The 144179-nt window shown below is 36.9% G+C and overlaps 2 protein-coding genes across 5 annotated transcripts; one reads left to right on the top strand and one right to left on the bottom strand.

The window, feature by feature from the left end:
• The first annotated feature begins 45200 nt into the window (after positions 1 to 45200).
• LOC121408353 (coiled-coil domain-containing protein 62-like) lies at positions 45201 to 90397 on the top strand. 4 transcript variants are annotated; one of them, XM_041599795.1, is made up of 13 exons: positions 45201 to 45292; positions 58456 to 58586; positions 59197 to 59453; positions 59954 to 60149; positions 61167 to 61333; positions 63409 to 63510; positions 64902 to 64979; positions 65502 to 65595; positions 65854 to 65955; positions 66959 to 67142; positions 67761 to 67944; positions 70181 to 70303; positions 90080 to 90397. In XM_041599795.1, the coding sequence occupies exons 2-13, from the start codon at positions 58469 to 58471 to the stop codon at positions 90125 to 90127; spliced, it is 1653 nt and encodes a 550-aa protein (XP_041455729.1). In that variant the 5' UTR covers positions 45201 to 45292; positions 58456 to 58468; the 3' UTR covers positions 90128 to 90397. The 4 variants fall into 4 exon arrangements, with proteins under 4 accessions (XP_041455729.1, XP_041455732.1, XP_041455730.1 ...); XM_041599796.1 differs by having other exon boundaries at positions 45268 to 45310; XM_041599797.1 differs by lacking the exon at positions 45201 to 45292 and adding an exon at positions 45468 to 45553.
• On the bottom strand, positions 78561 to 81420 carry LOC121408352 (piggyBac transposable element-derived protein 4-like). Its single transcript, XM_041599794.1, has one exon. It carries the CDS (start codon positions 80820 to 80822, stop codon positions 78909 to 78911), a length of 1914 nt encoding a protein of 637 aa, XP_041455728.1. The 5' UTR covers positions 80823 to 81420; the 3' UTR covers positions 78561 to 78908.
• Positions 90398 to 144179: the final 53782 nt, after the last annotated feature.

The following is a 144179-nucleotide window of genomic DNA, read 5'->3' as shown; positions in this document are numbered from 1 at the left end:
GGGCTGAAGCCCATCCAGCCGCCCCCCGTTTCCCCGGCCCCTGATTATCATTAATGCAAACATTGAAAAAAATGATTGTATACATACAAGGCGAATGAAAATCAAAGGTACATGGTGAGATGAATCAAAATAAATACTAGAGAGATATTGGATGCGACAATACATTGGAAGACAAATATGCCCAGCAACTATGGACCGAACCAGGAGCTGATTAAATATTACACGTGTATATAGGTTCGCTTTATCTTCATTTAAACAAAGTCCCAGATACATCAGACAGCTGAGAAAGTCATTGGTCAAATTCAATTTAACACAATGATGACTGAAATTTGTCAATTGGCAGTATAGCTATAGTCTAGAATTGTATCTGGCTGGTATCTTTCGTAGAAAGCAACCGGAAAAGAGACTATGACTAATCCATTCCTTTGTCATGACAAAAGAAAGTAGAGTTCGGTAGGCTATTTACAGTACGAGAAAGCTGTCACTTGGTGAGATGCCAACCACTTATCACTAAAAATAGACCACGAATGTTAGGAACGAGACAAGGGTATTATTATTATTATTCGTTTGTGAAAATAGTAGCAAGACAGGCAAAATGGGGCGTGGTTTTTCGTTTTCTCAATCGAGAAACACGGATAACCTTAAAGTTTACGACCCAGCCCCCCATCCTCCCTTCGATACTATATTCTTTCTATTCTCCTTTCTTCATTTTCCTCCCCACCCCCTTTATCCGCTTGAAAACTTATGAGGGGCGCTCGCCCCTCCCCTGAAGCGCCGCCCCTGTTTTTGATCATGAAAGGAGATGCAACCTTACGTCTTGGAGATGAATAATCCAACAAGATATTAAACGTCAGGTTTGTTTGTTTATTTGCTATTTTTTTTCATTTTCCTGTTTGAAAATTTTGAACGAGACACGTTTTCTTGTTGCAAGCAATGGAATTCTCATTTCTTTATTACAGGTGCGCTTGTAAGTTGAAGCTATGCACTAAACATTATTGGTTGTGTAAACGCATTTACAATGGCAGCATTTCCATATAAATAGCATGGATTTAAGGCAAATAAAGATAATAGGCTTGTTCATATGCATACCAAGACCACTTTTAAAGGAGTCACAAAAGAACCGCTACTAGTGGACAAATATAAACTTTCTGCGATCATGGCTCTGATTAATTTCAAGGAAATCGTTTATATTGCTCTTGTTTTAATAACCGACTGTGAATTTTAAGAGCTTGTTTATAGGATTACTTAATGTGGTAACTTATAATAAGAAAAAAAGAAAAAAAATGATGTCTCTTTGTCAAAATAAGGTTGAAGATGTCTTTATAGGATTAAATCAATATTTGGTTAAAAGAGAATATTCACGTTTAATCAAACAAAATAGGTAAATTCATGCTGCATGGCGATTTTTCTCACAACATTGCGTAAATGGACAAAACAAGCGTGTACCCTTTTAACTCATTACGATATTTCACGTAAAACTTATTGTGTAATTATGCTGCAATCATAATGATTAAAATCAACACTGACTACAATAATGAACAGTATTGTCACGAACATTCTTTTACATTATTTATTCTAAACATTGCAACAAGACTTGCAACGCATGTATGGCATTGTTACTCCAACAATATTTTATTCATTTCATGAGCATGTTGTTTATGTTTATAAAATCAAATAATTGGGGGCTTCCCCCATTGATTCATTGCTCGTTGCTTTCGATGACTCGCTGTAATACGAGGAAGTCGTATAAAGGAATGGGCGTTGGGCTATATCTGAATATGGAGAACATGCGCGGCGATTTCGTGAGTGCGAATGATAACCGTGATAAAAATGTCACAATGATCATCGCCAAAGCGGAAAAACAAACTTAATTACCTTGAGGAATGACAACAAATTTACAATTTGGAGGGAAATAATCGAAATATGATGATATTTCCATCCAATTTTGATGAAATTTATAGATTGATTTTACTTTTTGCATTGGACTCGTCCTTTTAGAATAAAATTGCTAATATCATATGCTCCAAGCGAAATCTGAAAGTTAATATAGGATCCATCCATAAGGCATTCTTTCAGATATTACATTAATTATCTGCAGAATGAACTGCACCATTTTTTGATAGCGGCGATCCTGTTGGGCCGGGGGCACCGTGTCCCTCCCCCACACTTTTTGAAGCCCTGAAAAGGTGCCCTTTTCACGCAAGAAAAATGCCCCCTCACGAACGTATAATGTCCCTTTCAGCTGAAAAGGACCACTTTAAAGCCCATTCACACCTGACCGAATGTAGGCGGACGAAGGGTGATGAATGAGAAAATGCACGAAATGCACGCGAATTCAACGAATTTAAATGAAATTTCCGTCAAATCATGCGATCAGTAACTATTGTCAAATTTTACTAACGAACGGTAAGCGAAGGATAAATATGACATGCGAAGGATATCGAGTTTTCGGTTCACCTCTTTGAGAAAATTGTGGCCGAAGACGATCGAAAGGTATAACCCAATGAGACGAACGAACAGTGAGCAATGGTTCGAAATGGGGTGCGATGAGAAACGAAGACGAGGGAATAGATCAGGCAATATTGATCGTTGTGTAATCGTGTTGCTCCGTTACGGGTTCTTTTGAGATCGGTCCACTTTGGCAAAAGTGCGAAGAGGGACTATGCGCGACAAAAACACACGAACGATAAACAAACGACTATCGCAGACTAAATAAGAGATGCGAATCAGTGGCGTACCTAGGATGTTTCACAGGGGGGGGGGGCAAATTCGTCCTCCCAAAAATTTGACAAGCCAAATTAAAAAAAAAAGGTCTTCAACAAGAAATATAAGATTTCGTACCAGGTGACAAACGATTTTTCAATTCGTCGGAAAATTTTAAACATGTTCAAAATTTCCGCGCGAATTCGAATAATCGCAGCTTAGCTGTTAGTTCAGAAGATGTACGAACCCAAACACGAAGGGTAAATATGATTTATTATCAGTTACCATTGAAAACGTTTTTTAAAAAATGCCTTTCGCCGGCCATCGTTAGGCATATTTCAGGCAATTCGGCTAGGTGTGAGGGGCCTTTAGGTGTTACAAAGTGTCCTTACTCGTATGAGGAGGACCCGCTGTAGGTGTTACCAAGTGCCCTTTCTCATAGTGCCTGCAAGTTCAATTTTTACCCAAAATGCACCCTCTCGAACGTGTTCAGTACCCTTTCACCTGAGGAGCAAATGGCCCTTTGCCTTCTAATAAGTGATTTTTCTCGAATTATCACAAAATTGGATTTTCATTATAAAATTGTCAAATTTTTGCTCGCTCGTATCGCTCGCAGCTTCTGTATAAATTTTTCGTGATGCGATATATCTTTATAGCCCCCTTGAAATGTGTGACCATTACGCCACTGTTAGATAAGTCTCTTTTTTTCTTTGTTTTAAGATAGTGCCCTTTACGAAAGAAAAGGTGCCCTTTTTCCTTGTGGCCCCCCACTTTCAACTTCGCTCCGCCGCCCCTTATTGTAATTGTCTTTGAGACGCGGAAAGATGCCGTGAGGGGGGGTTGTACCTCCCATATCAAATCCCATTTTCTAATTTAAACCCTGTACATCTTGAGCTACTTTTTAGATACAATAAATGATAATCTAACATGCATTTATAACTTATGAGTAGCTGAAACAAATATGTCGCAGATCTACAGCCGTCTAGACTCATAGTGAGGCTTTCCGGGAAATATTATCCTGATTATGGTGATTTGTCTCATTCAATCGTTACAATCCAATTGACAGAAAGCATAACATAAATTGATTATAGAGGGGGAGGGTGTCCAGATAGAAATAGAGGTAGTGAGGTGCGGAAATATTATATAAGAATATTTGTAAATAATAATTCAAAAATAAAGAAAATTTAGGATTCTAAATACTAGAGAGAAGAGAAGGGAAGGCGCGGGATTCGTATGTATGAGAAATTGTGTAAATAATTTTTTTTTAAATAATGCCATGGTCACATTTGTTCTACGGCGGCCGTACGGCGGCCGTACGGCGAGTCGAAAACAGCCGTTTTAACATTTTTCTGTCCAACTACATATAGGTGGTTTGAATCAAAATTGATAAAACGGCTGTTTTCGACTAGCCGTACGGCCGCCGTAGAACAAATGTGACCATGGTATAAGAAACCTTTTAATTGAATTTGAAAAATTATTTAGATTAAAATTGGGGGGGGGGCTGTCACGTTACCTCAATTGTTGTTCTTAAAAGAAAAGCAATGTCTGAAAGTTGAATTAATTATATAGCTAGAGGTCTGCAAGACAAAATCGGCCTACACCTATATACTATGACTGCCCAAAATATATTCAACTATATATAAATATCTTGTACTAGCTCATAATTGACAATGATTTCCTAAGGACTGATCCAGGAGACCGATGCGATGAAATAGCGAGTGGAATCGTGGCAATTGATCTAGTCGGTGAATGTGTGATTCTTGGTGTGCTTCCCGTGGAGTCTCGGCGAGTGGTCGCTACAGTAGCCGCCTTCTAGCCGCTTCTTCTCAGCGGGGAAATCTCCTATTGTAATTCTATCGTAGATTGAGGTAGAGACGGAGAGACTCTGACATTAATAGAGGATTGATGAGACAAAGTACAAAAAAAAACTATAAACAAAATGATATATGGAATTATGACCAAATCAAATAGTTCACGACATGATGAGGAGGGGGAAGGGAAATTTAGACAGGGGGTAGATAGGGGTCGCAGACCAGTTTTGAAAGTCTGGGGTGACCACTGATCTGTATACTGATCAGTGGGGTGACTATTTAAAAAGCCATTACCAGATGGCAATTTTTATGTTTTTGTACACCTTTATTGAGAAAATGGGGGGTGAAGCCCCCTCCCCCTGGGGCCCCTGGCCCAGCCTCCGCGGTTTGCCGGACCCTAAACGAATAAAAAGGAGAGAGGGTAAATGCGGGAGAGGGGGATATAACCAGTAGAGAGATATATAGAAGGAAATAGAAAAGTTCCATCAAAGAGACAGAAAGAAACAAAATTATCCACAAGAAAAACCCTAATACATATACCTATTTTATTTTATACAATCATGAAATAAATTGATCCAATACTGCGATATCATCAAAAGCATGTGAAAATATATGATTACACTGATTATCATATTATGTAAACAAATAAAGGATGAATTCTGATCGTTTATTAAATTAATATATCCTAGTAGGTCCATGATATATCGATCGTCCCATATTCTATTGTTCAGGAATATGAGAATGGCCACTAAAATTTACATGTTAGATATACATACTTATTACAGTAAACGCACAATTCTACATATAAGTCTACAAAGTATATAAAAAGGCAACAATCCAGAGGATTATTTACAAGCATAAAATCAGCAAACAAAATTTTAGAAATTATGTAAAACGTGATAAAAGCAGCGTATGGCTGCCAAGAATGTTGGCATATTGGTTAACCCAACATACCTTTATCACTACGGGGTTTATCCCCTGCGTTGTGTGTTTACTAGGCCAAGGAGGCATATGCCTACACTATGAAAAAGAACTACTAGTGGCTCCAAAAAAAAATCAATACTTTTTTTTATTAGAGTTCATTGCATTAAAAGAAAAAAATAAAATGCAATATCATACACCAGTAAAATTGGGTGTAACTGATATGACAATCTATGATAGTAACATTTCTGACAAAATATTCTAGTCAGAAATAACTCTGTTCTGGTAAAATATGACTAGAAAATAGTCAAATATGACTAGAATAACAATTGCACCCAGCTGACCATATGAACTAGTCACTTTTGACTGATTTTGTTTTAGATTGTAATGCATATAAGCGCATAGATGATACAAACATCTTAAACCAATTCAAATCATGTTTTAAATATTATAATCATGATAATGATGAGCTTTTATAAGCTTTCCTACTACATGTACATTATGAAGAACGAAAACGCATTACGTTTTGTTTACATTGAATATTCTTAGGCTTGTGACTAACATTATTCGTCCCCATTCCAACTTTAAAATTACCAGTCACCCTTCTTTAATGAACTTGCACTTTTTCACCCAACCAGCCAATCGGAAGTCGTAACTAACCCATCACCACAGCTCATTTTCCTAACTCGTTTATATTTACAGCCCAATCCCGCCGGGGAAATTCACCTCCCCAATAATCTAACTCTTCAAAATTTCCGTTCCATATTTTGTCAGAATGCATAACAGCCGAGCTACAGTTTGACAGCAGTTCTGTCCAGGGCAGGGGTACACTTCGCACGCAGTTGATCGAGCAGGCTTACATCTTCCTCAACATGCTCAAAGAGTAATTCCATATTATATACTTCAAAGATTTGAACAAATTAGTGACGTTTTCAACAATAAGATGTCCACAAGTGCTAACAGAAGGAGATCATAATAGAATGCTTATATAATGAAAGGAAAGAAAATAAAAAACCCTAAAATTTAACTTAATCCAAGTTAAATTTTATTTCGCAATGCCCCATTATAATCATATAACTCAGAAGCATTCTCAACGTTTCTTTTTTGGAGTCTAATATCTCGTCGGGATTTATAACTTTATGACTTTCTAGCTGCTAAAACCTTTTCACAAATCATTTTCATTTCTGTTATTGTGATTTTATATTTATAATTTCAAACTGATATCTAAATGTTTATGTATTTGACATAGTAATATTGATAAAAACTTGATACCTAAATTTAGGTTTATGTATTGTACACCGAAAATCTTTAAAAGCACTATACATTTTTGTTGGTTTATTAATATGGACGTGACATGCCCGCCTTTGCATTTTATTTCATTCCTTAAGAAAATTAATGCTTGCTTTTTATGAAAAAAATGATTCAATGATTTTTAATAACACCCCACTTCCCTGTACATTCGCGCGCACACAAAACTTTTCACGTTTTAAAAAGTCTCAATATTTCATATGATTTGTTTTAAGTCCATTTTACAAACTGTTCTGATATTTTTTTTAAATTGATTTTATGCACTTATAGAACAACTCCATATTAAAAACGGGAAAAGGAAAAAATATGTAAGAAGAAAGAGGGAAAGAGAGACTCAAAGGAAGAGCGAGAGAGACAAAAGTCAAGATGAAAAGACGGCTGAAATGGTAATGAATAAAATGTAGAGAAAAAGAAGGGTGATTCCATCACCAGTCTTTTGGCCTGTCTAACAATTTTGATGCGAAGAGTCATCCACTCGTTTTGTAAGACTACAGGGCGACGCAATGACATGGGTATCCCGTTGATTAGACAGACTTCTCACATCTCAAAGATATTCCTGTCGAGATTCATTGTGGGGAAGCATCCCTTCAAATTGTTACCATTTGCTCATATATTTTCAACTGTCTTCATCATGTTAAAAGCTGTGGGGTTGGTCATAGCTATAGCCCCATGCAGTCACAGATGGTTGTGCGCGCATTTCTTGTCACATGACAAGCAATGGTAAGCTTCAATCGCCATCGATCTCATGAGGTCGCAGAAAGGCAATCACAACTGCTGTGAAACAACAACCAAATGCATTTGGTTAGCGCGAATGTTGCACGCATACGAGTGACCGTGAGTGGTGGCACCATAGTCATGCGAGCGGCCCCCAGGCACTCATGCAAATGCTATAGCGATTGAATGAGGCTATGATACTCGCAAGTCACATTTGCCGGTCGGTAGCAGGACATCGTGGGTAATCTGGGGTAGCCGGAGGTATAACCGGTTAAAAAAAAATAATCAGTCCCCATCCGCCTAATAATCCTTAACACATCATTTTGGGCCGGGGAAGCAACGATTAACGGCCGGACATCGACGGAATATCTGATACTAGTCCTCGATTAACCCTACGGTGCTCGTGCGATAGATGGACGATGAACCGTTCATCGTATGATTGTCGGCCGGTTTCCCTTCGATCTTGGCATCTTCTTGAGTTGCGTTGTGCTGTGTAGTGTAAAGTAGTGTACAAAAGCGCTGAAAGTTGCACGTGCGAAATGTCGCGGTTTATAAAGGGCCCCATTTGTGATTACAAACCGACATCTGGCCGATGTCAATCATAACATCGATCAGACATCGATGCTTACCGATCGGAAATTGTTCGGTTAGTGATGTCCGGACAGACATCTGTCGATAATCGGCCGATGTCTTTCCCAAGTCTGCTCTCAAGAACTCGACCTCTGATGCTAGGGATTGACACCTGTAGATTCACGGCCGGACATCGGACGATACATTAACGATGTGTCACGGGTGGGTGGGCGATTAGAAAGATCGATGGAATTTGAACTCCCAGTTATGTTTTTTCCGATCACCCCTCCGATGCTACCTGGTGTCTGGCCGGCAATCAATCCAAACTGGCAAAAAACACATGAACCTAACCGGACTGGAATGTGACTGAGGTACAAACGTGGTCAAATTTCTTGCAAAGAGTATTACATCCCATCAATATTCGAATGGTGGTCACTTTTTACAAGACCTACTGGACTTGCTCAGAATTACAATAGTGTCAGATCAGTATAAAGTTGAGGTGTTCAACTACATTTGTGGCTGTTTTAAACATGTTGAGATAATATTGAAAATATTAAATTATTGAAAAAAATGAAAATATACTGAAATCCCTATTTTACCGCCTTACTGTCGTATCTATGATGTTTCCTATAGTGAAAACTAGAATGTAAAAAACATATGAAGCTTGAGTGGTTCATGTCATGACTGTTGATGTCATAATGACGTAAGTATCGGGTCCATTATAGGGAGAAAACTCATTTAAAAGTTGGGGAAGGGAGGGGAGGGGTACAGAAATTGAATGTTCCCTCAATTCCCGACTGACAATGTTAATTTGGCGAGTCATACATGCATCAGGATGTTTTATAATGAAAGGCATATGCTCTGTACATCAAACCTCCCTAACATGGCCCGGGGCTGGTACTGGCAGGGTCCCGGGAGCGCGCGTCCCGGGACGGGATAGATCGTGTTATCGTGTAGACCGATTATAATAAGAAGGATGGCGATTTTCGTGCTGGAAGCATCATTTTGGAATCCGCATGTATAAACGTTGTTCAGGTTCTTAGATATAAGCAATATATTTGTTGCACGAATCCGATATCATAAAACTATAATCTGTTCCCATTTAGTGCACCTCACCCCATGCTGTAAGATGGAAAATCCCATTGCCCAGTAGATAAGTTATAGTTGGCCATTCAAGATTTCTCCTTCAGTCTGTAAAGTTATAGAGATATGTCCACGACGTCGCCTTGACGTAGATCTTTGCAGTCTCGTGTGAGGCGCGAGAACATACTCTTAAAGGGATGGTCCGGGTTGAAAATAGTTATATCTAAATAAATAGGTAAAATTCACAGAACAAAATGCTGAAAATTTCATCAAAATCGGATAACAATTAACAAAGTTATTTAATTTTAAAGTTTGTCAATATTTTATGAAAAGTTATATGCACATCGTCATGAATATTCATTAGGCATGATAGGTGGGCTGATCATATCATATCCCCACTTTCATTTTTCTTGCATGAAATCATAGTTGTTTCATTTTTTCATACATGTGTAAATGATGTGTCTCCATTAAGTTAAAATTCAATTCAATTCTTTTATTCAATTTCCATTCAAAACATAATACAAAGTAATGTAAAGCAATGCAAATCAAGTACAATTTTATAGGGCATTCTTACTTCGTAAAATAAGTTGCGGCAATGAATAACTAATGCACTTAATCAGTTGTCAATCCAATTGTTTTAATTCTTGGTAGATAAATTTGAATAAACCAAATTTCATATAATAAAATACAAAAGAACAAGTGGGGATATGACATCATGAGCCCACCTAATGAATATTCACTAAGACATGCCTAAAACTGTTTCACCGGAATCAGTGGCGTAACGTGAGTCACGGCATGGGGGGGTGGGCACCAGCAAATGTATTAATCCCTTAGTGAGCGCGCGAAGCGCACCCAGTTGCCAGTTATACTGACCTAATAGAGACATTTTAAGGATAGTGTCATTAAACGGATCTCACTGATCAAATAATGCGAGCGCGAAGCGCAAGCTGAATTTTTTTTTCATGTTCACACCTAAAAAGGGACATTATAATCAAATTTGTGTAATCATGAAAGGTACCTGTCTCGCTAAACAATGCGAGCGCGAAGAGCGAGCTGAAATTTTTGTATATAGGCCTATTGACCCCTAACAGCGAGATTTTAAGGAATATATTTTTGGCATCCATTAAGAGTATGCATATCTCACCAAAGCCATCTAATGCGAGTGCCATGCGCTTGCTGATTTTATTAGAATTACTTCTGACCACATGAAACTTTTTTGTAGTCATTGCAATCATGATTATCATACGCATCTTACTAAACAAATATTGCGAGCGCGAAGCGCGAGCTGAAAATTTCGATAATTCAGTCAGACCCGAAGCGGGGCATTCTAAGGTTTCTTTGTAGGAATTAACTAGGACCATACGTATTTCATTAACCAAATGATGCGAGCGCGAAGAAGGGATCAGAAGAAGGGACATTTTAAGGACTGATTTTAGGAATTCATGAAGAGCAGACATATCTCACCAATTCACTAATGCGAACGTAATCACGGACAGGAATTGTTTCGTATATGAAGACCTTAACATGCGGCAATCACTTTTTGAGTCATGAAAAAGAAGCATATGTCACTACATAAAACAATTATAACTCAATTGCTAGGAAATATATTTGGTTTATGTTGACTTGAAAACGGGAGGTTTTAGTACAACAGGATTATATATTTCGTGAAACGGACAATGCGAGCACCAGGTACAATGAAGACGTAGGCCCTGAGCAAATTATGTTTCATAAACTTATGATAAAAATGTTTCTTATGTAATGTAACATAACATAATTTAATATAATAAACCATTATAATGAATAATATTTTCTTCTCTCCCATTACGTTTCTCTTCCTTTCTCCCTCTTTTCTCCTTTTCCCCGTTTTTTTTTGGGGGGGTCAGCCGATTGTGGGGGGACGTGCCCCCATTCCCCCGTAGTTACGCCACTGACCGGAATAATACAAATCTTTAAAATTCAATAACTTTGTTATTTGTTATCCGATTTTGATCACATTTTCAGCATTTTGCTCTTGTGAATTTTACTCTATTTATTGAGATATAATTATCTCCAGCCTGAACCATCCCTTTAAAACAAATCTCAGTCTCCACTAACCGAGCTAACAGGTTTTGTTTATGTTCATTTCCGTAGGAGCTCGGCAGCGCAGCTTTCTGTCGTATTAACTCCAAGCTGTTTTTACCAATTATAAATTACCCAGTGGTTAGATGACAAAAATTATTCACGGGCTTTTTAGTTGAAGTGGAGATAGAGGCAGAGTGGGGATTCGAACCCACAACTTCACAATCGAGTATCAGATCCTCTAACTATAGGCAACTCGATCCTAAAACCACTTTAGTCGTTTCTATAATAATAACAACGTTTAACTGCTGAAGATGTAACTTGGAGACATTATGACGTCGTAGCGGCGAACCCTGTACACATGCAGTAGCGTACCTCGGATTTTCCACACTGTGCCCCGGGGGAGGGGGCAAAATCCTCCGGAAAAAAAATGACCAAAAAAAGCTCTTCAACCACAAATAAAGGATTTCGTGCCAGAAAAAACATTGACAAGCAATAAAAAAGGTCCTCAACAGGATATAAAGGACATTTCACAGCAGAATAAAAAAATGACAAGCAAAAATAAAAGTCTTTAACTTCTCGTCAGGGGGGACAGTCTGCGCCCCCACTCCCCCCCCGTAGATATGCGAGTGCCTGTACAAGTTAAAGGACAAGTTCACCCCCAACAACAAGTTGAATAAAAAGAGAAAAATCCAACAAGCATAACACTGAAAATTTCAAAATCGATTGTAAAATAAGAAAGTTATGACATCTTAAATTTTCGCTTAATGAGGGAACCACTAGCGTACACGGGGGGCAGACTGCCCCCCCCCCATTACGCGTCACAACCCATGCAAGGGACGTATCCCTGCCCCCCCCCCCCCCGAGGAACCACAACTGATCCTTGGTCCGCTCCTTTCAACTTGAAGACCTTTTTTTTTTTTTTTGCTTGTCAAATTTTTTGGCGGACGAATTTGCCCCCCTGTGGAAAATCTCAGGTTCGCCACTGGAGGGAACTGATGACTTCATTTTCTCACTCAAAATTTCTTTTGTATTTTATTGTATGAAATATGAAATATTCTAATTTTCTCTCCATTGTCCTGTGAAACAAAATGTTTTATTGCTCCCTGAACATGTTGAATTACCATTATTTAACATTTTTTTGGTTCAGTCAAGTTGGTCCTTCTTGTCAAATCTGTAAATTAAAGTATTGTATAATTCAAACAATAAAAAAAAAAAACAATAAAAAAAAAAAGAAAAGGTGAGTGATGGACATCATCGGCTCTCTCATTTGCTTGCCACTGAGTTGTGCATATAACTGTTATGTAAAAAAAAATAAGCGAAAAATTAAAATGTCATAAATTTCTCATTTTACATCAGATATGGATAAAAGCTTCAGCTTACTTGATTTTTCTGTCTTGATTCAAATCAACATTTTTCTGAGATGGACTTGACCTTTAAGTGATCACAATCCTGTCTGAACATGAAAAGGCCCGTCAAAATTTTCTTCTAGGTAAGAGATCAATTAATTAACACGACTAACATTCTACCAATGGAGTCTTGCCCAGGGTTTCGGGGGGGGGGGGGGGTCCGTTCGGATGTCGAGGAAGCACTCGGTTGAGGGGGCAAAAGCCTTGGCCCCCTCACCCGACTGGGCAGGAAATGTATTCGGGTGACTTTAACAATTAACTAAAATCCCAATGGGCTTTTCTGGAAGACAATGTTACCCCAACCCTATCTGTAGGTAAATTACCAGTTCGTCTACTGCAAACTCGTCCACTCACCACATGTCTACTTTTATTAAGATTAAGTATAATCGGAATGCCATTCCGTTCATCAACATTTCGTCTAACAATAATTTGGTCCAATATTCACTTCGTCTAATCCCCATTTCGTCTATGACGATTTCTTCTCATAACCAGCTGGTCTAATATCCATTTCATTTTCAGTCATGTTGCACAATTAGCACTTAGTCCAATTAGATCAAATACCTGGACTAAATGGCTATTGGACCAATTGGCTATTAGACAAAACGGTGAGTGGACAAACTGGCAATTAGACCATGTGGATAGTGGACGAACTGATAGTAGACCAAATGATAGTAGACGAACGAATTAGACGAATTGGCATTATGCGAATTAGAAATACTATCTGCATACAGCCATGTATTATCATCCTCTTCTGAGAGAATCATCATTTTAAAATCAACTTGGAATCTCGGTGGACATCCCCTTTAATGAGTAAGGCAAGCAATGAAGCTATATCATGAAACAGTCAAAAAGAAAAATTCTGCATCCCCCCCTCCCCGAAAAAAAAACCCTGAAGGAATGGCAAGATTAGCATACACGCGATTAGTAGTTCTGGGTAAGCAAACGCGCATGATATGTATAATAATGACGTGAGATAAGTAGTTAATTTAACACAGGCCTAACGAATGGGGATCAAAATGTAATTAATCTACCAACAAGACATTAAAAAAAATTATATATTCACACAGATAGAAAGGGGATAGATGAGAGCGGAAGAGGAGAGGGAAGGAGAAGGAGAGAGAGGGGGAAAGAGATGGGATATGAAAGCATTCACAATAGCGTGGAAAGGCGCAGACTTCATGTGATTAGTCTTTCCAATACGTTAACGATGACAAATTACCAGATTTACATCTAAGGCTGTTTGGAATTGTTCAAGCAAAACTCAAACATTGCTGAAAACCGATCCTCGAGTTTCAATAAAACGCTACTTTTCAGTACAACACAGGGGCGACACTGTCTGAAATCTCTAAACGGTAACAATGGCTAAGATGAAAAGTATACCTTCAACAATTACCTTCTTTGTGTCTTTATTCCGATTGAAACCCTATAGAGAATAATCCTTCTGCTGCAGAAAAAAAAGTTTTAAAAAGTGAAACTACACTTAAATACTAGAGCTCGGGGAACAGACTCTCTATTCTATAACACAGGAAGGTTTCATGTTTTAGGGGATAGGTTTCAAGTTTTTTTGTTCTCCCTCTTTTGAAAACTAAATGGGTAACTTTGGAAGGATCCTTTTCTCTCAAGTGCAAGCTTCCGATTTGGGAATCATAACTCCAATTCATTCTTTAAAGACGAGGAAATTATAATTGTGGTTGTTCGTCCCAGGGGCTAAATGAATGAATTTCTTTGAGGCAAAAGACGAGGGGAGATCCTATTTATGAGAAATAAAAACATTTCGTACTCCCAATTCGTCAGGCAAAAGGAGTCCCCCGCGTGCAAAGTACTTTTTTTTCTTCAAACAATCTATTTTCTCTCCCAAACCCCTTGAGCACTAGGTAAAACACATGTGACTTTGAAAAGGGTACTCTTTTCATGCGGTAGCAGTTGCTAGCCGACATCTTTTATTATTGGGCTTTTAAGAAAAATGTCTGCCTTGTAATGAAAAGTATAACTCGACTGAAAAGTGCAAAAATATGGTACAAAGCAAGTTTTCCGTTTTGAAAGTCCTCGGGGGCAATGCTTGGAAATGGGAATAATGACGGTCTGAGGTTGAATACACTCTCTGTAAGATAAATAACACCCAGGAATATAGATGAATGAATGAGTGAATTCATAATTAAATGAATGAAGTTTTGTAAAAAGCTGGAAATTCTTTTTTGTGAGTAACTGGATACACGATGCATATTTTCTTTGGAGAGCATAAGAATCGCTGCGTCTTTCGATTTTGTTGTGAAGTATACTGTACTGTTCGTTTTGAGTGGTGGAAAATTGAGTTGTGCACTTAACACAAGTCAAGGACATTTTTCTTTCAAATGAATATAATGAAGGGTAAAATATTGCTCTAAGCGTTACTTAGTGATGTATATTCGAATTAACCTTTCACGTATTGAAAATACGACCAAATATGAGCATTGTTTATAATGACATATATGCCTACTAGACTTTGGTTGAAGCAGTGTCGAGCCATTTTGGGGGTCTACTTCCGTCTTGTACATTTTTCTTTTGCCTTACAGGTCGTCTATAATCACATGAACCGATTCGTCTTCTGATCATTTCATGTCATTGCTATTTCGGCCAATTCATGATTTTGTCATTTTTTTCTTCCATTTAGCATACCTCCCTATGAAGTGAGTAGACGAGGCGGGGTGAGACCATCTGGATCTGGGTATTAGACTAGCCGACAGTTAGCCAAAGAGATGATTGACCCAAGTGGCTAAGTCTCAGGACTTCTTAACCAAAATGCTGGAGTTCGAATCCCACATAGGAGCACTTGTGTCCCTGGCAAGGCGTCTACCTACTTTTGCCACTCGTCACCCAGGTGAAGGAAATAACTACCGGTATAAAGGAATTCCTTGGATACTGAGCATTAAAAAGGCAAGAAGTAGTGTGACATCATTTGCATATCACTGTCTTACGGCATAAAACCATTTTGTGAAAAATCGGCAAAAATTTAAAAGTATCAGAACTTTCTTATTTTACATGTTTAACATCCGATTTCGAAGAAATTTCAGTGTTACGCTTGCTTGACTTTTAATCCATGTCAATCCATATCAACTTTTTTTTGGGGCAGACTCAACCTTTAACGAGAAGAAATCCAAACGTACTTTTGTGAAATGTTTAAAATGTGTAATATATTTATTTAGTCCTGGTGTTTTACAATCAGTTCAAATGTTGTTTGAATTCAACATGTCAAATAACAAACTCGGCTGGAGCCGGCTTTCGAAATACAAAACCTGACGATATGTCTCCGTAGTTTGGTGTCTCCGAGATTATATTGGAGTAAAGTGAAGTGCATACACCAATGTAACAGGGCCAGTATAATTGTGGTTTGAGTGTTGAAAGATTACAATGTAATTCTTCAATAAAGAGGTGGGAACAATAAAATAGTGTTGACAGAATACATTTCAAAGTTGGCTCCATACTGCTGATGAGGATACCCGCTGTTTTGATTTGAGAGGAATGACGTGAGATTGGGACCCCGTCTTACAAAGAGTTACGATTGATGCGATCCAACACACAACTATGGAAAGCCAGCAACATCAACATCTAATAAGCATGTTTGTTCAAAATATATGCTATATATTCATGTTCAAATTTTCTTGCAAATTCAGTCTACTTCTGTTTGTTTACAAAATACTTCTGTTTGTTTACAAAAAAACATTGTGTAAATTTCCTGCAGAAAAGAAATTATGGTATAGTGGATTTCCAAACAGTTGAGGTTGATCGGATCAAACGTAACTCTTTGTAAGATCGTTTACTCCCTGGTCGAAATGGAAATAATGTTTTTTTATAGAACATTACGATCAGTAAGCGCCACTTTATAGTCCTACCCTGGAAGACCACAGCGTCATGTCGCAAAGCGTGCACTACGTACAGGGGCGGATCCAGGATTTTGAAATAGGGGGGGGCGCTAGCGGCGAGGGAGCGAAGCGACCGAGCGGGGGAGGGTGTGGGAGGGGGGATACCCCCCTCCCACGGCAAGGACTTTTTCAAAAAATCATGTCCAATAGTCGTATTTTGAGAGCACCTTTAGAAGAAAAATGCACACTTAAATCACTGTAACTTCATGAATAAAAGACACATACTGACTCATTTAGGAGCTGGTTTCCAGTCACCACCGTATAAGCGGTCATTCAAAACATACATTTGGCAAAGGCTCTTCACTTGCTTGCATCGTGTGATTGAAACGTCAAATTTAAATGATACGAAACTGAGACTTGTAATCGATAAGTTCCGAATAATCCATTCTGTTTATTGTCACTTGTGTATTTACATTGTGTGTTTCAAACGAGAATTGTTTAGTCGTATGGCAACATGCATAAAATTTGGTTCTTTTTTCCCAAAAATGCACAGTAAATTGTTACAAACTACAGAAAAAACGACATCATCTTCTGGTAATCAACCTTTTCCCAGGGGTCGTCCCCCCTAGATTTTTAAAACTATTTTTTTTTTCGATTTTGCTGGCAATTTTTTTTAAAAGATATATTGTAATCAGCAAACCTATAGATTATCAAACATTAAAAATGGGGTTAAGGGGGGGGGGTTAATGTCACAATTTCTACTTTTTAACAATACACAATGTGTCCTCGGGACGTTTTTCCACAGCACGAAAGTATTTTTTTTCCCCCCCCCGTCACATAAAATCTTCGCTCCTTACGCTGACATATAGCTGCCTATACACAGCAAACGCGGAGTGGGGTCGACTGGTGATTGAGAATATACAATTTTGCTCCTTGATAATTCGTTGGAATGATTGCTTCGGCGAAACTTAGTTGGGGCGCCCTGGATAATATGCCTCTGAATCTACCAGAAAGTGTAAAAGTTAGTTTACATTAAATACAAATATGTCTGACCTATACATTTCAGTGAAAACGTACATGACCAAGGCAGAATGATAATGCTGCGCACGTGGCGCCCGATATAGGGCTTCATCTTTGAGTGAAGAATAATCTCGGGATAGACATTATCATTCGCATCGTTGACACTTTCTCTCACGATCTGTTACTTACAATTTACATGTATTTGCCATAAAGACGGACAAACGCATGTTACAAAAAACACAAAATTTCGGGAAAAAATGATATCCAATCCAACATCTTCACACTGGTCACTGCACTGCATATCCCGATTACAAGTGGTGCAACTTTCCAACCAATCGACTTGCGCGCCCTGGAATTCCGGAATTTACATATTGCAATACAGTATGACAGAGGTGCATTTGTGCGAACACCGTTAAAGGCCATGAGCGTAAGTTAAAATATAGTTTTGACTAGATCTAGCCCTTGAAATTGACTACATTGTACCAATCCAGTAAATATAACCATCAAAAAAAAAAAAAAATCCGGCGAAAATAGGGGGGGGCGCGCGCCGGGGCGCCCCCTCTGGATCCGCCACTGACGTATGGAACGCTAATGTGACATGATCTTCGCATAGATTAAAAAAAATGCTCGAATTCAACATTGTGAGTCTCATGGTCCTTTGATCATGACGCTGTGAACACAACCAGTGACCTTGCGATCTTCCATAAGGGCTTATTCTTTATAGTATGTATATAACACCCGGGCACGACTGCCTTGGCTCAGTGGTAGAATAACCGCTTCATGGATGGAAGGTCGTGGGTTCGATCCCTGGCCGAGTCTTACCAAGACATAAAAATGGGATCTAGGCGCTGGACGTATGAGAATGGGGAAGGGTAATAAGTGATGCAGGACCAGTTTACAAAAATATCGGCTGAAGTGGCTACTTAGGATAGTAAAAGAAAAAAAAGTATCCATTATTCGACAAACGGTTTAGTTCCTCTCACTCTCAGTTGAATGAGTTGTTCTACATGTATATCTTGGTGTTTGTAGTTATTTCGTTAGACTAAACACGTGCTATAATCTGGTAAATAAAACAGGAGAAACTATTTGATATTTCAATATCACACTGTATTTAAATGCGTAATCACGGTAATAGAGAGACCACCAGGGGCCCGTTGCATAAAACTTTTTACCTGAGAAAACTCAGGTTGTTTTTACCAGAGTTTTTGCCCTGTGTTAAAGTCAATGGCAGAAATCAGGCTAACCTTAGTTATCAGTTTTCTCAGTTAAAAAGTTTTATGCAACAGGCCCTGGGAGTTCCATTTGTTCAAATTTGATTTCGATAAAATTTCATTCTAAAGGCCTATTTATTTTACTCCATTTCTTTATAGAAACTAGAAATCTAAGTGATTTTCGTTTAATATGAGATTGAAATCAGATAATAAAACTTGTCGAAAGTCTGATAGAACAATTAGTAACATTATACAACTTTAATGTTCGAAACGCAAGTTGGCAAATTGGAAACTCGGGGGGGGGGGCGTTCTTAAAACTTGTTTTAGTAACAAATTTGTAATAACTATTTTTTTTAAAACGGGCTCCAGACTGTTTTACCCTTGACATTAGTTCTTGTCTTTTTCCTGATAATCTCAATACGTTCTCCAGAATAGTTGCGATCGGGAGGAAATATGATTTTATTACCTTGTTTTCTTTTGTTTATGAGAAAACATACTGATTTATGATCTAAAATTGTCCATTTCATTGCTTTTAACGACAAGACTATAGAGCAAGGCCCAGCAGGATTGGCATGCAAGTATCGTGTGTTTACTATACGATATGAGACGGAAGGGTGCCCCCCCCCCCCCATTCAAGCAATTCCTGACCATGTCTTTATACGTGTTCTCTTATGTATTTCTTTTTTTTTCTTTGTTTTACTTGTGAAAATGGGCAAAGCGAAGTGTTTATTTCACTCCTGACAAAAATAGAAGTTATGGCAAAAAGCTCTTGAATGACTACAATAGTGACTTAATATGTCAATTTCATTGGATTTAATGTTTTACCTTATTTTCATCGCATATTATTTAAACACAAAAGGGATAGTGAGTGTGTGACATACGGGGTGTCGAAAAATATATAGAGTTGCGAATTATTGAACGCAAAACAACTGTTCGCCACACCCCTAAATCCAGCATTTACTTACGCTTGATTTGCATTCAATTTCAATACTTTTTTCTTTTTGTTCATTTCCTTGCTGACACCAGGATTGGGTTAATCTTCGTTCAACTGTAAAGAAGATTTTAATTGGAAGACTCACTGTTAATGTTTTGAGTTAAGGCCTGGTCACACCGCCCGGGCGTTGTTGGAGCGGTCGTGGAGCGGAGAGAAAAAAATCATCACCGCTCGCTACCGTTCACCACCGTTTAACTGTCTGTTTTCTTTTTAGTTTTTAGTATCGTCCTGTATCTCTGTCATCTTTTTATCATTTCTCGCTATCACTCACCATCTTGTTATTATTTCCAATATTCTATTTTAACTTATTGTATTTACTCCTGCGAATGAGTCCCATTTCTCAAATGTTTGATATACTTTCTTAGGGGATCCACGCTCTACAAGCAATGCTTTTTAGTGGATCCCCTCATTTCCATATCAGATTCTGTTAAAACTATTTTACAAATATTTTGTAACTTGTAATTGATTTGTAATCATTGTTATCACATTTCATTTGTTTTTGTCTATATTTATAATGTATGTTTGATTTGTATTTGCTTGTAATGTTGATAATGGAAATGGAAAATAAACTTGAACTTGAACCAAAGTTAGCCTAAGTTAAGGCAACGCCGAATACGCTCGGCCACCGCTGATGGTACACCCTAAAAAGGGATTGGTCGAAATGACCAATCTGTTGGTTAATATGTGTCCGACCGATACAATTGATCAAAAGCAATCAAATTATTGGTTCAAATCGACCAAAATTTTGGTTGATATTGACCAATTTTATCGGTCGGACACATATTAACCAACAGATTGGTCATTTTGACCAATCCTTTTTTTAGGGTGTACCTGCATAAATAGTACACTCTCTTTGTCATCATGATCATAGTGTTAAACCCTGTCGACAAATGGTCGAGCCGACGCCCGCATGCGCAGAACTCCGCTCTATCAACGCTCGAGTCACCGCTAAACCAACGCTCGCGGCCGCTCGCCACCGTTAAACCAACACTAAAGCCACGCTGGCTTCAGCGATGCACCGCTAAGGCAACGCCCATGTTTTCGATTTTTTCCCCAATTTTGTGAGCGGTGACGAGCGTTGTCGAAATTCGACCCTCTCTCCCTACCGCTCCACGACCGCTCCAACAACGCTCGTGCGGTGTGACCAGGCCTTTACACCTGATTTGCTATTGAACGTAATTTTCTTGCAACACTGTTTAAAAAAAATACTAGAAGATTTTAAACGAAAAAAATACAGAATCATGCTCCAAATTGTTATCTAACTGGAATTTTTCTGCAATCTATCTGAACAGTAAATGGGATAATTGATTACAGGAAATTTTTAAGGTTTTATATCGCATATACCAATTTTCTGTAATTTTACTCTATGTAAGATTACAGGTATTCTCGAGACTGCTGCGGGAAATTTTCTCTCTCGCTCTCTTTTTTTTTTACATAAACTAGTTTGATGATGGGGGGGGGGCTAGGCTTGTTTCGTGATGTCGGGATGAACTTCATCGGTATATAGTCGTATTTTCCAATATGACTAGGGTGTATCTGGCAGACGATCCCTTGACCTTGGAATCTGTTCATGAACTTGCCGCGTAAATCTTCGTTTGTTTTCATTCATTGGATGTCGGATATGATTCTGGTGCTAGTGTGTTTCATCCAATAACGACGAATTTGGCATTAGTCCTAACATTGTTTATGCTGTTGTTTTATTGGATATCTAACAATTAAAAAGCGTTAACACTGGAACATTAGAAATTTCTTTAAAATATAGAATCATGGCCATAATAAAAACACTCACAGCCACATATTTTTTTTGTACGAGAAATTGGCATGAAAGCAGGATTAATGGTCTACCGGAACATAAGGCCTACCGAAATATCAGGTAACTATTGAAATATTCAGTTCATGTCCATGATGTCCTTAAAGTTAAAGAAGTTTTCTTTTCTGAGTGGGCGAGTGATGATCTACAAGTTAATACCCGTCGTGCGTATTAAATTAGCCCCACACTCTGTGCATGTTTCTTGAACAACAAAATATACTTATACCTGTAATAAAAAAATGAAGGGGGCTATGAGAATGAAGATCTGACCAAGAAATCGCAAGAGATTCGCAAGTGTTTTCTGGCTTAGCAGGAAGCGAAACCATTCTCGTTATTATTTCTTTTCGTATATTTCTGAATGTTTTGTTTCCTAAATATGTTCTCGTAATGCCATTCTTTATTACTCCATCGGATTTCTTCTTTTCCCCTACACCAAATAAAGCCTCCACCCCTTCTGAATAGAAAATTGTGTTATAATAGGGACACTGCATTTTTACTTACTATTATAATCGCTTTGCTTATTTGTGTATATATTTGCTTGCCATATGATTTATTCTTTCGAGGCAAACTCTGTGTGCAGTGTGAATTTGTATATCTAGATTAGGGTCTCACTACACTTTAAAAACTGTGGTGTTAAAACTGTGGTGTTAAAACTTTGGTGTTAATAGAGGACCTATCCCTGAGGTGTTAAAAATACACCCTAAAGATTGAACATAACATCAAAGAGTGTAAATGTAACAACCAAAGGTGTTGTAATAACACCTATAGGTGTAAAACTAACACCACCAATTTAACACCAGTGTAAAATAACTGGTGTGGTCCTCTATGTACACCGGTTAACACCACAGTTTTTGCTGTGTAACCTCCTAGTATGATTTACCTTTTTATTTTGAGAAAACATAATTTTATGACGGCTTCGGTATAAATGGAACGTCGAAAATTTAGAGATTACCAACAGATTATAAAATTTGTCATGGTATTGTTTCTAGCCTATAATCTTGTTAGATTTACTTCGAAATTTTCATCAACTGATCAAGCTCGCCTTAAATTTTTTAGGCAATTAAAGTATTATGACAGACTGAAATAATTTGAATAAAACGTGACTTCCGGCAGATTATAGGCTTATAATAAGTTTACTAATCAGAAATAGAGATCGCTCTTTCGAAGTCAGGATGCCACGCCCACCGAGTCAAAATATTGATCATCTATTTATTTCTATTCGCCTCTAAATGAGGAACATTGTCGTTGTGTCGGTCGTTTTTATAAACCTCACTTCCAAAACCACCCCTTTTTTATTAATTTATAAGCGCGTGATTTTGTGATAAACACTGAGAGACATTTATTGGTCTTCTGCGGTTCTTTTTACCGAGTTCTCGTTCAAACCTCGTTACCTTCAATTCAGTATTTGTATTTCTTGTTTTGGTAAACGATATCTCGAATCGTTGATCTTCTCGGGAAAGGGAGGAAATAGTTACGGGAATATTATTAATGGAATATTGTTCCATTTCTTATTCACGGTCATGGGTAAGGAAATCGTCAAATCAATCATGATTTTCTTTGGACTTACTCATGAGGATTTGGTTACTTTTGCAGTGCTCATTATTTTATTGGTAAGAATTTTAAGACGAAAAGGGTTTTATGGTTTGGAAGGCGGTGGTGAACTATGTAAGGAATATCATAACTTTCCCCAAACTTTATTCTAAATTATTATCATTTTCCTGTTATTTTTTATATAAATGTTAGTTGATTTTTCAAAACTCCTCTTCATCATCGTGTCTTCATCACTTTCTTAGAATCAGTCAGATGTGTTTGACAGCCAAAATCAATCACATATAGCTGAATGCAATAATTGAGAAAGCCTCTAAAATCACGGGTAATCGTTGATATTATAATCAGAGATATTTAGAAGAGAACAGTTTGTTCCCTCATCTCATTCATTATGATGGGTTGGTTGGTTTTGGTTGGTTGGTTGTTGTTGTTGGTTGGTTGTTGTTGGTTGGTTGGTTGGTTGGTTGTTGTTGGTTGGTTGGTTGTTGGTTGCTTGGTTGGTTGTTGGTTAGTTGGTTGTTGTTGGTTGGTTGGTTGGTTGTTGGTTGGTTGGTTGTTGGTTGGTTGGTTGGTTGTTGGTTGGTTGGTTGGTTGTTGGTTGGTTGGTTGTTGGTTGGTTGGTTGTTGTTGGTTGGTTGTTGGTTGGTTGGTTGTTGGTTGTTGGTTGGTGGTGGGTGGGTGGGTGGGTGGTTGGTTGGTTGGTTGTTGGTTGGTTGGTTGTTGGTTGGTTGGTTGGTTGATCGGTTGGTTGGTTGGTTGGTTGATTGATTGATTGATTGATTGATTGATTGATTGATTGATTGATAACGAATTTATTTCATTTCAAAATTTCAACAAAGTTACTCTTTGTACAGATCTCCACGAATCTATATCGTAAAATGTAGAATTTTAGTAAAGATTATATACTGACATTTTTACTGTATAATTTTCAAAACAGAATAAAAACAATTCAATATTGGTGCTCAATATGATTAGGTCTTTACGATACATTGGAATGCCATTAATTGTCACGTTTGTGTCCGATTCGACTATAACATCTGTCAGATTAGACCAACGGCGTGCAGATGGAGGGGGGGGGGGCTTGTGGTCGCTTGCCCCCATCCCAGGTTTTCAAGACAAAGAAAACAAGTGAAAAAGGAAGAGAAGGAAAAAAAGATGGGTGAAATATGATTTCATTTTTGATGATTATGTCAAAATCTATCAAAAATTTTCATTTTTAAAATAAAAATTTCAAAATTTTTGCTCGCTCGCAAGTTTTTGTAAATCTGGCCTTCTCAAATTTGTTTGCTCGCTACGCAACTGGATTAGACCATGTACTTGTTAATTATATGATAAAAAGAATTTGCACAGTGGTAGTTTTACCCCTTGCACGAGGTGTTTATCGTACATACCAAATATTTTGAAGAGAAATTGTTGTATATTTTTTTATATTGATCTGAGTATTGCCGGGGAATAAATTGGATATCATGGTTCGTTATACAACTCTATTTTCACACTCTACAACTTCCTAAATTTATCCAAACGAACGATACACCGGAAAGTGAAAGCTAAACCCCTTGTGAAGGTCCATTTATACTGACCCCTCTCGGTGCACCGCCTTTGCCGGGTGACTGTCGGGCCAGGAGCCCTCAAGGCTATGGGTTCAAATATCGTCATTCCTCTCCCGAGCTGTTTTCTCTCCAAACGCGACGAAAAGTACGAGAGAGGGGCATTCGAAAAGTACCAATGACACTCATGTCTTTGGTTGGAACCAAAAGAAAACATGTAATACAACGAGCTTACAAGAAAAAGTATTCAACATGTTCAAGCGAGAGAATAAGGACTAAAAGGATAAAGCTGCAATTATAGAAATGCTATTTACCTCAACATGCTCAAAGTGGTAGCCGGAATGGTATCCATTTATTATTTATACTTCGTATACTATATGTCCTAAATCAAGAAATATTATCTTGTTATCACTTTAGAAGGTGATAATTATCTCAAATATTGATAATTCAAGCTGAAAGGCAAAGTGAAACAAAGGACCCTTTTTAATATTCTTCTGCAATAATAACGAAATACTCAATTAGCTACCCCCAAAATGTCTCAATGTCCCGACTTCATAACAATAAATTGTATTCGGTACTATATTTTGCTACCTTATACATGATGAAGTGAAGACTTGTGAAATTTAAGGGGTTGTCAAGCGGCTGGCGATTCAATTTGAAATTTCAATTTACTTCTATTTTAGACAGCTTATGAAAAAGAAAATATATGTCCAAGAATTCCAATGATACCTTAAAACAAAAAGCATAGATGCATTCACGCAGAAGGTTTGAATTTAATCTTTAATTCATTTCGTGCTTTTCGGTCGTTCGTCCAGCCGATTTGATATTATTGTCTGGTGTTAGTTTTCTCCTAGTATTTCACTGAGCTCTCAATTTTATTTTCAGACTTCTGTTCCCCCAAGGTTTGTTCTATTGCTAGATGTGTTAGTTTTCACAGAGAGACCATGGACAGGACGGACACGTTTGAATCTCAGAAAACGTGTCACTCGCTAATTTTGGGTTATTTTTCTTACGAATTCTATCTCTCCCTGTCCTGTGGCTATTTGTCACTGCATAACAACTATCAGGACTTTTGGCTTCACTCCATATTTTGAAGATAAAAAGGTTTCCCCAATCAGGGATGTTGACAGCTAAATTTACCCCACCCTCCCCATTAAAATATGTTAAAGACAATAATAGAATTCACCTTTAAGACTGTGCTTAATTTTGTTCAAAAAATAGATTTCATATAAACTAGTCATCAGTGAAATAAACAGCCAATGCTTATGGAAATGACATGAATGGGACAAGGTAAATTTTAAGAACGTGACATCAATACAATGCTGCATATTACCGAATTAAAGAGATAATAATTATAAATCGTACCATCCCTCGTAATGACATTACGATTTTCTCAACCCCCCCCCCCCCCAAAAAAAAAGGGGGAGAGAGAGAAATCGAATTCATACAAAGAGCTGCGTGTGTGCAACAGATGATTAAAAGTCACACTCGTATTCGCTTGGTTGTTTCGCTCTCTCGCTTGCATGATATTTACGTGTATTAAACATGTTTATGTCTTTGTTGCTTCTGTAATCCCTAGGTGTCACAGCAACTCAACAACATGGACAAAGACGATTTCCATGAAAACATCCGCATAAACCACATTTATGATTTCTCAGAATTACCATGTGCCACTTTGTGGAAGTGTTTTTGATCAAATTGGTCCCCCGATTTAACACTTACGATAATTGACTTATGGCCGTCGTTGACGTGTGTTTTCTTTGACAGAATAATATTGTCTATTTTTATGCCAAATCATCGCAGCATGAATTCCAAGTATTTGCACTTCTCCTCAAACCACACTAAACCAATGAAGCTAATCAGGTAATACCCTGCCTTCATCATCAATTGATATCGTAACTGCAGATATCTGAAGTGAGTCATTGAAGGGTTGGGTATCGGGAGAGCCCTAGCCTGGGAACAAACAGCCTCCATAATATCATCTTTACTTCATAATAATCTTAATTAGCTGAACGACTATTGGATTACCATAGTTTTCATCCTCTTTCCTCTCAATTATAATAATAATAATATAGGGTATTTATATTGCGCACATATCCACCTTGTTAGGTGCTCAAGGCGCTCCTATATTACCCGGCTAAGCTAGGCGTTCATAGCGCGCACAGCTTTTCAAGGAATTACTTCCTACCGGTACCCATTTACCTCACCTGGGTTGAGTGCAGCACATTGTGGATCAGTTTCTTGCTGAAGGAAATTACGCCATGGCTGGGATTCGAACCCACGACCCTCTGTTCAATTACACAATGTCACAAGTATATAAGAACACATAGATTCTACAGAATAGGGCGAAGGGTGACCCCCCCGCCCCCTTCTTGCGACTTTTGTTGTAAGTAGTGGAAAAAGAGGACAAAGGAAAAGAAAAAAGAGAGATCTAGATTCTATGTTACCCCTCTTATTCAATGGGTAAAAATGACGTTAACTTAAAGGGATGGTCCATGCTGGAGATATTTATACTCAATAAATAGAGTAAAATTCACCAAGCAAAATGTTGAAAATGTGATCAAAATCGGACAAACAAATAACAAAAATATTGAATTTTGATATTTGCATTATTCCGGTAAACAGTTCTAGGCATGTCTTCATGAAAATTCATTAGGTGCATGATGGCATATCCCCACGTGTTCTTTTGTATTTTATCATATTAAATTAGGTTTATACAATTAAATTGGATTGACAACTGACTAAGTGCATTAGTTATTTATTGCCGCAACTTGTTTCATCATAATGGAGACACATCGTTTACACATGTAAGAAAAAATGAAACAATTATGATTTCATATAATAACATAAAAAAAGAAAAGGATATGACATCATCAGCCCACCTAATGAATATTCATGAAATGTGCATATAACTGTTCTCACAAAATATTGATAAAATTAAAATTCATTAACTTCGTTATTTGTTATCCCATTTGATGAAATTTTCAGCATTTTGCTTTGTGAATTTTTGTTATTATGATACAAATATTTTTAGCCCGGACCATCCCTTTAAGATTCCCGTCAGAAAAAAAATAAATAACTGGCGCTGCCCCGCTGGATGCAAAAATATAAAGCCTCTAATTCTAAATTATATTGTGTTTGTTTTTTTATAATGCTTGTAATGATAACTTTATACGGGATTTTCTCTTCAAACAAAGCTATATTGATTATTTATCATTATAATAATTTGACCTTTTATCCATGTCTATGTTTCTATCTTTCTTTCTTTCTATCCATCCATATGTTTTCCTATTTATATACCCCATGCATCTAATCTAGCTATCTTTACTCTATCTACTGATTATGGTCTCATATTCTAATTACCTACCTTCTTCAGTCATCTTGCGAATTTGACGCCAACTTCAAAACCATTCCAGTATTTTTCAAATATCAAGTTAAACAGTGTTAAAGGGCACGAATGCCCTTATAAAGTAAAGTTGACCATGTTGGTCAGAATTTTGCTAACATGCACCCAAAATCCGACGAAAATAATCATGTGTCCGCTGTACACTATATGCCAAAACTATATAGGATAAACATCTTATTTTGATTTATTCAAAGGTGTCCATTGATGACAAAATAGTACTTTCAACTGAGTGAATTATTAGATCTTCCTCTCTCCCTCCATTTTAAGATGGAAAGGGTTGCAATGGCAAACGAGTCCCAAAGAACGGGAAACATGGGTATCAAGTGCAGGTGTACTTTCATTCCCGACCAGGATATAGCCCCCTTGAGTACGGGGCATCGCCGGCAGAGATGAACTTGACTTGTCGATGTCTCCACCCATACATCTGTCTGTCCCCACGTAGCCAGCTGGCAATCAAGCCATGGATTTCAAAACAAAACTGTCCATTGAGAAGAAGACAGAAACGTTTGAAATGAAATATTCACACTTGACCTCTCAAAAAAAGACTGAAGACAAGAAGGGTGGCAATTCTCATTGCGTTTCTTCACTTGTATTCTACTACAAGCAAGAGTTCATATTAAGCACCTTGTCTGGGCGATGATCGCATCGACTTACAATAATCGTGCGGTTCTTTTCATCCCGAGATCATTTTAAAATCATCTGAAATTGTGTTTTTATTCCCCAGTAAGCGGAATTATAAAGAATCAGGTTCTCGACATCTGTGTATCACATGGCTGCGAAATTTCTTCTCCTTTTAATAGAAATTATTGAAAATTGCCAATGTATTTTAAAGAAGAGAGGGCGAATCAAACCAATGTATATCTTGTTGCTTCATCAAGTGAATTCACAAAATAATCACTATGAAATGCACAGTATGTAGATATTGGGGCGTGGTCGCTCTCACTAAGGAGTACATGCAGGAGCGGTCCCCAAGTCCCCTAAAATGGCGCCGTGTTGATTTCAAATTTAGGCCATCTTCTCAAACTGTTGTAGCCTTGATTCGTTCGCTTTACTACTTCAATGTTGAATATCTTGTCTCCCAGGTCAGAAAAAAAGATAATCCTCGTACACTCTTTAAATGTTGGGCAACACACTGTCCACACAACAATTAGCAAAAAAAATATCCAACTCTGGGTAGTTTTCAACCAATACTGTGTAGTTTTCACCGAAAGCACGTCCTTATTGGTTTTAAACTACCAAGAATTGGATGAAATTTTAACCAATAATTGTTGTGTGGTATATTGCCAGATTTATTTATCTCATGCACCGTTCTTTCTCTTATATTACCATTTCAAATGTCTTTTTTTTTCTTTCCTAATTAGAAGGGAAAGATGATGCCTTTTTCTATATATAAAAAAAGTCCTATAATCGTCTTACAAATGCCCTTTCTTAGGAAAAGATGGTTAAATGTTGATTTGCGTTTCTTTGTTGAGAGCGCCAAGTCCCAAAAGCAGACATCCATCGAAACTTCTCAGAGCAAATAATAGGTGACGTCGCCTTCCAAATTGCTCTGATAAGAAAATGTTTCCTCAGCCCGCGGACTGAAATTATCTCAGCTTACTCGCTATATTACGCGGTTTAAGAGATGGTTAGGAGTTTGGAAGTGGGAGATTTTCAATGGGTTTATCGGCAAACAGGTGCAGAAGAGTGGGTAATTTGGAATGAATTTTGGAATTGCGCCGAGGTGTTATCGAATTCGTCTTGTGGTTTGTGGATATGCCAGTAACGGTTTTGTGAGGGAGGTCGCATAAAGAGATGACATCAACAGTTGGAAAGTCAAGATCATCCGAAAGGATACATCGGGATGACAAGGATGAGAGAGAGCTCTTGTGACGGCAGCGAATGGCTCCCAAAGCGATGTTCAATGTCTTGAAAATGTCTGATATAATGCGAAATTTCAGGCAATTATTCAAAATCAAAACATGTAGGATTTGTAGACAAAGCAGGACATGCAGCGTCTTGAAAATGAAAATATCTCATACGTGGAATTTACGGCAATATAATAAAACAATCAAAAGGAATTATTTTGGCATATATTTTATATATCTGAAAATGTACATATATGGCTTAATTTGATTTGATTTGATTTATTGTTTTCTTCTGCATCCATAACATTTGTATAATACATTTTCATAACATAATAAACATAACACAGGGCCGTCACCAGCTTTTTTCAAGGGGGGGGGGTGCTTTTTATGAAAAAAAAACACAACTTAACACCCCGGGGGGGGGGGGCCACTTACATTGACGAGTGGATACCATGCGCGACCAAAAAAACACGTAAAAAGGATGTCCTTTTCACGATAGGGCACGTTACGTACGTAACGTGATAAGGATGTCAAAAACACAAAAATAATGAAAAAAGGGTATCTATTTCGCTAGGAAAATTACGTGTTTAGGGTCGAATTTGCGGGGATGACAAAACAAAATTAAAATGTTTTATAAAGGATGTCCTTTTTGCTCCAACACTAACGTGTTTAGAGTCCTATTTGGGCGAGGTGTAGAAGATAGGGTTGAACCAAACTAAGGTAAAGCCGACGACCGAAGGACCCGTAACAATAAAACATTCCTGTACTTGTTTAGGGGTTCATTTCAAGAAATATTTGCCAAGAGTATCGTTTTGTTTCCAATACTTGTTAAGGGTAGGGTTTCACACGCCAATACTTGTTAAGGGGTGCATTTTCAGAATATGGAAATTACGTGTTTAGGGTGCTTTTCGAGACCCCATGGTCGCGCATGGTATCCAGTCGTGAATGGAAGTGCCCCCCCCCCCGGGCTTAACACAAAAAACAACGTATTAACTCAATTTCATGCAGTTATATAGCCCGCCGGCCAGAATGGATATAGAAAGTACATACTGGTCAACATGCCTATTGTTCCTCAATGCAGTTTCGGTGTCTGTGAAGGATACTGGCTTACCATTGCTAGATGGTCATACAAAAGAGCCCTCAAGTATCCCTACCCCCCCCCTTACCTGGCCCGTTTTTTTTTTATTTTTTTATTTTTTTATTTTTTTTTTTTTTTTTTGGTTCTGAAGGGGGGTGCGTTCGCACCCTCCGCACCCCCCCTGGCGACGGCCCTGTAATATGTTAGCATTTTTGGCATAAATTGTAAATAAAGATTACTAAAAAGATAATTCCAGACAAAAATGATTAACTATATGATGTTCACAATTTGCAGGAGAAGGATTGTCATCATAAGCAGATTGCTTGAAAAAAATGACAATCCCAAACTTATACTAATTGAATTAATACATTTATAACATTGATAAAGCAGAATGGGCATATTCTTTCAAATAGCTGAGGGTGATGATGATATGATGATGATGTTGATGATGATGATGATGATGATGATGATGAAGGCCATGGAGATGATGATGGTCAAGATGAAGATATTGGTAATGACTAAAACGAAGGAGGAATAAATTCACGATAAAAAGGATACGACACAGAAATTTTACTTCAAGTATTCTGATAATAACAGATTTAACGTTTGCCTTAAATGAGTGAAGAGACGAACATTGTTTAACAGGCTCTGGTAGAGAGTTCCACAAATCTGGACCATGGTCATGATGGTGTCTTATATTGATCTCTGCGCAATAAGTAATTTGGGGTTAATTAAATGGAAATTTGAAGAGTTACGGGTAGGGTATGAATGAATAGATGTATTCAGAGTATAAAAATTGTGGAATGAAGGTGGGAGCATGTTATTTACGTACTTAAACATAAGTATTAAGCTTTGAAGAGTATTTATGTCAAATACTGTTAGAGTCTTTAGTTTATGGAATAATGGATTTGTGTGTGATAAATATTGGGAATCAGTACAGATTCGAATTGCTTTTTTCTGTAATAAGTATATTGTATTAATTTTAGTTTTTGCACATGTTGCCCAAACTATGTTGCAATACGATATATAAGGCAATATTAATGAATTGTATAGTATGACAAGAGTTGTGTGTGGAATTATATTCTTCATTTTGTGAAGTATACCAACGTTTCTTGAAATACTAGTAGTTATACAACGTACATGTTCATTCCAATTTAAATTTTCATCTATTGTGACACCTAAAAACTTTGTTTCTCTTTTCCTTTTGAGAGGAATATTGTCTATGTTTATATTATAAGGAAATTCGTTACCATGTAAGTGTGTATGCTTGAAATATATAAAGTTTGTTTTGTCTATATTAAGTGAAAGCTTATTACACTTAAACCACAAAGATAGTTTTGGTAACTCACGGTTAATTATATCTACTAAAGTTTCTAAGCTATTATGTGAACAAAAAATGTTGGTGTCATCTGCAAATAATACATATGATAATAAAGGTGTTACAGAAGTCAAATCATTAATATATATTAAAAAGAGCAAGTGGCCTAGGATTGATCCTTGTGGAACTCCGCATTGTATTAACTGAAAATCAGAAGAAATATTATTGTGAATTACATATTGTTTTCTATTGGACAAGATAGTGTAATTCCGCGAATTCCATAATTTTCAAGTTTTTTAAGTAATATCTGGTGGTCAAGAGTGTCAAAGGCTTTGCTTAAGTCCATGAATACGCCTATTATATGTTCTTTATTTGCCATTGCATTTGTAATTTTATCATATATTTGAATTAACGCCTGATCAGTCGAATGTCCTTTCCTGAATCCATATTGGTTAGAATTTAGAAAATGAAAAGTATCTAGAAACTTATAAAGTCTATTGTAAATAATCTTCTCTAATATTTTGGAAATGCTGGGAAGAATAGAAATAGGCCTGTAATTTGTTATTTCATGCGGATTGTCTTTTTTAAAAACAGGATTTACCTTTGCAATTTTTAGGGAATCAGGACATATTCCAGTGCTAATTGAGAGATTGAAAATATGACACAAAGGAGAGGCATGTATGATCTGCTTAAGACATGTAAGAAGGGAAGTACTAATTCTATCAATTCCCTGTGATTTGCTTGATTTTAGATTTTTTGTTATTTCAATTAATTCCTGAACATTTGTTGGGTTAAAGAATAAAGAAGAGTTAATGGGTGTGGGAAGAAATTTTCCAAAATTTTCATCAGTTCTGTCAAGTTTGTTTGCCAAGGAGGGTCCTAAGTTAACAAAAAAAGAATTAAAGGTATCAGCTACATCTTCTGAATTTATTGCAAGATTATGAGCTGTGAAATTATCTTTGGGTAATGTTTTGGGTTTCTTGCCAATCAAATCATTTATAATCTCCCATGTTGCTTTCATGTTTGATTTGACTTTGTAAAGCTTCTCGGAATAATATAATTTGCGAGAAGCTCGAATTGTATTGGTTAGTCTATTTCTATAAGTTTTGTATTTATTTTTTTAATAGAAGGGTTCTTTAAAAATGCCTTGTAAAGTTTATTTCGGGTACGTATGGATCTTAAAATTGCTTTAGAAATCCATGGCATTTTTGCCTTCTTTCTTTTGACCTGTGATATCAGGGGAAAATTTTTCTCGTAAAATGTCTGCAATTTATTGTTAAAGTTTGTGTAAGCAATGTTTTGGATTAGACTCATGAAATACATCCAACCATTCTTCAATTGCAAGATCCCTTTTAAACGACTCAATGTTATTTTGAGATTCATTTCTATACATTGTCGATTTGAGTATATTTTCTTTTGGAATATCATTATCGCAAAATGAAAAAACCGGCAAATGATCCGATATATCAGATATTAACAATCCGCTGGTAATATCTCTGTTTAATATATTTGAAAAAAATGTTGTCGATAAGTGTTGATGAATGGTTATCAATTCTGGTCGGTTTATCTATATGGGGATAATAGCCAAATGAATGCATTGTGTGTAGGAATAAATCGTGTTCATTATTTTGGGATAACAGGTTGATGTTAAAATCTCCCATTAAATATATTTGTTTCTCTTCTTTTCTAATAGTATGAAGGCATGTTTCAAGGTCTTCACAAAATAAATTTACTTTATCATGAGGGGGTCTATAAATCAATCCAATAATTATGTTTTTGCTTTTTGGCTTCGTGATTTCTATGAATAAAGTTTCACTCTATATGGCTTATATTGACAAAAAAACATGTTCATTTAGACATGGGTACCACAATATAGCAAACCTACAGCATCTTGTGGAAATGTTGATGCGGCTGAAAGATGGAATTGCATAAGTGTGCATGAGGCAGGGTGACCAGACGTCCCGTATTTCCCGGGATTGTCCCGTATTTTGCTTCTTTGTCCCGGCGTCCCGACAAACCCTTCCCGGGACGCCTATTTGTCCCGTATTTCAGAATATTGAACAAAAATGTATTTAAAAGTGACGAATTTTCATCCAAATAACCAACATATGAAGAAGCAGAGACAACAATGAAATTGATGAATAAACTAATAGTTCTGCGGTGATTTTCTTGCTAACCCCAATACATCGCAAACGAACTGGCCTCCTGCCATTGTGTGGCAGGCTACTATAGCTAGGCATGTAGGATCGGAGCAGATTCTCTCCAAACATGCGAAAATAATCACAAAAAATGTACAAAATTTGTATAATGATATTTTGGGTTCTCAGATTACTGATTTGGAGATGTGATCGGAGGAACAAGTTCTTGAGTTTATAGATCTAGTTGTTTAAGCCTTCGTTTTGAGTCTTGTTGTGTATGATGCCGCGATGCTTCATCTAATTTTTAAATAAAAAGAAAATCACTTTGAAATTTTATTCATTTCTAAAACTTTTTTTTAGTTTTAAAAACATATTTGAAAAACAAAATATCATGAATTTTTGTTAGATGATTGGATTTTATTGTTTGCTTGAAGTCTGAACTTTTTTCCTCTTTCTTACTTTTCTATCCTTCTTTCTTCATCCATCTACCCTTCCTGCTTGCCCGTTTTTATTCCATCTATCTTTCTTTCCTGATCCTTTCTCTCTCTCTCTGTTCATTTTTCTTTCTTTTCTCCTTTTTCTTACCTGTCTTTATCAAATTTCCTTTTTTTTATTTCCTTCATTCTTTCTTTCTTTAAACTTTTTTCTCCCCCTCCCTTCCTCTCCTTTTTCTTTTAATTCTTTCTCTTCTTCCATTATGTTTTCGTTCCTCCTCACTTCATTCTTTCTCCCTCTCTTTCCTCCATTCATTCTTTATTTTATTTTCACTTCTAATTCTTTCCCTTATTCTTTCTCTTTCTCCCTCCCTTAATTCCTTCCCTCCTCACTTACTGTTTTCATTCTTTCTTAATTGTTCGTTTCTTTCTTTCAAAGAATGAAGGAAACATTTTTCTTTCCTTCATTTTTTCTTTCCTCCTCCTTTTTCTTACTTTCTTTTTTTCTCTCCTTTATTTTGTCTTTCACACATGTATTCTTCTTCCATTCCTTTCTTTTTCTTTCTTTCGGTATTCCATTCAAAGAATGACAGAAACTTTTTTCGCTTTTTATTCTTTCTTTCATCGTTTTATTCTTTCTTTTATTCTTTCCCCCCCTTCATTTTCCCTTCATTTTTTTCTCTTTCTTCTCAATTCATCTTTTTTCTTTCGTCTTTTCTTTCTCTCCTTCATTCTTTCGTTCACCCTCCTTTCCAATTCATAATAATTTTTCACAGGTGTAACACTGTGTAACCTTCTTTGTTGATCTTTTTTGTCGATTGTCCCGTATTTCATTTTGTGAAATCTGGTCACCCTGGCATGAGGGTGCCCTTTTATTCAAATAATCCATGTTGCCCTAATGCGCCATCAGTATAAAGGGGCACCGACAGCTGAAAATAATAGCATCTGAATGATAAGCAAGTAAATTAGCAAAACGATGACAATTTTCATCAAAATACGATTAAGATTTCAAAATACATGGTATATTACATCTGAAGGTTTAGCAATATTGCGTGAAAGTAGTAAAATGCATACTAGATACCGGATTGACTTTACTCATCTCATACGAACATTCTAATAAAGTAACGTGCATTTTTGCATGACGGTACTAACCAAATAAAATTCTGTTTATAGCATGCCAATTTTATTTCTTTTTCATTATCAAGTACATTGCAACGTTCTTTAGATAGGTCTTTATACTCCCCTTTCGTATTTCCTTTTCTTTTTCAAAGTTGGCACACCATCCGATCACTGTCCACAGTGGCGTAACTACGGGGGACATGGGGGCACGTCCCCCCCCCCCCCATCGGCTGGCAAAAAAAACGGGGGAAAGAGGAAAAAGAGGGAGAAAGTGAGAGAAACGTAGTGGGGAAAGAAGAAATTATTGCTAATTATTATGTTATATGATAATCATGTTACGTTGTATAATAAAAAAATCATAAATTTATTAAACATAATTTGCGCAAGGCCTAGGCTTTGTCTTCATTGTTCCTGGTGCTCGCATTGTCTGTTTACCAAGATTTATAATCCTGTTTTACTAAAACCTCCCGTTTTCAAGTCAATATACACAAAATATTTTCTCGCACTTCAAATTATTATTGTTTTATGTAGTGACGTATTATGCTTCTTTTTCATGACTACTTAAAGTGATAGCCCCATTTTAAGGTCTTAATATAAACCATTTCCTGTCCGTGCTAACGTTTGCATTCGTAGATCGGTGAGATATGTCTGTTCTTCATGAATTCCTAAAATCAGACCTTAAAAATTCCCTTTCTTTCTGATATGAATATAAAAAAAATTCAGCTTGCACTTCTCGCTCGCATGCATCATTTGGTTAGTGAAATACGCATGGTCTTCGTGAATCCCTACAAGCAGGCCTTGGGATGCCCCTCTTCATGTCTGAATTTCCTAAATTTTCAGCTCGCCCTTCGCGCTCGCAATATTTGACTAGTGAGATGCGTATGATAATCATGATTACAATGTCTACAAAAAGTGCTTAATTTTAATTGTAATTCTAATAAAATCAGCATGCGCTTGGCACTCGCATTAGATGACTATGGTGAGATATGTGTAGTCTTAATTAATTCCTTCAAAAAAATAGTCCTTATATCCTTCTTTGGTGTCAATGTATTCAAAAATTTCAGCTCGCGCTTCGCGGTCGCAATATTTGATGTCTGAGATGCGTATGTTAATCATGATTACAATGACTTTAAGTGCTCCATGTGTATAGATGTATATTATTTTAACAAAATCAGCAAGCGCTTTGCACTCGCATTGTATGTTTAGCGAGACAGGTATGTATTATGGTTACAAAAATTTGTTTATGATGTCCCTTTTTAGGTCTGAATTTCAAAAAATTTCAGCTCGCGCTTCGCGCTCGCATTATGTGATAAGTCAGATACATTAATGGCACTGTCCTTAAAAATGTCAGTATACCTGGCAACTGAGCGCGCTTCGGGCGCTATCTGACTCAAAATTTTGGCCGGTGCCCCCCCCCAACGCTTTGACCCACGTCACGCCACTGACTGTCAGCATGCCCCGTGGTCATGGTGTATAGGATAGTGACTTAGCCGGGTCTTAGCATGCGCTACAAGATACATCACAGCATTTGTAATAGGTCCATGATCATGGATATAGCACCAAAACAATATTTTCTCCCCGTAGCTAGTTTCGCATATGATTTTGAAATCCCCTTTTATGATTCACATTTTCATTTCTCCTGCAATTCGTGTCTCTCGGGTTTTAAGACGTGACATTTTTGTTAGCAGATAACGATCAATCAAACCATATCGGATCCGGTAACAGAAGAAGTCTTGGGTAACCCTTCAAGGGCATTCTCACTATAGTCTAACAATGGAAATATCAACGGCTTTGGGATTATTCATGCACCTACCACGGTATATAATAGATACATGATTACCCTTTTCCCATCTTTTAATAACGCCCTAAAATATTGTCATGTAATTGACAACATTCGGAAACTGATAGTCTTATAGAAACCATTATCCCTTTGAGCAAAAGAATAAATGTAAATATACCGTTTTTACTCAAGTGTGCACCCCCCCCTTGAAAGTGAGTACTTTTTTGGACATGTCAAATTTTCAGCGGACGAAATGTGCCCCCCCCCCCTTGGAAAATCCTGGGTCCGCCCCTGATATCAATCCTTACAGAAGGCTCTGGACAAGAAATAAAGATTCCTGATAAAATATTTTTAGAACCCGCTCTAGTGTGAAAGCGACCGTGGATCACTTCAGAAATTACCTCCCAAGGTCAAAGTCACAATTGCAGGAAGCATTCGTCTGCTACGGCACAACCCAACTCCTAATGTCCACCGGGTGCTGTAAAACGTTATCTCCGACTTGCCCGATTTCCAGGTTTTGTGTTCATGATTCAGAGCAGCCGCAATTCCATGGGAGAAAAAAGAGAGTGAAAAAAAACCTTCACAGTTTCATTTCGGATATTGGACTTTTTGGAGAATAATATCCCAAAACAGATTGACTACTAACAGTAAATGGACTTTAAATAATATTTTCAAACAAATTTAAGAAGTCATCAAACATTTAAAAATTTGCTCTTGCCATTTTTTGTTATTTATTGTTTGCTTTTTTTAATCAATTTTCGCACGTTTGATTGTATTTCACCATAATTCGAACCATACAGTTTATATGAATCAGTGGCGCATCCAGAGGGGGGCGCCCCGGCGCGCGCCCCCCCTATTTTCGCCGGATTTTTTTTTTTTTTGATGGTTATATTTACTGGATTGGTACAATGTAGTCAATTTCAAGGGCTAGATCTAGTAAAAACTATATTTTAACTTACGCTCATGGCCTTTGTGTTCGCACAAATGCACCTCTGTCATACTGTATTGCAATATGTAAATTCCGGAATTCCAGGGCGCGCAAGTCGATTGGTTGGAAAGTTGCACCACTTGTAATCGGGAGTTGCAGTGCAGTGACCAGTGTGAAGATGTTGGATTGGATATCATTTTTTCCCGAAATTTTGTGTTTTTTGTAACATGCGTTTGTCCGTCTTTATGGCAAATACATGTAAATTGTAAGTAACAGATCGCGAGAGAAAGTGTCAACGATGCGAATGATAATGTCTATCCCCGAGATTATTCTTCACTCAAAGATGAAGCCCTTTATCGGGCGCCACGTGCGCAGCATTATCATTCTGCCTTGGTCATGTACGTTTTCACTGAAATGTATAGGTCAGACATATTTGTATTTAATGTAAACTAACTTTTACACTTTCTGGTAGATTCAGAGGCATATTATCCAGGGCGCCCAACTAAGTTTCGCCGAAGCAATCATTCAAACGAATTATCAAGGAGCAAAATTGTATATTCTCAATCACCAGTCGACCCCACTCAGCGTTTGCTGTGTATAGGCAGCTATATGTCAGCGTAAGGAGCGAAGATTTTATGTGAAGGGGGGGGGGGGGAGAATAAAAATACTTTCGTGCTGGGGAAAACGTCCCGAGGACACACTGTGTATTGTTAAAAAGTAGAAATTGTGACATTAACCCCCCCCCCCCCCCTTACCCCATTTTAATGTTTGATAATCTATAGGTTTGCTGATTACAATATATCTTTAAAAAAAAATTGCCAGCAAAATCGAAAAAAAAATAGTTTTAAAATCTAGGGGGGGACGACCTCCCCCGAAATATTTGGGGGAGAACACGTCCCCCCCCCCCCCCCCCCCCGATCGCTGCCGATGATATGCGCGTAAACCCAAATCCATCTGACCAAGGAGGTTGGTGGAAGACAGATTTCCCCCTCCCTGATGTGTTCCTCCGCGCACCCGTCCGATTGACGTGACTTGAGCTTTGGACTTGAGGCAAGCTATACGCGTGCACGTGCTCATACTTTTTTGTACAACTCAATTCTGACGTCGGCATACTGGAAAGTATATCCCTTATATATTATAGTGTGAGTAATTAAATTCCACTATTTCGTCTGTTCTTCGTTTGTCTTGCATAAATAAACTTTCCATATTTTCATCTTAAAAAAATAAAAGTCATGATTGAGCTCAAACTTGGCAGGAATAGCTTTGCCCAACAGAAGGCAATCAATACAGTTTACAACATTTACTTTGCTGGTTGGAAACAGTGGCGTAACTACGGGGGGCATGGGGGGCACGTGCCCCCCCAATCGGCTGGCCAAAAAAAAAAAAAAACGGGGAAAAGGAGAAAAAGAGGGAAAAGGGAAGAGAAACGTAGTGGGGGGAAAGAAGAAATTGTTGTTTATTATAGTCTTATATTATTTATATTATGTTATAAACATAAGATGCATTTTTTCATAACTTAATGAAACATTATTCGCTTAATTGTCTTCATTGTTCCTGGTGCTCGCATAGATTGTTTAACGAGATATATAAACCTGCTGTACTAAAGCCTCCCGTTTTCAAATCAATAATAATATATTTCCTCGCAATTAGAGTTATTATTGTTTTAAGTAGTGATATATTCTTCTTTTTCAAGACTACTGAAAGTTGTTGCCCTATTTAAAGGTCTTAAAATAAAACATTTCCTGTCCGTGCTAACGTTCGCATTAGTTGATTGGTGAGATTTCTGCTCTTCATGAACTCCTAAAATCAGTCCTCAAAATGTCAATTTTTCTGATCTGAATATCAAAAAAATTTAGCTCGCGCTTCGCGCTCGCATCATTTGGTTAGTCAAATACGTGGGGTCTTAGTGAATTCCTACAAACAACCCTTAGAATGCCCCTCTTCATGTCTGAATTTCCTACATTTTCAGCTCGCGCTTCGCGCTCGCAGTATTTCATTAGTGAGATGCGTATGATAATCATGATTACAATGACTTCAAAAAGTACTCCATGTGTTTAGACGTAATTCTAACAAAATCAGCAAGCGCTTGGCACTCGCATTAGATAACTATGGTGAGATATGTATACTCTGACTTAATGAATTCCTAACTATAGTCCTTAAAATATCCATGTTTAGGGTCAATATAAACAAAAATTTCAGCTCGCGCTTCGCGCTCGCATCATTTGGTTAGTCAAATACGTAGGGTCTTAGAGAATTCCTACAAACAACCCTTAGAATGCCCCTCTTCATGTGTGAATTTCCTACATTTTCAGCTCGCGCTTTTGCGCTTGCAGTATTTGATTAGTAAGATGCGTATTTTATGATAATCATGATTACATGACTACAAAAAGGTGCTTCATGACTGTGTTAAGATGTAATTCTAACAAAATCAGCAAAGGATGGCACTAGCATTAGATGACTATGGTGGATATTTATACTCTTAATGGATTCTAAAATATAGTCCTTAATATTTCCTTGTTTAGGGTCAGTATATACAAAAATTTTAGCTCGCGCTTCGCGCTCGCATTGTTTGTTTAGCGAGACAGTTAAGTATCATGATTACAAAACAATTTGCTTATAATGACCATTTTTAGCCCTCAATATAAAAAATTTCCAGCTCGCGCTTCGCACTCGCATTATTTAATCAGTGAGATACATAGCCGTTTAATGGCACTGCATGCCTTAAAATATTTTTATTAGGTCAGAATACCTGACAACTGAGCGCGCTTCGCGCGGTCCCTAAGTCACCCGAAATTTTTGCTGGTGCCCCCCAAATGCCGTGACCAACGGTACGCCACTGGTATACATTGATTCAACATGTAGAAAAAACATCAAATTGGAAGCCTATATGAATTCATGGTCTAAACAAGTTGTAATTTCATAAATGAAAAGCTTACAAAATGCCTTCTGAACTCTGTATACCGAAGACGAGCCTCGGTTTATTTTACATTTTCTGCCACTGATAGTTATAACTTATACAATTATGGACTGGATATCAAAGCTCCTTACATGTATTTTCTAGCATTTTATCATTGACCTTATTTAATTATTTGTGGTATAGTTTTAACAAGTGCTTCGTAAAAATTGATTATCTTATGTTAAAATACATATAAATACAATTTCATCCTGGCTGGTCATAAGTTAAGATGGCAACGCGATGAGAGACTTTGAACGTAAACAATAAAAATGATGAGAATCCCCTTAAGAAGCATTATATTACTTTGAGGTTGTGCAGAATGACTGGATTATTGAAGATGATTTGAAAATAATACGAGGGAAAAGGTTGATTACCAGAAGATGATGTCGTTTTTTCTGTAGTTTGTAACAATTTACTGTGCATTTTGGGGAAAAAGAACCAAATTTTATGCATGTTGCCATACGACTAAACAATTATCGTTTGAAACACACAATGTAAATACACAAATGACAATAAACAGAATGGATTATTCGGAACTTATCGATTACAAGTCTCAGTTTCGTATCATTTAAATTTGACGTTTCAATCACATGATGCAAGCAAGTGAAGAGCCTTTGCCAAATGTATGTTTTGAATGTCCGCTTATACGGTGTGTGACTGGAAACCAGCTCCTAAATGAGTCAGTATGTGTCTTTTATTCATGAATTTACAGTGATTTAAGTGTGCATTTTTCTTCTAAAGGTGCTCTCAAAATACGACTTTTGGACATGATTTTTTGAAAAAGTCCTTGCCGTGGGAGGGGGGTATCCCCCCTCCCACACCCTCCCCCCGCTCGGTCGCTTCGCTCCCTCGCCGCTGGCGCCCCCCTATTTCAAAATCCTGGATCCGCACTTGTGAATAATAAGCATTTATGCCCGCATTTCTTGACTGTGCTCGAAAAACAATTTTTGATTTGTGAGAGGTCCACAAAGCCGAAAGGGGGCGCTAGGCAACTTGGGGTTCTGGGGTCATTCCTGATCGACATAGAGCATCAATTCACCTGATAACATGGCAGTCTCTAATGCTAGGCAAGAACAATTTTGTTTGTAATACATTTAGTGATTTAAAAAGTCTCTTTCGGGATTTTTTTTCAGGTGATTTAACGGAGGTATACAATCAAGTACTAAATACCAAACACTACTAAAGACTCAATACCAAACAAATGTGATTAGGTTTTTCATTTATCTTTATAGGCAGAAGACATTTAAAGTCTCAATTTCTGTGACAAGTTGAACGAATATTCAAACGATCCGAATTATTATTTCCACTTTCAAAAATTCAAATAAAGACAATATATTTTTTAATCTGTAATAATCATTATGCATGACTATGAATAATATCCCTTATAAGTCCATATTTTTTAGTGAATATTGATTGTTTTAACTTTTAATTCTTTTAGATTACTATATCATTTTTTGTAGTTGTCTATCATGAATTCCCTAGTTACTTTGTTAATTTTTGTTTGTTATTTTTAATCTATTTGATGATTTGTTTAAATAAATAAATACCCTATCTATATATATATATATTCAACTTTACAACTTTTAACCTGTTGTATCAAGACGGCATGATGTAAAACAGCTGTGCTGATCATGTTTTTATCCTGTATAAATAAATTCAAATAAATAAATATTTTTTATGTGTAAAGAACGTCAATAATTTGCTCCCTCTTTCAGTTTAAACCTCAGTTTTTTTTTCAAAAACCATAGGTTACCTGTAAACTTTCACCTTGCGGATTTAAAGTTACTTAAAGCCATCAGATCCGATACGATATCATGGTCCAGACTTGTGTTACTGTCTACCCTGAAGAAATTAACTCATTCTCGACCCGCTTTTCTCATTTAAGGACAAACTATTTTTCAATGAAACTTATCAGAGTATCTTTTGTTTCCGCGTCCCTTTAAGCTGGTGCCATTGTTTTTTTATGCAAGATTAATTTTGCGTTTAATTTTATAAATATCATTAAGTGATGATGAATTAGCGAGGATTTGTTGGGAGTACTAAAATGTAGTGTATACTTTATGTAAATATTTGTAACTAAAATGTGAGCTTTTACGTGGTGGTGACTCTAAATGGAGATCTTTGTGTTCTTCTAGAAATGAGTTATCTCCATCGCCATAAAAATGTTCTTTACTAATATGAAATTCAGAGGGATGGGTTGGAACATCCGTGGCCTCGAAGGTGTTTCCCTTCATTATTGTTGATAGGCTAGGACAAATTAATTGTCTACAAATCACCGCCGACACCTCAAGATCTAGTCTTCGGGAGCTTCACCACAGAAGAGGGAGAGGAAGAGGAGGGGGGGGGGGGGGGTGAAGAAGAAGATTCCACCATCAGATGAATCATGAACTTAACCAATTTAAAGGGATTTCTGATTTCTATGAGCAAGCCCCCGGGGCAAGCCCAAGCGTAGCATAGCCGATCGAGCAAAGTGTTCGGAAATTTCGCTGTGCAGTCTACTCTGATATAAGTTAGTTCACCGTTAGCTGATGATCAACTTTTCTCAAATGACCTTTGCGATTTTTTATTAGGATGAGCACTAACATTTTCATATGAAGATGTTGCGTAAGTTATCCCGGCAAAGCATTCAAATTCTAAGACTGGAAGGCATTGTATAGAGCAGGTGACTAGAATAGTATATCAGGGGTAAAGTTTTTTTAATCTGTTTGTTTTATTGTCTGCTCCTGCCTCCTGGCATATTTTGACTACTACTGTCAAATACCAGTGATTTAAGGTCAAGTCCACCTCAGAAAAATGTTGATTTGAATCAATAGAGAAAAATCAGACAAGCACAATGCTGAAAATTTCATCAAAATCGGATGTAAGAAAGTTATGACATTTCAAAGTTTCGCTTATTTTCAACAAAATAGTTATATGAACGAGCCAGAGTTACATCCAAATGAGAGAGTCGATGATGTCACTCACTCACTCACTATTTCTTTTGTTTTTTATTGTTTGAATTATACAATAATTCAATTTTTACGAATTTGACGATAAGGACCTTCTTGCCAGAAGCACAAAATGTTAAAATAATGGAATTCCATGTGTTCAGTGATGAATGAAATTTCATTTCACATGACAATGACGAGAAAATAAAGATATTTCATATGTCATATAATAAATTACAAAAGAAATAGTGAGTGAGTGGGTAAGTGATGTCATCAACTCTCTCATTTGGATGTAACTGGCTCGTTCATATAACTATTTTGTTGAAAATAAGCGAAACTTTAAAATGCCATAACTTTCTTATTTTACATCCGATTTTGATGAAATTTTCAGTGTTATGATTGTTGAATAATTTTTCTCTTTTATTCAAATCAAGGTTTTGTTGGTGCCTTGGTGCCTTGGTGGACTTGTCCTTTAAGAAGACTTTGTTTCTCTTCAGCTTGAATTTGATGAAAAGAATATTTTAAAGGAATACATGAATAATCATCAAATCGCAAATGCCTATGTCAGTAAATTTGAAAACCACCTTCATCTTCATCTCAAATGACCTTTTACTGCTTGTGCGCAGTTAAGTTTACAACTGCTCATATTCTGACGCGATCTTGCAAAGGGATTACAACTCTTAAGTGAAGAAAGCGGCTGGACTTAAAGTCTATTGAAAATAAGTCGCGCAAAATAAACTGAAATTTAATTTTCGAAAATTGCGATTGCTACGCATTTCTACTGAAGGCAAATTTTCGAAGCGAGATCAAATTTGGTGAGAAATTACAGTAGGGTAGGCCTAGTCCTTTTAAATTTATTTTAGAGGTATTTGAATAAAACATATACTACTGTTAAATGCATACATATATTCTGATACCTGCTTGAATCAGTAAATCCCGGCGTTGTTTAAATTTAATTGTGTGCTCGCGCGGAGTCGGGACTTCGATTGAATTCAGACAGAAACGGGCCTGCATTCCTCCCGAGCCTCCCGGCGGGTCGTCCCGGCCCGCGACCGTACCACGTCCTGTGCTTGGAAGTGAATCAATAAGCAACTAATTCGGCACTTGAATTTGAGACAACTTGATGTAATTTGCTCGCATTTCAAAATGAGGGCCCTCATGTCTGCGCACCCGGTAGGATGGGGGGATCGGGTGTCCGGACACTACTCACTAGTCTTTATATTTTTCAACTTCAAGCCCTTTTTTGTCTTTGCCATTTGTACATCGTGTTGGATTACACTAAAAATGTGAATTCAATGGAAGTAATCATCAGTATTTTGTTCTCTACTCTTACTTAGTCTTAGGCCCTATAGTATAATATTTCCTAACATTTTGTACTAAAAATTGATGAAACTTCGCTTGTAAATTTTTCCAAATGACTTTCTAAAATTAAATCGATCGTCCGGACACACAACCTGTCCGGATACACAACAACTGTCTGGGTACTGGGTAGATCTAGAATCTAGGCCTATACCATAATAATTTAGGCCTAACTGAACTCTGCAGATTAGATCTACAGGTAGGCCTAACAAATTTGGCATTAGGCAGTAGAGGCGCTGGTCCAAAAATTGGGATTGTCCCAGAAAACAAGGATATCCTCATAAACCAAGACAAATCATGTCTTGATAAATTGAGACTGTCCTTGTTTATGGGGCCTTTTTTTTTTCACTTCCCCCTACAGGACAAAGACAGCAATTACGGAAATTGAGAGTGCTAAAAATAGATTCAGTGACCTCAATTCCCCCCAGTTCACCGTCTATTTTTCATGACTTGCCGTCTTCCAATCTTGTTATGAAGTGTGATATGTTTACATTGACTAGCAGTAGCACACTCGATTGGTGTCGGCACTTGACAGGTGAATGAACTTTCCTAGATTTTTGTGAAGAAATCCTTATAAACTGAGACAGTCCCTGTAAACTGGGACGATCCCAATTTTTTGACCAGCGCCTCTACTGTTAGGCCAGGTCCAGGAGGACTTGTCTGACTGTGTCAGTGTGTGTAACTAATATGAGGCGGACATGATCTCTAAAATGGGGTAGAATGGGGACGTAATAGCACTCAAAATGAAAGGGGAAACAGGAAGGAAAAAAAACAAGCTGGCGCGAAACGGGACTTTGAATTGCGCCAGCTTAAGTCGCACTATAACCACATTACAACGCAATCTCTGAGCTCACTCAACTCTCGCTCAGCGGTGACAAAATATTACCGAGTATGCTTGGCATCTCTTTTAAATTAGCCAGGGAACTTCACTACTTTGAATCGAGAATAAAGTCAAAATTAGTGTCATGAAGGTGGGTGCGTTTGTTATGGACAACATTTAATTAATATTGTAATAATCGCTTTCCATTACCCGCGGCTCATACCCCTCTAAACGACATTGCCTGGGCGGCTACGCCCGGCCACCCGATGTGTTGTGAACTGGCAGACATCGAACATGTACGGGAGGGGTTACGGCGGGCTGGCTCAGACCCGTCACCGTGTATAAACTGCACCCCCGACTTTTGCTTCTATCCCGGCGAGAAAAAGGTGCGGTTAATACACCGTTACTTACGGTACCTAGCTGTAGGGCCGTTCCAATTCCACATTGGGCGATGAAATCAAGATGAGTTTGCCACAATGGGATATTCATCTTTGTCAGTGAGTTTTATAATTGTCTTTTACATGTATTGTAGGTTAGTGATCCTAAGAATATTTACCGCAAATTAGAGAGACGCTATTCAAATATCAAAATTGTCATAGTTTTTATTGTTTGTAAACAATGCACGTATGTATGTAACTGTGTAAGCGTAAAAGTACATTGATTCCTCAATATATTCAATTTAAGTTTCTGTTTGATTTAAACTTTCAATCAGCATTGACCATTATGCTACATTGTAAAACAACTTTTAAAAACAATATCACATCAAAACTTCATAGAACAACTAATTTCCACTTCATTGCATTTGACAATGCGTATTTGCCATATATATCATTTCAAAATGTAACTTAAAACAAAGGATCAAATTCTTCAAATTTTAGAAACAAGAAAACTGATAAAATCACAATTTTTTTTTTTTGGGGGGGGTTCATTATTCCAATTACAAAAAATACACATGTGCCTCATGAAAAATGTACATGTATGTCTTCAAACGTACAATGACAGTATTGACCAATTCAAAGTCCTTACATACATATTGCAAAGAAAGTAACATTCTGCAATATGAAGTGTAATTACAATTCCAAAAATTGAATTTCAAATATATTCAATAAAACTATGATGTCTGGTGAATAACAACAAAATCCATGCCCAAAAACATTAATGTTAAACTGCAAATTGAAGTATACATGTATGTTTAAAATCCTTGTGGCCCACGAGTTAAAGAGGATATTTCGATCCAATTCCGAATTGGGCTACGTCAGGGCGTAGTATTTCGTCATGAGTGAAAATAAGCCAAGGATTGCATTGTGCTAAGCGACCACGACTCGTTCCTTCCAGATTAGTTCACTGAGATACACTTTGAAATTCTGGATGCAAGTACCATTCATTTTCTTATAGTCTTAAGCTACTTTCTAAGCATCCTCAGTGGTATTGGTATGCACCTTTTGTCATGTCACAGGTTGAGACACATCCTCGCACAAAACCATGTTTGTGAGCACTCGAAACTAAAATGCTTGTACTTCTCTCATTCAGCTTTGAGTAAAGTTGCCAGTTGTCTGAGGAGAATAGTAGATCCCTTTTCCACATGTCACTCAATGATTGAAAGAAGGGTCTCCTCAACCCAATAAATCCACTGTAAGAGAATCAGCCAATAACTTTATTTTTCCACAATTCCAAGGATCCAGACTTTGATCACTCTGGGATCTCCATGGTCATACATGTACTTACATCGGCACCCAGATAGACTTCTTATATCTCTCCACTCAACTCTTCGCCATCACCATAAGAAGGTATTTGTTTACTTCCTAGTGATGTCTCCTAGAAAGTTTTCCCAATCAATGAATTTTTTTTGTAATCAAAACCAGATGCCACTGCACTGCAATGGAACAAAGGTTGCAAAGTTCACACTCTGGTGAATATGGAGATATATCAAAGATATATCAAATATATATCAAAGATTGAATGTTTGTGAATAGGCTGTGTTTAGGGGAAGGCGGGGTAAGTTGTGACAGTTTTTGCATTTTGCAAGTTAGAATTGATATGATAAACAATCTCGTTGAAATAAGTACCTTGCCTTGAAATTTAATTCTTCTGAAATATTTTCCACCTATATATAACTTTCTATCCCCACACTGAAAGTCATCGTGACCTTTTAAAAAAACGATGTCAAATGGCTCAACTTGCCCCATATATGGGGTTAGTTTGAGCCACCTTCTGGGGTAAGTTGAGCCACAAAAACTATGTACAAAATGTATGAGGGGAAAACCAGCATGTCAATTTTTTTTTAAAGTCTTTTCACTTGCTAATTCTCTATAAATACTAACATCCTTAAAAAGGAAAAGAGCAGTCATGTAAATTTGCTCCTTTCAACCAGCATTTCAATCAATTTTTATGGTTTGTTTGTTTTTTAAGATACATTACCATAGGATTTACCATGGCTCAACTTGCCCCATGCTGTTTGGCTCCACTTACCCCAGTCCGAACTTAGTGCGATAATTTTGTATCCACACATTTATTATGCATCCATCATATAAAAGACTATGACAAGAATGAAGATCCATACCTGGACTAATAATGTTGTTATCACGTCTTTATTATATTCAAAGACGTGTGTGTTTATAAAGCACTTATCTATTTCACACTCTTTTTTACTTTTTTGGCTGAAATTCATGTTTTTCCCTCTAAAAAAACTACTTTTTGTTTCAAAGTTGAAAACAATGTGGTGGGGTTAGGGGTTATGCTATGGGTCATCAATACATGACACCACCACAATGTCTGACTCATTCATTATTGGCCTGGGGCTGGTGGCTCAACTTGCCCCTATGCTCAACTTACCCCGCCTTCCCCTATAAGTTTTTCTCATGCTTCCAGGACACGGATCCTCGGCATCTCCATATCTTGCTTCCCTTTCTATTTTTATATTCAATCGCCTTGGCATGGCTGAGTGCAGAGCTCAGAGATGATTCTCTTTGCAATTACATTGTGGGTTTTCAACCATTGATCAAATTTGTCGTCTTGAGCAAGAAGAAGTATAAAGTTAAAAGGATTTCTCCAACTCAAAAACGTCTCTGTCATTGGGTTCCTAGAAGTATATTGTTTTTTCTTTGACATGGTTGGTGCTGGTGTAAGTTGAGCAGAGGTTTTCAACAAAGAAGAATTGTTGAAGTATGGAAGGGAATTATAAGTTTATAAGAGGCACATGAATGAGTCTCATCACCCAGAATAAACTTGATCCTTGTCTAATTTTACCACTGTCCTTCCTCCATCTCTACATTTAGTTTTGTTTTGGCTCCTCTTCCAGTTACTTGCAACCATGGGTCAAAACCTTCCATGCAAAAAGTTTACAACTTTTTCCCATGTTCAAATTGTTTTGACAATGCTTCAGAATGTTGTCATGTGCATGTAGATCTGCCATGACAGAGTACTGCGAAAAGCTCCCAGTCCATGTGAAAATAGTTGGGGTCAATCCATTTATGAAGACGAAAGCCTCTATAAAGATATCTTTGCCAGTGCTTTACATTCTGTGCCAAGAAGAATTTCCTGATCTTGCATGGCTATTTTCTGGCATTCCCAACTACTCCTTGGATTTCAGTCCATAGATTAAAAATATCATGATTTCTCAATGACATTTTTCTCTTGTAATATACCTTATATTGCTCTTGATACCACACCAGTCCAGATACAGAATCATTCACCATATTCATGATAGGCCTTGTGTAATTATGAAAAATAACGGCATGCATTCTCCTATTAAATGAATTATTGGACCATATGGCGCAAATGCGTATTCCATTTAGAAACTCTAAACCAATCACAAATCACTATAGTCTTTAGCTAGTTTCTAATCATTCTCAGTGGTATTGGTATGCACCTTTGTGATGCCACAGGTGGACACATCCTGATACTATCGCACAAAACCATGTTTTGTGCGTACTCGAAACTAAAATGCTTGTACTTCTCTCATTCAGCTTTGAGTAAAGTTGCCAGTCGTCTGAGGAGAATAGTAGATCCCTTTTCCACATGTCACTCAATGATTGGAAGAAGGGTCTCCTCAACCCAATAAATCCACTGTATAGAGAATCAGCCAATAACTTTATTTTTCCACAATTCCAAGGATCCAGACTTTGATCACTCTGGGATCTCCATGGTCATACATGTACTTACATTGGCACCCAGATAGACTTCTTCTCCCTCTCCACTCCTCATCTCTTTGCCATCACTATAAGAAGTCATTTGTGTACTTCCTAGTGATGTCTCTTCGAAAGTTCACCCAATCAATGGATGTCTTTTTGCAATCAAGACCAGATGCCACTGCACTGCAATGGAAAGAAGATTGCAAAATCCACACTCTGGTGAATATGGAGATGTTTTAAAGATTGAATGTTTGTGAATAGTATAAGTTTTCTCATGCTCCCAGGACACGGATCCTCGGCATCTCCATATCTTGCTTCCCTTTCTATGTTTACATTCAATCGCCTTGGCATGGCTGAGTGCAGAGCTCAGAGATGATTCTCTTTGCAATGACATTGTGGGTTTTCAACCATTGATCAAATTTGTCGTCTTGAGCAAGAAGAAGTATAAAGTTGAAAGGATTTCTCCAACTCAAAAACGTCTCTGTCATTGGGTTCCTAGAAGTGTATTTTCTTCTTTGACATGATTGGTGCCGGTGTAAGTTGAGCAGAGGTTTTCAACAAAGAAGAATTGTTGGAGTTTGGAAGGGAATTTTAAGTTTATAAGAGGCACATGTATGACACTCATCACCCAGAATAATTTTACCACTGTCCTTCCTCCATCTCTACATTTAGTTTTGTTTTGGCTCCTCTTCCAGTTACTTGCAACAATGGGTCAAAATATTCCATGCAAATTCTTTTGACAATGCTTCAGAATGTTTTCATGTGCATGTAGATCTGCCATGACAGAGTTCTGCGAAAAGCTCCATGTCCATGTGAAAATAGTTGGGGTCGATCCATTTATGAAGACGAAAGCATCTATAAAGACATCTTTGCCAGTGCTTTAGATTCTGTGCCAAGAAGAATTTCCTTATCTTGCATGGCTATTTTCTGGCATTCCCAACTACTCCTTGGATTTCAGTCCATAGATTAAAGATATCATGATTTCTCAATGACATTTTTCTCTTGTAATATTGCTCTTGATACCAGACCAGTCCAGATACAGAATCATTCACCATATTCATGATAGGCCTTGTGTAATTATGAAAAATAACGGCATGCATTCTCCTATTAAATGAATTATTGGACCATATGGCGCAAATGCATATTCCATTTAGAAACTCTAAACCAATCACAAATCACTAAACTAATAGTCTTTAGCTAGTTTCTAATCATTCTCAGTGGTATTGGTATGCACCTTTGTGATTCCACAGGTGGACACATCCTCGCACAAAACCATGTTTGTACTCGAAACTAAAATGCTTGTACTTCTCTCATTCAGCTTTGAGTAAAGTTGCCAGTCATCTGAGGAGAATAGTAGATCCCTTTTCCACATGTCACTCAATGATTGAAAGAAGGGTCTCCTCAACCCAATATATCCACTGTATAGAGAATCAGCCAATAACTTTATTTTTCCACAATTCCAAGGATCCAAACTTTGATCACTCTGGGATCTCCATGGTCATACATGTACTAACATCGGCACCCAGATAGACTTCTTCTTCCTCTCCACTCCTCATCTCTTTGCCATCACTATAAGAAGTCATTTATGTACTTCCTAGTGATGTCTCTTCAAAAGTTCACCCAATCAATGGATGTCTTTTTGCAATCAAGACCAGATGCCACTGCACTGCAATGGAAAGAAGATTGCAAAATCCACACTCTGGTGAATATGGAGATGTTTTAAAGATTGAATGTTTGTGAATAGTATAAGTTTTCTCATGCTTCCAGGACACAGATCCTCGGCATCTCCATATCTTGCTTCCCTTTCTATTTTTACATTCAATCGCCTTGGCATGGCTGAGTGCAGAGCTCAGAGATGATTCTCTTTGCAATGACATTGTGGGTTTTCAACCATTGATCAAATTTGTCGTCTTGAGCAAGAAGTAGTATAAAGTTGAAAGGATTTCTCCAACTCAAAAACGTCTCTGTCATTGGGTTCCTAGAAGTATATTGTTTTTTCTTTGACATGTTTGGTGCTGGTGTAAGTTGAGCAGAGGTTTTCAACAAAGAAGAATTGTTGAAGTTTGGAAGGGAATTTTAAGTTTATAAGAGGCACATGTATGAGTCTCATCACCCAGAATAAACTTGCTTCTTGTCTAATTTTACCACTGTCCTTCCTCCATCTCTACATTTAGTTTTGTTTTGGCTCCTCTTCCAGTTACTTGCAACCATGGGTCAAAACCTTCCATGCAAAAAGTTTACAACTTTTCCCATGTTCAAATTGTTTTGACAATGCTTCAGAATGTTGTCATGTGCATGTAGATCTGCCATGACAGAGTACTGCGAAAAGCTCCCAGTCCATGTGAAAATAGTTGGGGTCAATCCATTTATGAAGACGAAAGCCTCTATAAAGATATCTTTGCCAGTGCTTTACATTCTGTGCCAAGAAGAATTTCCTGATCTTGCATGGCTATTTTCTGGCATTCCCAACTACTCCTTGGATTTCAGTCCAAAGATTAAAGATATCATGATTTCTCAATGACATTTTTTCTCTTGTAATATACCTTTCATTGCTCTTGATACCAGACCAGTCCAGATACAGAATCATTCACCATATTCATGATAGGCCTTGTGTAATTATGAAAAATAACGGCATGCATTCTATTAAATAAATTATTGGACCATATGGCGTAAATGCATATTCCATTTATAAACTCTAAACCAATCACAAATCACTAACCCAATAGTCTTTAGCTAGTTTCTATTCATTCTCAGTGGTATTGGTATGCACCTTTGTGATGCCACAGGTTGACACATCCTCGCACAAAACCATGTTTGTGAGCACTCGAAACTAAAATGCTTATACTTCTCTCATTCAGCTTTGAGTAAAGTTGCCAGTCGTCTGAGGAGAATAGTAGATGATAGATCCCTTTTCCACATGTCACTCAATGATTGAAAGAAGGGTCTCCTCTACCCAATAAATCCACTGTATAGAGAATCAGCCAATAACTTTATTTTTCCACAATTCCAAGGATCCAGACTTTGATCACTCTGGGATCTCCATGGTCATACATGTACTTACATCGGCACCCAGATAGACTTCTTATATCTCTCCACTCAACTCTTCGCCATCACCATAAGAAGGTATTTGTTTACTTCCTAGTGATGTCTCCTAGAAAGTTTTCCCAATCAATGAATTTTTTTTGCAATCAAGACCAGATGCCACTGCACTGCAATGGAAAGAAGGTTGCAAAATCCACACTCTGGTGAATATGGAGATGTTTTAAAGATTGAATGTTTGTGAATAGTATAAGTTTTCTCATGCTTCCAGGACACGGATCCTCGGCATCTCCATATCTTGCTTCCCTTTCTATTTTTACATTCAATCGCCTTGGCATGGCTGAGTGCAGAGCTCAGAGATGATTCTCTTTGCAATGACATTGTGGGTTTTCAACCATTGATCAAATTTGTCGTCTTGAGCAAGAAGAAGTATAAAGTTGAAAGGATTTCTCCAACTCAAAAATGCCTCTGTCATTGGGTTCCTAGAAGTATATTGTTTTTTCTTTGACATGGTTGGTGCTGGTGTAAGTTGAGCAGAGGTTTTCAACAAAGAAGAATTGTTGAAGTATGGAAGGGAATTATAAGTTTATAAGAGGCACATGTATGAGACTCATCACCCAGAATAATTTTACCACTGTCCTTCCTCCATCTCTACATTTAGTTTTGTTTTGGCTCCTCTTCCAGTTACTTGCAACAATGGGTCAAAATATTCCATGCAAATTCTTTTGACAATGCTTCAGAATGTTTTCATGTGCATGTAGATCTGCCATGACAGAGTTCTGCGAAAAGCTCCATGTCCATGTGAAAATAGTTGGGGTCGATCCATTTATGAAGACGAAAGCCTCTATAAAGACATCTTTGCCAGTGCTTTACATTCTGTGCCAAGAAGAATTTCCTGATCTTGCATGGCTATTTTCTGGCATTCCCAACTACTCCTTGGATTTCAGTCCATAGATTAAAGATATCATGATTTCTCAATGACATTTTTCTCTTGTAATATTGCTCTTGATACCAGACCAGTCCAGATACAGAATCATTCACCATATTCATGATAGGCCTTGTGTAATTATGAAAAATAACGGCATGCATTCTCCTATTAAATGAATTATTGGACCATATGGCGCAAATGCGTATTCCATTTAGAAACTCTAAATCGATCACAAATCACTAACCCAATAGTCTTTAGCTAGATTCTTAGCATCCTCAGTGGTATTGGTATGCACCTTTGTGATTCCACAGGTGGACACATCCTCGCACAAAACCATGTTTGTGATTACTCGAAACTAAAAGGCTTGTACTTCTCTCATTCAGCTTTGAGTAAAGTTGCCAGTCGTCCGAGGAGAATAGTAGATCCCTTTTCCACATGTCACTCAATGATTGGAAGAAGGGTCTCCTCAACCCAATAAATCCACTGTATAGAGAATCAGCCAATAACTTTATTTTTCCACAATTCCAAGGATCCAGACTTTGATCACTCTGAGATCTCCATGGTCATACATGTACTTACATCGGCACCCAGATAGACTTATTCTCCCTCTCCACTCCTCATCTCTTTGCCATCACTATAAGAAGTCATTTGTGTACTTCTAGTGATGTCTCTTCGAAAGTTCACCCAATCAATGGATGTCTTTTTGCAATCAAGACCAGATACCACTGCACTGCAATGGAAAGAAGGTTGCAAAATCCACACTCTAGTGAATATGGAGATGTATCAAAGATATATCAAAGATTGAATGTTTGTGAATAGTATGAGTTTTCTCATGCTTCCAGGACATGGATCCTCGGCATCTCCATATCTTGCTTCCCTTTCTATTTTTATATTCAATCGCCTTGGCATGGCTGAGTGCAGAGCTCAGAGATGATTCTCTTTGCAATGACATTGTAGGTTTTCAACCATTGATCAAATTTGTCGTCTTGAGCAAGAAGAAGTATAAAGTTAAAAAAGGATTTCTCCAACTCAAAAACGTCTCTCTCATTGGGTTCCTAGAAGTATATTGTTTTTTCTTTGACATGGTTGGTGCTGGTGTAAGTTGAGCAGAGGTTTTCAACAAAGAAGAATTGTTGAAGTATGGAAGGGAATTATAAGTTTATAAGAGGCACATGAATGAGTCTCATCACCCAGAATAAACTTGCTCCTTGTCTAATTTTACCACTGTCCTTCCTCCATCTCTACATTTAGTTTTGTTTTGGCTCCTCTTCCAGTTACTTGCAACCATGGGTCAAAACCTTCCATGCAAAAAGTTTACAACTTTTCCCATGTTCAAATTGTTTTGACAATGCTTCAGAATGTTGTCATGTGCATGTAGATCTGCCATGACAGAGTACTGCGAAAAGCTCCCAGTCCGTGTGAAAATAGTTGGGGTCAATCCATTTATGAAGACGGAAGCCTCTATAAAGACATCTTTGCCAGTGCTTTACATTTTGTGCCAGTGCTTTACATTCTGTGCCAAAAAGAATTTCCTTTTCTTGCATGGCTATTTTCTGGCATTCCCAACTACTCCTTGGATTTCAGTCCAAAGATTAAAGATATCACGATTTCTCAATGACATTTTTTCTCTTGTAATATACCTTTCATTGCTCTTGATACCAGACCAGTCCAGATACAGAATCATTCACCACATTCATGATAGGCCTTGTGTAATTATGAAAAATAACGGCATGCATCCTCCTATTAAATGAATTATTGGACCATATGGCGCAAATGCATATTCCATTTAGAAACTCTAAACCAATCACAAATCACTATAGTCTTTAGCTAGTTTCTAATCATTCTCAGTGGTATTGGTATGCACCTTTGTGATGCCACAGGTGGACACATCCTGATACTATCGCACAAAACCATGTTTGTGCTCAAAACAAAAATGTTTGTACTTCTCTCATTCAGCTGTGAGTAAAGTTGCCAGTCATCTGAGGAGAATAGTAGATCCCTTTTCCACATGTCACTCAATGATCGGAAGAAGGGTCTCCTCAACCCAATAAATCCACTGTATAGAGAATCAGCCAATAACTTCATTTTTCCACAATTCCAAGGATCCAGACTTTGATCACTCTGAGATCTCCATGGTCATACATGTACTTACATCGGCACCCAGATAGACTTATTCTCCCTCTCCACTCCTCATCTCTTTGCCATCACTATAAGAAGTCATTTATGTACTTCCTAGTGATGTCTCTTCGAAAGTTCACCCAATCAATGGATGTCTTTTTGCAATCAAGACCAGATGCCACTGCACTGCAATGGAAAGAAGGTTGCAAAATCCACACTCTGGTGAATATGGAGATGTTTTAAAGATTGAATGTTTGTGAATAGTATAAGTTTTCTCATGCTTCCAGGACATGGATCCTCGGCATCTCCATATCTTGCTTCCCTTTCTATGTTTATATTCAATCGCCTTGGCATGGCTGAGTGCAGAGCTCAGAGATGATTCTCTTTGCAATGACATTTTGGGTTTTCAACCATTGATCAAATTTGTCGTCTTGAGCAAGAAGAAGTATAAAGTTAAAAGGATTTCTCCAACTCAAAAATGCCTCTGTCATTGGGTTCCTAGAAGTATATTGTTTTTTTCTTTGACATGGTTTGTGCCGGTGTAAGCAGAGGTTTTCAACAAAGAAGAATTGTTGAAAATTGGAAGGGAATTTTAAGTTTATAAGAGGCACATGTATGATTCTCATCACCCAGAATAAACTTGCTCCTTGTCTAATTTTACCACTGTCCTTCCTCCATCTCTACATTTAGTTTTTTGACTTCTCTTCCAGTTACTTGCAACAGTGGGTCTAAACATTCCATGCAAAAAGTTTATAACTTTTGCCCTGTTCAAATAGTTTTGACAATGCTTCAGAATGTTGTGATACAGCTCTTGTCTCAAGAGTCTCAAGAGAAGTGCCCAGTCCGTGAATATGGTTGGGTTCAATCCATTTACCAAGACAAAAGCCGATAAGACATCTTTCCCGGTGCTTCACATTCTTTGCCCAGAAGAATTTCCTGATGTTGTTAGGCCATTTTCTGGCTTCCCCTGGCACTACTTCTTGGATTTCAGTCCATAGATTAAAAATATCACAATTTATCAAAGACATTTTCCTCAAGAGGAAAATGTCATTGAGAAATTGTGATGTTGTTAATGTCACTCTCGATATGAGATCAATCCAGATGCAGAGTCATTCATCACATTCATGATAGGCCTTATAAATTATGAAAAAATAATGCCATGCAATCTCCTAATGAATTAATGGACGAAATGGTGCAAATGTGTATTTCATTTAGAAACTCTAAACCAATCACAAATCAAATGAAAGGAGATAAGGAGGGGTAGAGATGATGTGGGAGGGAATTTAATTTTGAGTGCTTGACCGCTGCCTCCACACGCTCCCTTTTTTTTCACCCAAATGGATGTGATTCGTAAGGGGGGCCTTCAGAGCGGGGCTGAATGGCTTCTGAGTGGAAGTGAGTATGTAGAGAAGAGAAATAGTGGTCAGAAGGGGGGGTATATATCAAAGCATTACAATGTATAAAAGTCCTTTAGTGTTCCCTCCCCCCATTCAGCTTATCTCTTGTGTGAGGTTAGTATACTGTGTCATTTATATTTTCTTTTAATATTTTGTTATCAATTATGGTTATCCTTTGTCTTTTCAGCTCCTAAGTTAAAATGTGCGAATCCAGTAGGGCTTCCATTGCCCCAAACCTGTCTTCAGTGAGTACCAGCCATGGAGAACCTTTGTCTTTCCCTACGAAGGATCCAAAACAGTCGGAACGAAAATGGACAGGTATTAATTCAATTTAGTTGAAATTCCTTGGGAGAGTTATTCATTGATAAAAAGGAGAGACACATGAGTTCAGTTGGCAGAGTAATCATCTTATAATCTAGCAATCTAGTTCAAAACCAAGTCAATTTATGAAGGATCAAGGGTGAGGAATTCATGAAAAAAGTCAGTCTCCTTGTTGCTATACTGACAAGCATATACCTCTAAGAAATGTGTAAGCAGTACAAATCAATTAAAAATTTATTATTAGGCCCAAGTCTTTATTTTCATCTTGAAAAATGTTTACATGCTATCAAATAGGGGTAAACAAATGGGAGGGACTTTCCCCAAACAATGATGAAATTCATATTTCACATTTTTACATGGATGAAATGGCAATCTATTTACTATACTTCATTGAAATTATATTGATTTAGTTGGAGTTATCAAGAAAAGGAAGAATACTCTCTTCTTTATTTTCATTTGATGTTGCACTTAATGTGAATGTCTTCTTGTGGGACTAGAAATTTAATACAAGTATTGGTAAATGTAATCTCTACAACATGTCTTCTAACACAGAGTCAAGCCCAGCCACTATTAATTTTTTTTTCAAATTGTTTTCAAATTCTAACAGACAACTTTAATTCTGAGCCATTCCACAGTACACCAAAGTCACTATCCTACCCCACCCTGCTCCCTCAGCACAGTGCAGAACCCTCCCCTTTGCGCCCTGCTACCCCGAACAAGAGTTCACCTGGTGGGGCAGGCTATGGCAGTGCCGATAGGAATGGGTTGGCAGTGAAGAAGCGCAGCAGTCCAAGTTCTTTGTTCAGCCCCCAGAGAATGCAGTCTTCCCCTGGAGCATTCCTGCAAAGCTCCCTATCACCAAAGGTAAGATTCCTCTTGTTTACTTTATCATTTCTGCAGTAGGTCTTTTGTGCATGGACACGGAAACTATACTACATCTCAGTCTTAAATTGAAATTACTAACATTTGACTAGCCTGTCTCGCCTGCAGAGCAAGAATATGTAGGCGCTGCTTTGATAAACATTGTAAGATGTTCTTATTCTAGCGGAAGATGTGTTCTTTATTTTCTATGAAAAACAGCCAGCGATAATGAGATGGTTGATGTTTTATCCTGTTGAAAGATGTTTTCATGCATTGATAAATAAATGAATTTATGTTTTTGTAACTAGTCAAAATCAATGCCACATTTTATAGCAGGAATTCCACTATAGGCCTACAGGCGTCTTCATATCATCTTTCTCACATTCCCCATTTTTTGTCTGACGGATTGTGAGGATCAGTAATGAATAGCCACTTGTTTGAAAGATGTAGCTCTGACTTTTGATGAGGTACTTTGGTGTTAATGTTTTTGTTTCCATTTTCAGAAAAGTTATACATCAGACCTAGAGAACACGACCATTCAGAAGCAGCGTCAGGAACTCCAGCTACTGATCCATGAGCTCCAGGATAGGGACAGGGAGCTCAATGAGATGGTGGCTTCTCATCAGAGACAGCTCCTGGCTTGGGAGCAGGACAGACAAAAACTTCTGGGACTGGAGACTAAGTGTGCCAGATATGAAGGTAATTATCTTCTTCCAAATTTTGGGGCCTGTATTTTCAAAAGAGGTTTTAATCGTACCATGGCACATAACCATGGCTTATGCCGATTTGTGTACATAATTATGCTTGTTTCATCGCTCACACTACAAAAAGTCTAATTATAAATGTGTGCTTTCAGCAAAGGGCACTTATTTGAAGTGTGATAATAAGTTAAATGTGCATAAGCCATGGTTTTGTACCAAGGTACGATTGAAACCTGTTTGTTGAATACAGGCCTTCATGTTTCGGCAGCCACCTATTTTGGGAGGATTTTACAAAGTCAACTCTTCTTGTGTAGACTTAGTGATCGCTTTCACCGTTAAGTCTGTTAGTTTTTCGGTCTCTCAGTCTGTTACTAAAAATTCAAATGTTCAACTTGCTCTTATTTTAATGTTTCTGCATCAGTTATATTCACACTTGATCCATATGATCCTTGGGCAATTCCACATGTGTGTGTCCATTAGGATAATGGGGTCAAACGTCATCTAGGGGTCAAATGATATGAGGTCATGTCCATCCTTTGTTTTTAACTTGCTCTCATTTCTTGATTTCTGCATCACCTTACTGCTTAGGACTTGTCCATGATCCAATTTGGGAAAAATTTGCATTTTGCTCTTTTTCTTTTTATTTGAGGTTAGCTGTAAGAATATAACAATTGTGGGTGATTGCAATAATTTATTTTGGAGTAAAAGCCAAATTAGTTTAATAATCGTAGCCAATTATATGATTGCTATGATGTCATAAGAACTAGATATTCAATTCCATTTTATGCTAATAAGGGTTGTAGCATAGTCACAGATTTTAAAATAACTGTTTATATGATAATTTAGAACTTCACACAGTACGATGTTCCATGTCTCAGTATGATATCAAAGTTTATTATATTTCATTCCAGACTCGAGTCAGCTCTTACTGTTTACTATAAAGCTTCATTCGTATTTAAATAACGTCATAGATTCCCTTTTCTTTCCATCACCGTCTAACTTAATTTACAAACAGGTGAGCTGAAGAATCGGCGCGAGTATATCAAGAGCTTGAAGACAAGGTTGAAAGTCCTAGGATCTCAAGACCAATCTAAAGCTTGTGCTCTGGAGACCATGCAGGAACAACTCAGGCAGCTCTCGGATACTGCTACTGCTATCAAGCAACGGGCCAAAGATGCAGAGGTGATCATCATTTCTTAACCCATTGCCTACAGAAACTGGGTCGTCCATTTATAAATCATATGTGAATTGTATACAGGTGGGATTTAGTACCACAGTCAACGGGTGAACCCTAGAAGGCTGGGTTATTTCTGAGGTATTGAGGACTGGGGGAGGTGCCATGATAGCTCATCACCAGAAACGGTGGTTCACCATCAGTTCATCTAATTATATAGACAGAGTGGTGTTAGAACCAAGTGGATATTAGATGATGTGGGTGTGGTCTCGATGGAAGATTGCAGTTAGACCAAATGGCCCGAATTCACAAAGGTGGTTTTGAAAACCAGCGTTGAATCCATGGCTTAGACAGATTTCCTGTATAAATTACGCTTAAGATAACGCACATCGGGCTCGTGTATAAAAAATTCCAATGCTGATGCGCGCTTTTGTCACAGTGCACCTAATTGACGCCTTTTACCATGATTAGATATGCTATATTTCATTCATTAGTTTACTGTTTGAAGAGTGGACCCATTACCGGTATTCAAAACAGGTGACTCATGAATAAAATAGTGTAGATAACCACGGCAATAGGCGTCCATTTGGCGCACTGTGACAAAAGCGTGCATCAGCATTGGACATTTTTTAATTATATGCAGTAAAATAAGCATAATTCATGCAGGAAATCTACATAAACCATGGACTCAACCGTGGGTTTTCAAAACCACCCTTGTGAATTCGGGCCAGTGAGCAGTTGACAAACTGGTTGTAAACAAACTAGTGAGATGAGACCAAATGGTAAGGAGGTGATGTGGCATGGACCTATCCACGGAGGATTATTCTATTGTTACTGGGGGTGCTGAGCATTGCCACAGCACCCCCAGGGGCCTGTTGCATAAAACTTTTTACCTGAGAAAACTCTGGTGGTCTCACAGGCCTAATTCATTCCCCATAGACTCATGTGTTAAATTGGCACTTTAAAAAATTCATAAAAAATAAGGATGAAATGCGGGGGTCGAATGTTTACTACCAGTGGATAGGATTTATATCTGGCAATCCATATCTGACCAGAAAAGGTTCCCTCGACCGGCTCATTTTAAAAATAAATTGGCGTGTTTGAAGACATTGTTGGGGGGAGCAGATTCATCACCTCAAACAGCAAAATAGCCCTAATCCTTCCGCCAGTCAAAATATAGTCCAAAATTTGTGATATTTCTTCCCAATTTGGGAAAAGGAAGTTCAGTAATTACCAAAAATAGAATCAGTGTTAGATGGACAATCATATGCATACACTTTGTCAATCAGCCATATCAAAATAAAAAAATAGCAATGGGTTGGCTCGAATGAATATCTATGGCCTGCTACTAGTGATTAGGCCTGTGAAACCTACAGGTCTCACAGGCCTAATTCATTCCCCATAGACTCATGTGTTAAATTGGCACTTTAAAAAATTCATAGAAAATAAGGATGAAATTCGGGGGTCGAATGTTTACTACCAGTGGATAGGATTTATATCTGGCAATCCATATCTGACCAGAAAAGGGTCCCTCGACCGGCTCATTTTAAAAATAAATTGGCGTGTTTGAAGACATCGTCGGGGGGAGCAGATTCATCACCTCAAACAGCAAAATAGCCCTAATCCTTCCGCCAGTCAAAATATAGTCCAAAATTGGTGATATTTCTTCCCAATTTGGGAAAAGGAAGTTCAGTAATTACCAAAAATAGAATCAGTGTTAGATGGACAATCATATACATACACTTTGTCAATCAGCCATATCAAAATAAAAAAATAGCAATGGGTTGGATCGAATGAATATCTATGGCCTGCTACTAGTGATTAGGCCCGTGAAACCTGGTAAACACTGAAAACTAAGGTTAGTCTGACTTCTGCCATTGACTTTAACACGGAAAAAACTCCGGTAAAAACAACCTGAGTTTTCTCAGGTAAAAAGTTTTATGCAACGGGCCCCAGTAACAATAGATTATCCTTGGTTGATAGGTCCATGGGATGTGGGTGTAGACCAAGTGGCAGTTTACCAGAGATCCTACATAGACATATACACTACATTGTTTTCTTATTATTTCTGTGTATGTATCAGGAGGACAATGCCAAACTAAAGACTGCAGTACATGTCCTATCGGAGAAAGTGAACCATTTTGAAGCAAGGGAACAAGAGCTGACTGCTGTTGTCAGGTTAAAGGTAAGTCTTGCTTCTTTTTTAGTTTTGGTATTTAACTGAAGATAAATGATTTTCAATTTTAATATATTGTCAGATAAAATGAAGGAGTTGTACATAAAACAAATGTATGAAAGGTCCAATCTAAAATCTGATGTTTACAGGTATTGACAAATTTGCAGCTACAGGTTAGAATTACAAAATTTAGGTCCCTGGCAGAAATCTTTGAAGTATCAAACCACTTCTAATATGTAAAAAAAAAAAAATGGTACAGAAGTGTTTGCAGGTTGTTAATGGTATACCATTCCAGCGATAAGCATGGTCTATTATTGCATGCTGCTGCATTGGGTCATCCCCCTTGTCTGCCAGCCGAGTGCCTCGTAGGCATGGTGTATAGCAAACCTTGGCCGTTTGTTGTTTTATTTATTAAGTATGATGGAGATTTATACGTACCTCTCATTCCATCAGAAGCTAATTTGTCAACTTTCAAAAAAGTAATTAGACCCTTTTAAGGATATTCCACAAAATGAATCCATGTCATTTTCACCAAATTTTGCACAAAGTTACTTTAGCACCTGAATATTTCAAATATGTGAAAAATAACATGGGTTCATTTGCTTGATTATTTGCTATTGGGCTTAGAAGTTCACCCAATTTGAAGTTCTCAAGAATTGCGCGTTCAAAAGAATTTGTCATTTTTAGACCCCATGAGATCATTACGTTGATGTTAAACCTCTATTAAAGTTACCATGTAAAAATTTAATAAAATTTTATAGTATAGAATCCATTCATATTGCTATTTGTTTGCCCTTTTAAGGCTAGTAGCACCTTCATTTCTTTCAAATGGTTGAAAGATGACAAAAACACAATCTCAAAAAAATTGATTTTTTTTTTTTTTTTTCTTTATAACAAACCCGAGAAGTACAATAAATGCTGCACTTTACTCAAAATCCATGTCATTTTCACCCAACTTTACAGGCTTGTAGAGGAAAGTGTACTTAAGCATTGTAAACCTTAAAAAATATGGATTCATGTGCTTATTTTCAAACCATCAGCACTTTTGTTGGAGCAAGTGTACTTTTAAAACACCAAAAACATGCCAAATATTTTTCCAAACCACTCTACCATTACTTCAAACTCAAATCCATATTTGTCATACTTTGTAGCACGTCAGAGTAAAGTATTTGGAAATTGAAGTAGTATTTAATAAACTTTGGTCCATGGATTATTTTCTACTGATGAGTTTTATAAAATAACACATCAAACCTGGAGTTAGAATGCAGATCATGTGAAAAATCAGCTGATACCTAAGCTCCTGATTAATCTCCTGATCAATTGTGACGTCAATGTGCATAATAGTAAATATATACAGATCATGATATAACTGGAATGTTCTTTATTAATTCTTGCTACAGAATAAAGATCTTATTGACGCCTCTGCACATATTGCTGAACTGAGTGGAAGACTGAAGAAACTGGACTTGGTACATAAGGTGAATTAGAAATTGATGTGTTTTTTTAAGGAAAAACATATTGCAATTGATGGTTACTGTTTTTGTAAATACATTACAGTACAGGCTGTTAATTATTTCAGTCATGAAAACAATAGAAGAAAACAATAAAGATACAGGAATGGGCATGTAAATTATGTTATTCCATATGCTTATTTAGGCAGTAAGGAAAGGGCATTTTTCATCTGAATGTCCTGTGATTGACGTAATATAAAAAGGGCTTGTTAATGGACTGAAAAATTCAGAATTTTATTTTAATGCATTAATTATTTGTTCAAAAATTTATTTTTATTTTACTGTCATGGCAAGCAGCATGTTAAACAGAGGCCTGTATCCTGACATTTATTACTGTTTGTGCAGTTAAAAAAAAAAATGGTTCAAAAGAGTATTCAAATCTTCATGTTGACATCCATCTTGCAAGCAGAAACATGAGTGTATAAAAGTACAGGATTATGTAAAACAAATTGTTTCTTTGTGATATTCACTGTATTTTCTTAATTGCAGGAAACTAAACAAGAAAAGGAGAAGGAGAAAAAGAATCTGGTTGAACTTAAAACACAACTTGATGAGAGTTTCTCAGAAGTGGAACAACTCAAATGTAAGTTTTATCATATGCGCAGTCCAGTTAGGGTTAAAGTTAGAGTTTTCTAATGATTATATATATGATAATATTTTAGTAATTGCCATTCAGATACCCTAATGTTTGAAATAATGTGACAGAAATCGCAACCTCGATATTGTTTTGGCTGAACATTTCAGTGACTCTAATATCACGCCGTACCATATTTCAGATGCACATTTCTCAATGACTTTTTTCTTGATCAGAACTTATTATTTTTAATCTTTGACTTTGTAGCTGATCTGATTGAAAGGGCAAACAGAAGCACTGAACACAAGATTGAGATCACCAAACTCCAGGAACAACTAAAAAATATGGAGGCTGAACTAGAACTCTCTGGTATGTTATATCATAATCGGATCTATCTTTTTTTCATGACTCGCCTATTAGTGGAGAAAAACAAGAAGTTTTTCTATTCACTCCTTTCAATTATAATAGCTTGCACAGCTTTGCATTAAATAAACGAATGATAAAGTTACTCCAAAATCTTACATAAGAATGGGCAAGAAGGGCATCAAAGTGTGAATAGACTAGAAGCCTATTCAGAATTTTGAACCAGGGTACTATGAATAGACAGGAAGTCTATTCAGAAGTGCCAAGGGTAAATTTCGATAGGAGTTTGATTCATTGTTGGTGCACATTTTTTATTGAATGCCTCATTTCAATTCTTAATTGCCTTGCTCGGTGTTACCTTCAAAAAATGACTTGGTACGTAATGCAAGCTTATGAATACATCTTTTGAATGAACTACCTTAGAAAATTAACCTTCATTACATGAAGTATTAGATATAAGAGGTATTTAAAATACCCTTAAGAAGAATTTGGATACAGAAGGTTAAGTTGGAAGTGTCAAAATCTCTGGTATTTCACATTACAACAATTATACCAGTAGAAGGATTATTAAATTTTCTAGAATATTGCTACATACACTTTTTCATTAGAATAAAGCAATCAAAAGTTATTGTGAGTTGAATAAGGAGAGTTCATGTTTGTGTAGAATCCATCCTAAGCTGGCACCCTAAAATTAATGTGGTCCAGGGGTATTGTGTGGCTAAGAGTGAAAGAAAAGACGTGGTAGCACAGAAGACATTCTTAATGAAATGTATGGCAGTTGCAAGAGCATCTGAAAGGGAAAATAACCAAAACATATAAGAGACAGACTGGCAGCTCTTGGCAAGACATTGATATTTAATTGCCTCACTCAATCCAGGAATTAGCGCTTGAAATGCCGAAGCGTTTTATTTGCAGCAATGCTAAAGCCAGGGAAATAATTGTTGAGTACCAGCGGTATCATATATGACTTTGATACCATTGTTTTTTTACTTTGACCTATACATTGCAGGAGAGAGAGAAAAGCGTAAGGATCAGCTTCTGGATCTGCAGCGCTCCAAACAGGACAGAACGGATGCTGAGTTGACCTCACTCAGGCAGGCCTATGAGAGACAGCATCGGGAACTAAGTCTGTTACAACTCAACATAGAGAGCCAAAGAGACAGGGCAGAAGAAGCCATTTCAAAGATATCACTGTAAGTTAAACGTGTACTATCTGTTCACCTGTCATATTACTATCCAGCTCAAACTCACCATAAGTCTCGAGACAAGGGTTTTATATGGCATGTTACTGCCCTGTTTAAACTCACTATAAGTCTCAAGACAAGGGCAGGACAAGGGTCTTATATGGCATGTTACTGCCCAGTTCAAACTCACAGTCTTGAGACAAAATTCTCAGTAAAAAATCAATTAGTCAACCATATATAAAAGATAAAAATCTTCATATTGAATAAAACAGTTAAATGGTTATTAGTCTTTAATAGCTCATCTATCAAATTTATATATCATTTTATAAATCTGAATAAAAAAGAAAAAAAAATGGTGCTCTGCAACATAATGATATTTGAGCTTATAATATTTGAAGTGAAATGGCACTTTATGTCTTTGGTGTTTAGAATGGAACATTGCTTTGTAACATAAAATTTGTTCAGAAGTTCACTTGTCATAGATTTCTATTTGCAAATTAGCGTGAATAAGATTGGCTAATTCTGAGGAGTAAACACCTATTGTTTCTACAAGATACTTGTTTTGATAAAGATTTTTTAGTTATTTTTTGAATATATATTTGTTTATTGTTTGTTCCTTATTTCTAGGGAAACTGACACAATCTTTGATTCTAAGAAGACAACTCCAACAAAGAATGGCCTTTCTGCAGCCTCCATCAGCCCTGTGAATGGGGAAAGCTCCTTTGTGAGTAGCGCAGGAGAAGGGGGCGTGGCTCTTAACCACAGCAGTGTAGATACTGTAGAGCTACTCGAAGCAACTCACTCTGAACAGGTACGTGAAGCTTTGAGGCAACATGTGTAAGCAACCATCTAACTGTCAGAATCAACCATCTAGATTGTCAACCATATATTTTTTTTATATGCATAAGCATGAGGAAGTCAATCTGTATCATTTTCTATCCATTAAGTGAGGAGAGCATTACATAGTATGGTTTAGTAGTACTTGTTGATTAAAAATATCAGAATCTGAAGATTTTATGTACTTTGATTGTTAAGTTTTTCCCCAATGGATTTGTTTTTTCAATCATTAAATAGTAGTAATAATATACTGCAACCTCTGAGTCAGCACAGACCTGCCAACAAGTACGTTTTGGGCGTATTTAGTCGTTTTTTGCAACCAAAATACAGCAGTACGTTTTTGTCTCACCTGCATAGCAGAGTGAGACTATAGGCGCCGCTTTTCCGATGGCGGCGGCGGCGTCAACATCAAATCTTAACCTAAGCCAAGGTTAAGTTTTTGAAATGACATCATAACTTAGACAGTATATGGACATAGTTCATGAAACTTGGCCATAAGTTTAATCAAGTATTACTGACCATCCTACTAGAGTTTCATGTCACATGACCAAGGTCAAAGGTCATTTAGGGTCAATGAACTTACACCATGTTGGGGGAATCAACATCAAAATCTTAACCTGAGGTTAAGTTTTTGAAATGTCATCATAACTTAGAAAATGTATGGACCTAGTTCATTAAACTTGGACATAAGGTTAATCAAGTATCACCAAACATCCTGCATGAATTTCACGTCACATGACCAAGGTCAAAGGTCATTTAGGGTCAATGTACTTTGGCCGATTTGGGGGTATCTGTTGAATTACAATCAAAACTTTAAAGTTTTTGGATCTGATTCATGAAACTTTGACAAAATAGTAATCAAGTATCACTGAACATCCTGTGCAAGTTTCAGGTCATATGATCAAGGTCAAAGGTCATTTAGGGTCAATGAACTTTGGCCAAATTGGGGGTATTTGTTGAATTACCATCATAACTTTAAAAGTATGTTGGTCTAGTTCATAAAACTTGGACATAAAAGTAATCAAGTATCACTGAACATCCTGTGCGCATTTAGGTCACATGACCAATTTCAAAGGTCAATGAACTTTGGCAATAATGTGGGTATCTGTTGAATTACCATCATAACTTTGCAAGTTTATTGATCTGACTTTTGAAACTTGGACATAAGAGTAATCAAGTATCACTGAATATCCTGTGCAAGTTTCAGGTCACGTGATCAAGGTCAAAGGTCATGTGAGGTCAATGAACTTTGGCCACATTGGGGGTATTTGTTGAATTACTATCCTATCTCTTTAAAGTGTATTGGTCTAGTTCATAAAACGTGGAAATAAGAGTAACCAAGTATCACTGAACATCTTGTGCGAGTTATAGTAGTTTTCAAAGTCAGCACTGCTGCTATGTTGAATCGCGTGATGCAGGTGAGATGGCCAGAGGCATTCCACTTGTAAAAAAAAAAGAAAAAAATTGTCTCTCCATGTCTCTATTTCATAATACTTACACAAATATGGTTATTAATTAGATCAATGTAATTTCAGGTAAATTCTTTTTTTCAATCATTTTGTTAAAACCAAGGTGAGATATACACATGTTTAAATGATTTTTTTTCATCTGCAAGAGCAGTGCGCATTTTAGCTTGCATGCAGCTTTAGCACCGCGATGAGGGAGTGCGCCACGCGTTTTATTATGAAATACACTTTTTTTGGGAAAAATGCACTTTTTTATCACAGAATACACTTTTTCATTCCCAGAGGTTGGCAGGTCTGTCAGTGGAGTGATTAATCTTTCAGCATGTGATACTGTAGATACAAAAATGAACAACACCAGCCCCTTTGTATACTGATGAAAAACCAAACCAGATGCTCATTCTAACACAACTCTATTTTAAATTGTATATCTTTTACACAAACTTTTGCAAAGCTTTTTCAAAGTGTAAAAGTGCCACTAGGTAGGGGATGCCCATGAATTATTTTGTTATACTAAATCATACAAATGAGACATATTTTGCTATTTTTTGTTGATATTTAATACCTCACATTCTGTGTTCTGACATTAAAACCATTCGCAAAAAATTGGTTGAAAGCAGTTCCAATATTACCGTTTGCAGAAAAGTTCATAGTGATTTTTTACCTTTTGCCTGTTATTTACTCAATAATTCATTTCTACTATTATTTATCTCATGATATGTGTTTGTTCTATTTGTGTCTTATTAGCTTGGCATGTCACCCACCAGCAAACTACACAGACTGCTGACAGAGTCCAGGCAGATGGTAGAAAACCTGGAACAGTCTACGCTACCTCCTTTCATAGCCAACAGTAGCCCCAGCGGGGACAAGGTGATATGGCCTCGGTGACAGAGAGAGAGAGAGTATAATTAACAGAGAAAAATAGCGAGAGAGAGAGATGGTTAGAAGGAGGGACAGAGAGATAGACACAGGGAGACACACAAAAAAAGAAATACAGAGAGAGACAAAGAGAAGAAGGAGGAGGACAAGAGGCTGAGGAAGTGAAAGCAGGAGGAGAAAAAAATGTGTAGAGATTGCAAGAGAAGAAATGAGGGTTCTTGGGAGACTAAAAAGAACTGGCGAGCATTATAGAATCAGTGACACATTTTGTACATCACTCTCATTTCATCTTACAAGTCATTGCCATGATACATCTTTCTTTTATAACAAAGAATCTTTCTTGGCGGGGAACACTTTGATAGTACTGATGTTGATGGGGCAGTGAAGTCTTCTGTTGAAGACTCAACACAAGCATCTGGAAAAAAGAACAACAAAGAAAAAGGTCAGCATATTTCTATAGCATCTCATAGTTGTACAAGACTGCAGCAGAAGGTTGTCAACTAAAAAAAAAATTTGTGTAATTTATTTGAATTATATAGCTTTACAAAGTTTTAAGAGCTTTCATATCTTGTACCAAGCCCAAACAAAGTATTTACATCCTTGCTTTAAATTTACATTGAATATTAAGCTACATGTATACACTCAGCACAAAAAAAGAAGTAAATACTTTTTAATAATTAAAAACAAAATAATTCAGATATGAATTGAAAATGTTCACTTTGAACTTTTTTGAAGCCTGGTCATCATACATGTTACATACTATTGTACAAAACCAGATTTGGCTAAATTAATGTACACATTTTTTATACCCTGAATCAAATTTCAGTTCAAATTTAGCTACTTAACCTCTGCATTAAATATTGTCAAAGCATGAACTGAACCTTGGTTTTTAATTGGGAATTATTTGACATTAACCTTGATGAGTTATTCCTTACAGTCCTTCCAAACTTATGCCTATCCAAGAATTATTGTATTATCAAAGCATTGTACCTGTCCAATTAGGAACTTCCAGATCTTGTCCCTGGTGTCTGGTGTATTCAATGAGTAGCAAATGAACGTAGCCACTTTCTGGCAGCCTCCACTTGAAAGCTTGTCAGCTGCTTGTAACAATATTTTAAAATACACTTACAATCTTGTCATTGAGATCTTTGTATTTATCTGTTAGATGATCTTTGAGCATATGGTTGGTTACATTAAGCAAATTAGTAAAGATTAACACTAAAACTTGCTTGGTTACATTGTCATTGTCACATGATTTGACCAATTTATCGTACGCAGCATCTTTTTTTCTTAACATCTGGAAATACATTTACATTACCTATCAATCTTTGGACTTAAGCCCATTAATACAATCCATAGGCTATTACATTTGTCAGGAATTCCCAACCAAGCTTCTTCCCATCGCTCTTTCCACACATTGCCAATTTGACTTCACCAACTGTCACACCAATCTCGCTTCCATGTTGGCCCAGTTCAACCACAGTACCAACTCAGTATTCTTTAATGCTCTCAAACCCATTTCAATTTTTACACATTTTCTTCAGCTTCCTTTTGATATTTCATCAAATTTCTCTTGTTGAATGGAATGCTTGGAAAGATTCTTATGAAAATCACTGCCACTTCTTTCTCCCCTGAAAACATTTTGGAACTGTGTCGATTTCTTTCCAACTCCCATTCGGCAAATGATGGGACTTTCTTTGACGATATGATTTCATTCTTCCTAGTACATCTGTAATGGTTGCGATCATCGAGTCCCACTTCAACCAGGGTAGTTGTCCTGGTTCTTCCATGTTCTAATGGGATTGCAGGATCAATGGTAGTTAGGATGGTACCTCCTTTATCTACTGGCAGTGCGACACTTGGATTAGTTGTGGTGGTTTCTTCATCCTCTAATGGTACTTCATAATAGTTATGGTGTATCCTTCATCCTGAAATGTCATTTCAGCATTTTCAGTAGCAGTACAAGCTCCTCCAAATTCAGCATCCTCGTTACTTATGGTAGCTCCTACAGGACTGTGAAATCTCCGCTATTTTCATTTTTAAGACCGATTTCAATTTCCGCTTTTTTCCTGTGTTCCATTTCCATTTTTTTTTAAGTCAAAATTCCGCTATTTCATCCAAAACGGCTGTAAAACAAGGTAAATGGATGCGAGCAGAATGTGTGTGTTGTGAATATACACGTTACGGGCCTTGTATTTTGCCTTTGCGAAGTTTCCAATTTTTAGTATATGTAACTCTATGAAACTGCTCCGGATCACACCGTGCACCGTTGCCATTGGCATATGGGCCCGTCAATCTGTATGCATTGTCAGCGGACGGAAACCGCATACAACACAGGGAAATCATTGCGTGTGCACGTTGTTGGTTATGTACACGTACATACGATCGAGACTCGCGAGTGAATGAACCAGTTCACGTGTTTGGGATGTTTACGAAGCTAGTGTTTTGAACTTTCTGACTTTGGAGTTTGGACTTTGTTAATATTCTTGAATCATTGGAAATGCAAAGAACATAAAGAATGCATAGGGTTGAAGAAAAATTCCTCTGTTTCTTCCAAAACCAAACTGAAGCTGGAGACTTTCAAAAGAGCGCATACAGACATTCAAGAGCACCATGACAAGTAACCCTACAGTGCTCCGCCGCTTCGCGGCGGAGCCCTACGCTCAACTATTGACATGCACCGCAAACCGTCAGTTTGGTTCGCTTATTTTGGACATAATGCTTTGAAAGATAAAAATTTCTAGTCATAAATACTCACGAACTTCCTGGACAACCAGCAAACCCTGTAGAATCCTGATTTGAAAATTAATATGAGAAAAAAAACGTGATTATCCAGTGCTGTCAAAATGTTCCCATGTTGTAGCAGCCATCTTGGAAAGTTGAAAATAGACTGCGCATGCGCGGTGTCGGCGCAGCAAACATGAATATTCAGGTGCTTGCTGGGCGGTTTTGGGAGTGATAAGGGGAACTTGAAAGAGAAAGGATAGCAGTATTGAAAGAGAAATGGGCATTATTCGAAGAGAAAGGGGGCAGACTTGAAAAAAATGGGACAGTTTTGGTAGTGTTAAGGGTTACAGGGGCACTTTTGAAAGAGAAAGGGACATTATTTGAAGAGAAATATGTAGGGAATGTACTATATTGGAAGAGAAGTGAGGTACGACTGAAGATGAAAGGGGCACTATTTCAAAAGAATTTGGCACTAATGGAACAGAAAGGGCACTACTGAAATAAAGATGGGGGTATTTTAAGCGATGAGGAGCTCTGATGTAAAAGCAAAGGGGCGCTATTAGAAATAAAAAGAGCATGTTAAGATTTAGAAGGGTTGATTGTTAGGACTTCAAAAGTGCGGGCACTGTGCCCCCATCCTCGAGCGCCCCCTCTGCCTACACTCTCATTATCCTTGAAATAATCCTGTGAATATTTATCTAGATATTCTTTTTTATCAAGTCTTCAAAGTCATCAAATATAAATTTAGCAGTAACTTATCTAGAACGCAACAATATCACACACTACCGTTGTGTGTCACACTCGTTATTTTCTATAACCTGATAACCTTTGTCATTTGCGTCTCTTGGTTGCAAGAGGTACACTGTCATGCTCTAAATGATTACTGTGTAAAATTCTGTGCACTTAATTTATCCCAAACCGGATTTTAATTATATCATCATTTTAAAGAAAAATTGATAAAGAGTATTTCATGAAAATTTCATAGCTAAGAAAATTTCAATCTGATATATGTATAGCTTTTCAGTTAGTGAAGATCAAAAGTGTGATTTGTTTTTGTCAACACCTAGTAGATACGTGTATGTGTGTTATGTTCAAATAACAAATAAATGTTTACCACTTTGACAGACAATGCACCTCATCTAGTGCAAGGAGGGTGATTCGTCTTTTATTTTCTTGTAGCCACTGCCACCATGTTGGTGATGTTATGACTTCCGGTGAAGAAAATATCAGGTCGAATTGTCCTGTTCGTAAACCTAAATCAGTAGACATGAAATCGAGCATGACTTTTTTTTAAATTTCAATACAATTTATTTATTTGCCATCATTTAAAAATTCATCAATACATGATGAAACAGAAATCATTCGTTAAGAACATAATAATGACGGGACCCCCGCGTAAAAGACCCAATTAGTCAAGATTGATTCGACTGAAATAATGCCTTGAACAAAAAAACATAGTTGTATCACTTCCAATGTTGCAGATTCATGGTTACAGGTATAAAACCATGAAATAAACAAAATTGATTGTCTTTTGCTTTTTCATAGATCAAAGCTTAAATATTATCAGGGATCATCCAAAGTGTTGTAAAAATGTATGTCGAAAATTCTGATAAGGATTTCTCTACAAAGTAGCTAAGATTGCTTTCATGAATGGAAATGATATCACCCCAAGCCCCCAAGGCCCCAAGCATGAAAGTAAAGGCTAGTAGGGAATCTTATAAAATCACCAGATAATGTACATCCTATATATTAAATGATGATGATTACAATTTGGCAACGGATTATCCCTGTTTATGAGGTTAATTGATTTGGTAATTGAGCATTATAACGGTTTAAAATGGATGTGTAGCTCCATCAAAAGATTAGCCTGAAGTATACCTTGTAAGTCATCGTCTGTCATATCTTTTTGTTGGTAAGTCCCACAGCGAGGACACCGACCTTCCTCCACCTCTCCACCTGATTCATCATAAGACTTCGGAGGGGCGTCATGACAAGGGTCATTGGTCCAGGGCCTGGTTTTGCGGGTTCCATCTTTTGAATTGATAATGAAATTAGTTATATAACATAAGATATTTCATCAATGTCTTCACCTCCTCCTCCTCCTCCTCCTACAACAACAACAACAAGAAAGATGCATACATGATTTGTTCAAGTAAAAACAAAATGAATACAAATTTGGATATCATTGTTTTCATTGCCACCTTGAGTATTTACTGACACATGAGAAAGAAAAAAGAAAAGAAAAAAAGAGGCCCCTCCTACCTTTTTCTTAACCAGATGGTGAAGACCGAAACAATCACTTTTACCATACCCCGTAGGGAGTATGCCCAGGGTGTTCCTCCCATTTAGGGCATGGACTAGTAGCATTACTTGTCCGTTTTTCAATTCATATTTCAGATTTAAATCTCTCACAGTTGATGCAATCTCTCTCTGGAGGTCCATGTTTTGCTGTCAGCCGGGGGCAAGGATGACATTAAGAACACGTGCGTTTGTTTACAATCTGTCACCCCATCGCTTCATGCATATTCATTAATCTCTCTGCAAAGCCTGAATATTCATGTTTGCTGCGCCGACACGGCGCATTCGCAGTCTATTTTCGACTTTCCAAGATGGCTGCTACAACATGGAACATTTTCAATGCATTATGTCCAAAATAAGCGAACCAAACTGACGGTTTGCGGCGCATGTCAATAGTTCGCGGCGGAGGCCTGTAGGGTTACATGACAAGCAAGATACCTCTAAAAAGCAAAAGACGAGAAGTAAATAGTAAGGTAAATTTTCAGCTTTTTTGAGCTATTGTTTTGAAACCCCACTAACAGGCCTGCTCCTACTTCCTCTAGATGCAGTTTAATACTAGCAGCTCTGCAGGTTCCTATATCTTCTGATCTCATTTCATCAACAGTAGTTGTCTTTCCAACATCACCATATGTCCACCAATCTAATAATTTTCTTGCAATTTCCTAGGTTTTCATCATTGGGAAGATCTGAACTTCTTACTGTTGAACTGTTTTGAATTCCATTGCCCTCTTGATGATTTTTACTACTTTTCCCTTCCACCACTCTGCGTTACATTTTATGTGTACAGGGGTACCAATTCTAACAGGTTTCCTTCTGATGTAAAGGTCGCTGATCGCAACTGTGTTTGTTAGGCCTGTTCTTAACCACTTGACTTCAACATCATAGTCATCTTGTCTATCTGCTGAGGTTATTGAATTTCCCCTTGTATTTTGGCAAGTTTCATTTGTGACTAACAGTGTTCCTGCATCCCTGGCAGTGGTACAGGTTTCTCTATCCTCTACTCGTATTTCAGCATCCCTTGTAGTTGTGAAATTAGCATTCTCTAATACTAAGTCATCTCTTGTTTGTATGGTGGTTTCTCCTTCACCCAAGAGTATTCCATTTATGGTAGATGGGATGGTTTCTTCATGATTCAATGGCAATTCAGTACTCGTCGTAGCTGAACAGGTTCCTCCCTTGTCTGATGCCATTTTATCATCCCTGGTGTTATCTTGTGCTTTCCTTGAGTTTGGGAAAATGATTTTTAATACCTTTCCTTTCCAATATACAGAATTACATTTCATGTGTACAAGGGTACCGATCTTTACAGGTTTCCTTCGGATGTAAAGTTCGCTTATCGCAACAGTGTTTGTTAGGCCTGTTCTTACCCACTTGACTTCAACATCATAGTCATCTTCTCTATTTGTTGGGGAGATTTCCTCATTGCTGTTAGATATGGGAAATTCATTATCTAGTGGCATTTATCCATGATACCTGTTTCGGTTCCCTTGTTAATGGATGGCATTTTATCACTACTTGCTGTGGTGATGGTATCTCCATTCTCCACTGCCAGTTCATTTGCTTATTTGTCGTCACATGCATTCAAATAGGGCTCCATCCTCTGGAAAAAAAAAGGAAAATATTAAAAGCAGTTGGTACAGACATACAGCACCTTAACCCTAAATCTCCCGGGGTATTTTGATTCTTGTCATTTTGGGGGGGGGCATTATGGCCCCCCTTAAGATCTTGGCCGCCGATCGCTTGAGCGACGCAAAAATTTGCACGCTGGTAGTGTGCGATGTAATCTACAAGGCTGTATGGTAAAATTTTCCAAAATAATGAGATTTTATTTTATATGAATTAATTATGCTAATTTATGCATAAATCATACATTTTGCTCTAATTCACTAAATAAAGCTCCTAGAATGCTAATTCTTGGTAAAAATTTTCTTTGTAGCATTCTTAACAATCGTAAAAAAAAACTTTGGTTTGGAAATAAATTTCTTATATATTTTATTGTTTTATGAATTTCTTATGTATTTCTTTGTTTTTTTACTTTTTGTTTTTTATTGTTTTTTCAATGGAAATTGTTCCAGACATAATTCTAATCATAAACAAGGCAAAATTAATGAAGTTTAATCAGTAAAAGTAGAAATAATTATGAATTTTGGCTAAATACGCAATTTGCATTGGATTTGTACATGAAATCACGTTTATGAGCAATTTTGGGTGTGACATGCACTTGCATAATGTTGCGTAATGTCGTAACCGCGTACCCGGGCGTCACAACTTTGGTCTCAAAATTTGCGCGAGACGTGAATGTAAAAAGTCAGTGAGCTGCGAGGTGAAAAAATTTCGCGCAGCAGATGTATCGCGAAAATGCTCCCCCCCCCGGGAGAATTAGGGTTAAACCTCATGGGATTATTTTTTAAAAATCTATCAAAATATACTAACAATTGAAAATATAGGAAGCATATGATTGACAAAGGAAAAGATGATAAGCATTTCATTCCATCATTTAAATTTTTTCAAAACAGTTCAAGAGCAGAACCAGGATTTCCTGACAGGGAGCAAAATCTCTTAAAATGTGGTCGAAAAGGGCCCTCTTTCAATCCTTGAATCCGCCAAACCTTACAGAATAGATTGAATTGAAGATATTATTTCCTGAACTTATGGATCCCTGACATACTAATGTTCTTGTATACAAATTAATTCATAGCATCATTATTATACTTATGAAATTAAATAAACACTGAATTTAATGGAATTGAATGTGGACATCTAAGCTTAACCCTTTCGCACCCAGAGACTCCGCGAAAAGTGTTAGCTTGTTCCCTGATGGAAAGTATCTGGCTGCTATGATTTGGACATGGTTCTGAACAAAGTGAAATAGCACTTAAGTAGTTGAATTTTGTCAATTACAAGTAAAATTTATTTTGAAGAATACAAAATGACGAACAAGATGGCATGACTTATGGATCATCATGATTTACATATATTGACCTTTTCATAATAACAATAAAATAAATAATTGTAAAGTAATCTTTTCAATCAATTCCCTTTTCAAAGTAAAAGTATAAAATGTTGATATCTACAGTAGTTGCATAGATTTTACAGAGATACAGTTTTATGATTTATAGTATAATGATAATAATGATATCAATAATAATAATAATGATAATAATAATGATAATAATAATAACATCATGATAATCCTAGTATTCACTAAATTTTTTTTTTAATTTGTAAGAACAAATATAAAGTAAAAAAAGTTATTTTCACACATAACCTGATAGTGGTGATGATGATAGTAGTCATAAAGATAACAATGACACGTGTGTATGAATGAACATTAAAAAATCATGATAAGAATACCGGTAATGATAAATCAATTTACCTTGGAGTAGTTACCTTGTAAATAAACTTGAACACCAAAATGTTCTTCTACTTCTCAAAGTGTATCCTGTATATGAAATGTATTCATGTTTTCAATGAGTTCAACAATTCTCTCAAGAACACGTACCACAGCCTTCTAAATATTATGCCACTCATTGAAACAACGTTCCCGACACAGGTTTACTCTACACCCATTTCATCCAAATTTGGTTTGTATGCTATCACCACATGGAGCTTTCCTGCCCACTTTCTTGCACTGCCGGCAAACTTTCTTCCTCTCTGCAAAAGCAACCAGACTGTGACCTGGAACTGGTTCTCTTGCTACGATCTTCTCTATTGGACGATCTCCATCTGAACTTGCTCTGTGCTTTAGTGATGAGAAGCCATCCCCAAGTTGGTGGACAAGGGCCATTTTGAACGACTTCAGGGACCAACTCCTTCTGTTTCTTGGATGTGGTCGAGAAGAAACTTCCCACAGGATGTATGCATTGATGATGGCTACATTTAGAAGTCCCCAAAAGAGATATTTCCACCATCTCCCAGTTCTTCCCACGTTGTAGTAGCTGCGCAACTGGTCGGCATGATCAACACCTCCCATCTGTGCATTGTATTCTGCAATCACAGAAGGAATTGTGATAATATTCCTCTGTTGAAATCGTGTTCGTGGTTTGTGAATATCGCTCCCATCATTGCTAGTTGAAATGGTGTAAAAATCTCGCTTGTCTTTCCATTTTGTGAGCATTACTTGGTCCTTGGCCCACTTCACATTGTCATACTTGTCAAGTTTCACTTCTGATAATGCTCGAGGAACTCCAACACGATCCTTTCTGAGCGTTCCGCAATAACATGTGTCTGCCTGTAGAAGATCTTCGACCAGTGGAATAGAGGAGAAAAAGTTATCTGCATACACAATGTGGTTCTGTAAAAGGAACTCTCTCATTAGCCCCATCACTACAGTGTATCCTAATCCAAATGTTTGGACTTCTTGTTGATTTACTGCTCTCCCAGTATAGACTTGGAATGCCAGGCAGTATCCTGTTACAGAGTCACAGAGACACCATAGTTTTATTCCCCATTTCGTTGGTTTTGGGGGCATGTACTGCTTCCAAGATAATCTGCCGTTGAACTTGATCATTGCCTCATCAACTGACAGAGATTGGCCAGGCACAAACATCAGTGGGAAATTTCTTTGAAGTGTTTTTATAAAGTTGCTGACTTTATGAACTTTATCATTCTCTTCAACTGGTTGGCGAACATTGCTGCAATGTAGATACTGGCTGAGTTTTTCATAACGGTTCTTTGTCATCAAACTGGAAACAAATTCATTTCTCAGCGCAGGATCATTGGACCAGCAGTCCTGATATTCTGATGTGTGATTTATTCCCATAAGAATATTGATGGAAATAAACGCCTTTATCTCGTCCTTATTGGTTGGGGTCCATGCAGGATCTGAACACGCAAATTCATCTCTGTCATCTGGTTCTACTGGGGGTCTTTTACTTGCAGCATTGATGTTGGTGTTCCTGGCTATCATTTCAAAGAAATCATCTCCAATCAGACACATTAGATAGTCAAGTTCTGGAGCATCATAAGCTAAGTTACATTTAGGACCCACCTGTTCTGTGTATGCTCTGACATTGATATCAGGAAGATCATTTGACCAACCCTCTGGTGCATTGGGCATTCTTCGCTGCCCTGGTATGGGAGGGGCTTCATTTTCATCCCTGTCATTATCATCACTCCCATCATCATCATTTACTACATCATGATTGTCAATTTCTTCATCGATTTCCATTTCATCTTCATCACTACCATCTGTTCCATCACCTTGGCCATGAAGATCCCTTGCTGCATGTCCTGCATGATCACTGTCATATGACTGGTTGGTCTCTTCACCCTGAAAAAGGTCAAAATTCTTTGACTTTTTATGGCCTACAAATCTGAGGGAAGAGGAGTTTTCGAATTTTTGTCGGACTTGCTGAGCTTCGTCCCAGTTAGTCACCCAGCCAGTGAAATCATCATCATCCACTTGGTTCCAGATATCTGTCCAAGGCTTGCCATTATTAGTCAGAGCTGAAGGAGTTTTAGAGGACTTCCCTGGATGGGCCATTTTGATTTTCAATTTCAGGTTTCGTCCAGTCTTCGTGCTTTAACTTGTACTAGTAGTAGTAGTAACTGCCTTGCCGGCCAAGCTTTGGCAAAGCATACAGACACCGGCTCCGTATACGCTGGGCATGCGCTGGGGTCTGGGCAGCTAGCTAGTACTACGGAGTAAATAAAAAAGCGCGCGCTCGAAAGATTGTGTGCGCGCACTTCGAGGAAGCTAATGAATATTCATGATTAGCTGCAGGATTGGTACCTATTTAGTGCTTACCGCCCCCCAGCGTGTAATAATAAACGTAGAGGGCTCACTTCCATGAAAATTCGCCCGTATCGGTGTATAGAAGATGACATTCACTCTTTTTCTTCCACAGATGCTATAGAGCATACAAGCAAATAATAAATTCTTATGCTCACAGCTTTTCCTGAAAGAGAAAGAAAAAAATAAACAATAAATAATTTTATTAGTATAATATAATTCACAAGAAAAAAAATGGGTAACATCATTTTTGCTAAAGATCATGAAACTATATATATGTATTGAATTTTAAATGTGAATTCACTTCTCACTTTATAAAATGTACTTGCCCACTGTCAACTTACCATACTTGGTGGCCAGGGCCCGTATTCCATAAACGAGATAAGCATGCTTAAGTCAAAAATCTAAGCATTTTGTCTTAGAATTTGGCTAAGAGGTTTTGCGCAACTAAGACAGATATAGGGTGAATGGCTAAGTAACTTTTCTTAAAACTGCAGAGTCTGTATTTCATAAATACAACATGGCTAAGAATTTAGCCCTAACTTTAAGACAGCTGTGAGTTGTCTTAATTGTATTAGTTTCAAGGTAATTCAGCCAACAAAATTTTTAGAATTTATACCTATATTGCATTTCGAGCTCCTGCCTCATGTTTTAAACCGATTTTCATGAAATTTTGAACACACATTGGTCTTAAGGTAAGGAGGTGGAAAATGTTTTTCTTTTTCAGAAATTATGTTGCCATGGTAACAATATATTATGGCCAAAATTTTACCGTTTAAAATACTTCATTAATTTTCTACCAATTCTCATGAAAGTTGGCTCACACATTGGATTTGAGGAAAAGATGTTCAAGACACATTTATGCATGTGTCAGAATTTATGTTGCCATGGTAACGGTATATATTGGCAAAATTATGTATAAATCTTGCTGTTCCAACTACTTCCTCAGTTTTTAACCAATTTTCATTTAAATGTGGCACAAACATTAGTCTTGATGTGAAGATGTGCAAAACATATTTTATGCCTATATAAAAAAATTGTGTTGCCATGGTAACAAAAAAAATCCAAAAATAAATGAAAATCTTGTGATTGAATTACTTTATCAGTTTTCAACTGGTCTATTCTCCTAAAAACTTGACATACACATTAGTCTTGAGTTGAAGATGTCTAAGACATATTTTTCCTGTATAAAAAATCGTGTTGCCATGGTAACGAAATATTATTTAACGAAAATCTTGTAGTTCGAACTCCTTCATCTTTTTCAACCAATGCTCATGAAATTTGGCACACACATCAGTCTTGAGTTGAAAGTGTGCAATAATATTTTTTGTCTGTGTCAGAAATCGTGTTGCCAAAGGTAACAACATATTATATAATGAAATTAGGTGAAAATCTTGTGGTTTGAAACCCTTTTTAGTTTTCAACCACTTCTTATACAAGTTGGCTCACACATTGATTTTGAGGTATAGATCTGCAAGACATAGTTATAGTCTATATTGGAAAATTTGTTGCGTGAACATATTTTTCTGTGGCTACGAGGAAGCCGGTCGAGACAAGTATTTCCTAATAAAACCAATATTTCGCAATTGGTAGCGAACTGATACACAATAAAAGAAATGTGATTAGACATGTGAGAATCAAAAACTATACCGAGATTACGACAAGAACTTGACAGATTTACAGTGAGGCCAGAAAATGAGATTGAGTCGATGTGGATTTTACTAAGATGTACCGGTACTTTGGAGCCAAAAAGAAGAAATTCACATTTGGCTGGATTCAACTTAATGCTAGATCCCTAGCCTGCTTCCTTTTTCAGGCCTACTGTTAGATGAATAGATATAGCCTAGGCCCTAGCCTACATTTACTGTTTTTTAGAACTAGGCCTAGAATCTATATTTTGATAAAGTCTACAAGTCTCTAAGTTAGATCTCGACCTATAACTATTAACACCTAGATTGTTATAGTTCTACTTCTACTAGATCTAGATAGGGTCTAGCTTTTAGTCTTATTTTTCGTCTAGATCTAGGCCTACGTTAGAGATTCTAGATCAAACAGTTGACTAGTCTGACTAGATCAGCCAGTCCTAACGTTAGGGCTACCGGCTAGGCTAAAAATAGAATCCAGAATGAATAGAAGAAAGTATAGCCATAATAGGCTAGGCCGCCTAGTCCTAGACCTGAAGTAAATTTTTATTTAAATCTAGGCCCCAGTCTAGACTGAGCTGTTGGTCTACTGTCTAGGCTTTACTTTTAGGCCTGTTTTCTAGAAACCTAGATCTAAACAAACTCCCCAAAATGTATAAATTAAGAACTCCTCCAACAAACATATGGACCTAAAACAGAAGTAGAGCTAGGCCTAGATCTTCTTAGAATGTACATAGATGTCTAGGTCAGGACTAGGCCTAGATCTAAGTTTAGGCGTAGTTGGCAAGCAATGCATAGTGATAGGCCTAGCAGTAGCACTGTAGACAGGAATAACCGTCGTTTCTGGGAATTTATTTAAAAGTTTCTGACATTTACTGTCATATCATTGGTGAGATTAGGGTCTAGGCCAACGTAATGTTGTTAGACTGTTGAGTGTCGTACTCGTAGTTTAGCTGAAAAACCAAAATACAGTCGGAGACAGAAGCTTTTGGTCTCGGGCTAGGCCTAACCGCCTAACTCTAGTCTAAGACTAAGTCAGATCTATTCTAGTACATGTAGGCCCTAAATCTATCCCTGTCTTAAGTAAGGCTAAGCCAGGCTAAGTCCTGAATGTTGTTCTAGGCCTAGGCCAATACTAATATAGGTCTATATGATGTATTAATATACTATTAGGGCCTATATAGCTTCAGTCTCGGTTGCTCCACTATGGCATGCATTGCCACTAGAGTCTAGACTAACAAAGTTACGTTTTGCAGCCTTCATGAAACTAGGCCTAGGGCCTAGTAAAAAACAATGTTTAATTATCCTCCAAACAGACGGATATTATAGATCTAATTGGGCCTAGGCTAGATCTAGGCCTAATGTTAGACCCAAGGCTAGTCTCAAAAGTTTTCCCATAGGGGGCCTAGGTATACTTAGACTGAAGTTAGAGTAAAGATGTCGAGAACTTGAGAATATATTCAATTTATATTTTGACAAACAATACATGAAAAGTAATATATGGGACTGATACAGAAAAAAACTGTGCAAGTCACTCGGTTTGGGATTGAAATGTTTTGGTAATTAACAAAAATATAGATAAGTAGAATTAAAAATTCTTACCATATATGTGTGATGAATGCTCTTCTCTTACTACAATAGTTGCAATTAGTTCCAATAAAATCCAAATTTTTAAGAAAAAACAACTTTAGTCACATTTTTGCAAGTTTGTTGCAGTGACCTCTGCAGCAATTTATCATTAAGAAGGTCACTGAACGTCATAGAATTTGAGACTTTGGCTTAGCCATATCGCCTGACTTGAGACAAATGTCTTAAAGTTTATAGAATATCGTTAGGGAAGATTTCTTAGACAAGCAAAATGCTAAGACAAATTGCTAAGACTTAAGCAAAAATCTTATCTCGTTTATGGAATACGGGCCCTGGTCCATATTTAGAAATACATGAAGAGAATGATGCTGTACCTGATAAACTGCCTGCTTAAAGAAGGCTTCCTCCTATTCTAAAAACTTTCTTTCAAATGGAATAGACATAAAAATAATTACACTTATTTCCTGGAGCCTGTTGCATAAAACTTATTACCTGAGAAAACTCTGGTAAAAACTGAAGACTAAGGTTAGTCTGATTTATGCCATTGACTTTAACACAGGGCAAAAACTCCGGTCAAAACAACCTGAGTTTTCTCAGGTAAAAAGTTTTATGCAACGGGCCCCAGGTTAATATGTCAAAGACTGCATAACCCCAGATAATTTCATTTTACCTTGCCACATTGAAAACTGATGTACAGAAAATGTATCAATCAATAATAAAATTTTTCTGAATACTGACAAAGGCTATACATGATCTCGTAAGGAGGTAAAGATGTCAATGACCATGAGAACATGATACTTATTTATGCGATTACCAAAGGCCCCGGCTGCTTGCCTCCACCTGTCGGTATACTCCATCCATCCAATATATAATGATATAGGGTTCAGGATGGCTGATTCAAACGCCTCTGTTGTTGTTAGACATTCTACGCCGAATGTGTCCGTTTCACAGGAAACCTCGGCAATCTCCCTGCAACTTATGCAGTCACCTGCAGAGAATGAAGGCTTTCTATTGTCTTCTTTTCTGCTTTGATAAACAAACACCTCTCCATCTCTTCTTGATTGGTCCAAATGCCTCCTTAGCTCTCCTGTACCTCCCTGGATATCTTGTCCATTCTTGCTGTTTCCCTTTCTTTTTCAATTTTGCTTTCTCTCTTTCCTCTTTCAATCTTTTCTCTTTCTTTCCATATGTGTCAAACGTGGTGAGCATTGGGCATACTTCTCCCTTTTCCATTTTCTCTGTTTTCTTGCGATGTTCATATACTTTCCTCCATTGACAAATTTGCTAAACCAGTGACTAGTTTATTTTTTGGCGAACATAATCATGCCTTGTAGACATAAAATCTTTGCACTTGGGTTCTTCCTCATTAACCAGTCAAGCAAACCAAATCTCTTTCAACTGAAGTGTTCATCCTTGATACACTCACAACTTAATCATCAAGACCTTTGCATGTATCTGTCAGATGATCTTTAGGCATGCGGTTGGTTACATTAGGAAAAGTAGTAAAGATTAATTCTAAAACTTGCTTGGTTACATTGTCATTGTCACATGATTTGATCAATTTATCATACACAGCATCTTTTTATCTTAACATCTGGAAATACATTTACATTGCCTATTAACATTTGGGATGAATCTTTGAATTTTTAGCCCATTTATACAATACTCCTTGAAGAAAAGTCTCCAAATTACTGATTTTAAGCCTTTTGATTCATGAATTGTGTTCTGGAAGTTGGCATCTCTGAGACTTTCATGTTCCACAATTTAGTTCCACCTGCACACATGCACAGTGCATTGCAGAAACTCTTGCTCTTCCTCTGATAGCTGTTGGTCAAATAGGATGATGATAATGAAATGGCTATCAAACCTAATCAATAGACCTGTAACATTTTCAATAGGAAATCCTCTAGTTCAGTTGGACTAATCAGTTTACAGTTTAAGCAGTAAAGATTGCTAATTGTCATTAGATTGCCACTACTCTCTTCTGTACTACATGTAGGCCTCGGTACTTGCACTTGACCATCGAAGTCGAGGGTGATATAAATTTTAATATGCTCACAGCTTTTCCTGAAAGAGAGAGGAAAAAAATTATTAGTATAATAAAATTCACAAGAAAAAAAAGTCATTGGAAACAACATTTCAGCTAACAATCATTAGAGAAACTATATATATTTGTATTAAATTTTAAATGTGATTATCTCAAAGTAAATTCACTGCACACTTGAAAAAATTGTACTTAGCCCATTGTCAATTTACCGTGCTTGGTGGTCAGGTCCATATTTAGAAATACATGAAGAGAATGACGCTGTACCTGATAAACTGCCTGCTTAAAAAAGGCTTCCTCCTATTTTAAAAACTTTCTGTCACAATTAAATAAAAAAATCAAATATCCAGCTTAGACAGAAGAATAATTACACTAATTCCCTGGTTAATATGTCAAAGATTGCATGACTCCAAATAATTTCATTTTACTTTGCCACATTGAAAACTAATGTACAGAAAATGTATCAATCAATGAAATTTTCCTGAATACTGACAAAGACTGTACAGGATCAAGTAAGGAGGTAAAGATCTCAATGACAATGAAAACATGTTACTTTATCATTGTTGCGATTACCAAAGGGCCTGGGTGCTCGCCTCCACCAGTCTGTATACTCCATCCATCCAATATATAATGATATAGCGTTCAGGATGGCTGATTCAAACACCTCTGCTGTTGTTAGACATTCTACGCCTAATGCGTCCGTTTCACACAAAACCTCGGCAATCTCCCTGCAACATGTGCAGTCACCTGCAGAGAATGAAGGCTCTAACCTGCAGTGGCCACCACATACATATATGCACCTAAAAGTAAAAAAAAAAAGAAACATCAGTATTAATCGTTGTAAGTTTGTCGTAAGTTGTAAGTTCATCTTTTCTAGACTCCACTTGCCTGCGGATTAATGCAATGCAAGGCTATGAGATGCTTTGGGGATAAGATGCAAATTATGCAATAATGTGCAGTGGGCACTGGCGGATCCAGGGGGGGGCACATTCGGCTTGTGCCCCCCCCCCCTTGAAAGCGAGGACATATTTGTTGTCAATTCTTTTCGGGGAAATGTGCCCCCCCCCCACCTTTTTGAAAAATCCTTGATCCGAACTTGGCAGTGGGTTCATTTACATGAAGATGGGCTCTGTTCGTGGACAACACCTCATCTTGATCAAATTTTCACACAGAACTCTAGTGCCAAGTGGTATGCTCTCCATTCCATGGGGTGGGGTGTCAATTGTATATCTGCAAGAGACTTGACATTTTTGTCATTAGAGCTAATATATATCAGACCTTATGTGACATATATTACATCATGTTTGTACCTTCTAAATGTATTCAATTTTCTACCATCCTCCATGTAAGAACAAGTTTATAGATTTGGTGGCAATAATTGTTCGCAGATTCTGAATAGTGTTGTGCTTCTGAAGTATCAGCTTTGGTGAATAATTATTTTTAATGCCATGTGTTAGCGTTTTATCGATAATATAAACTTATCACTTATTATTTTCTTTTGATTAAAATTGAAATTTCTGGTTTAATGACAGAAAAACTTGTAGCCACTAACGAATAAGATCTAATGATTTTTCAATCCCGACTGAACTGAGCTGAGCCTGACAGTCACATTGACAAGTGACAGTGACAAAGGCAAGCAACTAAGAAAAGTGGTATATTATTAGTAAATGAATGGAGTCTCTAAGTCTGATAATATGACAATAACCAATCATTCATTATTCAGTAACCAATGAGGATCGACATCCAGGGGAGCATCTTCGTCGTTAAATATTCCATCTAGTCTCGGTAATGGTTCATGTAGATACGGTTGCGGTTGTGGAACATCGAGTGCTCCCTCGGCTCCTTGCACAGCCCTTTCCCTGGTGCTGGCCTTGGTGGCTGCAGCTGGCAGAGGAGCGTTATCGTCAACGACTCCCTTCTCTCTGATTTCTCTATCAACTTCTTCCTCACTCGTCGACGCGTCCTCCGAACCACCATCGTCCTTGAAGCTCTCTTCATCACTTTCCTATTCACCTCCCTCTAGATAGTCCTCAAAATCCATAAAAAAGATTGTTCTGTTCCATTCGCATTGTCAGTAGATGCATTTTTTTTGTAGGGAATCTTGCCTTTCTTTGGGCACATTGACATTGTACACACACCATGAATTCCTTCAAATGGTGAATTCATCTGGTGTAGGTAAGCTGTTTTTGTTTATGGCTTCTAGTTTAAGTTCCAAGTTTGTACAATATTCATGTGAGCATCTTCGGAACTTGATTTGACCCTGCTTTTTATTTCAATCATCCCCTCTGTGGCTGCTGCCTTTGTCTAGTCAACCCCTTTTCTTCTTTTTGCTCTTGCGGACTTTGTTTAGCCTTCAGTGATTCCAAGTGCTGAGCTTTGAGCTTGTCTTTCCATTGGATGTGTTGCTGGGAAATTTGGGGGTATTTATATATGAGCCATTTTCAAGATGTTCCATTTTTTCTCATGATTCAAGCTTTCCAACCATTCTTTAGGTTGTTGTTGAGCCACATGATGTAGGTGTCATATGAATGACTTGTTGCTGCTTGTTTGATTCTTGTGAGGATGTCGAGGAGTGCGAAGTCATGCTAGGATACTGTGTTGGTTGTTGGCACATTTCTGGTTGATGTTTCTAGTTGATCTGATGGAATTACCCCTTCCCCTCCCCCTCCAGAGTTGGTCTTTGCCTTTGTAGTATTAAGACCATGGCTGTCAGGACCATTGCTATGGCTGTTTGGGTGTACGTGTCAAAATTAATTTTTGTCTCCCCTGCATAGCAGAGCGAGACTACACTACACATGCTGCTTTTCCTACGGTGATGCCAGCTGCATCATTATTGAAATCTCAACCAAGGTTATGTTGAGTTTCCACAAGCAGAAATATTCATCTTCTTCAAATCGTCAAAGTTAACATGTTCAACGTTTGGAAAAGTGCAAAAACTATTGAAGGATAACTCGTATCCCTGACGAGAAAAGTACATTCTGACCACAAAACGATGTCATAGCTCAAGCCATTCTCACTACTTTTGACATCTTTGCCAACATACACACCAAAGTTTCATTTATAGCTTGTAGATGATTCTGCCAGCACCAATAATTTACATTTAAGTCCCCACCAAAATTGAAATCTTGCTTAAGATCTCCCCTTATGTTCATTAAGTGCAATGTTTCCTCCAGGCCGATTAAACGCTTTGCAAGTCTTCGTCATGTGATCAAGTAAAAAATGCTTGCCTGTGGATGTTCAGATCTCTGGTCAACTATGTGTAAAAATGACATGAGACCTTTCATACTGGTACTATCATGGGCCAGTATAAATACCCTTAATTTTGCTCATTTATACCCTTATAAATATGCCAATGGGACAAAGATGAAGAGGAGAGATGGGGGAGGGGGGCAGAGTCCGCAGAGAGGGTTCAAAGATAGAAACAGAGATACAGAAACAAAGAGAGAGGGGGAAGAGGTACAGTGAGGGAGAGTGAGAACAGTGAATATAAAGATGAAGTCAGATTTGACATGGTGACCAGATCTGGATAGGAGGCAGATATATGAAGGTGGACTGATGATATTTATAATCTTAAAAGTATTTTGCTGGATTCTTCCTGAATAAAAATTCTATGCAGAATGATTCATTATTTTAAAATACCTTTTGCATGCTCCATATAAGTGTAATCTACCTCAATTATGTTAGAATGTTGTATGTTTAGAAAATGTGAATGAGTATTTTTGTATTACTTTTAGGACAAACCAAAGCAAGAGTCGCCTCTAAAGTCTGCAAGTGTAGCATAGATAGAAACATCCAGGTTAGAATGGTCAGGTTAGGACAGGACCTGGATAGGACAAGGCAATGTAAAATAGAGGAACAGGATTAAGGAGCGGGAACTGTATAGGGGATTTTCAACATATATGCTCATGGGACAAATACTTGCTTTACAAGGGACAAATACAATAACCATTACTTACTGTAGTTATTGATAATATTAACCAGTCCAGAAAGATAATGCATCTGAATCTATCGACAATACTCTATGGCCCAAATTCACAAAGGTGGTTTTGAAAACCCACGGTTAAGTCCATGGTTTATGTAGGTTTCCTGTATAAATTACGCTTAATTTAGCGCGCATTGGGCGCGTGTATAAAAAAATGTCCAATGCTGATGCACGTTTTTGTCAGAGTGCGCCAAATTGATGCCTGTTACCATGGTTAGATACGCTATTTTTTCATGAGTCCACTGTTTGAAGAGTGGACTCATGAATAAAATAGCGTGGATATCTACAGCAACAGGCTTCAATTTGGCGCACTGTGACAAAAGCGTGCATCAGCATATTTTATACACGAGCCCGTTCCTTGCTAAATTTAGCATAATTATACAGGAAATCTGCATAAACCATGGACTCAACCGTGGGTTTTCAAAACCACCTTTGTGAATTCGGGCCTGTGTGTGGTATCCTGATAAGTGATAACCATTGTGTAGATAAACATGGGCTATATTAGACCACACTTTTAATATGGAGTGCCAGTTTTCAACACATTTACCACTTTAAGTTATTTTTATCTTGATGCAAAAAGTTGTTCCCCAAAAAATTGCTTGAGTAGTGAAATGGAAAGAATAGGAAAATACAAAAATTTTGATGAACTCTAATGAATTAATTTGTACATTTTAATTGCCATGAATGTGAAACAAATATTACAAAGCCCAGCATTCCATAGAAGTGTGTTTTAAAATTTTAGACTAGGGTTAAACCTAATATTGATTATCAGAATACCACCCTAAGGCCCGTATTCTGAAGGCAGGTTTAAAGTTGTGGTTTAAGTATGGAAAGCCAATTATTACATAAATCAATAATGGTAGAGATATCATATTTCAGCTCATTTGGCTCTCAAATCATTCCTAATTGTCTAGAAAGTATAAATAGATTATTGTCTTCACCATCGATGAATCAGGAAAGAGCGCAGTAAACATAAGAAACGTCCAACTTAATAAAAATTTTGATACTTTTGACTTCCCATACTTAAACCACAACTTTAAACCTGAGTTTAAGTAAAGTTTACTGGCCTGCAAACTAGTTGCATCCCATGTACCTTGCTGCCTACCTAGCCTTTGTAGAGGTTTCATTATGATGCACTGTCTTGATCCAGTGATCATTTCTAGCCCCAACACTTAACCCCATGTTTAACCCCACCTATGTAACTACCTCTCCTAAAACGACCCTCGGATTTTCAGAAAGAAATGCCCTTCCACTGTATTATTGTTGTCTAAAATTGTTAATAACAGACATGGTCATTACACCATAACTTTTAAATTAATAAAAATACATTTCCTGAGCATATGTTTGAACACCACTCTTTAGCAGAGGGTATGTTATTGATAATAATAATTATAAAGATATTTTGTATTACTAGTAAATGATAACAGTCTCATTTCAGTGTTTTCATTTACATGCATATATGAAATATAAAAAAGGGTTTCATCAATTTCTTCTGTAAATGAAATATAATGATGAAAAACCATAGTAAAAATAAAATCCATGTTTTTCCAAATCACCATAAATGTTTAAACTTCCATCGGTTTGAATTACTTTGATATATGTAAATGAGCTGATTTTTGGACTTTTGTATTCAAGTTGTTGTGGAAGCAGTATTTTGAAAGAAGTGTCTTGATGTGCCAACATAATAACTCTTCTAACAATAACTTCATCTTGGTTTTTATTTTTGTCTCACCTGCGAAGCAAAGTGAGACTATAGGCGCCGCTTTTCCGACGGCGGCGGCGACGGCGGCGGCGGCGGCGGCGTCAACATCAAATCTTAACCTGAGGTTAAGTTTTTGAAATGACATCATAACTTAGAAAGTATATGGACCTAGTTCATGAAACTTGGCCATAAGGTTAATCAAGTATTACTGAACATCCTATTAGAGTTTCATGTCACATGACCAAGGTCAAAGGTCATTTAGGGTCAATGAACTTAGACCATGTTGGAGGAATCAACATCGAAATCTTAACCTGTGGTTAAGTTTTTGAAATGTCATCATAACTGAGAAAATATATGGACCTAGTTCATGAAACTTGGACATAAGGTTAATCAAGTATCACTGAACATCCTGCATGAGTTTCACGTCACATGACCAAGGTCAAAGGTCATTTAGGGTCAATGAACTTTGGCCGAATTGGGGATATCTGTTGAATTCCCATCATAACTTTGAAAGTTTATGGATCTGATTCATGAAACTTGGACATAATAGTAATCAAGCATCACTGAACATCCTGTGCACGTTTCAGGTCTCATGATTAAGGTCAAAGGTCATTTAGGGTCAATGAACTTTGGCCGAATCAGGGGTATCTGTTGAATTACCATCATAACTTTGATAGTTTATTGGTCTAGTTCATTAAACTTGGACATTAGAGTAATCAAGTATCACTGAACATCCTGTGCACGTTTCAGGTCACATGACCAAGGTCAAAGGTCAATGAACTTTGGCCGAATTGGGTGTATCTGTTGAATTACCATCATAACTTTGAAAGTTTATGGATCTGATTCATGAAACTTGTACATAAGAGTAATCAAGTATCACTGAATATCCTGTTTGAGTTTCAGGTCACATGATCAAGGTCAAAGGTCATGTAAGGTCAATGAACTTTGGCCATGTTGGGGTTTTTTGGTGAATCTCTGTAAGTTTATTGGTCTAGTTCATAAAAAGTGGACATAAGAGTAACCATGTATCACTGAACATCTTGTGCGAGTTAGAGTAGTATTCAAAGTCAGCACTGCTGCTATATTGAACCGCGTGATGCAGGTGAGACGGCCAGAGGCATTCCACTTGTTTTAATGAATAATTTGAACCAAGTATTTATATGGGACAGTGCTAATAATACTGTAAATATTGAAATTCATATGTAGCGGAAGTTATTGATCCTAATGACTGAAATATCTAATAAGATGGCGCGATTTTTGTGGCATCTACACATTCTATAAAGTGAATGTTTGTGAACATTATCTATTATCACAAATAGATTTTGCCATCAACTTTATCATTTCACACACGTGATAGCGACATGAACTACGTATTTCTATGACTTGATTTCAACTCAAACTTGATTTTAGCCATGACAATATGTATATAGATTGTAAATTTGAAAGCATAGACATTTTATTTATTGATTTGATTAATGCATTTGTAAATGTGTTGCCTCAGGCTGAATTGTTTTTTTTTATGCTTAATAGCTGTGAGTTATTTCAACTGTATATTTGTTTGTTTTGAAAAGATATTTAAACTATTTGGGAAAAAAATATTTTCTTTATTTGAATTGTTATATATTTTTCTTTTACTTATTTATAAGTATCCCGTTTTTAATTGTGGCAATTTTTTCCTCCTGTTTTTCATAACATCGAGTATTAAATTCAGAGATCCGTCCAGGAATAGATTTTGTATTAAATCATATTGTATGAGCACTCAAATTCACATTCATCTTTTTCCCCTTGATTTAATTCCACTTTTCCTAACAGGGTTTTTTCTCTTTTTTATTGTAAGAAGGCATTGTATGCTATCTTGATTAACAGCTCTTTTTTTTCCATTCTTTATTAATTCATAGATTGAAAATATATTCTGCACTTTTCGCTTTGAAATGTATTCAATTTTCATGTTAATGGCCAGATTGGTATGTCAAAAAGGACAATTCATTTCCAAGGTTTTTCTCACATTGTATTTTGATATTTATTGTGAAAATAAATATCCACTTTTTCCATCTGAAATACCGGTGCCCCGTTGCACCGAATGAGAACTGAATAAATTGCTTATTACAGCTTATAGATGATGAAATACATTTAAAAGTGTCCGTTTTGTGTGTTTGTTCTTTTTTCAAAAAGGGATAATGCACTTAAGGAAGGAAGGAAGGAAGGAAGAAGGAAAGGAGGGAGGGAATGGGATAGGAAGGAAGGAATGGAAGGAAGGAAAGAGAGAGAGAAGGGGGTGAAGAGTCGGGAGGAGAGGGAGAAAGGAAGAAGAGTTGGGAGGAGAGAAAGAGGGGTGGGGTGAAGAGAGAGGGGGTGAAGAATCGGGAGGAGAGAGGATGGGTGAAGAGTCGGAAGGAGAAAGAGGATGGATGAAGAGTCAGGAAGAGAGGGTGAAGAATCAAGAGGAGATAGAAGTGGTGAAGAGTCAGGGGGTGAAAAGTTGGGGGAGAGAGAGGGGGTGAAGAGTCGGGAGGAGAGAGAGGATGGATAGAGAGTCGGGAGGAGAGAGAGAGAGGGTGGGTGAATAGTCTGGAGGGGAGAGAGTGTGTGTGAGGGGGGTGTGCTAAAAAGAGGCAGATGGGATGGAGACTCGAAGGTGTCCAAAGGGCCAATTGATCTCACCAATCCAATTACACCACTTCTTTCTTTAGGATCTCTTGACCTACTATCCAAAGGTCCACGATATTTTATTAACCCTCGTCTCCCCCAGATACCCATCTCTAAATAAAAGTACAACGTCTGATCCGATACCAAAAAGAAGGTTCCATGATTACTATCATGGATGGTATCAGTTTGGCCCAAGGACATTGGATGTTCATCATCGTCGACTAGCGATTGTTCCACCTTGATTAGGCACAAAATTGCGTAATTTGATACGTTCATGATACCGCCAGTGCTTTGGTTGTTTTCATCCACCCCATCGTCTCCAAGGAAATTATGAAGAGGCTCCCATTGTACACTGCAACCAGATCGTTCTTGATGTTGATGAAAGAAAGTGCATTCAGAGAGTCGAAAGGGGGCAATGGTTGGGCTGTTCCAATTCTGTCATCCCTTCTCAGGGTTTCCAACCTTACACTCCCCCTCTTCAATTTCAACGATGACAACTTATTGTAGTCCTCTTCTGTATCTTGGTCTACTCCTCCCTTTCCCCATATTGTTTGGTTTATTTTACATTTTCTAACTTTTTGCAAGCCCCCCCCCCCAATCCTTCTCGGCTCTCCCCCTCTCTCTAACTTGAACGGCCAAATGAATATGTCGTGCGTAGCATGGTGTCTGGCGCCCGTCCACAATTTCAAAGTGCTTGTTCTTTGCCATTTCGTGTCCGCTTTCACTTCTGTTTGCTTTAAATGACAGCACTAGGTGGGAAATTCAAACCTGCACAAAATTTTGGAACTCAATTTATGGGCTAATTCATGCACATGTATCTTTTTATATAGGTTTTATGCTGCTGTGATCAAATTGATATTTCCCCCCCCCCCATCTGGTACAGCTACATTGGGATAATTTTAAACATAGGTTTTATCAAAATTATCTATGTTAATTAATGAATATTTGTAAAATGGTCCTTCATTTTTTTTATCAATTTCAATTCCGCTTGCTTTGTGATAGCACTAGGCAGTGCATACAAGACTCCTACACTGAATTTTGAAACTTATTCAATATGCCAATTTGTGTACATTAAAAAAACATAACATAAAATTGCTTCGTTATTTGTTGATCAGTTTCAATTTAATTTGCTTTGTATGATAGCACTGTATAGGTGGGGGCTCAAAACTCCACAGCAATTTGAAACTCATTAAATATGTTAATTTATTAAATATTAACTCATGTTACTCATTAAATATATTAATTCATGCACATTTTAGCATAAGATATTTATAAGGTTTCTAATAGGTACTTCCTCCATTTATGTTAACAAATAAAAAAAAATGCATTCACAGTGTCAACCGGGTTGAAAATTGTGTTAATTTCTTTATCAAATGCCAGATGAGCACCACCGCATCGATGTGATTATTTGCTCGTCTCGTTCACAACTTTTATAACTGTTTTAAAATTTAATCATCAGATAAGGATCTACATTTTACAAGTTTAACTGGTTGGTACACTCTATGGCCTTGTCAAAATTAATATATATATAAAATATACTCAACCAAAAAAGTTAGTCCCCCTAAATCAAAATGATGTAACTTTTGAAAGGAATAATTTTAAGATATGATACTTTGTAGGTAGTTCTCCACAATCATTAAGCAACTCCTGTGAAAAAAATGAGATTGATCTGTTTAGTCATGCATGAGTAATCAAAGATCGAATGATCTTTTTTTCAGATTAAGTACAGAGTTGGGCGAAGTTTTTTTGGTAATTTCATGGTGCTTTTACTGCTTATGCTGTTTTACTATCCATCAATAACCTCTCCACACAAAATTTTGATAACGTTTATTCATGGTTAAATGAGCACAATTTTTCGTGACGTATCATCATAGAGGTTTATGGTAGTACCCTCTATAACTTAAAAAAAAGTTGATTCGCATGAAAAGAGAAATATCCAAAAGCATAAACCTGAAATTTTCATCAAAATCAGATGTAAATTAAGAAAGTTATGACATTTTAAAGTTTGTCGGTATGCAAATGAGGAAACCAATGACGTCGTCAACTCACTATTTCTTTTGAATTTTATAATATGAAATATGAAATATTATAATCTTTCCCCATTTTCAGGTGAAACAATTCCTCCCTGAACATGCGGAGATAGCATGGTTTAATACTATATGTTTCAGTCAAGTTGGCCCTTATCGTCAAATCTGTAAAAAATGAAACATTGTATAATTCAAATTCTTTCTATTGCATTATGCAATAAAGAATATTCATTCTTATGTTTTCAAGTGTTCTAGCTCAACATAAAAGTGTGAAACATTCGGACAGTAGACGTGTGGCGATAATGATGGATGATAAAAAGCAACAACAATTAACCCACATTTCAAACAGAATTTGCCCCCATTATTCACTTCATAACCCCTCAAAATGAGTCTGTGACTTTGAAAATGCCATTTTCCTCCATTTGAGAAGTGCTCACTCATTGAACCGTGGAATGTGATGAATATTGTTGAAGACACTCTCCCAAAAATAAATGTCGTCATATTCCATTATTTTCATCGTATGAAATATGATTATTTTCAATTATAGCAAATTCTGACTTGTGTTTATTCAACCGTGAAATTTGGAAAAAACAGATGTATTGAATATTGGAATCAAAGGTATGTCATTTTCAAAAGTACCTTCCGGCGGTGCTCACTAGAGCATGACATGAAATATGTTTGTAACATTTACTCGGAGCATATTTGTGGTAGGGTCCATGCTCGGAGGTAGCTATATAAAATCACCTAAACGCTCATGTAAAAGGGTCTTTATAACTTCTCTGGTTCAGAAATTATGGATATCTATTTAAGGGGAAACTTACTTTGTGTGTGTGTATATATATAGATACATAATTAAAATATAAATACAACATAAATCTCTTTAACATAAACGGAAGAAAAATAAATCAAAACAAAAGCCACAGTAACTTCACTTCCGAGTAGTTTGACAACACCATCGTTCCAATCACACATCTCTTTGCCCTCATTACAATCCCACCCAACACACACCACCACCACAATGATGACATCACCACTTCGTCTCCATCACCATCATCATATTCCATATGGACATGATGTTATCAACTATTTTATCGCTAAAGGAAGGATCCGGTATCCTCTTGCTTTTACAATTTCTTATACACGCTGGCAAACAGGTGCGATATTAAATTTCATTTTAATGGACGGTCATTACATATAGGACTCTCCCTTTTAGAAAATTTCCTCTGACATAACCCATCGAAAAAGAAAACTGAAAAAAAAAACGTCGCATCGTAACCTAGATTCTCATCATGACATTGTTAAGTTGGTTGAATAAATTGAAGCATATACGAGGAAAGATGGGAAACGAATTCATCGATCATGAAATTCTGCAAACTGCTGGAGGCGATCCAGACAATTTGGAGTAGAAGTCAGAGCAAACACAACTGGTATCTTTTACATTGGCCTCTTCACCATAGAAAATAGATTTCCACACCCTTATAGAATTGAGAAGATTCGTCTTTCCTCCTTCGAACTAACGCTAGATTGTAGCATGCATCTCGAGACTGTTATTATCCAGCTCATTGAGGGTAGAATGATCCTCAGTTGAAATTATTTGGCATATCAAAGGAAACCCAACTTTTTAAAATTTATGCCCCCAAATAAATCATTTACTCTAGTAGTTCAATTCAGACACATGAAGATTTCTTGAAGCAAATGTTTCTGTTTCTGTATAACTCCCGTAGGAACTCGGCTGGTAAACGCAAAGCTGGAATATAACCAATTATTTACGTATATAGGACAGTCAGTAATAGTGGCTGACCTTATAGACGACATAATATTACTCTCTATTATTTATCAAAGAGGAGACAATGGTAGAGCAGGAATTCGAACTCACAAACTTGCGATTATGACCAATGCTCTAACCACTGGACCACACGACTCTTGTCTGAGATCTCTGTTCGACTTTGCAAAATCCTCTGGCGTACAGATGGGGGCCATGGACCACCAAGAAGAAATTGATAAAAGAAAGAAAAGGAAAAGAAAAGGGGTGAAATGTGATGTTATTTTCTAGATATCACAAACTTTTATTTTGTATTGAAAAGGTCACAAATTTTCTCGACCGCAACTTTTTATAAAGTTATATATATATATCTCTTGGGGGGATTACGCCTCTGCTAATGAATGTGATGTAAGATTTTTTAATAGTATCTTTGGAGAGCGTATATCAGCATTTAAAAATGTTGATATGAGTGAAATGACTGAATATTCTATCGCTTTTCAGTCACATTGGTAGTGACGACATGGATCATTCAACTGGAAAAGAGTGAATGTAATCACAATAACGAACGTTTTATCCAAATTTAACATGTTGAAATGGTGAAATTCACTCAACACCAATTAATCTCTCACTTTATCGAGTGAAATGTAAATTTGCATGTGGGATCATCACTATAACCGATAACTGCTTCTTTAAAAATGTGAGAGATGAGTTTCCTCCTATTGTGCATACATGTGATAGAGGGATGGAAAGAGTAATATGCTCATCATTATGTTATTCAGCTTAAAGTGAGAGTCAGACGAAAAAAAATCAAAGTAAAATGATACGAGGCGAACTAATTCTGAAAAAAATCGGTTCTTTGAATTTTCCTATAGAAATCCTTAGATCATGTGACATAGACGTATGTATAATCGAACTTTTCTTGGATGTGTATTGTATACACTGTTATCCATTTTTATACACTGTAAAAAAAACCCTGATTTTACGGGGAAAAAGAGAAGATTTTGCAGAAATCAATTACAGAATCATTCTGTAAATTCATAAAACAGGAATTTTTCTGCAATTTAACAGAACAGGTCTGTTAAAAATGGGGAAAAGGGTGTTTTGTTTAAGGAAATTTGTACAAATATAAATACATGCAGATTTCCTGTAATTTTACGCAATCTGGTAAGATTACAGGTGTTCTCGAGACTCTGCTGCAGGAACTTCTTTTATTTTAAGGATAAATTTTTTAACAGTGTAGTCACGCGCTTAAGTTATTCCATGTGACGACGGCCTTTCGTGCATGATTTAGGAGAAATAAGAGGCTAAAAGATTTATCATACATCACTTCTACGATATTATCATATCGTTACTAACAAACGCGCGAGTGACTATGCGAGTTAGAAGTGCTGCTTCGCTAATTCGGAATGTTATACACTCATCATCATCATCAGAACCTTGGATTATTATATGAAATTCTATTATTGTATAGGAAAGTAGAGAGGAGAACCATGTAAATGATAAGAATGTTTGACGATACCCTTTGAATTCCATTGTATTTTTGTGGCAACGAATATTGCTCGCATTGAAATGAGCACGTTTAACCAAATTTTATATACGAGAGCGAGCACAACGCTGTCATTTATTTTTAATCCATAATTCTTTATTAATGTATTGATATATTCATTAATTCATTCATTTACATATTTTTTCACGAGTGTTGTTTTCACGCCTTTGTGTATAAGATACTGCTGTGGCTGATATGGTCTTTCATGCTCCCTTTCTGAAACAGTAATTATAATGACAGCAAAAAAGTAGTTCACACGTCATGAAAACAGATTAAACAAAATGATTAGTTCCATTATTAAAGGAATGATTATTCGGGAATTATCCTTGAGCATTTTGAAACATTACAATACAGTGTGATGTGATAGTCTAGGCGATATGCTTACAAGTCAGGACTCTTTTCTAGTTTTTTTTTAATAAGATAATATCAAACTTGATTGTTTATTTTTTAAGTATCTCTATATTATTATCAGAATTAAATTATTTAAAGTTATGTATTTCATTTTTTATGGAATGATTCATGTTCATTTACAGTGTATTAGAGTGCATCACAATTCGGCTTGGCCGTCGGGATTTATTATATTTATCCATCTATCTATCTATCTATCTGTCTATCTATCTGTCTGTCTGTCTGTCTATTTGTCTGTCTATATGTCTGTCGCCGGTCGGTCTGTCAGTCTGCTATCTATCTATCTATCCATCCATCCAACTATCTAGTATTTACCTATACGGGGGAGCATGATGGCAAATAAATGAACAAAAAATGAAAATTGAGTGGCACACAATGAATTTAGTTTTCACCCACCCATCCATTCCCTACTTACCTTCGTTTCAATTGAATGGTAACAGCGCCAACATGTGACAAGCACCTGGGAAATTGTATTTCATTGAATATGGTTTCAATAAATTACGTCAGAACAACTTACCTTTATCCGGGGGCGTACACATGATTTTTTTCCCCTATTGGGCTAAGTTAATATGAGTAGGGGATTAGAATGTCTATAAATTTCATATTTGCCGTCATTGACTCTTGGTCTACATTCAGTTTATCTTCTTTCAGTTTGGTCAAAATTCCAAAATATATGATAAAATTGACTGTGCACCTACTGTGGGTTTACCCATGATTATGAAAGAAGATCTGAAAATTACTCCATCTGCTATATTGTAGATTAGGGTGCGTTTATGCGCCACTTTTTACCCTAGAATCATGATTCAAACAAATCATGATTCTGCAGAATCACGATTGCGTTTAGTCGAAAGTGGAAATAAACGGCTTTCAAATCACAAACATGAAACAGAAAAAGGGGCGTTTGGAAAGACGCTTCTGTAGAATCACGAACGTAGAAGGTTGTGTAAACGCAATCGTGATTTGAATCATGATTCTATGAACTCACTGTCGGGCTACTTTCGGTTTGACTCTTGCCAAGCTCAAGGTGCTCTATATGCTCATTATATGTACATGATTATGTACTATGCATGCATTTCTTTTCATGTTCAAGTTCTGTGTTGGTCATCGCATCTTCCACTACTTTTCTTTCTTTCTTTTTTTTTTGGTCATGTCTTCAACTTCAAGTTCTAGTAAATGAATTAACTGGACAGACAATGATCTCAGTTGTTGCTGAGTAAACAGTATCAATATTAAAATGGATCTACGCTGAAATTCACTTTCGAACAACAAGATGAATAGAAGAATATGGACCATATGATAGAAGTAAACAAAATGAGGTATAGACTGAATTCCAGAAGCAAAAGATTTTTCGAAAGCCGAAACAAGTGCAAAAAACTTCCTCTGTCAAACTGCGCACTAGTGATGCGCACTGGATTGGCCCGAATCTGAGGAGAAACAGCATTGGAATGAAGGTCGTCTAAACGCTGATTCTGTGATATTGTGATTCATGTTTGTATTTTGAATCATGATTCAAATCATGATTCTGGCTTGAGGTCGCATAAACACAGCCTAAGTGGATAAAAAGGTCGCAAACCTATTCGGGTCAGACAAAACCAATCAATAGTATACAGTTGGTCTCCCAGCCCCCACCCATCTCTCTCTCTACCTATCTCTCTCTCTCTCTCTCTCTCTCTCTCTCTCATGCTCTACACACCCACATACTCTTATCCATAAACACACCCTCCCACTCATATCACACACACACACACTCACCCAGAGTCATTATAGCTCTGCACTCACTTTCTTTACCCCGCCCTCTTTCTCAATCCTGAAGATGGATCGACGAACTTTGATCAGGTTACATCCTTAAAATCCTCTTCCATCATAGCAAATCCTGTTTATTGATACTAGTCTTCGATTATTGTAGTTCATAAGGTTAAAATCATCCTTGCAGCATAAGATGGCCATGAAGGTTAAACGACGAAATGTTCATTCTGGCTTCATGAAGTTTTTATTTTTCATAAGACGAAGTGGTTCATTCCTTGATTTCGTGGATTTATAATTCGACTCTTAATCTCGATTCTTAGTACGCCGTTATCATTTTTTCTAGTCCCCTCTCAAATCCAACATCTCTTAGATCATTGAAAAGTTCAATCCAGTTAAGAAGGACACGATAATATCACATATATCATAATAACAACAACCAAAATACAATGTCCTTCGAAGAACTATACAGTACTTTGCAAATACAATGCTTTTCATGGCATTTTAGCACACATTATATTGCTATTTGTATCGTTACCACTACTATCATTATAATGTATGTGAGAACCATAGAGATATATAATTAGTATACATCTCTATGGTGAGAACCTGCATGAACTTCTACAGACCCTTTTATGCGATCATTAAGCACACGATAGGTGTATCGATATTGAGACCTTCCTTTTGATCGCGATGACAGGTGTAAATAATACGATTTGAAGTAGAATTCAACCAGTCGAGAAGTCGTGTCGCAAAATTTCATGCCATTTTTATACTTCATTCCTTCGAGATCAGACTGAACTTCGTTAGAAACTTGAAGGTATGACTGAATTATGAAGTGAAGTAAAGTATTTTTAGATAATCAAAATGGAAGGAAAGGAAGGATTAAAATGAATAGGATTATTTCATTATTTCACAACTTAAACGTTACATAAATTTATGTTTATATTCACAAATATATTTTCCACAATGCCAAAACCAGCCTATACACTTCCTTTAAAAAATAAGCGTCGGGACATTTTATATCTTTCGACAGAGATCAATGAGGATCGCGTTGATAATCCGAAATGGTAATCGTGGAATATAATTACTGTGAGGCGGCAGTAGGGAGTAATTTAGAGTCTGCCATCGGGAGGAATCACATGATTTAAGAGCATTCTAGTGAACGATCTACCTCTCGAAGTTCAGTCAAAATTCGTTATTTTGTTCCTCTGTCCAGTGACTTCTGATGGGTACAAGCTTTGAGAAAGATTCTGGAATGATAGAATAACTGTGATCCTCGTTATCGTAATAATTGACCTCTCTGGAAATAAAGATTAAGATCCTGTACATTACATTCCTAAAAGCTAAACCACAACAACCTTCAAAATTTACATTATCTAAACATGTTAAAAGTTTATCTTGGGTATTAGCAACTTTGCATCCTGAATTGTGCAGGCAGTCATATCTTTAATATTTAGGGTATTGTAACTGTAATCTTTTAAAAGGAACATTTTACTTTTATAACTTGTACTTTTTCTGATAGAAACGGGCAGTTAGGGGTACTGAAGAGATCAAAAGAGGATATTCATCACTTCGGATGCACGTATGGTTCCATGACATTTGCTCCGGCGACAAATGCTCCAGTGGAAAATCTACGCAGATAAAACCTAACCAAATCTAAAAAAAAAGTTAATAAATGAATAAATGAACCCCATAATCTTTGCATTAGTCTGAACCAAAACTCATTACAATCCTAGCTCTATCCCTATGCCCTCTGAGATAACAAAACTGGAACAAATGTCGCAGGAGCAATAATCGTGTCGCCGCACGTATATGCACCCACATGCAGCGGTGGCGCCAATGTAGTGTAAGTGAGCAAAAACTTAAAACAAGTTCATCTGTATGTATGAATTGGTATACGTCACTGTTAACAAATAAACTAGATTGATCCATTCCAGTGGAGGACGCAACATCCTCTAAAATTGTCTTTATTATTTTGATGATTTTCTTCTTTCGTTTGCGTTTTTACCACTGATAAACTAAGAACATAAAATGCGAAACTAAACAATGTAACGGGGGCAGTGTTCTTTGGTGTTGAGTTGTCGTTGAGTTTGAAGATCGTTGGTCTTGCTAACCGTGCAAAGAGAGACATCACAAACCACGAATCCATTCTCAACAGGCCTCCCCAAACAAGGCAAATTTTTGCAATCCATGCAAATGTTTTATACATCTTATTTGTAACATGATTTGTGACTGAATAGGCGCAGTTTTTTCAGATGTCTAGCATTTCGTTTCCGTTGATAGTTATCATGCATTATTTAGAGACAAACATCCCGTATCAATATTTTCATCCGACAATTTGTCAAATCTGACATCTTTCCTTGATTCTGATTGGCTGAGAGGCACTGTTCCTATGGTAACTGTCAGATAAACTGGTACTTGTCGGATAAAATGTCCGACAAGTCATTTCATGAAACGCCCCCCCCCCCTGAACTGGGGTTAATTCAAATTAAAGCTGACGTTTCATTATGGATAGCCATTGTGACAGTGATATCGAACAGTACAGAGGTTCATTTTGATGTTCAATTCATTAGGAACTGTCTGAAAATTACATCTAACATAGTGGTATTGCGTGTGGAAAGAAAAGTTAATATAATGAACATGAGTAGAATGTGAATGAAATTTTCACATTTTCGGCATCCCATTAGTTTTGTACAGAGTAAAACTTTGGGCCAAGTCAGACTGAACGTCAGAATAAAGGCCTGGTGGGTGTTTCATGAAAGTTGTCAGCACTGACTTAATTGTCAGTGCTGACAATTACAGTGAAATCTTTGGTCTTGATTGGCTGAAAGGCACTGGCCTCTGACTGTTACTATGGTAACTGTCGGAGAAAGACAACTTGTCAGTGCTGACAACTTTCATGAAACGGTCCCCAGTATCCGAATATTGCTTCCACCATAGCTTTATTTTAGGCATGTCCACACTGGCATACCTATGATTTTCCATAGGCGGGGAGGGGCAAAAAAGAGGTCTTCAACCAAAATCAAGGATTTCTTACCAGAAAAAAAATGTCAAGCAAAAAAAGGGTCTTCAACCAAAATAAGGGATTTCTTACCAGAAAAAAAGGTCTCCAGGTTCAAAAGAGGGGCACATGTCTGTTTTCATTGCATTTTTACATTACAAATTATTAATTTGGGGATCAGTTGTGACTAACCCCGTTAGAGGTACGCTAATGCATGTCCATCAGTCATGACAAAAATATCCTTTGGATACAAACGTGTAAACCTTTTCGTTTGAATGCAATACAATTGATTTTTTCACAAATATGCATTTACTTGTCTGGCGTAATATTAGTATTTAGAATAACAAATTATGATAAATAATAGTTATGATAATTATACAATAATTATATGGCACCATGTAGCTGGTGTTTTTTTAGTCGAAGTCAAACTGTTTTTCCTGCATTCCAAAGGTAATGACCTCTTCCTACAACAACCCTGTATCTAGGTATTGAATAAGAGAAATCAAAACCAAATTCAATATAATCATATTCCTGTTTTCAGGAATAGGCCAACAACCTTTAATTACTAGTAGATTCCTATATACGTTCATGTTGTATCCAATGTTATGTTTCGAAGCTACTTCTCAGCCTCATCGTCCGCCACGATCGACGGACCCCCGACTCTTGTCTCCAGTCCCATGATAATAACTACTAAAAGAGTTACTAGGAGTCGTCGAACTCTTTCCCATTAGTGTAGAACTCATTATCTGATGTACGATGCCACGTTACCCCGGTGCCAACCCACAGAATACAAGAAATTTCATTCCATCAGGCCACAGCCAGAGTGAAAATTTTGTCGCATGAAAACATTGCCAGACACGGATTTAAACACATGGGACCACCGCCATGACCGGGCTTGAAGGTGACCGGAATTTTTTAAAAAGAGGAGCAAAACTGGAGAGAAGATTTTCCTGAAATTAAAATGGCGGGAAGTTTAATGTAAGGTGTAGACAAGGTGCTGTCATTGTCTTGAGCCCTGAATCTACGTTAATCCATTTCTGGCTTCAGAGATAGGCTGAATGATGTTTTGATATACCAACCCGTGACATAAACTGCTCCGGTGACGGGGAGGACTGATGGGAATAAGATATGAGCATCTCCAAGTATAAACAGAAGCCAACAGTTCTTCATCTTTATACCTTTTTAAAATCTTATTCTGTGTTCATGCGTCACCTAAAGATCAAGTACACATAGCTTTATATTATCATTAAAATGATACAGATTAATCAAACAAAGAGGATATATAATTACCATTTATCTTATTTTTGCACCTTTGAGAGAGTATCTGTTATCTGATATCATGGATAGGCCTATACAGGAAACAAGAAATATTTCATGCATGAAGTTTTAGTGGTAATAAAAGCTTTAAAAATGTATCACCGCCCAGATGTGCTTGAAATTGAGAAATATGACGATAAATAGAAAGATGTAGAAAGATTAAGCCTGACTCAGCGAGAAAAGAGTAAGAGAAATTTTTAAACATGTTAAAGGTGATTTAGGATACCTTTGCTATATCCACACTCTAAAAAGGGTTTACCCAATATTGGGTAAAATTGGAACATGCATGTTGGTTGGGTAGAAAGATACACAATATGTTAAAAATTTTACGCAATGTTGCGTTGAAATAGCCCAATTTTGGGTTAAAAAAATACCCAGCAAACATGCATGTTCCCTTTCTACCCAATTTGGGTAAAATTTTACTAAGTGTTTTTAGAGTGCATGGGCGGCGCTTCGGGGGAGGCGCCTCTTTTCATTTTCCAAATAGTGAAAAGAGATAGGATATAAAAATAGGAAGAAAAAAAGAATAAATCAAATAATAAAAAGAGATCCTAGTTGTGTAATTCCATATTCCTATGCTATTGAATAGCGTTATCTTTATGTTGTCACCCAAAGGCGACCGCACACCTTACGATTGGTCTGCGACCGGATTTCAGAATAAAATGTAGTAGAATTTGAATACAATATTGAGACTTAGAATATCTTACTGTGTAATGTTCTAAATCATCGTACGAATACCTATGTTCAAATCTGTGATTGTGCTATCATCCTTCTTATAATATAAGTGAATTTAATATCTAGTCGTATTGACGTCATAGCAGTCGTACGATTGGCTACGATTTGAAACTAATTTGGCCTATACTCCAAAATAAAGGCGTGCAATCTTTCAAAGTGTTTATATTAGTATTCTTTCAATTAATTTTGACCTCAAATAAAATGATATGTTCCATTCACATTTTCAGAAAATGAGCAAACTGCGATTTGTTCCAATATCGGATCGCGAACAGTCGTAAGGTGTGCGGTGGCCATTATTTCTGAGGTGATTGAGATGCCTTCCTGCAACCGAGGATTTCCCTTTGAAATCGAAGGGGGTATGAGTGTTTGTGTCTTGGAACTATTATTTACTTAAATAATTTTGTAAACTCGGGTAACAAACGAGAGACGTTCAGTTAAACTCACGCTTTATGTTGGGGTGTAGATATTGTTCGGTCTAAATGATTACTTGGAATCTTTATGAGATATGAAATTGTTTCCAAGGTCCATGCTAGAAACCGCGCGCCGCATTGCAAAGAGAGTGACACATTTTGAGGGAGCTGTAATTTTTATGACGTGCAAGTCTGCTTATTGAAGCTCCTCGCTGGAAGATCCGAAATCAATTGCCTCGAATGAACTACATGACTGGCGCAGAGCGCAAGCTATATACCCGTCATAATCATGATGTCATAGACCATGTTGCAGACGCCAATCGTTCATTAACAAAAGCACGTCACCAGAGTATGTTCAACATTTTCAATATTGAAAATAAATGAAGAGTGTGATATTGTTTGGGTCATGTTCCTTAAATGAATGAAGATACAGCAGTCGATTGAAACAGCTATTATATGACATACAGCGAGAGGATTAATATGCTGCTATGAGAAATGGTGCACAAACATATCCCTATCACGACCACAATGCGATAAAACCTATTAAGTCAACTAAATTAAGTAATGCTTATTGTATATTGGAGTAACATGAAATGTAATCCCATTCAATTTGATTCTTTACATATTAATATCAGAATGTATAAACCCAAGCTTGACATCTGAATTAAAAAAAATCACTTTTTATATCATGTTTGGAGGTATATCATAAAATCACTAAATAGAAGAGGGCACTGTTATTAAGTGGACATAATTGGTCATACATGGACATGCAAAATGGACCTTAAACAAGAAGTGACTGATCCAGAAGGCAAGCACTTATATAATTGTGGTTCCTGGGGAGCGTTTCATCAACATTTTTGTCCGACAAGTTGTCAGATCTGACATCTTTCCCTGACTCTGATTGGCTGTGAGGCACTGTTACTATGGTAACTGTCGGATCAAATGGCACTTGTCGGATAAAGCGTCTGACAAGTCCTTTCATTAAACTCTTCCCAGGATACACAAATCAAAGTCACTGAGTTATAGATATCACCAATCATAATTTGTGATAAACGACCCCTCCCCCTCAATAGTTATCAGTTCAAGGTGGTTACGATGGTAGGCTGTGTGGTAGCTATGTACCGAGGGATGAAATCTATTACATCAGATCAAGTGTTGCCATGTGGCTACAGAGGTTGTTGAACAGGTTCCATTGCCATACTTCATGTTTATAAGAATCCAATATTGTATAGGGGATATTCTAAGTGAAATACAAGACGATAATGAGCTGTGGTTTTCACGCAGGTAGTGAGGTCTTGATGCGGTGTCTTTCTCGGGGCACCATCTGATATTGCTGCTCAAGTGCATCTCATATCAATTTCATTCGACAATTTCTTCCTTCCTCGTGCAGAAACTGATCAGCTTTAGCCACAAAACAGATATAAAGAAAAACTTCTGAGTGATTGTTCCGCCTTCTGAAAAAAATTCCTTGGAGGTGTATCTTTATATAGCTCTATCTATCTTTCTATCTATATTTCTGTAATTTCTGTAGCTGTATTTATCTATCCATATATATATATATATATATATATACATATATACATATATATATATAAATAAATCTTTTGCTTTCTTTCTATAGCTATATCTATCTACATGTGTCTATCTTTTTTAGAGTATATTCACATCTACTAAAGATAAGAACAAACATTTCGAGGAGGGATTGGAAAGAATAAGATAACTCAGAACACAACTCGTCGGTATAATTCGGCTATTCGAAAGTATTCGGTAGATTAAGCGATTGCAGAGTCAACTTCTTGACCCCCCAAAAATGAACGAAATACTAAATATTCAGCAAAGCAAAACTGAAAGCCACGATGTTAATATAAATGTGAGTTACGTATGTTATTCTGATGAAACGGGGTTAGTGACTGCCTACAGGACTAAGACCTATTCAATCATCGCTTTTCTATACTTATTAGACAAAATTCATGATCCAGGGGTTACCGATCGATATACCGAGTGTTCGAAAGTTCATTACTTCAAATGTTTATTAAGCCGAAGTCTTATTATTCCGAAAATGGAGTAAGGTAAAATATTCAGAAGGTACATTTAGATTGATCCGAAAAATGAAACATGGTTTGTTTTCCTAAATGTCGATATTCTGATGATAAAGTAACTTTTATAGTTCACTGAATAGGCCTACTTTCGCAACAGCGATTTTTTATTATCAAATTTGCATTAACGAACGTCTTGTTATAAAATTTCGTGTTTCAGAACAACGAACCTTCGTCATGACAATGATTCTTAAACGAACGTCAACCACGACGACGATGAACGATCTATACAAGAGCAACCGCATTCACCACTGATCACATGATAATTCGATTGAAAGATCAGGTGACAACCGCATCCAATCATCTTGCGGTATTATCGAATGAATGGCGTGAAAGGAGGTACTTGCTCTTACTTTAAAAAGTATTACTTTCACAGCATGCCAAAGGAAAACGTTCTATCCGTTTTTGCATAGAATCGAGAGCTTATCTTCATATCATTTAACATGATGAAGTGATTAGATATGCATAGTCCATGGCCATTTACACCTGGGAGTGGTGACCAAGAAGGAACAGGTACCATCAGAGATTACGAATGTATACTTTTTCATACAAGAGTTCAACAACCTAAAGATAAAAAACTGTGCCCCGCACCAATTACTTTCAATTACAAACAGCGAAAGTAAATTGGGAGTAGCGTCTTTTTTTCTAATAATATTGACTATATTGTTATGTATTAAATCCATTTTCTTTTATGATTCAACTATTTGTATGATTTTTATCTTGTAGAATTCTAAAAATGGTGAGATTTACTTGTTCCACGCTTCGTTTGATGCAGAAAGTGGCCTTTATTGGACTATGAGATGAATCTAAGATTTTCAGATGCCATGTTTTACCCATTGCCTTACACTGAAATTTGAGGGGTGATGATCTAGCATTCTTAATAAGTTCATCGCTATTTTTCCGTACATGTAACTTGGGGCAATTCTTGTGGTTGAATTTTCTAGGTATACCTACCCATAACCAATGACCGTCATGACTTGTATGGCATGAAGAAATGAGTATCAAAATCAAACAAGTAACAGCGTGATAGCATGTCCCGTCAAGGACAAGCAAAATTGCAAGGTAATGTGCATAATTTGACACTATTAAAAAAATCCTTGAGATGAGTTTGCTGTCAATCAAATGTATCAGAGATGATTCGAGCCATCTCATTTTAGGCGTTACCCAAAATACATGAGTGCCTTCTATAATGTTCTCCTTTTTTTTCTTTTTTGTCAAGTGTTTGTTTACTAGGATTCTTTGGTCTGGTCGTTAGGTTTTCGTTTAACCGAGAGGCAAGACAAACTGCTTGACATCAATCTATCATGCCACGTCTGGTGCGTCCACTCGTAAAGGTATCCTCTGGATATCCCTCTCGGGTGATATGTGGGGCAAATTATTGGGATAGACCTTTGCTAAGCGGAAGGTCCACAACCTGTCAAGGAGTTTGCACTGTATATTCGACACCCCGAGGAATCTAGTTTGGTTAGCAGCGAAATGCCGCTTTTTGACAGTTCAGGTTCTTTGGTGTTTTCACATGAGCATTGTGAACTGCTCTCTGTGCATTTTTCCATTTGTCTATACTCTTCTTCTTCGAAACTCTTCCTCCCTCTCTCTCCCTCACGTTCTCCCCTCCCTCCCACTCTCTTTCCCTCTCTCTCTCTCTCTCTCTCTCTCTCTCTTTCACAATGTCTCACATTATCCCCGCAACCCTCTTGATATACAGTGCGTATCAAAAAAAAGTTTACACTTTGAAAAAGCCCTGGGAATTAAAAAATATATAACATGTGGGTAATTTTTTCACATACCCCGCAACCCTCTTGATATACAGTGCGTATCAAAAAAAAGTTTACACTTTGAAAAAGCCCTGGGAATTAAAAAATATATAACATGTGGGTAATTTTTTCACATATAATCTTGGGTTTGGGTCTCATCTATCCAATGAAAGTAAAAGTTTTGACAGAATGTTACACTTGAGTGAGCACTGTCCATTTTTGTAAAGCTGGCGAAAATCTGTTTGCGCAGAAATGCTCGTTTTCACGCTGTGTCAAGGGAAAAGGTTGAAATCAAACTTACCCTGCGAAGCATTTTCATAAATTTCCCTTGCACTTTTAGTCAATATTATTGTAGTAAAACAGATTTTGCCACCCAAATTGAAACTTCAACACTTAGTAAACACAACTTTACCCTTTTTGTGCCAGCTGGATCTGATGACATAACTGAATCTGAACAAAAGTTTATATCAGACGTCTCCAGCATTTTTTCACTAAGTTATTATCATTTAAAGTGGGTTTACATTTTATTTTTCATTTAATACTTGTGTCTCCACACTTTTCCCAAGCTTGAAAATGATCAACAAGTGAAAATCAAGCCTTAGCCATTTTATGTAAATCACAGCTCAGTATAAAGCAAATATCGTCACGATGGCCTTGGTGTGTTGGGGGAGTGGGGTGGTGCAAAATGCACACTTTGAAGTGTTTTGGGCAGGAAACAAGTCAAAAAGATAAAAGATATCTTCAAATTAATTTTAATAGCTAAATTCCACATGTTCTTCATGATTAAGGTCTACTTTTATTCGCACAACTATTTCAAAGTTCTGCGCAAATAATTTTTCACTAACTTTTCAAAAGTAAGTGGTGCTCACTCAAGCGGAAATATTTTTCGTTAGTTATATTGTCATTTGCTTAAATGGATATGTACCACTGTTAAAATGTGGACAAATCTTCAGGATATTACAAATGTAGAATTTTACAGGGTTTTTTCAAAGTGTACACTTTTTTTGATACGCACTGTATAGTTCTCTTCAGCTGTTGTCTTTTTCACCCTTTCCTCTCTCGATCATCTACACAGTTATGCACATGCCCGAACTTTGAATATAAACCCAGCTATAGTAAAATTCGAATTGTCTAAGTGATTTAATATTTCAAATGGATATCCGGAACGAGCTCCACTTGCTAATGAAGATATTCTGCTGTAATCCCCCTATCCACCAGAGCTGCATCGTTGGTGATCTGCAGTGGACATTCGTAAAAGAAAGCGTTAATTCTTCACATGTTCTCTTCCTGCCAGTAGGTTGAGATTTTGGAGTATCTGAATGAATAAATCTCCACTTTTCTGTTCCTATATGGTTTAGAATTATAATAATTAATGATAATAAAAGAAACAATCATTAATTTGATTATAGTTACTGATATGAAAGAGGAGATGTTTATTTTGCGAAACAACTTTTTCTCTCTTTCTTTCAATTCTCATTAAGCATATAACTTAGAATCCTGCCCGAAATTATTTCTCGGGACGAAGCGATTTGGGTCAAATCCTACGATTTTGAAAGGGTGCCCTACAAATTCCTCATTAGAAGTCGGTAAACATTTACTTTCCTATCATAAGGAGCACTTTCATTTGCATTTTACTGCACTAACCATGCTAACAGGTACTACTATTCGAGACGGTGATATTATTGGTTTGCAACCCAACATTATTGCTAGTCTCCAGAAACAGACAACTCGTAAACCCCTTCGTTTCTTATAAATTTAGATGAATCTGACTTCAGATCACTGTAACTTATGGCGGCCACAACTGAAGGCTTCCAAAGAAGAATAAAACCATATTCAATGGGTTATGCAATGAACCAGCCAGGGTTGGCGATTTTATTTATTAATTGTTTTTAATTTTAAAAAAATCGGATTCTTAAAATTGAAATCAGATTTGTCTTATTTAAATCGGATTTTTATACTTATTTTATTTTTTTATAAAACAAACTGCAAACATAAAAATATAGCCTTTACACTGATATCAATTTTTAAAGCATAAATTTCAGTACTATAATTATTCTGAACTATTATCTAGTCAAAATAGACTTTATGTAAATTATGTAAATCCTATTACTTCTTAATTCTAAAAAAGAAGAAAGAATTTTAAATGGTCATAGTTCGCTATATAAACAGGTTCTGGGGGTAGGCCTATAAAAAAAAATCAGCCTGAGCTTTGCTTTAAAAAGACCCAAACACTACACAAAGTGAATACTGAAGATGGCCTGAGGCTCGAATTGAAAATATGTGATAACTAAAAAAAATGGTTGGATACACAGCGACCCAGTGACTGTTATGAAGTTCTTTTTTGTTATTATCCTTCTCATCAAATATGTTAATTTTAAGTCTTATTTTTAGTACAAAGAGAATTTCAAAAGGAAATTCCCAACAGTAAAGAAAATTCCCTTGTGGCAATTTTCCATGAAGGACTTTCTTTTGTGAAGATTTCAACCACCATTAAAAAAAAGCAAGTCCCAAGGCACCTTAATCTAAATTGTAGCTACATGAAGTGCACATCAGACAAATAAGGCATCAAGGCGGACAGGAAGAGTGATCCAATATGGATTCATTTCTAACAATTTCCAGAAATTACAGTCTCTTACAGTCAACCTGTATTATGGCAGGGCAAGATGTAAAAAATGCGGCCATGAAATGCAAGGGCTAGTCAAACGCTTAAAAACTCATTTCGACAAGTGTGAAAACGGAAGAGATGCTGAGATCCCAGACCACCAACATAGTTACAAGAATACGGTATGTTATTATTCAATTCTTTGGTAAATTACATGAAAGATCAAGCAACTGAAAATAATTATATAGACAAAATAAAAAAGATAAATCATTATAATAGCATTTTAATTGCCTGTACAATCAAATTATAACTGAGTATATAAAACAAATGAAACTATAGGATGATAATTGCCTGACTGACGGAATGATCCTTTAGCAAGTAGTAAATTGACAAATTATATCAATGATAATAAGAGAGGATGAATGTAGCTGGATGTAGGTGAAAAAATGAATATGTAAATAAGATTTTAAATTTGCTATACAAAACCCCTGGAAACCCCTACTGAAAATGATCAGAGAATTGTACATTTTGATAAGCTATGATACTTAAAATTTATCCTGTAAAGAGAAGACTCAAAGGCTAGTTCAAACATGTTAATCAGTGACATACTTACCCCTAATATGAAAAATAAAAATAACCAAAATGTTAAGAATATATTTTCTTTGCCCAAATTTCGAGACTTTTTCGGGCTGTGAATTTGACTTTTGATTCCCATATTTGTTATTGCAGAACACGCATCTAACTCGCAGCAAGCAGGTGCTGTACCAAGGACATCTTCCTCTACAACTAGGTCTTCTGTGCCAAGTACTTCTGCACAAACACTTCCACTTGCTTTAATAAAGTCGTCTTCTTCTACAGCCTTTTCTGGCAAGCGATCTGTATCTGCAACACCAAATCAGCCGGTCAAAGTAGCCAGATCGATAAATATGTTCTAAAAACTTCTGCTTCATAAAAGGCAGTGCTAGATGAACTAATTGCAAGAATGGTCTATGCCACAAACTCTCCAATTTGCATTGTTGATCATCCAGAGTTTGTGAAGATGATTGAACTTCTGAGACCGGGCTACAAACTTCATACAAGAAAGAATGTTACAAATAAGTTCCTACCTAAGGTTTATTAAGATAAGGTCAAGAAGTGTGAAGATTTTATTGAGAGGAAAGACTGTGTGTCTTGGACTAGATTGGTGGTCAAATCTTCACAATGAGCCTATATAATCTGTCCAACTGCTACAACTGACAACGGTGTAGTTTATAAAAATCATAGTGATTAAAATCGCGATTTAAATCACGATTTAGTCAACGTGATTTAAATCCGCCAACCCTGGAACCAGGCGAGCTTTTCAATGTATATATTGTCTTTTGTTTGGTATACTTTAATACCCCGCCCCCCTCCGTTAGAAATTACCATAGTAAATAGCAATCTCCGTTCCCATTGATATTCATACAAAATTTTATTTCAAGGACCACAACTCTGGAATTCTGTTTCTGTAGATATCATCAGTTTTATTAAATGTTTTCAATTCAAAATAAAGGAAATTTATTTTAAATAGTTATTCATAAAGTTTGTTTGTATAAATTTTATTTAGGCGTTATAGGCACCCGCTCCGTTTACGTTGTAGTTTAGTGAATTTTGTTATTAAAGTCGTTGTATAATATTTTTATGTTATAGGGTCAAATAGTCACAAGGTTTGTTCCTTTCTTGCTGTTCCTCTCATATTCAATCCAATGTTATATTTGTTGTTGTTTTTCTATTCTGTGAATATGATATTTTGTATAGGCCCTATGTAGTGTTTCTGTATGGACTTTTATGAGCAAATGAATTGAAAATGAAATTGATATAATATAGTCAAATTATTTTTAAATGTTTTCTATTAGCTTTGATGATTGCAATAATAGTTGTATGATATTCCAATATTTTATCACCACATTTTTTTGGGGGGATAATATACAAAACCAATATAATGAGCTTTACCTATGTAATTTTGAATTTGTAAGTTAGTTATGGAAGTTAGTTATTGATCATCATCTGTATATACACTCATGTATGTCAGGATGATCAAGGGTCCGAATAAGGAAACTAGTTTAGGTTGGCATCCAAGCTTTGCATAATGCAACAAGTTTCTAATACAAACAGTAGCGGTATTTGCAACATCACGAGGATTCTAGAATCAGAGAATGGGAAATGAAGCTAAAGGGGTAGGTATGCATTTTGACACAGAAACACACATTTTAAAACGTTGTAATTTTGATTTGATGTTATTTGATTTTATTTTATTTCTGCACTCAGGATATCTATGCAACGTAACATCCACAATGTAAGTAATACAGTTAAGTTTTACAAAACAATTAAGTAATAGTCATAGTAAAGCAATGAAAAATAAATATTAACAAGAAGCAATATTCAACGAAAAGAAAATAACAGTATATAAACTAATGCAGGAGACCGCCATCGTGAGCGGTTAAGCTTGAAAATGATGGCGGCCTCGTAAAATGGTACATAAATTTCTTTTTTCATTGATCAAGTGGGTGCAATGCAGGTGCAGGTGCGGGTGAGGTAAAGGGCAGTTGAATAATTAACTTGAAGAGGGGGATGCATATGATTCGATGATATTTCTTTTAATGGTGGCTTAAAATGTATTGTTGAACATGACTTAACGTTGTCTGGAAAGTTGTTCCAAATATCAGGAATGTAATATAATGAAATCCTAACTGAAATATAATTTTTTTTTTTTTCTAATCGATGAATTCTTGCTTGTTAATCTGCTATCTTTCACATTTTCATAATTCTAAAAACAGACAACTTTCATATTCGGCCCATATTTGCATATAAGTATTCGTAGTTTACAATCACTGTAACCAAAACCTTCTTTCTGCAGCCTACAAACTTTCACTCACTCAAAGATGATATCAAACAGAGTAAAAGCTGATTGTCACATTTGCTTCTCATTCTGTCGAAATGCAATAGGGATACAACATAATTATCCTTCGAACAATATTTCAGCGTGCCTTAACCGATAATTGGATATAGGCTATGTTTCACAAAGATAGGAAATAACGGAACCTCTCCAATACCCCCCCCCCCACCCTCTCCATTGCAGAATGAAACAGATTCACAGCAGTTTAGTGGTCCATTTACCATTGTTGATTTCTTCATCAGTTTTCCTTTAATTCTGAAACATCGTTCATAATGACTTCATTCTGGAATGTGAACGCTAAGTCAGGGTTGGTGGGGAATTGGGGTTCTATCACTTCTTTCATTTTATATTTGAGAAATACCCTATTTAGATTAAAAAAAACTGACGTCATTTGCAAATCCTCTTCTCCTCCCCCCATGAAAAAAAACGATTGATTTGGCCCCTGTGAAAAGCGCAATGAACTAGGAGAACTCGGGATTTATTTCCCTTTAAGTTGAAAAGTCATTCGTTGTCTCTTGCAAATTTATTAATCTATCCACGCCAATCTTGATCACAGCTAGGAGGTGTAGATTTTGTGGCTTCGCTGGCGCCCGCTTTCCCGCCAAAAATAACCGAATAAACTGTTTCTCTATGTAATCTTATGAGTAAAATCCCCGCGGTTTTCTCTTTAAGTCCCAACCGTTCATTTTGAATGAGGGTAAGTGATCCCTGTGCATGTGGGATTGCATTCGTTTATCTAGGTTATTTGTCCACTTTCTTCCCGTTAATCACTGCCGTTAGGTGTCTGCTTGAATATTGACCGTTTAAGTCAAAGATGGCAGGCTCGTCTTATCCACAAGAAACACACACCTATCGCACCGATTTATGTTTAGAGACAATATATTATCTAGGGGAAGTTATTGTACAATGTAGGCCAAAAGTGTAAACCAGATAACTTTTACAGGAAAAGAGTTTGAATACATTCTTCAAAACAGAAGGCGAAAAGGGTGGGAAAGAGCCGAGAAGTGACAGCATTCTTCACCCTTATTAAAAGTTATGTCACTCCTCGACCCTTTAAAGGGTAATTTGCACCCTTTCCACCCTTTTATTTCTAGATAAAGTGAAGTAGTGCAATCCATATTCATGTACTGAGAGAGCACCTTTAAAAGGTGCAACTTTGCACCTTTCACACCAGAAGGTACAAAATTGCAAAATGGCACCTGTCAAAGATGCTCCTAGTGAGGGATTGCCAAAAAGTGTTGAGTGTAACCTTTCTTTCTCGAGTGTATTCTTAGGTGATAATCAACCAAAAAGGTGATTGGTGATCAATGAACTTATATCTCGTCAAAAGACATTACTTCTTCCGACAAACGACTGAAGAATAGTATTCGATTTCATTTAATCAAAGAATTTCCAAACAAATGTGTTAGATTTGCAACGTTTGCAATATCTTACGATAGCTTCACGCCATCTGAACCCCTGTTGCTCTTGACTCGACACGATGGATGCATAAACGAAAAGAAACCACGTGTACAAACTCAGCATCGAGTTTCTCATCTAAATCCGAAACTGACCTGAAACCCGACACAGGGAAGACGCCACCATCATCAAGAATTAAACCTACATCATTATATAGAAGCCATTCCCCTCGAGGAGTTGTACTTGTTTTTGAGGGTGTGGAATTGTTCGCGGATCAGAGAATCAAAGATGACTTTAAATGCACAAGCAGGCACGTCTGTGCGTTATTATTTTCTGGTGTTACGGAGTTGATCCTTCAGAGGGGTTCTAGAATTTCAAAAGAGCACTCTAGTTTCAAGACTAGAGCGACACGTCCGTGAATTAATTGACGCCATGATTTGATTTAGCTGCAGACTACATTAACAAAGAATTTTAGACCTTTCGCTCATTCTACAGGTGGATTTAATGCAATTTTTTTGGAGGGGAGAATACCAGACCTTAACGAACTTCTGCAGCTGTAAGAGCATTTTATTACGAGGTGGCAAGTTGTGAAAGAGATGCGAAAGAAAAGTGGAACCGATATTCTTTTAAAATTCTACCTGAATTAGAGTAACTTTGGAGCAACTTTGAACATTGATTTATTCGTATGATTCCAAGAAACATTTTAAAAGAAATTAAACATTATTTTCATATCAACATGAGATAGGTTTTCCTCTAAGAAACCACACTTTAGAGCTGTGAGTGATTTGTTATTCATCTTTCTATTCAACCTTTTCAGCAAAAGTGTCCAAAACGTAAAATTACCATCTACTGCAATCCCACATATCCTTTCTAAATATCATTATAGTTGTTTGTTTTTACTTTTTTTTCATTCAAATCCGCACCCCGTTAAAGTCCTCTGTATATGTGTCCGCAGAGAATCATTTGTCCATCACAAAAAGCTGCTAAGGTTAAGAAAATGTGTTTATTTTTCTTTGCATTCGCAGACTCCACCTATCCAAAAGAGGTAGATAAAATATTGATTAATTAGTAAAGACGAATGGGCGTATCAATTGATATCAATGGTTCATAATTGGTAAATTGATTTTTTTTTTCATTTTTTAATCAATTAATTCATCCTTTGATATTCAATAATCGAGTTATTACTGATTCAAAAGAACATCCCAAGAGGATTTCTGGCGGAAAGAAATTTCAGAGGGTAACGTTATTTTAATTTGAATAACTTGATTTAACTTAATTTGAATAACTGACAGTGCAATATCAAAGAATTCGAGTAAGGCAGTTAAATTTTGTGAGAGATCATAGACATCAAAAAGTTTACTTACAACGTGGAAATTAACATTTAAAAAGAAAATTTCTTCAGTTTCAGCCTGATAGGACAATTCTGAACGGTAATGAATTGATTTATCAGTGTAAGTAATCCTCTTCTCCAACTTTCCAAACCCTTTTCCTTTAGGCATGGACAAGGAAGCTGCAGTTCTCTACAACCAGGTTATTCCTTACAGTCTGTACTCTCTGTGCATGTCACTGATTTAATATTCATGTCAGCAAGGGTGGAGTAGAAGGCAATTTGGCCCGAGAGAGTCTTATGAAAGCATTGAAAAGCTTGATGTGGGTTGGCTAACTCATCGGGCTGTCAGATAGGAGATTGAGCACGAATGTGGAATGCCTGAACCAACACTGCGAAGATGGGTGTGCACAGAGTGGGAAAGAAAGAATGGGTGGCCAAAGACGGACTTGTAAGGGCAGGATATTTTATCAAAATATGACATGCGCTCCAGGAGCATGCACTAAAAAGAATGATTTACTGTTAAAAATAATTAGGTTTTGAGTTATTTTGGAAAAAATAAGTGCAATGGATGCTAATGAAAGACTGTATAGGTTATACATTATTGGTCTAAATTTTATTTCATCTATGGAGATTTTAAACGGATCTTCTGTCTCAATGCAATGACTATTTATGGACTGGAGAATGCTGCAACTAAATTTCTTTTTGTTGGGTTTTACGGAAATGACTTTTGTCAGGTTCCCAGAAGAAGAAGTACTGTTGTAGCATCTTTATGATGACTAGAATAAGCCCATTATGATTGGAAACGAGAACATGCAAATAATAGAAGCTGAAAGTAGAACCTCATTTCCAATTTATAATTATGGTATTCCATTAAAATTTGATTTAAAACGCTTGTAGCAATAAACTTGATTTTTTTATTCATTCAAAACATCAGAATTATGCAGATATTACTAGAGATTGCTGAATGATCTCCTGAAAGCTTTTAGATTAGATTTGCTGGAGGAAATCATAAAATTTGATTCATATCTATCAAAGTGCTTAAATCAAACACTATGATAACTGGATTTGTCCCGATGTATATTTATCGACCACAAGAAAATCATAGTAGTTTTATAAACCAATATCGAAGTGATTATTAAACAAAAAAAAGACGATGGAAGGTAAATTAAAGTTCGAGAGTTCAAACTCAATACACAACATAATTATACACCCCTAAAATGGAATTATGAGAGAGAAAGAATTGGAACGTCGAAAATAGACGTCATGTCTATAGAATCAATGGTAAACAAGAACGAATTAAATATATTTCAACTCATAGTGATTTAGATGATTATTGGGGATATATTTCGGTCTGCATTATCGTCATTATCCCCCCTACCAAATCTTACTTTCAATATTTTGAGAGAAAAAGATGTCAACACCAGTATTGTAAAGACATAATCATTTAAAGAAGAGGACTTTACCATCTTGTCTTTTTCTCACTTTTTTATCGACAGCGTTTGAGAATTTCCGGCTAAATACATGTAGAAGTTTAATTGGGGAGGAGCATCACACCCTCACCAATTCCAGCGACGCCCCTGTCTCCAAGAATCACCTAATTGATGCTCGTCATTTTGACTGGACGTATAAAATTGCAATGATTTATTACCATTATCAAAGGCGACGCCGATAGGATAATTATGTTCATGTTTTGACGTTCACAGTGTCCAAACTTTCGGAACCGAAAGCAGACAACGTAGTAAATCAAGGACTTATGCATAACTCGAGGTGATTTCATGAACATATTGACATAGAATTATTCATAGAAATATCGGATGGTATAAGCGGGTTAAAGTTTTACGTTAAACTATAGGGATAACATTAGTCAGATCAATCTCATAGAAAACATATTTTTGAATTCTTCATGTTTCTCATTGCAATCAATGGCAAAACATTCAAACTCAAAATACTATCTCCACTTTAAGAACATAATGGCGTCCCATTGATCCATCTGCTGTTGTGTGTTTTTCTTGAATACACTTCAAGTCCGTGTTCGCGCATAAATTCAATACATTTTGTTCGCATTAATGGTGAGGACTCATTCAATGTTCAACTAATCCTATAATTATAACATTGTCTGCCGCGTCTGGTTGTTGAATAAGTTTCAGATATCCAATTTTATCATAAAACATAATCATTGTTTCAGGAAGCGTGTGAATTTGCGATGAGTTGTAATTTAACAAGATGATTGGCGACACTGTCCGTCATCGCTGGTTGTGCCGAGGTTTCGGCGCCAAGATAGTAGTCAAGTGTTATCGTATGTAGCGATCGGACAATCGTTTCCGGTCAATCGTATGCGCAGTTAAAGAGCATTGGATAGTGGCGACGGATGACGAGTTTATTGCAGACCATTACTTTATTTTTTTATTAAAGGATGGGCTATGTTTTGAATTACTCAGGTTTTAAAGTAGATTGTGTTCATGTTTTTTAGATGTCAAATGTGATATCAGACTAATGAATACACGTTGATATAATAAGTATTTTACCGGTATGTGGACTGATCCTAGAGAGGACTAGAAACATGCATTGATGCCATCTTAGTAATCGGGTAAAAATCATCCGTAATCGCTTATGCGAACAAATAATACAATCCCGAAACAATAAACAAAACTTATTTCAATTTATATTATTTTCTTTAAACGGTAGTCATAAAAATTAGTATTGATATGTGAAATAATATCCAACCCTACCAACACCCCCCCCCCCCCCCGCCTTCCCGCTGCTTTGATTCCTGACTTCATCGGGTTCGTATGGAGCCCGCCAGGTAACATGTAGGAGAAAGAAAAAATACCCGTGGATTATTTCGTTCCCATAAATGCACGAAGTTATTATTTCTACTCTCTCCTCCCAAGATCGCCGCATAGCGCATGTCACGTGAAACATGAAACATATGAGGGACGGATTTTTTTTGTGTTTGTATGATATCTGCTGTCTGATTTCAATGAATTCTAATACACATGGGAATGGGATAGGTTTATTCCCTATGATAAGAGCTTTTGGAAGATAAGAGCTTTTGGAAGTCTTGCTGGTATCTTCATAATCGTTATGAGACCATTGGTCATAATCCTTAAAAATTAAGTAAACATTTTTTCCCGATTTTAATTGTTTATGACAAAATATTGCCCGATACAATATAGGAACTATTGATATTGGGTTTGAACTGTAAATCACAAAAGGTAGTCTTTAATGCACTTTATCCTATTCCCTGAATTCCTATGTATAATGTACAAAGTAAAAATAGGAAAGTTGCTCTAATTAAAATTCCCATCGTGCCTTTTCTTCTTTCATCTAAATAAACACGATACGTGGATGACCTAGAAAAATCATAGAACGTGAGATGAATGAATCGGTCACTAAAATAACATCAATATGGCAGCGTATACTAAGGGTCAGCATGATACTTGAAAAGTTCACTCCATCGTATGTTTCTAATAATCTCATAAATAAAAGTAACAGCGTCATAAGTCTACTCGGTTAGTACTCAGTCATCGGCGGATCCAGGGGGGGTGCGCAGGGTGCGCGCGCCCCCCCTAATATTTGAGCGGCGCCGAAGGCGCCGCTCAAAATAAAAAAAATAAAAAAGTAAAAGAAAGAAAAGGCGCCGCTTGAAAAATTAAAAATAAAGGAAAGAAAGGGAAAAGGCGCTGCTTAAAAAAAATTATACACTGATATAACATTAGCAACAGTAAAGGAAAGACTATCCCCAGCAAAGCGTAATCATATCATCTTCCTTATTTTTTCTTTTAACTACCCTTTACCCAACAACTTCGCCGGTAGCAGTGCGCTGCCTGCATATAACTGGCGCCAATCAAGAATAATCAGCGCCACCTTAATCTAAATCGGCGCCGGACAAGACTAATCAGCGCTATTTAGTTATAAATCGGCGCCAGTCAAGAAAAATCGGCACTGCCAGAGTCTTTACCGGGGCCGATCAAGGATAATTAGCGCCACCTAAATCTAAATCGACGCTGGACAAGAACAATCGGCGTCATCTGGTTATAAATCGGCGCCGGTAAAGAAAACTCGGCGCTGCCTGAGTTTTATTAACCGGCGCCGATCAAGGATAATCAGCGCCACCTATGTCTAAATCGGGGATGGTCAAGAATAATCAGCACCACCTGGTTAAAAATCGGCGCCAGTCAAGAATAATCGAGGCCTCCTGGTTCTAGATCGGCGCCAGTCGATTATGGATTGCCGCTGCCTGAATCTTACGTAACGTCGGTAAAAATAATCAGTACTACTTGTTTAAATCGGCGCCGGTCAAGACAAATCGGCGCTGCCTTTGTCTTAACCGGCGCCGCCTAAATTTAAATCGGCGCCGGTCAAGAATGATCAGCGTCCCCTGATTTCAATAAATAAGCGCCGGTAGAATAATGAAGAAGGGCCTATTGCTAACCAAATCTAGATCGGCGCCGCGGTCAAGAATGATCGTTTTGCCCTCCCCCAATAATTCCGCATGTGCAAAAACAATAAGATGGTAATGTTACACAGAAATCAGGAAACGAGATGTAGCTACACAACTCGTTCTTTATTAAAAATCGTGCTCAAATTATCCGCTTTTCAGATTGGAACATAAAAATTTTCAGCTCGCGCTTCGCGCTCGCATCACTTCTGTAGCAAAACCCCATACTTTTCATGATTAAATAGGTGAATAGAATGTCCCGTTTTTAGTTCTGAACCTCAAAAGAACTCCCGCTTCGATTTGCAATAAACTTTTGTTGGATATAATCTTGTTCTTTATTAAAACGTACATTAAACTGTAATGTTTTTCAGATCGAAAAATCACAATTTTAAGCTCGCGCTTCGCGCTCGCATTTTTTTTAGATACCCATCTTAATCATTGGTACCAAGAATGCTTAGAATATCAAGCTTTCTGGTCAGAATATAAGTAAATTTCAGCTCGCCCTCGGCACTCGCATTATCTGTGTAGTGAGATATGTATCCTCCTCATGAGTTACTAGAAACAGTCCTAAACAGGCACCTTTTTCCTGTTTTCAGGTCAGTATACTTTAAAAATTTCAGCTCGCGCTTCGCGCTCGCATTAATTTGTCGGTGAAATATGTGTCTCTATCTCATGAGTCATATATATCTATATGATATGAGTCATATATATATATATATATGCATGTGTGTGTGTGTGTGTGCGTGTGCGTGTTTTGACAGGGTCAGGCATTACCCCTTTTTCTTTTTCAACATTTTCTTTTATGGCGCCGGTGAAGTGCAAAAATATGTGCGCCGCTCGGCAGTGCGCCCCCCCTTTCGCCAAAAGCTGGATCCGCCTATGAATATCAAGCTTTCTGGTCAGAATATAAGTAAATTTCAGCTCGCCCTCGGCACTCGCATTATCTGTGTAGTGAGATATGTATCCTCCTCATGAGTTACTACAAAGAGTCCTAAACAGGCACCTTTTTCCTGTTTTCAGGTCAGTATACTTTAAAAATTTCAGCTCGCGCTTCGCGCTCGCATTAATTTGTCGGTGAAATATGTGTCTCTATCTCATGAGTCATATATATCTATATGATATGAGTCATATATATATATATATATATGCATGTGTGTGTGTGTGTGTGCGTGTGCGTGTTTTGACAGGGTCAGGCATTACCCCTTTTTCTTTTTCAACATTTTCTTTTATGGCGCCGGTGAAGTGCAAAAATATGTGCGCCGCTCGGCAGTGCGCCCCCCCTTTCGCCAAAAGCTGGATCCGCCTATGTCAGTGATGGTTGTACTAGCTTACAATATAGCCCGTTTCACTTACCATGTACCAACTGCTTTATGCATGCAGCGACCTCCAAAATAAGTGCGATGCGCTTCAATAGTGCAGCATGTACCTTGCCTTCAGAAGAATTTCTAATATTAAATTTCTGTCCTCAGTCCCCATCACCTCGCCATGAATGAGTGCTGCACATGATGTAATAATGTACATAATTTATTACTGGAGAAAATTAACGCCTGAAATCGGTTTCGAACCCACGGCCTTCTGATTAGGAGATTAGAGTCAGAACCACTATACCATAAAACTTATAACTAGACTTTCATAGAGGTTGTCAGCACTTACTAGATTGTCAGCGCTGTCACTATTAATGAAATCCTTCGTCTTGACTGGCTGAGAGGCACTGGCCTCTGACTGTTACTATAGTAACTCTCGGAAAAAGGTCAACTTGTCAGTCTTGACAACTTTTGTGAAACGGTCCCCAGCAAGCTTTTTAAAGCATAATTTATGTTTTATTTTAGATACATAAACTTTCTAATTAACAATAAAATGACAGCCATGGATTCAAATCTGTTTCGAACTCGAAGGAAAAGGGCTGATAAGGAAACATACGACTCCAATTTATTCACAAGCATTAACAAGTTAAGAGAATTTATATATGTAATATCAAAATAGATTAATCATGTAGAAACTTAATCATAGTTCAATGAAGCTATCCAGAGTAGATATGAAGTTCTTACTACGTAGATCAGAGATCACTGACAAGATTGTTGGGACAATTTGCCCATTGATACCATAACTAATAGGAACGAGAGAAAGAAATGATAATGATTATTATTTTGACATTAAATATTTTTTTACTTTATTTCGTCATCATTATCGTCATCATCATCATAATCCCCAGCCAACCATCACCACCTCTGTCATCATCATCATCACCATCAGCATCATAATCTTCTTAACCAAATCACCATCATCATCATCATACCCACCATCATCACCTCCGTCATCATTATCATCACCACCACCATAATCATCGTCGTCGTTGTTATCGTCATTATCATCATTGTGGTCACAATCATTGTTATCGCCATATCATCACCATCTTTACCATCATCATCAACGCCACGACCACCATGATAATAATAATGATGATGATAATATCCCATCTCGAGTGTTTACTTCTGCTTGCTCTTGTTTTCTTCACTCTTGCCCCCTCATTTTTTATCCCCACCCCCCCCCCTCTCTCTCTCTGTTTTTTTATTGTTTTTCTCCCCCTCCCTCTTTCCTTGTCTCTTTCTAATTCCATTCATTCTTTCTTTCTTTCTTTATACCTCTCTCTCTCTTACTCTTCATCTCTGTCATAAATTTCCAATCACTTTCTCTCTCATCACAATTCACACTTAATCTCTCCACTACCATGACTACCCGATATCTTTCCCCTTTAACTCAACCCATCTATTCACATCAAACGTGCCTCGACTCAACAAGTAACACACCTCGTTTCTCCATCCAACACAATATGACGGGAAAGCAGAATCATATTCTGAAAATCTGCGTGAAATGAATAACACTCCTCCTCCAGGCACCGGAAATTACCTTTTTCTTGAGCATACCCCGAGTCAATATCCCATCTCGATACTCCCACGACGAGGAGTGAGTAAAGTGAACAAGATTCTTATGCTATAATTATCGAGTAACAGTACGACAGAGTGTCAAGTACCACTCGGTCATCTCCCGACAGTTTCAATAACTCCAAGGTTTCTTCGACATTCGAAATTAGAGACCCGTTTATATGGGCGAAGCGGTTGAAATCCGATGAGGATAGCAAACAAAAATCGCATCATCCTTGACCAAATAAATATAAATGTAGATGAATAAAAACTGGAGATGAAATACGAGGTTAAGTAGATAAGGGCTTGAAAATAGATGATGCTGGATCTTCTTCCTTCAATCAAAAGTTCCGTTGATTGCTGCCCCTTACCAAACAGTCTGTTGACATTTGGGCCTGGAAGTCAGCTGACTTGCTTAAAGTCGACGTCCATGCACCTCTTCAAAAAATTGATTTGAATCAAAAAGAGACGAACAAAAAAAAATAAATAAACGAGAAAATATAAAAATCGCATTGAAAAAGGAAAAGCTATAAAATTTCATCGTTTTGCATAATTTTACCAAACACTTCTATGCACATTCTTGTCGGTATTCAAAATTATTTATTAAATCCTCGACGTCACTCACCAGTTCTTTTGAATTTATATTTGAATTATGATTTTGTTTTCCTCATAAGAAATGAAATATTGTATAATTCAAACAATGAAACACAAAATATTAAAATACTGAGTGAGCGATATTGTCAAATCTCTCACTTTATATCCCTGTGTGGTGCAGGGAACTGGTTGGTGAACAAAAGTGAAATTTTTGTCTTCACGTTTTTATCCAACTTCGATGATTTTTTTTTTTTTTTTTTGTCATTCAAAGATTGACTTACCATTTAAGTCTTGCTCAGCTATCACCTTCAGTTGAAATCGGATCAAAAGTGGAATAAGTCCCCTATAGTTTTTCAAAAGAAAAGTGCTGATCGATATTATGCTTTCTACCAAAATCGAATCTTTATCAATGTCTTCCTGTTGTAATTTCACATTCTTCTCATTTCATACGTGCGGAGTGAAAAGGTTGAGAAGCTGAAATGGCTTAATTTTATTTTTTTTTGTTTTAAATCATATTTATTTCTTCCTCATATCACATGTAAAAAAAAAATATATATATATATAACATGACATTAAAACTTAATTGTTTCAAGTTAACACATTAACATTTTAACATGGTGAGAAAAGGAATATATATGAATTTCAAATGTAAACTTAAAATTAATCTGCTCAAATTTTTTTAACAACTTATAATCACGAAGGGATAAATACAGAACAGAATCCGGGTACAACAGCAAAAATCTAAATTACGGAAATAAACTTATAATCTGTATATAAAACTCAAAATTCTCCATACTCTTCAATCAAACTGATTAATGAGGAAGTTATATTAATAAAAAAACATACACACAACTTAAAACCAGACCCTTAGCTACACTTAACCCCCCTACCCCCATAAACTACAAATAAAGAATAATAATAATGGTAATAAAAAAAAATATAGAAATACTATGCGATCGATTGAAATACATATCGGTTCTTTCTCTCTTTAAAGTACACGATTGAGATCAGTTTCTGGTAAATGTGATTTTCAATTCTTCATAATTATTTTTCTAATCCTAGGAGATCATCGAATTTATTGGACCCTTAACAGGAAGGTGTACTTTTGAGCTCACTAAACTCATATATAATAATAACTATAGTTTGTCAAAATTGTGAGAAATTATTCATCTTTTTGAAATTGTGAAAAATTTCACCATTACAAATGAAAAGGGGTAGCCTTTTCGTAGTGTTGATGTTAAACATTAATGTTTAAAAAGTGGTACTCTAATTATATCACAAAGAGTACATGTATAAACAAATTTATCTTCATAAAGACAGGCTTTAATAGGCATGGTCTAGAATTATCGGGTTTTGTAACCGTCAAATCACAGATTCAAACCACGCGTAAATACAGCAGGACTTTGTTGATACAATTCTTAATGCGTGGGTTAAAACGATACTTACAATATATGATTTCAAATTGCAAGGTGTCTAATCAATGTGCTTGGTCATTCTATTTTCTCAACATTCTTACCCGGATGTGTAATATCCGGACATTAACTCAAATCAATTTTCAGCAAATGACAGTTGGATATTCTTCGCGTCCTGTTGATCGACTGCATAAATACGACCATGAATAGCATGCTTGGCCCTTCTTGATTTCAATATCATGTTCATTTTGCCCAGTTGTTTACGGGCATAAAAAGAGATAGGCTGGTAACTGTATTAGTTTCGCTGACACAAATTACGAATTCTATGTAATGACACAGTTCATTTTAAATTACATGATGGAAATGATTAAACGGTGGCTGTTGTTATGCTCACTATAAGTTTAATCGAGGACCCCCCCCCCCGATCGATTTTACCATTTGTTGGAATTACAATATATTCACTTTTCCTTGCATATTTGTCATAAACATATCATAATTGAAATAATTTTATTCTTACCAGACAATGAAAAAATATCATTTGTTAATTAGATTCCATAATATTTCTGAGAAATAGAGATCGCACATCCTGTGATCATTTAAACAAAATCATTTGAATTGCGCTCTATGGGAATTTTAACATCTGAAAGAGTGAACGTTCATTTTGATTTCTTTGAATTAATTCGCTTGAATTCTCGCTAATTCAGGTGGTTCGTGCCAAGTCTGTAATAACGAAATCAACTGAAAATTTTGAGAGACGCAGAGAAAGACGACAACATATGAGTATGTTAACATGACGGTTAGACACGTACTAATGGATATATTATTTATTGTTATGAATTATATATATACATATATATGTCTCGAGGGAATCATAGTGGTTGGAATGACATGACTCGACAGTGAGGCATACAATGAAAGTATAAATTGACGATTGATATCGCACCCTATAACCCTATAGCCTAGGGGAGAAAATATGAATTTTTAGGAATTATTAGGAATTATTGCCGAGACGTGGAAGAGTTCACACTTTGATTGAACATAGATACTTCTCATGTGCAGCGATGGAGCTGCTCAAGTCGCTCTCAACATTGTAATCAATTCAAAGCCACAGGCGGGTCAATAACCAGTGCACTCACTGTCTTACAGAGAATTGTGATGGATCAACCTCAACTATATGGAAATCCATCAATGTCATAATTTTTCATACAGGAAATTTGCACCGTGTTCTTGATTAAACGAAGGGGAAGCACATTGAATTGTTAAGACAGCAATAAAAATTCATGATCTTTATACCATGGTCACATTTGATCTACGGCGGCCGTACGGCGAGTCAAAAACAGCCGTTTTAACATTTCTGTACCAGCTAAATATAGGTGGTTTGAATTAAAGGAGAAATATATTGATTATGAATGTGGTCTTATTATATATCAATGGAAAGGTAATGATGTGGGGATCATCAGTGGGTCATTCAAAAATACCGAAAATAATACAAAAAGGTGAAAATCGCCGATTAAAAAACGCTAAAATGCCCCTCCGAAATATGCCTCGCATCGGTCTCTGAATTGACTGGAATTTGATGACGTCACTGTCTGTACGAGAGGCGTGATTGGCTCTCCCACGTGAAGCTCCACTTGCATGCAAAACCTGTTGCGTGGGTACGTTTTCTCCACACTGTCACTGAATACTTCTATCACGAAATGAAAGAAAACCCAGAATTTTATCTAGATTTGGATTTTCAAATTGATGATTTTAAAGATGAAGAGAATGATGATGAAGTGAACAACACAGTGAGGTTGTTGGAGGTAAATAATGGGGGAACAATGCCGATGATTATGATGAAAATTCAACTTGCCTGACGATCACAAGTAAAGTCATGTACATGCCGATTCGCTACCAACTCATGCAGCTGCTGCTACAAGTGGTAGCTATACGTACACCGCGCGGGCCAAATTAAATCCATGAAAATGAATAACCACATCAGAGAGAGTCTATCATAAGAAGGAAAATAATGATATAACTGTACTTACAAACAAGTGAATAATCCGAATTAACCTGAAAGCAAATCAACTCAACGAATAGCAGCAGACGATATGCACCGACCATAAACTTCATGTGGCTGGGATAGATTGTCACTCGTTCTGTTAGATGTAATTTGTAACTCATTAATTTGACAAAATTACGAAACTCGGGGAATTATTTATATATATAAAAATATAGTAACATCTCTTATTATTTTTTGTATTACGATAAAACCTTTTTTGAAGGAAAACGTTGAGATAAACTAAAATTACTTTTAAATCCCCCCCAACATGCGTAGCTTGTATGTCATTGCAAACAAACCATCGCAAACATGCACGTATTCCTTCCTTGCTGATTGAGAGCTGTGCAACACGTGCATAGATCTATTCTCTCAGTCTCAGCCAAGGCGAGCAAACAATACGGCATGTGTTGTTGTGATGGTTTGTTTACGATCACATAATGCTACGCATGATGGGATGATCTTTTACATCTAATTTTAATTTACCCCAACGTTTTCCTTCCAAACAGGTTTTATCATAATTCAAAAAATGATAAGAGATGTTACTATATTTTTATATAGAATAATAATTCCCCGAGTTTCGTAATTTTGTCAAATTAATGAGATAAAAGTTACATCTAACAGAACGAGTGACAATCTATCCAGTCACATGAAGTTTATCGTCAGTGTATATGCCATATCGTCTGGTACTATTCGTTGAGTTGATTTGCCTTCAGGTTCGGATTATTCACATGTTTGTAAGTACAGTTACATCATTTTCCTTCTTATGATAGACTGTCTGGATGTGGTTATTCATGTTCAGCATGAATTCAATTTGGCCCGCGCGGTGTAGCTAGCACTTCCAGCAGCATTAATTGGTAGCGAATCGGTATGTACATGACTTTACTTGTGATTGTGTTGCAAGTTGAATTTTCATCATCATCGGCGTAATTCCCCCAATTTACCTCCAACTACGTCACTGTGTTGTTTCACTTCATCATCATTCTCTTCATCTCAAAATCATCAATTTGAAAATCCAAATCTAGATAAAATTCTGGGTTTTCTTTCGATCATTTCGGGATCGAAGTATTCAGTGACAATGTGGAGAAAATGTACCCTTGCAACAGGTTTTGCATGCAAGTGGAGCTTCACGTGGGAGAGCCAATCACGCCTCTCGTACAGACAGTGACGTCATAAAAAAATCCCCAATTTCGCGGACGTAATTCTGCGTGTTTGAAGCATTCAGAGAGAGAACTTTAAACTATCAATTAACTGAGTTTCATCCGTCTCCATGATAAATGATGTACACCATCGTGTTCTCCTTATTTTCTCCTTTATTGTGATATATGATTCTCCAGTTTTACGATTTTCAATATATTTCTACTTTAAAATGTATAAAACGGCTGTTTTCGACTCGCCGTACGGCCGCCGTAGATCAAATGTGACCATGGTATTAAACATTTCATTTGGGTACATTCATGTTTCAACTCTCAAAAGATAATCTACCGGAAATTTTCTCTTCCTTCTTTCAAAGAAACAACCCCATCCATTCTTATCCTAACATATATATCCGCCAAAGGGACTCACCTTCCACGTACTCGTACGTTATTTGCTCAAAGAACAATTGTATTATTTTGAAGGACCAAGGGTTTTTTTAATCAACTTCCAAACGAAATATCTAGCTCTTTATCCTTATAAATATGTTTAAATGTAAACTGAAATAATTTCTTTTGTCCAGTTATTGCCCCCGTTAAGATGCACTGGCTGAATATATATATAACATGTATTTGATTTGTACCTTTTTAAAGGTATACTACGGTATAGTTTTGAATTTGTTCATTCTTCGCTCATCCCCTCCCCTTTTCATCACTTTGTCTACTTTCCCTCTCATTTTTTACCCCGCGATTTTCCCTAATCTTTGGATTTTCCTTTGTAGTCTAATTTTTTTAGTGCCCGATCTCCTTGATTACTAATTTCATAATTACTTTAAGGAACCTGTAGACAATACAAGCTCTGCTTTTTATGCGAGTTCCTTCATATATCACTTTATTTACTGCCATTTTGAATTTTAATGCATTTCTTGTATCATGTTATTATTTTGCTTTCCTGTGAAGTATGAAAATAAATTCCATTCAATTCAATGAATACATGAGAATGTATCACATTAAGAAAACATTTTGAACAAACATGAAATGTTTGCGTATAGGTTGGCTATCCATATATTTTAGTCAATCTCAACACTTTGTTATATGGGGACCAGATGGGGTCTAACACGTCAAATAGTACCTGAATATACACATTTGTACTGAGTCTGTGGAAGCGTATGATCATATAAGCATATAATGTTGTTTATACCCCCACCCCAATCGCATTGGCGGCGGAAGCCCAAAAATTTAGGGGATGTCCACCTGAAATTTTGGGATGGACACAGGTAAAAAATTTGACAAGCGCCCCCCAAAAAGGTTATCAACCTAAATTTTAGTAGTTGCTAACCAAAAATTTTTAAAAAAGGTCATCAACCTTAATTTTAAGGGGGGACAACACACGTTTCAGGGGGGGTCCAGGCGAATTTAGGGGGGACGCAGGAAAAAAATTGACAAGCAAATGCCCAATCGTACAAAGTTGATGTCATACAATAAATCACTAGCCAACTTAATCGTAAGATGGTGACATCTAGCCGTGCATATTATTTGGTTTACCATCGTCATACTTTTGCACATTAGTTCATCCTCGATTCTCTCTCCATTTTCACTCAAAATTTGTCGCTTTTTGCTATCAAAGAATTTTACAAGAAATTGTGGATATTTTGGTTTAAAAGAGGGACCGTTGCCCCTTTGCCCAACCCGGGATCAGCTCTTGAAAAATGGGCAACTTCGAAAATAAGTGCGTAAATGCAGATGATACAGATTGCGCTTTGCACTTTCAGTACACTCAACCCTAAAGACTTGTCATTCCAATTATCGTCATGGCTACGTTGACCAGCTTACGTATTCCCCGGGTTTCCCCTATTGGATTCAGGGCTCTCGTCTGCGCTAAGATTTGCGTGAATAATTAATACAGGCTACGCGTAGCAGGCACCTCAGGTGATAAATGATCCAGATAGTCGTCTGCCTTTCTCTATCCTGCGTTACATTTAGGACAGCTACGTAAGGAGAATACTAAAACTTTGATTGAAAGATAGCCGGCGCACAAACTTTGGAATATCTAACGAGATCGAAGGGGAATGTAGGCTTGTTTTGAAAGCAGTTAAACAAAGTAGCATATTAAGGGCCCATCTTAGTCGATGTTTGAAGAAAATATAACCAAAAAACCGAATCCATGTAAAACAAAAAAAAATAGGCTTTAGTATTGCCTTTGACGTTAGATTGTCACGAGAAATCTATGTTAGAAATAAATGCATTCATTAATTTTGTATCTCATAAAAATAATTGTGATACGAAGCACATCTGATTTCATGTCTGCATTTACAATCATTTCCACTTAAATGTAATTATGTAATTTATCCATCTTTAGCAGACTTTTTTATAAAATTATGCGCTGTTTGACACAAAAGCCATGTGACAAAGTTCTCCAAAACCAAGAGAGTGTTTTCACGAGTATAAAACTAAAATAAAATCTCGATTTTGTCTTGATTTTGATATGCTAGACTAAAAATTCAGTAATATGATTTAGCGCCCCCCCCCCTCCCTCCCCATCTAGCTTACTGGACCCCGTGTTTCCATGACCCAACACCGGTTATAGATGTGGGTCAAAATAGTCCCACGTGTTTTTCTTTTAATAATAATCTCCAATAAATAACACCTCTTTAAAGGATCTACAGATAAATGAAGTACCGAGTAAAATGTCCCTATAGACATGATAGAGTTATTCGAAATCTCTTCGGAGAACAGGACATGGCGCATTTGGGTCAAATATGCGATCAAAAGGAGCAATCGCTTCTCGGGTAATTCCCTAACCTGACATCAAATCGACTTATATTTCCTTTTCTTCGAAAGAAAGCTTGAACATATAAGGCTATATAATGTCACAACACACGAGTCTGAGAGAATGCATAAACTGACTATTCAATCATTAATCCATTCATTCGTTTTATCTCATTGTTTTTTTTCTGACTCGTATTCTGAACTCTGCAATTCAATCTTGGTCTGAAGTTTTGGTTTGAATACGAAAGTCAAGTGTGACATCATATATATAATTAGAGGATAAAAATTGACGCGTTACTTTACTGCTTCAGTAACACCCCCCCCCAAAAAAAAAAAATAATGATAATAATAATAAAATAAATAAATAAATAAATAATCGGAATCAGTGTATTACCAGTGTAAGTACAGCAACATAATATCGGAGGTTGTCGACCTGAGACTGGAGCTCAGCTTTGTAAATGTTCTCCTGAAATAAATCGGTCATTTAATACCGCGATCCATTCATAGATACTATAACATTCTTCTGCATCCATTGATCTTTACTTTTTGAGTTAGTAATTAACGGAAATGTCAATGTAGTCCAATAATACTGATGTGCTTCTTCTTTCTCCAAGCTAAGGAAGACATTTGTCATGTTCGTGAAGGATTTAACTACAAGGGTATGACTAATGCTTTCGTTGGCATTTTATGGAGTATGATACAGACTAACCATTAGGAACAAGACATTAATCGACTCTGACAACATCATAAAGATCAGACAAGCTTAAATGTAGAACGTAAAAAACGTAAAACCAACCTTTAAATCTCAGGTGGTAGACAATAATACAATAACAATTATTAATTTTATGAATAACTCATTGATGAAAAGCGATTTGTGGCCTTTTGTCAACCGACGAACAGATAAAGACCTTTGGGGTGTTAACCCTCTCCCCCTCCCCAAAACAATTCATGACTGAAAAGGAAAATAAAGAAGGAAACAACGAAAGAAAATGAAAGTGAAAAGGGGTAAAATATTACATTAGTTTCTGTATATAATGGCTCGTATTCTGAAGTCATGTTTAACTTAGACCATGGTCTAACTCTGTGCTAAAATTGTGGTGAAGGAAAAAAGAAATGTATATATTGTATAGTTCTTATATTTACTACTTTTTTCTCCTTGCTTTCATCATGAAGAAAATATTTTAGTTATCGTTCTGAGAGAGTTATGAACTATTTGAGTGTCATATGAATTGATAAATTGAACATGTATACTAACAGAGATTTATGACCCAATTGGCTCTTCATAGATAAATTACAACTTTAATCCAGGGTTTTAATTCAAACCTGAGTTCAGAATACAGACCTTTGTTATGTAAACATACTGAACGCCCTGTCCTGCCTCTAAAACTGTAGACTCATTAGGCCACTGAATTTTATACTTTTAGCAATTGTATTTTTTCAACTAGAGCGCATATTGTGATTCACTGAACATTGGCAACATATATCTTGGGAAACAGTCACGTTATAAGACAAAGGGTGAAATCAAATTTTGATATATAAAAAAAAAACATGTATAACACCCGAGGCACGCCACCCCCCCCCCCCCCTGTCTCACAAACATACACACGCGCGCGCAAAATCCACTCTCATCGCATACCCACAGCTGCAGGCGTACACCCTGCGCAGTGATAGTCTGTACTGTAAAAACGCTGTTTAAGATTTTATACAACGCTGTTTAATATATGAACCTTAAAGTATTTGTTTAACCGTTTAAACAATCATGTTTAATTTATTGAAAATTTAACTTTGTTGCTTAAGATTTAAACACTTGTTTAAACTGTTTAAACAATTACTGTAAGGTTCATATGGTAAACAGCATTGTATAATCTTTTTTTCTTTTACTGTGTGGGGTTCATCTTACAAAGAGTTATTACGACTGATCCGATCAACCACAATTGCATATATGGAAAGCCATTGATATAATTTTTTAACGAAAATTTTTGCACAATGTCCTTTGTAAGCAAAGAGTAGCATTCTGATGAATGTATGAATTTACACCATAGCTAGAAAATATTTTGAGCAAACATGGATTTTAGGTGTTGATGTAGTTGGCTTTCCACAGTTACAGTTGATCGGATCAATCGCGACTCTTTGAAAGACGGAGCTCTGGTCTGATTCTTTAGAATATAACTTCTTCAGTGCCATAATTTTTACTTCTTTCAAGTTCTCCATCACCAGAAAACCAGTGTTGGTTAACTTTCGTGTCACGTCGCCATGATGTGACTAGCCTTCTGCCTTCTTCATGTTCTTACTCCATAACAACATGTTCCACATGACAATGTTGTGATCTAATATGCATCATATAATACCTCATTCTAGGCACAGTCCGAGTCTGCACTTTTAGACCAACGCGAATAAAATACAGTTACAGAAATCAAGAAATTAAAGAAATGTTATACCCTATGGCGCGTGGACTAAAAATATCTTTGATTTAATTCATGGGGCAGAATTTAATCTGTCCAACGTTAGAAAAACTGCTATTTGATTGCGAGAAACCCATTAGAAATATGTTCTACTATATTGATAGGGAGACACAAAGTAAAGGGAAAAGGTAATCTATATTTCCCGAGACCTAATGAAGAGATTCCACCGATATGTATAAGGCTGTGCATGTTTAAAATGAATTTTGCCCGTTATGGAAGGGAATTCGAATGACCGTTTCGTCACCCCTTCGCGATGATTATTTTACCATCTTTTCTCCTCCGCCCCAACAATTAGATAAAATAATGTCAGATTCAAATTGTCAACATTGGAGAGCTTTCTCATCGCGACGCAGGGCAAATGAAAAAACACAATAGATATATTGAAGAAGCCCGTCAAATGACAATGAACTGCTAGGAGGTCTTTGTGGAAAATTGGTAGACCGGAACAGCACTTTCGTTCTAAATTTCAGAGCTGACGAAAAATTGCAAACGTGTCGTTTTCTTTTCGAGAGTCCAGGACGAAACTGCTGTCTTGATTCATCAATTTTTGACACTGATGACTTATTGGTTGCTCTTTGTCATTTGACAATACATTTTCTATGTTCTTGAAAGTGTTCGGCGTCGCGGTGTATAAAAACTCCCTCAGTGCCTCACAAAGCACTGTTTAGATCACCAACAGCTCGGTCGTTCCATGATAAATCCCAAAGAAAGATTTGAATTACTCCTTGCCCTTTTTATTCCAAGCTACCATATTCTAGGGCCCGGTTCCAGGGAGGATATTTTACGTATATATTAACGTTATCTAAGCTGCTCGTTCTGTCATTAAATCCATTTTGGCTTTATTTACGATTGGATTTTGAATAAGTAAATCCCTTCATCAATCTTAAGATAAGCTAGTGAGTGTTCTGTGGGTTCCCCCCCCCCCTTGATTACTTCTTTGATACCCTATTTCTCCTAAATCTACAGATGTACATATCTTTACAATTACGAAGTTGTATTTTCATCATGTCCATAATAGCTATACCACAATTTGTAAACAAAAATAACCTTTCCTCTTTGTAATACACGATTGAACCCCAAAAGGTGCTCCCAGTTTTTAATTGAGGGTACAAACTTGGACATTGATACCCGTTACGATGACCGGACATATTTCCAAGTATCAAATTACACCTGGAAAACTTTTGCAAATAATCATATAAAGTGCTAGAAGTTTTTTATAAAACTTTGTAACTCATGTGATGTTTTCATGTATAAAACCCTCGAGAGGAACTAAGTTAAAATAAAGCGTATCAATAAAATAGAAGTCTTGTTCGCGATATATCGCTCTCACTAGAATTTAAAAGTACGTTCGTGTAATTTTTTTCAAGCAGTACTACAAACGAGTACTCGATGTACACCGTTATTGTTCTTTACACAAAGTGATGGAGTAAAATTTCGCGAGAATAATAGAGTTTATATAACACTTTGTCTGATTCCGCGATTATAATTTCAGATTATCGACGCGATCTTTATTGATCTCTTTCAAAAGATATAAAATATCCCGACGCTTGATCGTTTCCTCTTATTTGAATATAATCAAATAAAAACGAGTATTTGTTCTTCTAAAAAATTTAGCGTTCTTTCAATTATTCTTAAAACATAGTAAATTTGACACAGTAATCTTGTGTGTTTCTTCTGGTTCTTTATGGACGTAATATATTGCATCATAATTGCATTTAAACATGACTGAAAAAGTATTTCATAATCATCTCGTAATTCATTTATCTTTTGCTCGTTTAGAAAATTAGAAACAATGAGTCAAGTCTTTTGCTGATTCGTCAATGACAATTAACCTATAAAATGGAATAAATGTAAGAGAAACAACACACTATCAGTAACTACAGCTTTAATGCGGTGCCCTATTTTTTCGAAGTCGGCTTACGATGTAGGTTATCCCACGTGTGCAAAGAAATTTCCCATCCCCTTCCCTGATTTCGAAGCTCCGTTCCACAATGGCGTCAATGTTCCAGAAATTACATCGAAAACGTATTTTTCTCAACCTTCCCCAACCTTCATTGAAATACTTTTCCACATCGCCAATCGAGATTTCTTTAATTCATAACTATTCATAAGAATCACACGCATCTCTCGAGGTTTATTGGCTTTGCAATACATGAGATGGCAATTTATCGGGTATCATTCAGAATCACCCACTCTTCTCTCTACGGCCATGGTTTATATTATTATGTCTTCTAAATGGACCTCTATACATTAAGCTATTTGGAATTGTTAAGCCCAAACTTTCCTTTTCCGTTTTCTGATTATTGGTCGTAATTTAGTAATTCACTCCAACATTAAGGTCTATCGGAACTTGATGATTGTAAGCCTATATATGGAGTGGCATCTTTCCGTATTCCTAAGGGCGTGTTTTGTTAGCGAGGCGAAGGGTGGGGTCTGTCAACAAAAATGTCCCTTTTTTATTCTTAAACAATGGGATTACATGTTGTAACAAAGGGATGGATCTTCACTTGCATCTTGTCTGCAGTCATGGCAATGGTGACAGAGAAGTCAGACATACTCCGTGTTTATACAGACAAACCAAAGTTTATTTTGGCGGAATCTGGATGATTCAAGAGGATGCAAGAGGACGTCTAGATTTTGCTCATGAATAGACATCTATACCTTTCCAGGTAGAAGCGTGCAGATATATTCATGATATTGGAACATTGGATTCTCTGTAAAAGCACGATGTATATATAAGGTACGCTCATACTGGCCGGTTCAAGAGCAAGAAGAGGGAGTAAGTTGTGAGAGACGGGAAGAAAGAGATAAGAAGGGGGATGGAAAGACATAGGGAAGAGAGTGGGGGAAAAAGCTAGATATACGGAAAGGGAGAGAGAGACAGGGAAAGGAAAAAGCAAATTGGAGAGGGTGGGGTGGATTCAAAAGTGAGAGTTGCAATATCTTCTCTACAGCAAACCGTGTAAGGATTTATTGACAAGTGGATTGCCTCAAGGCTAAAAATGCCTCCTTTATTTTTTTTCATTGTCTTCTTGTTGGTGTCCTGATAGAGATGTGGGCTGAGGGCGGGTAGATGGCCGCCCCGCCCTCAGCAATTCAAATACATTCCGAGTTGACGTAGACGATAAACCCACTAAACCTGTATTTAAAAAAAAGAAATCCAGGTTATATAATGACAATTTAACAGATCAAAATCAAGCACAATAACAGAACACATATTCGAGTTACTTTCATGCCATGCAAATTTCAATCTGGCATCATGGTTATCGTTTATCGGAAGCATATTGCACAAAAAGTCGAATAAGTGTACTACCTAAACAAAAAGACTTTGTCATAATGTAATAAAAATTTCTTTATTTAACACACAATGTTGTCATTGTTAATTATCTCATTTTTTCATTCAGATGTAATTATTTACGTCTGGGCCGACTTCTAATGTCACCATCCGAAGGACCTCCGCATCAAAATGTAACTTTCCCTCACTGAGCTCGAATTATAGGCGAACGCTACAACGCCCAGCTTTTATTTTTATAATTTTTCTAGTGATGATAGACTTGGCTCACGGTATATCATGCACTTTGGTAGATGGTGCAGTTACCAGAAACTCCTGAAGGAAAGACAGCTATTCTTCACCAGCTAAGAAAAGCCCTTCTTGCGTCATTTACTCCAAAGATGAGTTGGCTGAGAAGTGTGGCATGACATGAAAACCCGCAAGGCGGAACTCTCTCTTTGTCTGGTTTGTACTCTGATGGATCTATTAATAGCGGAACCGCGGGTTAAAGTAAATCCACAGAAAGTTTCACAGAAATCAAGAAGTAGGTCGAAGGGCTGCTTAAGGTTGAAGTGTGCCTTGAAATCGCCACCTTTGAAAAAAAGAATGAGAAGGAAAGAGGGGCGGATGAGACAACGAGAGACAGACAAGGGGAAGAGAAACAGAGACAGATCGGAAAGATCGATATCGCATTTTTTTGTAATTTATTGTAATTTTGCCTGTTACCGATACGTATAGGCCTGTGTTTTTTTCCAGAGACATATGACAGCCTTTTTTATAATTTGATTAATTCAGCTGTGTATAAATATTATGTACATGTATTATATAAGAAATTCAGCTTCATTCAATTTCAAGCTAAATGATTTTCTTCCTCTGCCAGATCTCCTATGATTTGCCCCAGTGCTTTGGCACGAATTATTGTGGTTCTTCAATTCTAATACTCACCACCCCTCCTATCGATTCCTTTCCCCCCCCCCCCCCCCTATCTCTGTTAGTCTATCTTCCCCCTCTTTCTCTACATATGACTTTCTCCAATCCTGCCAATCCTCTCAGCCATCTTAGAACATACGAAGAGAGATGAAGAGCGCATCTTTGACAAGCAATTAAACCGGACAGGTGTGCTTATCGTCTCCATCTTATCGGCGAGTCTCCCATTACCCTGTCAAGAAGGCATGGCCAATATAGGAAGCCAAGTGGCGTGGAGAACACCCCAAAGCTAGATGAAAGCTAATGTATTATTAATAATCTGTACGAACTGATTTTATTATACAAAAATATGACAGCAGTCTTCCGGTATGAAGTGAGTCAATGTAGGACTACTGTGATTACTAGCTTCTCATACGGATTACTCGTCTTGGCAATTGTATCTCACCAAATTCAACTATACGAGCGAAGCATCTACATAAATATAATATTTTAGTAAAGGTAGATAGAGGGGAAAAAGAATCATAGAGAGAAAGAGAAACAATTATAAATAGAAAGATATTCAGTATAGTATATGGGTTGATAGATAGATAGATAGATAGATAGATAGATAGACAGAAAGAAAGAAAGGTAATAAGGTAGATGAATATAGAGAGAAAATTGAAGAGGGAGGGACAAGTTGGGATGGGAAAGGGGAAGAGAAGAAAGAGAGTTAAACAGTGAGATAAATTAGAGAAACCGAGATAGAGAGGGGCAATATCAAGAAAGAAAGAAGAGGAATGTCAGGATGAGATGATTATTCTGGATAACACTACAAAATGTGAAGGACGTACACCGCTAGAAGATGCATTTATCCTAGTTATACAGAAGTAACGACTACCCTGATGGATGGGAAGAATTTCAGGATAGATATTAATTGGGATCAAAGAGCTAGATGAGGTGTACTAATCCTGAGATGAATAACTGAAACCAGAAGACGACGTACCTTGGAAACTCGGGTAATGTAGAAATGTTAATCTCTGAGACGAATCTTTGGAAGGAATATTACCTGGAAAGTATAACGAAATTGGTATTAAAGTCAGAGAAGGAAGAAAGTGGGTGGAAAGATGGGGTGACAATTTTACTCTAAAAATGAAATTATCAAATCAACAACTAAAAGGTTGGTTCTTGGAGGACTGGCAATTTTTTCCAAACGTCATCCAACCTTGCTTAAAGCTGAATCCAGCAATTTTATTAAGTGTTGGGTCTAACCATTTAAACTTAAAATTTTAAGTGCAGCATACTTGTGGCCCAGTGGATTAGTCTCCTGACTTTGAAACAGAGGGTCGTGGGTTCGAACCCCAGCCATGGCGTAATTTCCTTCAGCAAGAAATTCAAACATATTGTGCTGCACTCAACCCAGGTGAGGTGAATGGGTACCCGGTAGGAAGAAATTCGTGGAGCGCCTATAGGCAGCCCAGCTAAAGTCGGGGTAATAATAATAGCAGGGCCCGCTGGGAGAACAGTTTTTAAATTTGAAGTGGCTTCCCTGGGTAAATATACCTATAGTATTATTATTGTTATTACTATTATTATTTTTTTTATTATTATTATTGTTGTTGTTATTAGTATTATCATTATTGTTGTTTTTATTAGTATTATTATTATTACTACTATTACTATTATTATTATTATTTTTATCAAACGTGTTAAATGCAGCATTTAGAAAAGGTTGTCTTTCCTCCAACTTTTTAGTTCTAGATTTGACATTTCATTTTTAGAGTGCTGATAGGCGGATGGAAAAAAACAGACGAAAGGTGGAAAATTATAACAAACGTTTAATAGAGACTGAAAAATTAAAACAAAAATGCGTTCTAAGGAGGATAACAAGAGTTATAAACTTATTGCAAAGTTGGATGAAATGTTCTTCTCGTGATTCGAAACATACTATCAAAGCCAGGTAACTAAATATACACTGGCAATTAAGTAAATAATAAAGAGGGCGACAAAGGCTACATGATTTAAAAATCATTGACACTATTTTGGCCCAAATGGTACACGGCGTTGGTATTGTACATTGATATACCAAGCTGGTCGCCAATTATTGAGCTTTTGACCATGGACCTACAACAACTGACAAAATGGGTATAACCAAACTATATTCATGGAGAACATTGATATTAAAAAGGTTAAGTGACAGTTAAACTTAATGCTAACTAGGAAAAAAAAATGTTTGTAGACGGAAAATGGAATAAACTGTGTGAGACCAACTACGATTATAAAAAGTCGAATTAGGCCAAAACGTGCAATTACTTTCACAGTTCAAGCTGTACTATTATCTTATGTTGAAATCTTTTAAAAGATGCGAAACACATGTGACACACAATTATATTGAACAAAGGGACTCCCAGAAACCACAATGAACCCCCCCCCCATCCGTTGAGATATACAAGATGCAGACCCACCACCCCCCTCCCATCACCACCCCGTTCCTTTGTCCCTTTTTTATATTTC

Source organism: Lytechinus variegatus, chromosome 2 (genome assembly GCF_018143015.1).
Source record: "Lytechinus variegatus isolate NC3 chromosome 2, Lvar_3.0, whole genome shotgun sequence".
Lineage (NCBI taxonomy): Eukaryota > Metazoa > Echinodermata > Echinoidea > Temnopleuroida > Toxopneustidae > Lytechinus > Lytechinus variegatus.
This window is presented reverse-complemented; position numbering and strand designations above follow the sequence as displayed.

Bases quoted from the DNA above. Each gene is read 5' to 3' on its own strand.
- LOC121408353 (XM_041599795.1), top strand. From the start codon at position 58,469: ATGTGCGAATCCAGTAGGGCTTCCATTGCCCCAAACCTGTCTTCAGTG. The intron at 60,150-61,166 runs GTAATTATCTTC...ATTTACAAACAG, and splicing joins TAAGTGTGCCAGATATGAAG to GTGAGCTGAAGAATCGGCGC. The intron at 67,945-70,180 runs GTACGTGAAGCT...GTGTCTTATTAG, and splicing joins AAGCAACTCACTCTGAACAG to CTTGGCATGTCACCCACCAG.
- LOC121408352 (XM_041599794.1), bottom strand. From the start codon at position 80,822: ATGGCCCATCCAGGGAAGTCCTCTAAAACTCCTTCAGCTCTGACTAAT.